Genomic DNA, 117821 nt, shown 5'->3' with positions numbered 1-117821 from the left:
GCCCTTCTTTTGAATGGATTAATACACGAGCAATTTTTGTAGCATGTTCCATTTTTGGTCGTTCCATTGTCCGTTGCGTGCCATGTGATGTGCATACGAGGGTGATGTTTCCCACTGAAGTCAATGGGAAATATTTGCGATCCTAACACTCCCACGAGGAGCCGAGTATCGCAGAAGTAATGCAATTTTAATCAAAAAAAGCTTAGTCGAGAAAAACGCAGGTTGGCCCCTTTAGGCTGGGTTCACACAGAGCGGATTTGTCGCGGAAATTACGTCCGGAATTTTACCACGGCAAATCCGCCTGCAGCTGCTTATCCCGGGAATCTGTTGCGGATTTGACGGCCGTGACATGTAATAATAATAAATAAATCGTGGTATTTGTATAGTGCCAACTTATTCCGCAGCGCTTTCAGGTAATTATTACCCCCCACCAAGCTGGGTTCTCATTTTACCGACCTCAGAAGGATGGAAGGCTGAGTCAACCTTGAGCCGGCTACCTGACTCATGCGGGGATCAAACTTGCAACCTTCATGTCATAGGCGAGAACTTACGCTCTGCACCACACGAGGCTCTTCATGTCCATTTTTTTTGTTTATTCCACTGCGGCCGCAGCGGAAGAGCGAGCAGCCAGGCCGCTTCAAAACCTATTAGCTACCACTGACTTTTTGTTTCCATTTTTTTTCATTTTGTTGGGGGGTAAAAAGCTAAAAAAAATGATTTAACATTTAGTTATTTTTTTAATTAGTATATTTATGCTAAAATAAAGTATGGGTTCCTCATTTTGTTTTGGAAGTTTTGATATATTATGTATGGTTTATAGGGCGCTTATAGCGATGGTTTTGGTTGGTGACGGTTTTGGGTTATTTTCTTTTTTTATGTATATATTGTTGTTTTATTCTGTAATTTTTATTTACTTGTGTATGTAATTATGTTTTTTACTATCTATGTCGCCAATGACAACATATAAGACCTCTGGGAGACATTCACATGTTTTTTTTTTTATTTGACAGTTTCCCACTGTAGCTGGGGCATCCATAGGAGCCCCATTTACAGTGAAAAACAACCCCTGTAGTGATGCAGCATAACCGTTCAGTGATAAAGCTCATCATGCAGTTTAAACCGCCGCCGTTCAGTAGTGAACGGCCACTGTGTTATCTCAACGGAGAGGGGCGGGGGAGCAAGAGAAGAGAAATCTCTTGCACTGCCCCGCCCCCCTGCTGGCCGCTCAGTGACCGAGCCAGCTCTGCTAGCTCCGGGCAGGAGCAGGGGAGAGCAGAGACACAGGGACAAGTGTCGGGCATCGTTTGCCCGGAACTCATCCACTGTAAATGGGCCTTTAATAGCCGAGGGCTCTTATCTTATGTATTGTTGTTTTATTCCAGAATTTTATTTTATTTATTTATGTAATTGTGTTTTTTACTATGTCCCCCATGACGTCATGTAAGACCTCTGGGGGACATTCACATTTTATTGTTTCTTTATTTGACACTTTCTCACTGTAGCTGGGGCATCCATAGGAACCCCTGTAGTGACATTAGTCACTGGGCTCCCATAGTGAAAGTGCATTTTACTTACACTGTCCCCACACAGTGCTCATTGAGCACTGTGTATCAGGGAAGCAGAAGGCCGAAAAGGTTAAAAACTGCCTTCTGCTCTGGGTTATCAGCCGTTACCCATTAAAAAGTATATAATATGTCCACTTTCCATATCTCCCTTCAAGGGAGTTAAAGGGGTTAACCTTAAAGGGGTTCTGACATGGAAAAAAAGATTTTTTTATTCACCTTGCCTGGCCAGGACCGATCGCCAGGCATGTCCCCTCCATCTGGCTTCTTCATCTGCTCTGCTCCGTCCGTCAGCCACTGAGGTGAACGGACGGGCCACCCACAGCAAGCATGTCACAAGCAGTGCTTGCTGTGGGCGGCCCGTCCGTCCTGGCTGAACTCAGAGACTCGTCCTGACTCCTGTCAGAGGGCACCTCTCTACTGCGCATGCGCGCAATCCCGGAGTGGCGCGGCTCGTGGAGGAAGAAGAGAGCCTGCTGGGAGATGACCCTCCTGATGACAACAACAGAAGACAAGCTAAGTATTATGTTTTGATGCGGAATGCGGAAGACGCCGGACAGGTAAGCAGCCCCCCCACGGTGCAGGCTCCCGACTCGGCGTTCATGTGACCGCTGGGGATCAGGTGACACCGGAGGTCACATGATCGCCGGCCGGAATCTCCGTGCATTACATAGCACTAATTGAGCGCTATGTAATGTGTAAAGGAGAAGGCAGAAAGGGTTAAAAACCCTTTCTGCCTTCTCCTCAGGGGTCCTCGATAAGGACCAGTGCAGGAGTGTATCTGCACCCGATGTGTGTAATGATCGGGTGCAGATGCACTCCTGCACTGCAGTGTCGGGCCTGCCCCGACATCGGAGCTGTGGAGGGAAATTATGATGTTGGGGCAAGCCCGACATTGGATTGGAAAGGGTTAAATTCTGCTCCACCTGGAAACAAGCACTCTGATATGTGATAAATGCCACATCACCACATTTTAGCACCCTTTGGCGTATTTCTCAAAGTTGAATACAACAATGGCCAAAAGCAAAGGCAAAACACCAAAAAGCTCAGACCCCGTCTAAGGTTACTTTGCCCAGGATATTTGCCTCTCACTTTCAGTCAGGTCCTCCCTCCCTGGCGCTCTCCTAGAGCCCACCGGAACCAGAGGTCATTAACATCAAGTCCTCTAAGAGAAATCAATCCTGCTATCACTGACCAGTCCACTCTGTTAGACCAGATGAAGGCGATTCTTTAAGTCTGAATTCTCAGCAGCTGTAAAACAGTTTGTGGAGCAGATCAGATGAGTTGGAAAGATGGGCTGATGGTATTGTCGACACCATGGATGCAGACCACAGTCATGTGGCAGACCTGGAGGCTAAGGTAGAACTCTTGGAGTACTTTGAGGATCTGGAGAATAGGTCTTGACGCTCTTATATACAAATTAGGGGCCTACCAGATTCAATAACGGCCCTTAAAGAGACAGCGATCAATTTATTTGCAGCACTTCTGCCACAAATCGATCAGGCATCTCTGTGTATAGATTGGATTCATAGAGCATTGGCCCGCCCTTCCAAGGGATGTAGTTCTAAAATTACATTATTAGGTTCAAGACCAACTGCTAACAGCATCCAGGAATCTAGCTTCATTGCCGGGACTGCCATACTCGGTGTAACGGTTCGCAGACGTAGCTCCGTCGACCTTGGCTAACAGGAGAGCTTTTTGGCAGATTACGCAAGCCTTAAATTTAGCCAATGTTTGATATAAATGGGGATTTCCCTGCACCCTCCACTTTCAGCATCATGGAAGGGCGTATACTGCTAAGTCACTGGAAGATGGGTATAGTGCTCTTGGGAGAGCACAAATCCAGGTGGAGAGGCCATTGAAAGAGATGCCTACATGACCTTGCACCTGGAACATGCCTCCTTCTCCACAAAACCTGACCAGACCTTCTATACAGGATTCTAGTGCGAGACAATCTAGCCCAACTTAAGGTTCTTTTTCCACCCAGTACTAATATTAAGGTTGTAATATAATAGTTCCAGGGGCGGCGAGACTCCCTTTGTCGACTTTAAGAGGGGTCATCTCTTTGTCAAAATTAATATTTTTGGATCTTAATGTTTTGGAATTCTAAGGTTTTTGAACGGTAAAAGGTACCCGCCAACATATTAATAGTGATTGTCAACCCTCTGACAAGGAGGATAGGTTTGATTCTTGATTACATTAATCCTAGGACCTCCTTATTCTCGTTTATTGTTTTAGTTTAAAAATTCTGATATAAAGTGGCAAACTGTATAATTTGTGATGACTCATGTAAAAATCTAAGACTGAATTTATACTCTAGTACAAGAATGTTATTTTCTTTTGGCCCTTTTGCTATGTATGCCCCCTGCGTGGGGATAATTATTGCATAAATGGCATCTATTTCAGTTAGTGCTACTTAAATAAAAACCTTTTGAAACTAAAATAAAAAAAATTATGGCTCTTGAAAAGTGGAAAAAAAATCCCCCCAAAATCGTTTCATCTTTAAGCCCAAAATAGGCCATGCCCTTAAGGGTTTAAAAAGCACAACTCATCCTGCAAAAAGAAAAACCCCTTTCCCAGCACAGATGCCAAAAATATATATAAAAATAAATATATATATATTCTGGTATTGGATGTAATAGTACTGTTTTGCAGAATTAATTTAACATTCATACTGCATGGTGAATGCCTTAAAAAAAAAAGACAAAAACATGCTGTAATTGCAGATTTTGTTAATCTTGCCTATAGAAAAAAATGAAATGAAGAGCAATCAAAATGTTATGTTCCGAAGAATTAGATACATTAAGACGAGAGTACATTTTGCAAAAAAACAAGCCCTTATATAGAGTTCTGTCGACAGAAAAAGGTTTATGTATAAAAATAGCAAACTATAAGCGTATATAGACTTGGCATGACCGGAATCGTGCTGACCCGCAGCATATTATCACATTATTTTGTGAACTGGACGCCCCCCAAAAAAATGAAATCCAAAAACCAAATAGCAGAAATTTTTCCCCCAACCACACGCCCCCAAAAATAAGTAAAACAGTACATTACCGTATATGTACCCAAAGATGATGGATGCCATTAAAAAATATAATTTGTCCCGCAAAAAACAATGCCTCATATGGTTATGTCGATGGAAAAATTAAAGTTAAATTATGGTGCCTGCAATGTGACGAAAAAAAAAATAGAAAAATGAGTTTAAGGTGCAAACTGGCTTCATCACTAATGGGTTAACAAATCTTTGCATCAGTAGTCAATAGGGAAATAGGATGAAAATTAACTGGGGAAGTAGTTTGACAGGTTTGGGTAAAGTGACAATAAAGGCCTTTAACATTTGAGGGAAAACATCCTTATCCATTGCCTACTTAGGCAGACTCCACACGGGCGAGAAAATCGTGCAATTTTTGTCTGCTGCAATAGTCAGTAAAAACGCAGAATATGAAACCAATGATTTACAATTGTTTCATTCCCACCTGCGATGCTGAGGGGATAAAAAAAAAAATAATCATGGCTTGCTCTATCTTTCTGCTATGTGCTCTCTATATATATATCTATTTTTTTATCTCCCATTTATTCCTTTGGAGGCCTTATCGCATTGCAACACTAAAAACACACGTGGCGGTGGGATTTTAGCATTCCAAAGTCCTATTGACGTTGATGCCCACAAAGCACAGTTAATAAAGATGCGGCAAAATCACAATCGCCCGTGTGGAGTTAGCCTTAAACAGACGTCAGATAGGGGGCCAGAAAGGAAGAGTATTTTTTATAATAACCATTAAAGAAGCCATCTGGCAGCAGATTCCCTTCATCCCTGAAGTGATGTGAGGCAGTTTTGGAATGAAAGCACCCCTTGGATCCTTTGGGAATTCATATGGTGGGGAGTGCGGCGATATGGGGGGTGGGATTCATAGCCCCATATCGCGCTCGCCCGTGTTAAGTTAATCTTATAGATCGGTGTAGAAAGAGGCCAATTGGTCAAGTGACCGGTACGGAAGATTAATGTTCTGGAGAAAATGTGATATTTCTTTCAATTAGAGTTGAAGAATATTTGTATCTTCTCTTAGATTATAAAGGATTAATATGAGGCAAATGCATTAGCAAGTTCTTGGGGATGAGTAATCTAAAAGAGACCCAATTCTTCTTAGATTTAAGGCTTAAATTGTTTGGCCAATAGTGCCCCAGTATAGTTATGTGCGTAATTTTTTATTTTTAAACTGCCAAATAATTTTGTAGCTTGGCCCGCAACCTAAATATCTCTTCTGTTCTTTGAAGTGTGGGATTAGAATCATTTAAGAAGTCAGTGGTACTGAGAGGCCAGGAAAGTTACATCTTCCTCTATTTCTTTTAGCTCCAGGACAGCTTTTTAAAATTTTTTTATAAATCATATAAGCTTTGTGGGCATTCTAGACTACTGCCAATTTCACATGGGGAGTGCAATATCAGACCACGAATCACAGCCCGATATCACGCTCACCAACATGCAAGGCGGTTTTGATATAAAAATCGCATCATTTCAGAGAAATGGCTGATAACCGCAGCGGTGGATCGTGGAGGGTTTCCTATTGTTTTCAATGGGAGACCTCGCATTGCATCACATTCATGTGCCCCTAAGAACATGGTGCGAAGCTGCTGCTGGCCCCATTGTAAACAATGGGCGACGCAAGAGCTCACGCAAAAACATGTCGCCATTTGTTTTCCATACCACAATGTGGAGGGAGAGTTCAAAAGAATAGGGTTCATGTTTGTGCACAAATCTCACACAATTTTATCAGCCATGTGAAAACTGCCTAAAATGACGCTAGAAATGGTGCATATTATTTTAAACCCGTTTTCACCTCTGCTGATTAATTGTCTTCCCTTAGCTGCTGTGTGGAAACAAGCCGCTATGGTGTTGGGGGGAGGGGGTCCCATACACAGAGCATGATATCTTCTCTCTGCAAAAATACCTCTCTAAAGTAACCATATCATGGAGGACCTTTTATAGTAGTACTAAGCACTGTAGATATGATTGCCATAGCTGTGGAGAATAAAACACTTACCCATTAGCTGCAACAGTGTCTGGGTAAGTCTCGCTGTTTGTCTCCTTCCAGCTGCAGCTCCCTCTTCTCCATAGACTTCTATGGGCAGCATGAGACAGCAGCAAGCAAATTAGCACATCTTCATGCTGCGCGTTACAAATGTATTAAGAGGTGATGGCCTCTTAAATACATTTGTTGTTCAGCACTCCAATAGACGGTTTACTTAAGACTGGCATGTAAGACTTCTCTATGCAAAGCTCTCCCAAATTAGTAATTCTTTTGTGTACCATGTTTTAACACTTTGCAATCCAATTTTGGATTCAGGGTTTCCTAGGGGGCTCTCTCTTTCTGCTATTTTACAATGGCACGATCTGCTGGCTAGAGCTAGTACTGCAGTATGTGACATGCTGGAGAGGCCCCGACAACAGAGAGGCCAGTAATAAACAGTAAGAATACCCTGCCGGACGGCTTCCGACATCGAAGCTAAACAGTCTTCAATCAGAATGTTGGAATACGTCACAGTGGATTTGAAAGTGTTAATAGCACACTAATTACTGACAATTCTTCAGCAGTATCATGCATGTAAGCGTTAGATCTGTAAAATTTCCTTCAAAAGATGGAAATCCGATTCACCAAGAATTCCAGTGTTTATATAGAAAATTTTATTTCATAGCATATAGACAGAAGATTACTCACATAAGTGTATGAATTTATACCTTAAATCAACCAATAATGTTGGAGCCAAAGATTTTAATGTGTGTGCTCAGAACTTGGCAGAATGAATGGCACCTTCAGGTGTTTATCCAGACACATCATACATACAGGCGGAGACCTGCCTGGTACTGTAGCTCAACCTATTAAAGTGAAATGGGTTGAATTGCAATGAGCAAGAGCCATGACCACTTCATTCTGCCTATTGGCAGAGGTTCCATTGGTCAGACATGGAGGTTATGTAAATTATATGGAGACCATGTGTTTTTTGTGATATCGCTGCGATATCATGGTGCTACAAAGTCGTGTGACTTTGTGGCACTCTTTTGCTGGGATTTTTGGGGGAACTTGAAGCCCTATGCCAAAAATAAGCCCTGGCTGCATTAAAAAAATCCCTGACAAGGAAGCGCTGGCTGAAGAGTACAAACAAGTGCTGGATCTGCAGAGAACAGCGCCTGTTAGGTAATGTATTTTTTTTATTTTTTATGTAGCTAGGAGTTATTTTACGGGGAAAAGTAGAATTTCCTACTGTAAAAGTTGCATCACACTGCACGAAAACCGCGTTTTCTTGCGATGCAACAGAGAGGAAGGCTCCATAGGGAAACATGGGCTACAAAACCACAGCAATATTCAGAATGCCACAATTTTCTTCCTCGCAATGTAGTAGTCTACAAAACATCGCTAATGTGAAGGAACCCATTGGAAAGCAAGGGCTTCAAATACATGCAATTTGTAGCAATGTTGCAGCATGAGAAAATCGTGCGATTTTGTCGCCCGTGTGAAAGTGGCCTAAAACTTCAAACATGAAAATGCAATTGGAGCTGGACACTGATGCAACCTTCACTCCGTGCGCTGAAATTCCCCTGCAGCTGTTCAGTTTAAACCTTTAGGCTGGGTTCACACAGGGCTAAGTGCCGCGGGTTTTGAAGCTGCGCTTTCCCAGTGGAAATCTTACATTTTTCACTGCAGCAAAACAGCGAGATTTCTGCCAGGAATATGACCCGTGTGACCCCAGCCTTCGGGTAAATACACATTGCATATTATACATGCAGATTTGCCACCTGGCTTTTTCAATGGCAAATCCTCAATGTAATGCACTACACCAAGCGAAGTAGGAGGATATTCTAAGACTCATCTCCAAGTTGAGAAAGTTTTAGGCCTCCTTCACACGGGCGACAAGGTTGCACGATTTTGTAGCATTGCTACCAATCTCATGTATGTGAAGCCCATGGTTTCCTATGGGTTCCTTCACACAAGAGGTTTTGTAGCATGCGACAAAACGACACACAAACCTCGTAGGTCCGGCAAAATGCCCACGACACGCGAGGTTTTATAGCCCATGTTTCCCTATGGAGCGTTCCTCTGTTGCATCGCATGAAAACGCGGTTTGCATGCGATGCAACTTTGACAGTAGCAAATGCTACTGTCAAAGCTATAATCTAAGCCCCAACTGCCGAAAAAAAACCCACACATACATCACCTTAGACAAGCTGTCAGCCCGGACGCAGCTTCTCCCCTGGTCCCGGCACTGATCTTCTCCTTTGGCCGGGGATTCAAAAATCCCTGCCTCCTGGAAGCACTGGCTCTGATTGGCTGACACTTAGCCAATCACAGCAAGTGCTCGATGAATGGCAGTGATTGAACCAATCACAGCCATTCGTCGAGCACTGGCTATGATTGGCCAAGTGTCAGCCAATCACAGCCAGCGCTTCCAGCAGCCAGGAATTTTTCAATCCCCAGCCAGAAGATGAAAAAGATCAGTGCCGGAACCTGGGGAGAAGCTGCGGCGGCGCCCTGGACAGCGCGGAAGATGTGATGTATACTTTTTTCCCCCCTCTTAGTTACAGCTTATTTTCGGGGTAGGGCTTATATTTCAAGCCCCCCCTCGAAAATCATCGCAGGTGATTCTACATAGTCGCGTTATTTTGTAGCATCACATGCGACTTTGTAGCGCTACAAAATCTCGGTATCGCAGCGATATCGCACAGTGCAGCGATGCGATATCGCAGCGATTTTCTCGCAGCGATGCGGTGTCGCCCGTATGAAGGAGGCCTTATGCATATAAATTGACCAGTAGTGTTAATTTTGAAATCCAAAGCATGCACAAGGTACAACTTGTGGTGAATGGTGACAATCTGCATGTAACATGCAGATTTACATCGCCTGCACACAGACTGATTTGTATCGAGAAATCCAGAGCCGGCGTCCGCCTCCGGATTCTGCAGCAAATCCAGTCATAGCATTCTATGACAATACGCGATCCCTGCCCACGAGCGGAAATAGATTGCAATTTTCCGCTCACGGGGGAGAAATTGCAGCATGCTGCGATTTTGTGTGGGGCACACACGGACAGCTTCCATTGAAGTCAATGGAAACGGTCCATCCTGCAATTATTGCAGTCCCCTGGCCATTCTGCTGTAATCTGGACTGCGCATGTGCGCGCTGGCCGGCACACCCGCAGCACAGGAAGACAACGGACAGATACGCTGGCCAGGAACTTGATCGAACTCCACTGCGGGATCCCACCCGGCCGTGTACAGGCAGCTCAAGGCTGCGTTTTCACAGCAGAAAAATCCACCCAGTATGCGTATACCCTTAAAAGAGTTGTCCACTGCTTTCTAACAAGCAGTGTTACCCTTGTCTGTAGGTAGTGTCTGATTTGAAGCTCAGATCCCATTCACTTCAAGGGAGCTGAACTGCAATACCACACTGGCATGGGTGGCCCTATGTTTGGAAGAAAGCAGCCTTGTTTTCTAACCTAGAGACAACCCACACCAAGTTTGTGTCTTAACAAACGGAAATAGCCCATTGCTAGTCAAAAGTTATTTATTTGCACATGACAGCCGAACAATCGCAATTGGTCTTACAAAAATTTTCACATACAAGGAAAGACAAAAATTTGGCTATGTCAGAGACTTAAAATGTACCATACTTCAAACATGTTTTACTAAATAAAACAAAATCTGTACGTAAACCATTTGTCTATTGATAATTATAAGGTCACCCTGAGATGTTGCTCAGACCAAATGCAGAAACATTTTTCACAGAACGCAGAGCCATCGAGTGGTCTCCACTGAGATAGAGGATAACAATGTCACATTTATATCACTTTCTATGCTAACCTTTAAAATACTGATGGTATTTGTATTCATTAAAGGATGGTAGGGTAAAAGGATATAAAGTTATACACACAGAGTTAAGACAATTCTTACCAGTCAACTGAAAATATCCTAGGACTACCTTTTAATACAGGATAATTTTAGCCAACACTATCTGTCAATCATCTACAGGGGGTTCTTGATGTATTCTTGTATGTTAGATATAGAACAGGAAAAAAAAGTATGCATCAAGTTACCGCTAGCAAATAAAAGGAGGCAAAGATACTGGAAAAAAATCCTTAAGAGTTTTATTTGAAGATGTTTTGAGCTTACACCTCTGTTAAACCACCAAATTACAAAAACTATGCAAAAAAGTAAAACAAAAATAAATTCATTGTGCTTTCCTAAACAATTAGTACCATGCTATTGTTAAGGCAGCACCATATTCTACTACAGTTCAGACCACAGTCTGGTCAACGTCTTTTCTCTTTTCTGTCTGATTTACGATCTCGCTCACTTCTGGGCGGCCTTTTGCCTGACCGGCTACCTTCAGAAACAGTCCTCTTCCGGTCAGACCTTGATGAGCCTTTCTCCTTGGATCCTTTGGCGTCTCTGCTACTGACTTTAGAAGACTTGTGACTCCTCTCTGTTCCAGCAGTTTCTCTTTCTCTTCGCTTCCTCTCAACACTTCTCCTGCGTTTCTCATCTCTGACATGCCCTCCTCTCCCTCTGCTCCGGCTTCGACTTTCGCTGCTACTACTACTGCTGCTACTGCTATCCCTGCTGCTGCTCCCACTGCTGCTACTACTACTGCTTGAACTGCTTTGACTACTGCTGCTGCTAGAACTACTTCCACTACTGCTTGAACTGGAACTACTGCTAGAACTACTGCTGCTACTACTCCGGCTTCTGCTTTTGTTTATTTTGTTCTTATTTCTTCCTCTACTTCTATGCTTTCCTTTAGGTTCTGAGGTGGTAATCTGGGTCTGCTCTTTTTGGGGCTTTGGATTTACATTTGTTACTGCAGTTTCTTCTTTTTCAGGCTCCTCTTCTACTCGGTAATGGGATTCTAGCCTTGTCTGGGGCTCATAATGAGCTGGTGGATGGAACATAAGTTCTGGCTGTCGTTCCTTTTCTTGTTTTTCTACAGGGTCTGTATCTATTTCAGATTCAGGCTCATTTGTTGTTTGCATATCCGCTTCCTCGTGAACTTTAGTTTCTAACTGATCCTCAGCTCTCTCCTCACTCTCTACTTCCTTACTATGGTTAATATCATCGCATGCTTCAAAAACGTTTGTCAGACTAATATCCACTGCCTGCTGATGCTCCTCTTCCTCCATGTTGTCTCTTCTTTCCTCATCATCTTTTGTCTCCTCCTCAAGCTCAGTCTCCCTTTCTTCCCATTTACTAATCTGTGGCTCCTCAACCTCAACCCTACCCTCTTCCTCAATTTTTTCCTCAGCCTTAGAATCATCACCATCTTCCATAAGTCTATTCTCCTGCACCACTTCTACATCTTTTAAATTAATGCTAACATCCTTCTCTTCCTCAAACGTGTCCTCCATCTCTATGTCATTAGGCAGGTTACCTGTCTCCTCATCTATCTCATGCCGAGCCACCTTACCATCTTCTGGATCCTCCTTCAATTCTTCATTTTCATCGTCGTGCTTCTTTTCTTGATCTTTCTCTTTCATGGAATGGCGCCTAGGCCTAGCTTCCATTTTATTCAACTGTTCTGCAAAATCAGCTCGTCTATTTTCAAATATAGCTGAAACGAAGGAGGAATGGTAAGATCTTAAAATCGGAAAATGTATTTTATAGTTTTATGAAAGACTAACACAGGCAAAAGGCTCTTGCAGGCCAAAAACTATACTAGGCACCTAAGAACTACTCAATGAACATGTGAACTTACAATTCAGCTTTTTCTGCGACTCATCAAATAACTTCTGAGTTGGTGGACACATTCTACCAGGTATGTAGAACAGGTGGGGTCTGGTTTTGGTTCTTATATACTTGATAATTTTCACGTTGTGTTCATTCCATTCTTCTTGCTGAAATAAACAAATACTTTAGAAACAATAAGAGCTAACAGGTATAAACTTGTATGTAGATATAATTCCTTTAGGGTGCCTGTCCACGGGCGTGATTTCGCCGGCTGTAAACCGCCAGCGAATCACGCCGAACGCTTTCCATAGCATTGCTATGGAAAGCATTGCTATGGAAAGCGCCAGCACCTGTCCACGAGCGGAGAATCATTGCGATTCTCCACTCGCGGCGGGCAATTCGTAGCATGCTGCGAATTACCCCGATTCTCCACGGCCAGCCTAGCTATCAGATAGGGCTGACCAGCGGCGGCTCCTGCCACGGGACTTCGCATGCGCCTGTGGACAGGGGGCCTTACTCACCAAGTGTGCCAGTTCAACTTTCTGTTCCAATAGTCGCAATTCAGTCTGTTTGGCACGTCTTTCCTCAAAAAGTTCTCTCCTCTCATTTTCCACCTGTTTCTTCTCTTCTTCTGCTTGTACTTCAAGCTTTTGTTCAATTTCTTGTCGTCTTTTTTGCTGTAAGCCAATAAGAGTAATTATAATGCAGACAGTTACAGGATTAAAGAAGCATTCTCCTCATTTTTATTTTTTTCATTCATCATATAAATATATATATCCTCCCACACCTTCCCTTCTTGTTTAGTCATCCCTCATAGTGAACCCCATGGAAATTTCTAATCTATGTTCTCCGAATGGGATCACCAGTAGAGCTTCCTCTGGCCAGCATCACACATGTTTTCAAGTGAACAGTAACTCCTATCACATTACTGCTGATTAGAGGCTCCTGTCACACAGGTATAACTAAGATGATGATAGTTCATCCTCTGACTGTATACGTATGTTCGTTAGTGCAAATATCATTAACATCTAAATTCACCTAAATAGGCTATCCCCCCAGGTGGCAGAAATGGTATCAGAACAGCATTAGCTAGTAGCTATGCATCTTGGGATTGGTGTGAAAATGCAACCAACATCAAGATAGTGATAAATCTCTGGTAGCCATGGTTGTGCTAAACTGTCTGACTTCCACCTCCTTTTCACTACACAGGAGCACCCGGCAGGATTGTCCACTCACCCCCCTCGTTTGCTATTGCCATAGAGCCTCTGGCTCTAATGATTCAGCAACATGTATCATATAAAGGTATAACGATCTGATCTAGAGAGATGCAGATGACTTAATACTATACATGTTAGAACCTCGGAACACCTTGTCATTGGCCATTTCCCTGATAGATTGGTTTGGGGGTGTGGGGGTCAGGCTTGCGCATTAATTGGCAGAAGTCAACCTTTATGCCTCCAAGACTCTAGGGCTGGCAGATGGGAGACGTATTCCACAATTTGCCGGTTACTTACCAATTTAAATATCTTGGAATTTATATAACCAGGGATCCCGCTCGGAGCTTTAACCTGAATATTGCTCCTCTATTGACATCACTAAAACAAACTCAAAACCTGGCGTGTTTTGCTGTTAACTGTGGCCAGCAGAATAAACCCTATTAAAACATCAAGATAGTGCCTGATAAGCATCAGACAGGAGGCTGCACTGCAGGGAAGACCCTACAATATGCAGAGATGACCTCCAGACTGTGAAGGGCAATCAGGAGAGGGGGAAAAAAGGGACGGAAAAAAATGCGTTTTCATGGGAGTGCTTCTTTAAACCAGACCAGTCATGTCTACATGAAGCTGTCAAATGGCTAGAGAAGCTGACATCCGGAATATACATCTTCATTTTTTTGAATGTAAAAGGCCTTTTAGAAGCTACATGTACTTTAAAAACTGCTGTAATCAGCAGCTTACAATGTACCCCTACGCATATAGGAATAGCTGCCCATCAGCAACATACAGGAGAATTCAAACAATGGAAAATTATATTTCTTTAAGCTCTATGTCTCCCCTATCCCTAACAGTTTAGAGATACTGGAAATTGTTAAGAGTTTTCTCATCTGTTTTTTTATCACAGAGATTAAAAAATCCAGAAGCTCTGTTCTGACCAAGGGAAGGGATGGGGCGGGAGCTAGTGTGCTAAGCTCCTGCCTCCTTTGCCCCATGTCAGCAGCCAGCAATGGGTGGGGGCGGGACATTAGCAACTAGCTCCTGCCCCCTTCCCATTGCAAAAAGCCAGCAAGGGGCGGAGGAGGGGGTTTAGCAGTCAAGTTCCTGTACTCCTTCCTACTTCCCTTCTCCAGAAGCTGTCATAGGCTTCCATAGCAGTCTATGTATCCGCTGGCGTAAAAGCGCCCAGCCGAAATGTGCTATCTTGGCTGGCCACTTTTACGCCGTGCGAATACGCCCAAGTGAACTGATGCAAACCAATACATCAGAGGGGCAGCGTATATCAGCTGGGCGTGAAAATGTGGCCGAATAATGTCCATGTAAATTCAGCCTCAGATGTTTCGCAGGAATTACAGTAAAGTGCATCTGAAATTAGAACATGACAAGGCTTTTTTTTGGGGGGGGGGGGGGGGGGAGAATTTTCAATTTAAAACAATTATTTTTCCTACAACAGCAGGAGTTAGCAGAGATACAAAACTCACAAATTTTATTACCCGGACTCTGTAGTTTTTAGCAATATCCCATATGTAGAAATAAACTGCTGTTTGGCTTTGGCAGTTGGAATGCAGATTTTGCTGGAATGATTCTGATGCTGTGTTGTGTTTGCAGCCCTTGAGGTATCAGTACATTTGAAATCCCCAAGTAGTGACTCAATTTTGAAAACTACCCCCTTACAGAATTTGGGTATAGTGAGCATTTTGAGTCCACAGGTGTTTTATGAAATTTGTTGCTGTATAGTGTCTTGCCCTTTCCCCTAATGAGAATTTGCCAAAGCAGCGCCTTGGGGAGGCTTTTCAGGTTTTTTCCCCTAACCATGCTACAATGCTGCAGTTTCTGGAAGCAAGGCTCTGGAATAGGAGAAGATTTAAAAAAAAAACAAAACAAAAAAACCATCTAGGTAAAGGTGGTAACCCTAGTCCAGTAGTGGGGGCACCAATTCCCAAACAATTTTTCATGTAATCCTTACTAGCAGTGACTCAAGACATTGTTGAGTAAGCCTCTTCTGCAGTAAAACTCATGTGGGCCATAGCAAAGATAGAGATTTATTATGCAACAAAAGAAAAAAAAAATTGGTGGGGGACCATAGGATAGAGGATCACAGCAGAAACTTCTGTGTTTTTATACTGCCAGGATCGGACACTACACAAATGCATTGATCACACTAAACTAACTACATTAATATAAAACTGACATCCCGTGATGGCAAAAAGTTATAGAAGTGCTGGCCCAATGACATTTTTACAACAGCATTTCCTTATTAATGAAAAAAAAAAAACACTTACTCTCTCTGTGGCAACATTAGATTCTTGTTTGAATTTTTGTAGAGTACCCATCAACAGGCCAAATATTCGCCGATTTCTGGGGAGAAAAAAAAAATTAATGTTTAGAGGTTAATGGTTTTTCCATCAGGATAAAAACAAGGGTGCAATTTTTAAATTGTTAGCTAGATTGGGTTGGTAAGAAAGCTAATGAAGAGATATTTAAACACCACGGCCAGCTCATCAACTAGAATTGAAGACCAGCGGAAACAAAGTGCTGGCAGAATAAGAGCAATAGGGCAAAAGGGAAAGTGCGTACATCTTCCTTTATTTTGGTACTGCAGGCGGAGTCCAACAAAGGCCCACGGACAGATTATCGCTGCGGAATTTGCGGTCAGACGCCCACCGCGAATTCCGCAGCAAAGTCAGTCCATAGACATGCTATGTTAAAAGATTCTCCCCCGCCCAAGAGTGGAAATCAACTGCAATTTTCTGCTCGAGGGGGAGAATTGCAGCATGTTCTATTTCGTGCGGGGAGGAGGGCGCACGGATGGCTTCCATTGCAGTCAATGGAAACAGTCCGTCCCGAGATACTTCCATGATGAGTACTGCGAACGTATCGTGGGAATCTGCGCCATAGCCCAGCGTCGGCACGTCATACACACCGGCCAAGACACTGGCGGTGGACCCAGACAGGAGTATGGCGTCTCTGGGTAGGGGGGGGGCCCGCAGGTGGAATCAGATCCAGCCGTGGGCATGAGGCCTAAAGGAGCCCCAAGGAGTAAATTACAGATCATGGATGATTGGAGTGAAAAAATTTCAATGGAGCCTTATTTTCCACACTCCTATTAAGTGGGGATTCTTTATTCCGTACCAGCACTATGAATTATCCCACTACTGTGACATTGTGTATCCTATACCGGCGATATCATTAGTACACAGTGAAATTTTTCTGCGCAATAGCCCGGTACGGTTACACTGCTGTGTGTATGAATGAAGTGCTGTATTTACATTGATTATTCTAGTACTGACACATTTGTGCATTATTCCTGCACTGCCACCACTATGCTTGTGCAGTGATGAAAGACCCTCTCCTCAAAGCAACAGCTTAGCTGGGCTCATATGCAATGAAACAGTTCAAGAGGCCGTCTCCGGGTGAAAAAAAATATTTTTATAGAAAGTACTCAGCATGCTCTAAAAATATTTTAAAAACAAAAAACACAAACTACCCAATGTTTCAAGGATGTTTATTCCCTGTCACTTTCCAATTCTTGAGGCAATGACATCCTGACACAGGAAGTGTGACAAGAGCAAGCTTGTAAATGGCTACTGCAGCAGCGTGTCTCTGTTGTAAAGGTGTCGTGATTGCAGGAGGGGACTGAGCACCATCAGAACAGGAGTGGTGGGGGGGATCAGGTGAGGCAAGTATGTATTCTTTTACAGCCTAGCCAGCCCCTCCAAAAATTATTATTTCCTTGGCAAACCTCTTTAAGGTTCCTAACATTAGATTTCTGTATAGTCTGTGCTGAAAACGTGATTTTTCAGAATGAAAGAAATGGGAAAGTTCTTGACACAGAACTAGTAAAGAACGCCAAGATAGTTTAAGTCTTAACCCTTTCCAATCCAATTTGTATCCTGGTTTTCCTAGAGGGCTTACTCTTTTTCTGCCATTATACAACGGCGCTATATGCTGGCTAAAGCCAGTACTGCATGCGGTGAAACATTGAATAGGCTCCGACAGCAGAGGCAAGCAATATACAGTAAGAGAACCCCAACATATGTCTTCCAACATTGGAGCTGTACAGCCTTAAATCATAATGTCTTCAGAGGTCAGACAGTGGATTGGAAAGGGTTAACTATGCAAAATTGTGAGCCAGGATCAGTCTATGTATTTACTTACACAGGTACACCTCTTTAAGCAGATGACTATATACCATCTGAAAAGAATAGCTAAAGTTATTTCTAATAAATAATCTTAGAAAATTCTACCTTTGCTTTCCTTTTTCATCCATGTTCTGATCTTGTATAAGATCCCGGCGTGTACGTTCTTTGGAGGTAGCAACAACCGAGGATTGCAACGCTGGCTACATTTAATAAAGAACAAATACAATAGAATTAGGCTAGTGAAGAAGTGAACTGTAGATGCTATAAATAATGACACTAAGATCTTACTTTCTTATCATCCTCTTCCTCAGCGTCGCTTTCCTGGCGTGACTCTCTCCTCTGCCGACGCTCCCCACCCAGCCTGAAATATTAACTGAAGTTAATTAGCAGCCACAAGCATCTTTTTTTAATGAAATTGCTTAAAGAAGAAAACAAAACGCAATATAAAATAATTTGTGAACATGCAGCAAATAACAGCCTATATTATAATTCGAGGGTACATACAATCCAAGGACTAGTAATTTAGATCATTGTGCTGCAATCTAGGGAATTAGTGCTATGCTTTACTTTGATTGTGTTTTGCTTTGGACAAAGTATCAAAACTATACTGTATGAACAAAATTTTAGAAGCCAAATATGAAATAGACTTTACCTGCTCAATGCGCCTTCAAAGTCCCGTTGTTTGGCTGGGGGTCCTCCTCCTCCATCTGAGAGTCCACGCCTACAGATTAAAAAAAAAAAGTGAAAACATTGTTCACTAAGAAGTCATGATGTGACTAAGGGCCCGTTTACACAGAACAATCATTCAGAATTTCGCAGGAACCTGAATAATAATTCAGTGTAAATGTCTGCACAATCTGAGCGATAACTCGTACGCGTATCATTCTTATCATGCAGGCATAGGAAAGCAAGAGATAATCAGCCGGTGTAACCTTGAAGGTGGGCAACCACCTTTAAGGTAATCTGTACCGATGTGTCCCAATATTATTCAAACCTCCTATCTCCTCTGAATGGTGGTCCCATCCATAAGATGGCTTTCACGTGTAGATCACATGCCCCTATATATCATAAGGCCACCTCCACTGAAAGCGTGCCTGCCATCTACACAAGCACAGGTACTGGATGTCAGGAACACGAAGGCTGTATTAGTAAATATAAAAGACACACCATTTACACACATCTGTAAAGATAATCGTAAAAGTGGCCAACCCCTTGAAAATTGTGGCATTTTCCCATTTTTAGATGCAGAGAATAGTGCAAGATATATTGTCCAACAGAAACGCAAGACACATTTGCAAGCAAGTGGTAAAAAGTTAACAAAATAATCCCTTATAAATTGAAATGGTAATTACCGCAGCACAATGCCACCACGGCCTCTACCTCCAACGACATTTAGGCCTGTGATAGTCATCCGCCTTGCTGGTGCTGGCCTAGAAATAAAAGAAAAAAAGCTTAATACACATGAAACATTGCATAACTTATTTCAGCACATTTACACAGGATTCTCTCATGACAAGCCATCCATATGCCTTCAGTATAAGTGGGGGGTATGGCAGTTCAGCCCCTTTTTTCCTATGCATCAGTGGGAATTACAGTTATGGGGGTCTCCTGGGTAGCATAGGGATGTCAAAATGCACTTACTACACTGGGAAAAGCCCTTTAGATCCTAAGGTATTATTGTAGAAGGTTATCAGTAGAGTGATATTGTGGGGAAAAACTATAAAAAGTTGACATAAAAACACTAAATGACTAGGAAGGAAATGTGTTATGCAAAACAGAACTGGATTGACCACTGCTGATCCGCTGTTTAAACAGTTCATGGCACTTAGTACATAGTGAAGAGGCCTTGGCTTAGTTGTACATTTTTTACTACATTTATCTGAATGGAACCGCGCTGCTCTCACACCATGAATGAATGTGAAGTCACAGGACTGAGAAACCAGACGTAGCCATTGGCTAAACACGAAAGCCTTATAAAACAGCTGATCTTAAGTGCTGATCTGCAGAGATCAGTTATTGATGACCTCTCCTAATCCCCGATATCTGTCAGGTACTAAAATGCCCAAGAGACGCCCCAGCGATGATCGCTCCACCTGCCTCCATTCACAAGTGAACGATGCAGCAGCAGACCAACGGTTTTGAGGTCTGATCTGTGATTTACTCCCTGATCGGTCTTTTACTACGTGTTCACACTGCACAATTATAGTGCAAACCGCTCAATCTAATGAATGATGTGCATGATAATCGTGAATGTGTAAAAGGGTTTGCGAATAGATCATCAATTCTGGAGTCTCAGAAAAGACATTTTACCTTTCAATCTACAAAGTCACTGCTGGCACAGAATAAAAAAAACAAATACACAACTTAAGGCCCTTTTAGACAACGATTTTCGCTCGCTATGTCTAACTGCACTGACATCGTGCAGTTTTCGTCAAGCCGTCGATGATCTTTCAGCATGGTGAAAGATCAGCAAAATGTTATCAGGAATTCACAACGGGATACAGCTGATACTATTGTTTCAGCTGTATCCTGCTCCCTGAAGACAGGCAGGGTATGAAGAATACAGCTGTCCAGCTGTGTTCTTCATACCCCACTCGGAGAACTCAGCTGTATAACAGCCGGGCGCTCTGAGCAGAGAACAGCTGGATGCAGAAGACAAGCAGGGCCACCCTGCTTGTCTTCTGCATCCCCCGCTCAGAGGACTCGGCTGTATAACAGCCGGGCGCTTCGAGTGGGGGACAGCTGGATGCAGAAGACAAGCGGCCCCGCTTGTCTTCTGCATCCCCCAAAGTGCAAGGTGATCGCTTGTCTTCTGCATCTAGTTATTCTCTGCTCAGAGCGCCTGGCTTTTATACAGCAGAGCGCTCCGAGCGGAGTATGCAGAAGACGACAAGTGGGGCCGCTTGTCTTCTGCATCCAGCTGTTATACAGCTGAGTGCTCCGAGCGGAGTATGCAGAACACAGCTCGACTGCTGTGTTCTTCATACCCCGGCTGTTCACCGAGCACTCAGCTGGTATACAGCTATGCGCTCCGTGAGGAGTATGAAAAACACAGTTGGACCTCTGTTCTTCATACCCCACCTGTGTCCAGGAAGCAGGATACAGCTGAAACAATAGTGATCGTTGTCTTTTAGCATGCTGAAAGATGATGAGCGACGGGATAATGAAGACTGCACGATGTCAATGCAGTTAGACAACGATTATCGTTTAAAAGACGGCTTTTGAGCGAATTTTGAGAGATAATCATTGCCTAAATGGGCCTTTAGGCCACTATCGCACATGTATATCACAGCGCTTTTTAAGACACCCCATCATTGTGATGAGGTGCGATAAAAAGCACCAAAACGCACAAAGATAGAGCAGACACTGCTTAAAAAAAAATTTAAAAAATCACGTTAGAAGTGATGTGTTTCAGCGCTCGCCTGCGAAGCCCCATTGAATCTATGGATGTGTTGTACCAGTTAGAGCGGCACAAATGCAAACCAGAAACCAGCTCCTATGCAGACGCTCCCACACACGGACTGGCTGGGAAAAAAAAACAAAAAAAAAACGGAGAAAGTCCAGTGTTGGGTTAAAAGCCTTCAGTCTTTATTAGATGATCCAGACCGACATGAAGGAACAGAGAACATGGGTTGTCTTACCCATTTCAAGTAGGCATGTTGCCCTTAATCATAAAGACTTAAAGCTTTTAGCCCAACACTGGACTTTCTCCATTTTCCTGTGCAACAGTTAGGCCTCCCCCATGTACGTTTTTGCACAGCGTTTAGCGCTGCCTTTTCAGCGCTGAGCTAAACGCTGTACAACGCTCCCATTCAGTTCAATGGGGCTGTTCACACAAGTGTCAAAACGCAGCATCTTCAACTTTGCGCTTTGACAGCGATGCATGCATGTTCCATCTTTGGACGTTTTCAGCAAAGCGTCACCCATTGAATGGGCAGTAGTTTCAGTGCTGCTGAAAACATGGCACAACTAGGTACCACATTTTGGACAGCACTAAACGCAAGCTGCACTACCCCAAAAAAATAAAAAATAAATGCTCACATAGCAGGTGCCATACAGGTCTGTCCCACTGCTCTCCGGAGCTCTGGGCACTAGTCAGCAGCAACAGAGCATCTTTTGCTAGTGACGGGTTTGAAGCCCCAGCCTCCAGCAAGAGATTGCTCTGATTGGTTCCTCAAGCACTGGAACAGCCAGTCAGAGCCAGCACTCGAACCAATCAGAGCCATTCAATGAATGGCTGTGACTGGTGCATCCAACACTGGTTCAGCCAATCAGAGCAATTCCTTGCTGGAAGGGGGTCTTCAAACCCCTATAACAGCAAAAGACACTCTCTCGGCGCTAACAAGTGCCCGGCAGCCTGCCTGGAGGGCAGGTGACTTTTTCCAGCTTCCTTGCCTGCATTTTCAGCTGTGCTGAAAACGCAGCCAAAAAGTTAGCATAACACATGCCAGTGCTGCGGAAAGTGCAGTAAACGCAGCGCTGAAAAACACTGCATTTCTGCGGGCTGTGTGAGAGGCCTAAGGCCCCTTTGTCCATGACTGTGAATTCGCCGGTGGTAAATCCCTGGCGAATCACTCTGTCTGAAGCTTTCCATAGCTGCGAATTGCCCCGATTCTCCGCGGGCAGCCTGTCAGATAGGCTGACCTGCGGAGAAACGTGTGTTTGCTCCTGCGCCCGGGCAGCGGCATTGCAATGCCTGTGGACAGGAGGCCTAAAGCAGATAAATGCACTAAAAAGATAAATAATTATTTTGCCCAACAAAAGTAGTTTCCAAGCATCAGAAAAATGCATTCACTGCACCAAAATCCTTTAACAGGGTTTATCCCCGTTTTTAACTGCTGCAGCGGTAGTCACTATCCTGGTGAATGTTCAGCTCCTGAAGACCTACAGGCACTTCACAGCAATCCATCAAATATGTCATGGTTTACAATAATTGAGTTACCACTTTTCAAGCTTAATTAGAAAAAAAGGTAGCTAAAATTTTTTTACTTACTGATACTATCGGTATGGGAAAGAGGATTTTTTTCCTCTATTAGATAAGTTTTCCCATTTTGCAATGCCACCAATGGTGTGGGTATAATTTGTCAAACCTTTAGGCCTCCTTCACACGGGCAACATCGCAGCGATATTGCATCGCTGTACCGTACGATATCGCTGCGATTTTCTCTCAGTAATGCCGCCATTTTGTAGCGCTACAAAGTCGCATGTGACGCTACAAAATCACGTGACTTTGTAGCATCTGCTACTGTCAAAGTTGCATCGCATGCAAACCGCGTTTTCGTGCGATGCGATGCAACAGAGAGGAAGGCTCCAGAGAAACATGGGCTACAAAACCTCGTGTGTTGCGAGCATATCGCCGGACCTGCGAGGTTTGTGTGTCGTTTTGTAGCATGCTACAAAACATCTCCTGTGTGAAGGAACCCATAGGAAACCACGGGCTTCTCATACATGCGATTTGTAGCATCGTAGCAATGCTACAAAATCACGCGACTTTGTCGCCCGTGTGAAGGAGGCCTTATAAACAATGACATATTTGGATTGCTGTGAAGTGCCTGTAGGTCTTCAGGAGCTGAACATTCACCAAAATAGTGACTACCACTGGTATAATACGTGGCACAAATATCAGGTTCGTGTCCCCTTTTGGATGCTACAGGGATCCAAATTTACTTTTGCGGAGAACGACAGATTTTAAGGCATCGTTTGAGCAAAGTTTTCAAGTTAGCTTTGGTGCAAAAAGTTCAAGATGGCACTATTAAACTTAGCATAAGAAGTGGTGCAGGACCTCCAATTTTGGCCGTCTGCAGACGGGCAGAAATTCCACGGCGGGATTCTCCGCAGAACTTCTGCCCGTACACACCTGCATAGGATTGCATTACAACACGCAGTCCTATGCAGACGGCCGCGGTTTGTCTGCGCGAAATCTTGCGTGGCAAACAAATGGCGGCATGCTCTAGTTTTGTGAGGGGCTCGCAAAGCCCCGCACAGAAACGTCACTCGCCGGCCACCGGCTCCGCATGCGCCAGCTGTCGGCACATGAAAGAGTCGGAGCTGCGGGAGTGGGTGAGTGTCACGCTGCTCTCTGCAGGCGCTCAGGTCGGGTCCTGCGGCGAGAATTCTCGCAGCCGGATCCGACCGTCTGCAGGCGGCCTTTAGCTTTTATGAGCATGTAGTTTTAAGTTTAATAGCGGGGAAAAAAAAGGTATTTTATTCATTGTTGTGCACGCACCTGCAGAGAACACCCCCCCCCCCCCCCCAAGGAAGGTGTTTATCTCAGGAACCATTAGCTGTAGGACCATAAGAGAAATTTGTGATACCATGGGCGTGTAATACACAAATTGTGAACCAGGTGGGGAGCATCAGACCACTTGACATGGAACACCTCCTTGCAGCTAGAACAGCAGAGCCGCATGGGACCTCCAGCTAGATATCCACCGGGTGTATTCTTCCCCAAGCTGTGCAGGTGTCATGGCGGGCTGTACCGTGTCCCATCAGTCATCATTAGACGCACAACACGGCAACCACAGCCATGATGCCGGGGAAGTAAATTTGCTACTACAGCTTTCACAGACTTATGTACCTCCTCCATTGGGGAGACTACAGTCAACCCTAAACCACTTACAGGATAATATCTGAACTGGCTGATAACAGAGAGCAGATACTGAAAAAACTATCAAACGTCCATGAGATAAGTGCAGCGCCCCTAGCAAGGTCAGCCAGCGTGGTAGGAGGCACATGGCGCAGAGCACTAACAACACGCCCTCACTACTACATTCCCCCTAGTAGGAGCGCAGGCCGCTCCCCACGCCGCCTGGACGTGCAGGCTGCTGTCGGGCCATGCGCCTCATGTCTGCTCGCAGCCCGGCCTCTCCTGCCGCTCCCCCCGCCTCCATACCTGGCATCGTTCGGGTCGCGGCCGGTCAGTTTCCGTATATTTTCGTCCACATTTTTCAGACTCTCCTTCGCCTTTTCCAATTGTTCTTGCAAAGTGCGCACGGCAACTGCCATCTTGTCCGCCCAACTCGCTCGAGAACCACTTCCGGGTAATAAAGAGAAAAAAACCAGATGACCTCGTATGGAACCTCAGTATATACCAGCGGAAATGACGTAGGAGAATCGCGCCCAGACCTCTCGGACCAATTAGAAGGAAGGGGAGTGGCGACTCTGCTGTGAAGGATAGGTCTGCTGACGTGTTCCGTGCTGCTGAGGGCTCACGGGAAATGTAGTTTCGACGCTTTAGGCGTCGCCAATTCAGCGGTCTGAACGTAGCTTTAGGGGGAGGGGTCAGGTGAAACTTGAGCAGTGATTGGTTGAAGGGAGAAGCGCGGGAAAGGTAAGACGCAGAGAGCGGGGATGAGCTGTGGGTACTAAGTGCTGCCGGTGGTATTTCCGTCCTATTGGGGGGTCACTCAGTTGTAGGTAAGGGATGGCAGAATGCAGTACAGATAGGGGTGCCACCAAAAACGCCCGCCAGGGAAAAAAGGGGGCGTGGTTTATTACCAAGTATGATTTTTTTTTTTATTACCTCCTCTTGCCACGTGGTAATGTATAAATGAGCTGACAATTGGCAGTCACCATTTCTGTATAGTGGCGCTGTGCTCTGAGATCCCTTGTATTAAAGGGGCTGTCTGGCTAGAAACTCACTAGTTAAACTTAAAATTCTCTACCCTTCTCAGCGCTGCAGAGAGGTGACCTTCCTAGTGTCTGTTGACAGCATAAGTCAGCTGACCACTGCCAGTCGCAGGCTGCATTGTCACCATTCTGAAATCTTGGCATTGTGGTGCCCAGGGTATAAGTGCTGATGTCAGGAGAATGGCCTGTGATGCTATAGTCTCATTGGCAGGCAGCGGTCACATGACATCCACTGGCAACAAGGACTGGGAGAATCACATGGCTGCAGGGCTGGATCGCTGGAGGGTCAGTACTGGTTTGGTTTATGTGACTTAGCTATAACTTAAAAAGTGAGGTTCTAACCGGACAACCCCCTTTAAGTTGCGGTCACCAATGACTCCTGTATTGTACCCCTGCCACAGACATCCCCTGTATTGGGGTTGTTGACTACATTGCACGTGCTTCAGGGCTACTCGTAACTCAGGGGCCCCAGAGCAAAACTCTGAATGTTCCCCACCAAGACAGTTTATTTGAATCTGTGGCCTGTTCGCAATGTCAATTGTGGACAGACTGAGGATCGGACGGCTTCTACTGACTTCAAAGGAAACCGATCGCATGGAATCTGCCCTAAAATGAAGCCTGCTGCGATTTGTTTTCCGCGTGCGGAATCCGAAAAAAAACCAAATCCACATGTTTTAATTGAGGTGCGGACGCCCATGGTTCCCTATGGCCACTTGAATTGTGGATCTTCCGCAAATCAAATCCGACCGTGGACATTGGGGCGTAATGACACTCAGAAACGTAAATTTGATATCAGTGAGAAACTCTAAAAGGTTTGTTGCACAACATCAAAAAGGTTTTCGACATCAGAGGCTGTTTGGTTGTCGCCTACTGAGCTCACTTCTGACTTCATTATGGAAGATGAAACCTGTAATTTCCTGTTCCGGCCGCGGCGGAAGCCATATCTGTAGCGTCCAGGTACGGAATTGCCAGGATAGATTCGTCATGGAAAAATAAGGGGGCATACACCTTCCCACAGGTTATAGCACAAAACACATTCACCGTAGGTGAGTAGCCCATATCTTTCGTGTAAGACTATGGGTGCTCCCCCCCCCCCCCCAGTTTCTGACAGTGTGTTTGTTGCCTGAAAGGTGGAAGACGGCTTCATCACTGAACACTGAAGATTCCATAAGACCATGGCTTCCATTAGAATCCGCAGACTCTCGTAGAAGGAACGCCACCTCACTTTGTCGTTGTTTCAGGGCCAGTAACAATCTCAAATCAGTAGGGATGACATCCCAAACGTTTGCGCAGGATGTCAAGTTCTCTGCTAGTTCTGACGGTGGATTTCTGTGGACTTCACGTGAAACTTGTCTAGACACACTGGACTGTTTCCACGCGTACTGGTGGACGGCCGGATGACTTTCGCTTACAGATGCAACCTTTTTTCTTATAATTGGCATACCATTTACGGATTGCGTGCCCACTTGGTGGGTCTTCACACTAATAACTGGTAGATGTGGAAATTAAGGATACAAAACTAACTCCTGTCTTTGTTGGCAGCCATTTTGTCTCATAGTCCCCTAGCAACGACTACGGCAGAATAACATTTTTTGGGCCTTGTTTAGCAAAACTAACAGTAAGATGTCATTGTTGCCCGTAGCAACCAATCACAGCGCAGTTTTCATTTTATCTCAGCAGCTTGAGAAATGAAAGCTGCACTGTGATTGGTTGTTATGGGCAACAATGACATCTTACTGTTAGTTTTGCTAAACGAGGCCCAAAAAATGTCTGCCATCATAGACAGCTTTACTAAATGAAAATGTTATAATTTCTGTTTCCATTGGTATCAAATTTATGTATCTAAGTGTCAATAAACGTAAGTTATGAAGGGTTCAAAGCGGGGAATATAATTTGTAATAACCCTAGTGGCCCCAATCGTCACAGTGCCTGCCCCTTGGTGGCCCCAATCGTCACAGTGCCTGCCCCTTGGTAGCCCCAATCGTCACAGTGCCTGCCCCTTGGTAGCCCCAGTCGTCACAGTGCCTGCCCCTTGGTGGCCCCAGTCGTCACAGTGCCTGCCCCTTGGTGGCCCCAGTCGTCACAGTGCCTGCCCCTTGGTAGCCCCAATCGTCACAGTGCCTGCCCCTTGGTGGCCCCGATCGTCACAGTGCCTGCCCCTTGGTGGCCCCGATCGTCACAGTGCCTGCCCCTTGGTGGCCCCGGTCGTCACAGTGCCTGCCCCTTGGTGGCCCCGGTCGTCACAGTGCCTGCCCCTTGGTGGCCCCAATCGTCACAGTGCCTGCCCCTTGGTGGCCCCAATCGTCACAGTGCCTGCCCCTTGGTGGCCCCAATCGTCACAGTGCCTGCCCCTTGGTGGCCCCGATAGTAATTGTTCCCCTGCAGAATGATGTGTTTATCACTCAGTGTCATGCAGTCTGTATAAGGACATCAGCGCACTCAACCCCAAGACTCTGGAGGAAGGCTGAGCTGCCTGAAAACAAGTTATAAATACATCATTCTGCATTTCTAATAATTTTTTAAGATTGCCTGTGAACAATAATTACCCACACCGGCCTGTAGATATAATTACCAGTCGGGTGGAAACCTTAAAGGGGTTAAGCAGGAGGCTACCGCCGGGATGCATCAGGGTCAGAGCAGAAGTGCTGCTCGACCCCTTTGTAGTGGCCGGTGCTAGTAATTGCAAGTGCAGCTCTCATTGAAATCATGGGTCTGTGACTCTGCACTGGAGAGGTGGGAGGAATACAGGAGCCACTGATACCCTCCATTATATGTGTGAGGTCGAGGTCAGGACATCAGCTTGTTATCTTCTCATTCCAGGAAGAAGACAAAGATGAGTAGTAGACGAAGGTCAACAAAATCAGAGAACCTAGAAGATCATGGCGGAGCCTCCAGTACGTATGCATTGTCTGTACCACACCTCCCTTTGTATGTGAGAAACATTACGGAGCCTCCAGTGCGTATGCATTGTCTGTACCACACCTCCCTTTGTATGTGAGAAACATTACGGAGCCTCCAGTGCGTATGCATTGTCTGTACCACACCTCCCTTTGTATGTGAGAAACATTACGGAGCCTCCAGTGCGTATGCATTGTCTGTACCACCCCCCACCCAGTGTATGTGAAAAACATGGCGGAGCCTCCTGTGTGTATGTGTCGTCTGCATCCTACCCTTGTGTGAAACACACCCTCCCCTCGATGCATGTGAGCGAAGCATTGAGGAGGCTCCAGTGCATATGTGTAGTCTGTACCACTCCCCCATACATGTGAGAAGAGCATGGTGGAACCTCCAGTGTGAACGTGTTGTCTGCACCACTTCCCTTTTGTGTATGTGCGAAGGGCTTATAATGTCTTCAGGGCCTACATACTGTCTGTGAGAGGAGCGTGGCGGAGTCCCCCATGTGTATGTACCTCTATGGTCTGAGCACTGAGGCTGTACATGACTTGTTTTGTAGAGATTAAGAAGCGGCGTGTGAGTAGTAAGAAGGAGAAGCCTCAGGATTTGGCACCAGGCAGTGACGACAGCCTCTTCGTACAGCTACTAAAGTCTTCTGGACTCACCCTGAAGTCTGGCGAGCAGCAGAATGAGCTTGGTATGTAGGGAAAGCCTCATTCTTCTGTGTACCCATGCCCGTAAAGGAATATGCAAACTAGGGTAGAGCACTGTTAATTAGTGGGTGAAGCTGGACTATATTCTAACTAGAACAGAGGTGAGAGCATCTGGAAATGCGAGAAGTTGGCAGCCTTAGCCCATGATGTTCTTTCTGTCCAGTATTTTACTGTGATCATGCTTGCCCTGTTCACCCTGCTGGCACATCCCCATACTACAAAGAAAGACAGGCAGACAAAATCTTTTCATGGGATGGCCAAGACAAGCGCATGAGACCCTGTCATTGGGAGGTCTGGGGTAGGCAGACGAAGCCCTACACTGGGATGGCTGGGACAGACGGACAAGACCCTGTACTAGGTAGTAGGAAACAAAAAAAAAACGAGTGCTCAGGGATGAACACCTCCAAATGCATCAATAGTACATGAGGAAATAAAAGCAATCCACTTCCTAGTAGGGAGCATGGTAAAACGAAGTTCCCCGCTGTCTGCCTTTATCCAGGTTAGCCTTCAATATGCTAATTAAACAGCCAGGAATTCTCTTCGGGAATGTTTATTCTGAACAGTAATGGGATAAAGACACTACAACGCGATACAGTATAAAACAAGACTCCAGTGTCATATAAAAATCAGTAGCAGATTTACCTTAGTGAAAAAACACCCAGGATGCTGCTGGAGCTTCCAAAAATGGCGCAAATCAACCCTGGAGTGATGTGTGCCTAGAAATCCGGTTGCGCCCTGAGGACAGGAATTGCGTACCAAAATCCATGGGAGTATATGGATGTGCGCTTGTATTACTGATAAGCATAGTTGCGTTTATTTGAAAGATTGCATATGGGATCCTAGGCTTCACATAGATTATTAATGGAAGCACAAAATTGTGCATGTAATATGCTAAAATGAAGAAGCATAAAAAGTCATAATCTCTAAAATACTTAAAATCACTTATAAAATAAAATCACGTATAAAATAAGCTGTGTGATGATAATACTGAAGCCAAAATAATAAAAATAGCAATAAACTGTACAGAATAAAAACAAGGATGTTAGAAGTCAAGATAAAAATAAACAGATAAGGGGTCTGTGAAATGTCTAAAGCCCCATTTACATGCAACGATTTTTCGCTCAAAATTCGCTCAAACGATGTCATTTGAGCGATAATCGTTGCGTGTAAATGCTACCATTGTTTGCTTTTCGTCTGAACAATGATTTTTAGTTGAGTTTAAAATCCGTCATTCGGCTGGAGAGCTGATAGCAGGGACCGCAGCTGTAATTCTCCACAGGAGCGCTGATAACATTAAATTCAGCTGCAGTCCTATAACAGAACAAAGGGGCTGCATGCAGATAACAGGGCGCCTGCTGTTATCTGCATACAGCAAAGGGAGGCTCATTTACATACAAGTGAAGGTAGTAGGCTACTAATGGGCATTAGTGCCCATTAGAAGCTTATGCAAAATGATCGCTCAAACTGTCATTAAAGCTAACTTTTGAACAAATTTTGAGTGATCATCTTTGCGTACAAATGGGGCTTAAGTGTGGTTTCACATCTGCGTCTGTCCCTCAGTCTGTGTTTTCCATTCTTTTATTAAATTAAAAAGCTGAAGCAAATTGGACCCATAGACAGCAATACATTATTTTGCTCTCATTTTTTGTTCGGTTCGCTTTCAGTTTTTCTGAATGGGGAAAAAAGTGCAGCTTGCAGCGTTATTGTTCCCATCCAAAAAAACGGAAAGCACCTTTCCACTTTGTTTTTCACTTTCCTCTGTCATTGACCTTAACGCAACCTGTAGGGCTTCAGTCTGTCTTCAGTGTTGAATGGATCCTTTTTATCAGTACTCTGCAAAATACTAGGTGACCTCAGAGGGACAGGGGGGGGGAATAGAAGTCCAGCCGCCAGCCAGGAGTGTGCATTGTGCTGGCTTGGAGGAAGAGCTCTGGCAGGCCTCCCAGAGTGAAACATGTGGAGTGTGCAATGACCTGCATAACCAATAAGCTACTCTAAAAGGTATTTGCATGCATGCATCAGTTCTCCTTCAGTTTGTAGTCGGTCCACATTGAGTTAAAAACTGATCAGTTTTAGGGTGCCTGTCCAGTAAACCGCCGGCGAATCACGCCCTCTGCAGCTTTCCATAGTGTTGCTATGGAAAGCGCTGGCCCCGTGTCCACGAGCAGAGAATCATTGAGATTCTCCGCTCGTGGACGGTTATTCGCAGCATGCTGTGAATTGCCGCGATTCTCCGCGGTCAGCCTATCTGTCAGATAGGCTGACCGGCGGAGATTTGTCTGCCGGCTCCTGCTCCCGGGCAGCGGCTACCGCAACGCCCGTGGACAGGGGGCCTGAAAAGGACTCCAAATGCAGGTGTGAAGCCACCCTAAAAAATCTGTTGTATTTCTCACGGGACTGACTCTACTATCTTAGTGTGACTAATTTTGACTAGTAAAATTCAGATCCGAATCATTCCTATTAAGACTGTCAATAACATTTTGTAATTCAATTTCAGACCCCTACCAAATCAGAATATCATTAATAAATTTCTGGTAGAATTTAACCCCTTAAAGGGGTTCTGTCATTAAAAAAAAAAAAAATTCTATACTTGCCTATTGCTCCCCTGTCGGTCTACTTACCTGATCTTCACCTCCACCATCTTCTCCTGTCCAGCTTGTAGGTCACCTCACCTCCAGCTGGCTGATTCCTCTCTTTCCTGCGCGGTTATTTACATGGCCTCCAGCCAATGTACATTACGATACAGACCAGCAGGGGGAGTGCTGATCTACTTCAAAGACTGCTCATGTGAGCTGTCTCTGCAATAGATCAGAATGCTTTCCTAGACAGTGAACGCTACAGCACAGGAAACTGACCTTCACCGACCCGGTGGAAGGAATGTGAGGAATGCCAGCTTAATAACAAGCTGTCTGGTGAGCTGAACCAGGGCACTGGAGAAGCTCAGCCAGGAGAAGATCTGGTAAGGAGATGGGGAAGAAATAGGTGAGTGTGGAATTTCTTTTTTTTTAATGACAAAACCCCTTTATGGACCAGGCTGTTTTGTACCCAAAAGACCAAACAGTTTTTAGGGATTTTGATGGTTTTACTGCCTTATTTTTTCTGTGACATATAGGGCTATTTTTTCACGGACTTTTGCTTTTTACTAAAAAAACTAAAAAGAAAAAAATATTTATTTTTTTAACATGTATAGCTTTTTTTAATTATTATATTTTTGCTAAAATAAAGTATGGGAATGGTTTCCTGTTTGTTTTTGTTTTTTTTAAATCCTCTTTTATTGGAACTTTGTATAAGAACACATATCACATTTTACATAAGAGTGCAACGAAGGTACATTGACCGCTCCTTGAATCTCCCAATTAGCACTCAGTGGCGAAATATGGTAATATACACAAAACCCATGTACATCTGAGTGAGGCCTAGGAAAACAGTCTTGGGCCTTGATTGAGACATGGCAAAACAGAAGATCATCAGAACTATTTAACCTACAACAAAATAATAGGAAAGAAAGGGAGAAGAGAAAAAAGGGAGGGTATAAAAGGGTAAAGGGGGGTATAGCTCCTTTATAACCTAATACAGATCACTGTTACAATATAGGGTAAACTTATTGTCCCACCCCATATACCGTTCGGGCAGTCATTTGGGCTTTACCAGATCCTTCCTCAACAGTCTCCAGGGGTCCCAGATGTGTGAGAACTTCTCATGCGTTCCTCTTGCCCATGGGTTCCTCGTTTTTATGTATAATATGTATAGTTTTGGATTACAGGGTGCATACTGCGATGGTTTTGGTTGGCGTCCGCTTTGCGTCATATTCTTTTTTTGTGTTTTTGTTTTTGTTTTGTTTAACCCATTAAGGACCAGCCACTGTATATATACGGCGGCTGGTGCTGGGCTTTGAGGACCACCGATTGTAAAAATACGGCGGTGCTCTAAGTCTCCTGCCTCTGCAATCAGTCAGAGGCAGATACTGGTTATCAGCTGTTAGTGACAGCTGATACCCTGGAGCAGAAGGCAGGAGGGGTTTTTAACCCTTCCTGCCTTCTGCTTCCCCGATGTACAGTGCTCAATGAGCACTGTCGGGGCAAAGTGAAAGTAAGAAGTTCTTTCACTACGGGAGCCTCGGGGGGTCATGTGACCTCCCGGGATTCCCTGCTACTGCAGAGCTGTAGGGTCAGACTTAGACCCTGGCAGCTCTGCAGGTGACTAATGTCACCACAGGGGTTGCTTTCCCCTGTAACTGAGGGTCCTATGGACTGCCCAGCTACAGTGGGAAAATGTCAAATAAAGTTAAAAAAAAAAAAAAAGTGAGTGTCCCCCAGAGGTCTTATATGACGTCATGGGGGACACAGATAGTAAAAAACACAATTACATAAATAAGTAAAACAAAACAACAGAATAAAACAACAATACATACATAAGAAAGAGAATAACACAAAGCAGACGCCAACAAAAACCGTCGCCGTATGCGCCCTGTAAACCAAAACCATACATACTATATATCAAAACGTCCGAAATAAATAGAAGAACCAATTTCCATACTTTATTTTAGTGTAAATATAAAAATAATTTAAAAAAAAACTATAAATGTTAAAAAAATCATTTTTTTAAGCATTTTACCCCCAATAAAACTAAAAAACGGAAAAAAAAGTCAGTGAAAAAGATATAAAAAAAATAGTCCAATATGTCACGGGAAAAAAAACGCAGCAAAAATAATTTTGGTAGCTAAAGGAAAAAAATGGAGCAGTAAAATCGCCACATGGGTAAAATCCCTAAAAAGTGTCTGGTCCTTAAGGTACAAAACAACCTGGTCCTTAAGGGGTTAATTTCATTTTGTATTTTTTTTAAAATTATTTTTGTAATAATTTTTTTAACCATCTATGACCCCCATTGCACTATGTACCCGGGAAAGGAGAAGACCGAAGACGTTAAACGCTTCTCCCATCTCCGGGTTCTCATCTGTGACTAACAGCTGAGAACCTGACCTGCTTCTTGTTGATTGCAGGAGTAGGGGCTTCAATCCTGCGCCGTATTTTTACTATTGAATGGGATTAAAGCCTAGGACCAAGCATCGTATATTTACCACGCTTGGTCCTTAAGGGGTTAATCCCGTGATTAGTGACATTAACCTTTTTAAAAGCTCCCATGTACAAATTTGCATAGCTGGGTATGAAACACGTCCCCATTATGGTGCCCTTCATTTGGATATAAAAACAGTCATTGAAATTAAAATAATTATTATGTAGTATAAATTGATTGCATCCAATATAAAATCTTGTTGTCTCTCTGGCATGAGGGGATCAGCACTCAGATAATGTTTAACTGCTTGTAATCCTTTCTCAAGTGTTTGAGTACAAGGCTGTTACATCTAAAGAGGCCCATACATAAGAGGCTTGTCAGTTACAATTTTAAGGAAGGTTAAAAGATGACCTGGGTCTTTAATGTGTGAAGACCGTGACAGGCAGACGAGACCCTGCAACGGGAGGGCCGGGGCAGGCAGGCAGACGAGACCCTGCAACGGGAGGGCAGGGGCAGGCAGGCAGACGAGACCCTGCAACGGGAGGGCAGGGGCAAGCAGGCAGACGAGACCCTGCAACGGGAGGGCAGGGGCAAGCAGGCAGACGAGACCCTGCAACGGGAGGGCAGGGGCAAGCAGGCAGACGAGACCCTGCAACGGGAGGGCAGGGGCAAGCAGGCAGACGAGACCCTGCAACGGGAGGGCAGGGGCAAGCAGGCAGACGAGACCCTGCAACGGGAGGGCAGGGGCAAGCAGGCAGACGAGACCCTGCAACGGGAGGGCAGGGGCAAGCAGGCAGACGAGACCCTGCAACGGGAGGGCAGGGGCAAGCAGGCAGACGAGACCCTGCAACGGGAGGGCAGGGGCAAGCAGGCAGACGAGACCCTGCAACGGGAGGGCAGGGGCAAGCAGGCAGACGAGACCCTGCAGCGGGAGGGCAGGGGCAAGCAGGCAGACGAGACCCTGCAACGGGAGGGCCGGGGCAGGCAGACAGACGAGACCCTGCAACGGGAGGGCCAGGGGAAGGCAGGCGGACGAGTCCCTGCAACGGGAGGGCCGGGGCAGGCAGGCGGACGAGACCCTGCAACGGGAGGGCAGGCGGACGAGACCCTGCAACGGGAGGGCAGGCAGACGAGACCCTGCAACGGGAGGGCAGGGGCAGGCAGGCAGACGAGACCCTGCAACGGGAGGGCAGGGGCAGGCAGGCAGACGAGACCCTGCAACGGGAGGGCAGGGGCAGGCAGGCAGACGAGACCCTGCAATGGGAGGGCAGGGGCAAGCAGGCAGACGAGACCCTGCAACGGGAGGGCAGGGGCAAGCAGGCAGACGAGACCCTGCAACGGGAGGGCAGGGGCAAGCAGGCAGACGAGACCCTGCAACGGGAGGGCAGGGGCAAGCAGGCAGACGAGACCCTGCAACGGGAGGGCAGGGGCAAGCAGGCAGACGAGACCCTGGAACGGGAGGGCCGGGGGAAGGCAGGCGGACGAGACCCTGCAACGGGAGGGCAGGGGCAAGCAGGCAGACGAGACCCTGCAATTGAACGTTTCCTTTTTTTTTCTTTAGCTGTAGATCAAAGAGTTTTCCACAAGGCTTTGCGGCAATCGTTACGGAAGCACATCCGCTATCCAGATGTAAGTGTGGGGGAGAAACAGACCGTCCCATAAGATTTATTTTCCTTCTGTGTATGATATGTGATAAGCGTATGTTATGTGTATCTGTTTCTCACTATTCCTAAGCGAAGTCCCCCCTACTCAGATTAGATTGCCGCAAAAGGCAGAATCATATAATGAATAGTATGAGACATGACATGTACACTACCGTTCAAAAGTTTGGGGTCACCCAAACAATTTTGTGTTTTCCATGAAAAGTCACACTTATTCACCACCATGCGTTGTGAAATGAATAGAAAATAGAGTCAAAACATTGACAAGGTTAGAAATAATGATTTGTATTTGAAATAACATTGTTTTTACATCAAACTTTGCTTTCGTCAAAGAATCCTCCTTTTGCAGCAATTACAGCATTGCACACCTTTGACATTCTAGCTGTTAATTTGTTGAGGTAAGCTTGTGAAATTGCACCCCACGCTTCTAGAAGCATCTCCCACAAGTTGGATTGGTTGGATGGGCACTTCTGGCGTACCATACGGTCAAGCTGCTCCCACAACAGCTCAATGGGGTTCAGATCTGGTGACTGCGCTGGCCACTCCATTACCGATAGAATACCAGCTGCCTGCTTCTGCTGTAAATAGTTCTTGCACAATTTGGAGGTGTGTTTAGGGTCATTGTCCTGTTGTAGGATGAAATTGGTTCCAATCAAGCGCTGTCCACTGGGTATGGCATTGCGTTGCAAAATGGAGTGATAGCCTTCCTTATTCAGAATCCCTTTTACCCTGTACAAATCTCCCACCTTACCAGCACCAAAGCAAACCCAGACCATCACATTACCTCCACCATGCTTAACAGATGGCGTCAGGCATTCTTCCAGCATCTTTTCATTTGTTCTGCGTCTCACAAACGTTCTTCTTTGTGATCCAAACACCTCAAACTTGGATTCATCCGTCCACAACACTTTTTTCCAGTCTTCCTCTGTCCAATGTCTGTGTTCTTTTGCCCATCTTAATCTTTTTCTTTTATTGGCCAGTCTCAGATATGGCTTTTTCTTTGTCACTCTGCCCTGAAGCCCAAAATCCCGCAGCCGCCTCTTCACTGTAGATGTTGATACTGGTGTTTTGCGGGTACTATTTAATGAAGATGCCAGTTGGGTACCTGTGAGGCGTCTGTTTCTCAAACTAGAGACTCTAATGTGCTTATCTTCTTGCTTAGTTGTGCAACGCGGCCTCCCACTTCTTTTTCTACCCTGGTTAGAGCCTGTTTGTGCTGTCCTCTGAAGGGAGTAGTACACACCGTTGTAGGAAATCTTCAATTTCTTAGCAATTTCTCGCATGGAATAGCCTTCATTTCTAAGAACAAGAATAGACTGTCGAGTTTCAGATGAAAGTTCTCTTTTTCTGGCCATTTTGAGCGTTTAATTGACCCCACAAATGTGATGCTCCAGAAACTCAATCTGCTCACAGGAAGGTCAGTTTTGTAGCTTCTGTAACGAGCTAGACTGTTTTCAGATGTGTGAACATGATTGCACAAGGGTTTTCTAATCATCAATTAGCCTTCTGAGCCAATGAGCAAACACATTGTACCATTAGAACACTGGAGTGATAGTTGCTGGAAATGGGCCTCTATTCACCTTTGTAGATTTTGCACAAAAAAACAGGCATTTGCAGCTAGAATAGTCATTTACCACATTAGCAATGTATAGAGTGCATTTGTTTAAAGTTAGGACTAGTTTAAAGTTATCTTCATTGAAAAGTACAGTGCTTTTCCTTCAAAAATAAGGACATTTCAATGTGACCCCAAACTTTTGAACGGTAGTGTACGTCCTGCACACATACTATATGCTGAGAAGTCAGGTTCTATGGCATGTGTCTTATATAATATGTTGCATGTGTAGCATAATGGAACTGTGCTATATTTTTGGGAGAAATGTGTTATGGTATATATGTGTGATCTATAATGTGACTGCCCTATGTATCCTTGAAAATGGTGTGCGGTGCTATCAGCTTGCTCACTTCATATATCTCACGATCCACTGCTTGCTCAAGCGGGTTCACCTGCCCCCGGTCCTGGGCTTTAAACAACCCCATTTAGCAGACAATTCACACAGATCAAAAACATTTTTTTCAACAATCTAGCCATTTTAAAACAAGATCCCAGATTAAAAGTTATATATTGGAGTCAGGTACTAGATGTGTGTCTAGAAGGGCAAAATTGATTAATTTCATGTTCAGGCAAAATAGAGTTCACCCAAACAGAAACAGCAACAAACAGACAGACACCAATTGGCTAAAAAACAATAACTTTTATAGATGCATGCAATCACGGTGCCCTATGTGTAAATTTGCATCAAGAAGTGTAAAGGAGTTTGGTAGTGACAATACCAGTACCGTATATGCAATCAAATCATATATAAATTGCAAATCAACAAGAGTTGTCTATATGGCAGGCTGAATATTAGACCATCTACAATAAAGAGAAAAAGGTCAAAGTGGTAGCTCAAATTAGGCCAATCATTTCATCAATTCACACTCATGCAGTACCGCTAGTTTCACATGTTTTGCTATAGAGAAAGTAGCTAATAACAGGCGCGGCAAGGCAGCGTTCAATGATATACTGATCAGAGAGTCCTTTTGGATCCACAAACTGGGGACTAGATCCCCTCAGGGGTTAAATTACAAGTCAGACCTGCATTGCATATACAGGAATCAAACATGATCAAAGAGAAGAAAGTACATTTGAACTAGACCCCTTTTGGGGGGCTATACTGCAAGTCAGACCTGCACCATATATATAGAAACATTACATATGCAGAAAGTCAATATGAGTATATATTTCCAGAGTGAAAAATGAATGGAATTTTCTTTTTTTTCCCCTTCTTTTCTTGGATCAGACCCCTCTACGGGGGCTATACTGGAAGTCAGACTAATATCATGTATATAAAAACATCATACATGCTCATGTTTTATTCTTGCATATTTTTTCATAAAGAGAAATAAGGAAAGGTTTTTTTTTGTTTTGTTCTTTTTTGTTGTTTTCCTGAATATGCAGGCTAACTTCTTTATAAAGGGGAGCCGAGTACAATGCCATCACATAGCAAGGGAAATTTTTATGGTCCTCTGTATATGTTTTTTATTAACTCAATTGTGAAGTTCAACTGCAATAGATATAAATAAACTGCAACTAGGGGTTAATCTTGCAATAAATGAAATATATGAAGCCTTGGCAGAGCGCCTGTTGGCATCCATTTTGTGTTATGTTGATATGTGTGCGATATTTGTTTTATTACAAGCTTCATCACAAGCATTATCTTACCAGTAAGGGCTCCCACCCACTAGCGGTTTTTTTTCTCCACTGCGCTGCGAGAGTAAGTGAAAACTCTCGCAGAGCAGTGCGAGAAAATCGCTGCGACAGTCTTTTCAATGGGGCCAGCGGCAGCAGCGCTAGCGCCATTGAAAAAATATGGAGAATGCCGCGGACTTCTGCCACAGCTGTGACAGCTGTCACAGCTGTGACAGGAGTTTCCTTCATCTCCGCGGGGATGAAGGAACCCTCTGATACAGCTGTCACAGCTGTGGCAGAAGTCAGCGGCATGCTATCCCATTGCTTTCAATGGGATCGGCACTGCTGCCGATCCCATTGAAAGCAGTAGTTTCTGACAAGCCCTGCAGAATGATTATCGGAGAAGGGCTTGAAATATAAGCCCTTCCCCGATAATCATAAAAAAGTGGTTAAAAAAATAATAAAAAAGTTACTCACCTCTCCTGCTGTCAGCCGCGTCCTCCGGCTGGCTCCCCGGCACTGCTACTGAGCTCTTTCAGCAGACGGGGATTTAAAAATCCCCGCCTCCTGAAAGGGCTGTGCGGATTGGCTGAGGGCTCAGCCAATAGCAGCTACTGCTTAGCTATTGGCTGAGTGCTCAGCCAATGGCAGATAGCTCTTAGCGGGGATGAAGGAAACTCCTGCCACAGCTGTGACAGAAGTCCCCGGCATTCTCCATATCTTTTCAAAGGGGCTAGCACTGCTGCCGCTGGCCCCATTGAAAAGACTGGCGATGTCGCAGCGATATCCCAGCGATTTTGGGATATCTGCCTGCGTTTTTCTCGCACTGCGATGCAAGACTTTAACTTTAGAATCGCATCGCAGTGGAGAAAAAAACGCCAGTGGGTGGGAGCCCTAATAGTTTGATGTTTCTGTGTATTTTCCCTTTTGCCCTACAGCCTGTACAGTTGACAGTCATTGTAATTATTTGCGCTGTTACACCTATTTAAGCTGGTCCCACACTCTATTCAGATCATACCACTGACGAAGGCTCTGTGCAGCCGATACGCGTCTGGTTTAGAGATGTGTTTGCCTGGCAATTTTAAATATGTCTAAATAAAGGAAGATTATATATTTTATTCTGCAAGCAAGCATGGATGACACTTTTTCCTGCATGGAATTATCTGTTGCCCTATGTATCTTGCAGGTGTGTGTTGTATGTGATCTCTAACGTGATCGCTATATATTTCGGGGATGAGTGTTACATATGTGACATATAATGTAACTGCACTCTATAAACGGGTGAAGTGTGTGACCTATAATTTGTGTTTATATAACGTGATATATAATATATTCGGGAAATGTATGTGACTATAGGATGACTGCTGTATGTTATCAGGTTCTTCAGGAGTTTATGGCTGGACTGGGGTCTCACATTGAAGATCACGGGCACTTCAGGAATTGTCTTCTGCCCTGTGGACGCTGTGGTGATGACGAGGAGGGGAGGTGATGTTTTAACTTTGTGACTGGGTGGGGGACCCTTGTAGTGTATATTGCAGACATGCTAATCCCGGTCAATGTTACAGGGCTTGTATAAAGAGTCTAACATTGACTTGAATGCTGCCTTCCAATAGGTGGAGGAATTGTTCTATCTTCCTTATTTGCATGTTACCCAAGGGAGCATGAATGGCCTTTTAAGTCTCCTCACTCACCGTCTAGGTACTCTCCCTAAGGAGAAAAGATAGCGTTTCGGAGACATGTTATTGACCCCTTACTAATGTGTCTAATTTTTACCTCTCACTTGATCTGCAATGTAATAATAACTGTATTCTTTCCATGCAGCAATTTGCTGATGAACTCTTTTCAGGACAGTGTGATAAAGATCCTGCTCAGCATTGATATACTTCAGGTAGAAACTGCACAATTTCTTCTTTTCTGTCTGCCACACATGGAAATCTGTCCCATTTGGCGGGAGGGTTATCAGCCGTGGGCACAATATTCTGACTGGAGACTCATTTTCGTATTCAGCCTTTTCTCAGACGCCTCCACACTATTCCAGTCGCTGCACTGGCTGCCCATCCATTACAGAACTAAATTCAAACTCTTCACCCACAAAGCTCTCTATGGCGCCACACCACCGTATATCGCCTCCCTCCGGTTTGTGCGGCACTCAGCCCACACACTCTGATCAGCTATCACACTTAGATTTAACGCCCCTCTAACACAAACCTCACATGCTCGCCTCAAGGACCTCTCTAGAGCTGCACCACCCGTCTGGAATGCTCTATACCCTAAAACCTCTGGACAATCCCTGACGCACAAAACTTCAGACGCACCTTAAAAACACACCTTTTCATAAAAGCATACCAAATCACCTGATCCATTCGCCCACCCCCAAAATATGCCCCTGCCTCTTCCTATGACTCCCCACACTTTCTATTTTGCCTATCATATACATCTTCTGACCCTGGACCCCCCCCCCCCCCCCCTTGTTTGCCAATAACTGTATACGACATGTACTTTTCGTACTTTTTAGTTTTCCCCCGTGCCTCATCTCCTGCCCCTGCACCTCCCATGTCATCCCACCCCGCTATTTCCAATTAGTTTCCATGTGTAATTGTTGTTTTGTTTGTGTTCCCCCCATGCTTTGAAAGCACTGTGGAATAAGTTTGGTGCTATACAAAAAAAGATTGAGTAGTGCCAGCGCTCCATCCTGTTGCTAGGTGTATAGTGGGAAAGTCAGGTATGTGCTGTGAATGGGATTCAGTGGAGAGAGGAGGTGATCTTCTGTTGGCGTTTGATCCTGATGGAATTTCAAATCTAAGAAGTTACTTTCATCAGTCGAGCAATCCTGTGTTTTTTTTCTCATAAAGGTATAAATATCTCTCATTTGAGCAGCTACAGAATAAATATGATCTGCCCCATTCCCATTATTATAGATTTCCCCAGGTCTGACATGCGTTACAGGCGCAATTCCCGCCACCCAGAGCGGCTATTTCCCATTACCCCTTAATAGGTATCCTTTGCTCCCAGGGCCTCATATCAGCGTTATACTCCCACCTTATCTCAATACGAGCCTCTTGGGATATACCCTCTTCCCTAGTAAAATGGAGGACACTGATACGGACACTAACCGAGAGATATGTTCCGGGAGCTCCTGGAATCTCCTCTATATGTATCCCCAGCAGCCAATAATAAAATGATCCAGCTGTATATAGTGTACCAGTGTTATCTCACTCCAGCAGGACCGTATAAAATGGGCAGAGTACAGGGGGAGGTAGAGAGAGATCTTTCCCCCTCCCGCCGGCCGCCGAATCTTTTCAGACGGGCAGGCATGTACTCAAAAATGGCGATACTTGCTCAAGTAATTTGCCTTAGTGAGTACGCTTGCTCATCTCTAGTAAGAATCCCTCACTTACAATATAGAGAAAGCTGGTCAATTCGGTAGTGCCATATAATTATATAGTCTACAAGGGATGTAAGTGTCCTGGGAAATTTGACAAAGTGTGAGGTCTAGTGGATATGCCTTCTGGAGCGGGACCTGTGGCCTCGGAGATTTGGCTTCTGTGTATCTGATCAGGCTTTAAAGAATTAATTTGCTACTTTTGATGTATCAGGGTGATCGAACCTCCCTACCAATCTAATTCTACAGTGATGTGTATTCTATTACTGTATGTTATTTATGCTACTCAACCTTCAATGAAACAAGTTTAAAAAAAAAAAAGGTATAAATATCTAATAGCAATGCACCTCATCAGGTTTGGATGATACAAATAAAGCTCTTTCATCGTATCAATTAAAAGGATTATGCTACTAATACCATTTGTTCACGACATAGGTGATAAATGTATGATTCCTGGTACCCAAGGGGGAAAACCTGAAATCCCTCTAGTGAATGGGGTGGCGATGCACACGTGTGACCACTGCTCCTTTCACCGTCTATGCAGATAGCTGAGCGATTCCATCTCACACAAACCCATAGAAGTGAGTGGAGTGGTGGTAGTGCATGCACATTGTGCTCCGTATAGTAGACGGATTCAGGGTGCACCAATACCGTGATCCCTGGGGAATCCAGCAATCATGCAGCAATGGCATTTGCTGTGGACAGGTAATGTTTGTGATGGGATAACCCCTTTACTCTGATAGTGTTTTATCTTTCTGTGTAAGAAGTCTGTGATGTATTCACTCATGATACAGACAAACAGAATGCTGATCTGTGCCCTGTATGAACTTTGACCTGAGCATTTGGCAGCTTTTCTAGTTTGTATATCATACAACTCTGGTCAGACACAAAACCTGTCGTTTTTGTTAGGGCCCTTTTACACAGAACAATTAATCTTACCAAAATATCGTGTCCTTTCAAACAATAATCTTTCAGTGTAAACACGGCCGACAATTGAACGAAGAACAATAATTTGTTCACTTCTCGTTCATCATTCCTTTTATGTAGGCTTAAAAAAAATCATCATTTGCTTGTTCGCAACTCATTGCGTGTAAACCGATTGTTTAGTCATTCACTGGCACAGTGAATGTGAATGATCAAACGAATGAAATGTAAACCATTTATTTGCCCGTATATACTGGCTGAACGAGTGAACGCTGTCATCGTTCACCCGTGCAAACGATTTTCCGCTCCGTGTAAAAGGACCCTTGGCCGGCACATCACTTTTTATACCTTTATATGAATGAAACACGGGACCTTCGTGTAGTAAGGGATGTGAGAGGTTCGATCAGGGTCGAGCGCCAACAGAAGACCATGTTTTCTCTCCATTAAAGTCTGGTATACTCCCCACTATAGACTGCATTACATGAGCCTATTCAGAGCTGCTGACTGCTATGGGCTACCCCAAACCAAGAAGTGGAAGGCAGATAGCGGAACTAGGCTGTCATACTGATGCTTTTCATTTGCAGAAATTTGTAGTAGTGGCTGATTATTTTTTAAAGTACCCATCCCTTTGATAAATCCTAAGATCAGACAACCATATACGTAATGATAGAGGAATGTCTAGCTCCCATATAACCACAGAACATTGACCCCAGAAAGATTTGTACTGAGTCAAGAAACCTGAGCTCTGGTGTACAAGTATGAGATTAATAATGAGATGGAGGTGGGCACATGTTGGGTGTGTTGGTGGGCTCCTGGCTGGGGGAGACGCTGGTCCTCAGAAGCAGATGATTTTGCAGTGATGGAGCAGATCAGGAAAGTATATGGAGTCCAAGGTGACAGATGGAGAGATGCCTGATCTACTTGTCTCGTTGCTGTTGCAATGGTCCCTGTAGGCTCAAGCTGTCATGTTAAAGGTGAGATGGGTTGGTAGTCAGGGTGATGGATGCAGAACAGTTACCTGCAGAGCATCACCTAGATGGCAGCTATACAATCTAGTGAAGAACTGTTGGTAAATGATAGGGATGATTCGGGTATCTAGCAATACGTTTTTGGTTCTGACCCACAACACTACATTTGCTTGTAGGTTGTCCCTGACAACCTACAAGAGGGTCCACTAGTTTACACCTACACCCTGGGGGTTTCCTGTGCTCCGTTATTAGTTTTACTGTACTGCAAATGTGGAGGAGGCAAGCAGATAGCCAATCTGTAAGATGACGTCTCCCTGGGTATTTACACCTTGTATTGTGTCTTTTAGGAGCTGCTTATAAATCTGCTGTTTGAGAAGCTTCCTGAGTTCCTGTATGACAGGTGCCGTATGCATCACCTATAGTAATGTCCCTCTGCATCCAGCCACATGGCTTGTTTAACCCTTTGTCCCCTCTTGCATCCAGTTTTGGCAGTGACGGCATTAGTATTCCTCGGCTGATCATCAACCAGCTGAAGTGGCTCGATCTTGTGCTTAATGGCAAGGTACGTCTGTTTGGTCCATAGGTGGTAAGCTTACACTGCAGAGCAGTAGGATTGACATTGGTGCTGCTTAATATTACTAGTCACTTCAAAAGCATGTACCCCTTCATATTCTTCATAGGTAAAGCCGTGTTACTCTCCGGTTCTGTGGCTGTAAGGGAGAGGGGAGCTATAAGTCTGAGCAGAAACAATGTGCACAGCCTGTTAGTATCACTCACCGCCTCTGTACATCCTCCAGGGACATAGAGGAACGTCACTTATTCCACCTCCCCCACATACCCCAAGGGAGAAAAAAATCATGAGAGAGGATATGTGCCCTTTGATTTACAGTGTTTTTTGCTTTTTTCCTCTTGCCACAGGAATGAGAAGCCCTATTTAATCTATCTGTCTAAGGCCCCCTGTCCATGGGCGACGCGGAATATCGCTAGCGGGGAGAGAACTGACAGTTCTCTGCGGTGAGCCAGATAGATTTGAGTCCCGCAAGTGGAGAATCGCTATGATTCTCCACTCGTGGACAGGGGGCCTAACGGACCCCTGCATCTAATCAATTCATGTCTTGACTCCGCGACTGTAGTGGCAACTTTTTTTTTTTAAGGCCTCTTTAGTGTTGATGATTTTGTGAAGTTATATACGTGTAGACTCGGATATAAGTGAGGTGTGAAGTCTGCACGTCCTGAGCTCTTGTTTGTTGGAGCTGCTGTGTGTCTCGAACTTTCAGCCACATACATGAGCTTTCATGCTTGACTTTTTAATATTCTGGTTTGATCCAAAATTACATGAAGGCGCCCATGGGAATAAAGTCCTGAGTGGTCCATTTACAACGTCAGCTCTCTGAAAATATTGTGGCATGAGAGATAATGTGAAGCAATGTATTTCATAATTCAGGTTTTATTTGTCAAAAGTGTAAAAATTGGTGAAAGACCTAACAGAGAAATGGTTCAAGGTGCTTCAACTGCAGAACTCCTTTCCACATTCTAACTCAAGGCCCACAGTTGGAGCTCTGCTAACCTATGGACTGCCACCTGTGGATCAGATAAAGGACTGAAATGGTGTAGGGGGCATCTGGTGCTACCAAGTTATTATGTATAGGGGGGTAGTTGTTTTATGACGTGTGGTCTGGAGGTGAAGAATTTGGGGATTCTTCAGGTTTCTTGTGGCTGAAGAATTACATTTTGATCAAAGATCAGAACCCATTGTCTACACTTAAGGCTCATTTACATGTAAAGACAGTTCTAGCGATTATTTTGCTTAAAGTACTAATGGGCACTAATGCCCATTAGCACTTTATCAGCTTTATTTGCACTCAGTTGCATTGTCTTCCCATGGGCTGCTGTGGGCTGTCAGCTGAATACAATGTAATCAGTTGCTCCTGTGGAGTACACCGCCTGCGGTCCCTGCTATCTCTCTCCAGCTGAGCGATAGATTTTCTGCTCACCTAAAAATCATCGTTCAGCCCAAGAATGAAAGCTAGAAGCGTTTACATTCAACAATTATCGCTCAAAAGCCATTGTTTGAATGAATTTTGAGCGATAATCGTTGTGTGTAAATGGGGCTTTAGTCTGTGCTATGTTGGACAGTCTAATTCAACACTAATGTAAAGTCTTTTCTCTTCTACTGGCATGGCTCTGTGTGTAGTGCAGGATTTTCCCACACCTTCCTTTTCCTACCACATTGTTTACTAAAAGAATATGGAAGTGTCAGGGGCATAAGGGCAGCAGACAGGAGCGTGATCCAACAATTAGACCACAAGGAACTATTTAGCCTGTAGTGCCTATCTCTGCATTTCCATACATTGAACAGAGCTGTGCTTTACGTGTGTAACCATTTAACAGCGACATGGGACCCCTTTCTAGTGACCATTGGGGGCCTCGTGCATGTTATGTTACGTGGTGTTTCCCCAGTGCTGTCCACTGCTGCCAAATAAAAAATGCAAACCTTTGGTGGCCTCCATTTCTACGTGTGACACTCATCAAAGATCAACTAAGTTCAGTTCTGTGTCCTATTTGGTAGATTTGATATATGGTAGCCCCCTCTGTTATAGGGTCATAGGGAAGAAGTGTTCATTCTGCATACAACATTATACTAATCAGCTGCAGGAATATTGCATCTTGCTGCACAATGCCAGCTGGAAGGCTTTACAGCTTCTGCTACACTATTCCCTGCCCTGTTCTTCAAACCTTTTATAGTGATGGAAAAATATAGTTTGGGGTAGTATATTTCAGCTCTTTAAATGAAATGCACTAGAAAACAGGCTGAACTACGTTAATCTACCATTCGATGTACGCCATTTAATATACAGATTCTATATATGACTCTTATATTGCACACCATGCTAACATATTTGCTGTTAGCTCATTCCCTGTGATAGATGTGTAAGGAAGCAAATACTAGTACAAAGGTCTAGTGTGGGGGGCTAGTAGTCTTGGCTTTTGTCTCCCGTTTCCAGGTAGAAAATAAAAGAAACATAGCCTCTGACAGAGCCTGGAGGAGGGGGGGTTAATGTCTAGGCCCATTATCTGATTCTGCCCATCATGTCTCCTCTAGGAGTTGACCTCTAAGATGATGCAACTGGTGGCGGTGGCTCCAGCTGACATTCAGCAGCACGTTATCAGCAGTCTACCAGAGATCCTGGAAGACGCCGAGCACAATGATGTAGCCAAGGAGCTCAGGTAATAAACCTCTGGTAACTGTGCCTGAACCAAACCATTGTGTACGAGGGAGCAGGAGAAGTCCTTGGGTAACATATAGAATGCAGTCCATAGTGTAAAGCATTGAGGATTTCACTCTTGCTATAATGCTTACTATCAGTGCCTAGTTTATATGTAGTATAGACCTTGTACTTAGATACTCTAGTAGAGTAGACCTCACCCATCTAATATGGTGCATGTATTATGTCTAAGCTTTGACACCAGTGGATGACGCTCAGCTGCCCCACAGATTACAACACTGGTCTTACCAGCTATCATGGCTTGCCCATTAGTTTCAGCAATAAATTTGTACTGAAACTAGTGCAGATGGGATCATCATGATTGCAGCTCAATAGTGATAGTAGCATAGTACAGATGATCTGTCCCTCTGTTATTTCCTATGCCGCTGATCTGACTTGTTACTTCTCCATTGCCAGCTCTCTGTTGAAGCAGAATACAAAGCTGATGGTGCCCATCTTGGATGCCTTCTCCAGCCTGAATCTGAGTGCAGAGCTGCTGACAGAGGTAATGCCTGTCAGCATCCTGTTGTTTGTGCTGTGGACAGACCATACATCACTGCTCCATTCACTTTACAGGTGCGGCAGTGGGTCATGTCCACTCTCTGTGCTGTGGATCTAGAAGTAGTTCCTGTTATTGTCAAGTTCGTTCTTCACACTGTGACCCCCTCCGACGCTCTGGAGGTGAGAAATCCCATTACTTCAGGGTATGGTTGATTGTTTGTCCTCCTGCTACTCACCGACAGACTCAGTGGTGAAGATGCAGTTGTTGGAATAGGGAACTACACTCCTTGTCAAAAAAAAAAAAAAGTCAAGCATCTAGAAGAAATTGTTGGAATCGAATGAAACGTCATATGTGTGGGGTAAGTAAGGGATTAGTATGTCAAAAGCAAAAGGATAATTTCTTGTGTAAAACTGAACACTTGAAGGGAGTCTCTAGTATCCTGCTGTACCGCCTCTAGCTTGGATAATAGATATGATATAGGCAGGCATGGAGGCTCTAGCACCCTGCTGTACCGCCTCTAGCTTGGATACTAGATATGATACGGGTGGCATGGAGGCTCTAGTACCCCGTGTACCACCTCTAGCTTGGATACAAGATGTGATATGGGTGGCATGGAGGCTCTAGTACTCTGTTGTACTGCCTCTAGCTTGGATAGAAGATGTGATATGGGCGGGCATGGAGGCATATAGGTTTTGTATGGTATCCTACGGCATATTGGTCCTAATTTGCTGTAATTGAGCCTTTAGATTGTGCAAACTCGTTGGCTGTCGAAATTGGAGTTCCAGATGGTCCCATACATGTTCTATTGGTGATAAATCTTGCGACCGGGTAGGCCACGGAAGTGTGACAATGTTGTGGAGACATTCCTGTGACACCCTTGCTGTGTGCTGATGAGCATTATTCTGCTGTCTCTTGGAAGCCACCATGAGAGGAACACATGTGGCTGTAGGATGTCCTGAACATATCGCTGAGCTGTCATTGTGCCTCGTACCACTACTAGGGGTGACTGACTGTCGTATTCGATGGCCCCCCCAGACCATCACACCAGCAGTGAGGGCAGCTTGCTGTTCTACAGCAAAGGCTGGATGGAGTTGCTCACCCCTAGGTCGCCAAACTCGAACACAGCCGTCGTCAGTACCCAAACTAAACCTGGATTCTGGGTAGTTCTGCTGTCGCAGTCCAGTTTTATCATTCACATCACCACTGCAAAAGGAGACTACAGTGGGTGGGTGTCAAGGGCAGTACACATTGTAGAGGCATCTAGTGGTCAACAAGCTCCACACAAGCAGAAAAAGAAGTCCACTACACACAAGTAGCTTCAAAAAACCTGTTTAGGGCCTCAGGTGGCAAAACCGTACATCTAATCCCTCCACAACTCTAATCCTTTGCAGATCTGTCTGAGATGTAACTGCATGCCGAGTTTTGAAGCAAAATGTCAACTCCTTCTAGATGCTTGATTTTATTTTCTGACAGAGTGTACAAAGACTACCTTAGAACTGACCTGCCAGCTACAAGGGCAGCATGCCTGCTCTGACAGCTTTGAGCGTTGGGCTGATGTGTAATCCCTAGTCGTTTCCCCAGCTGCAGCAAACCACTGACCAAAAATGTTCATAACCAAGCGGGAATATTGAATCTGTCATCCCAGTGGATGATTCACTCAGGAGGGCGCCCCTGATCATCTGCCTTCTCTCTTCTCCTCCAGGTGATCTCTGAACTCCGCAAAAATCTGGATGTGCAGTCATGTGTTTCACTGTCACAGGTTCAAGTTGCCACATCCAAGACTGGGTAAATACTACAGATGCACCTTGGAACAGATGATGGGTGTTGTAGTTCACTAAATACTCTCATTCTTCAGTATTACAGGGACCCAAGACAAGAGCAGTCAGGACTATGTCACCCTCCTAATGGAAGTCATTAAATCGGCTGTCTGGTTTCAGAAACACACATGTGAAGCTTGGATTAAAGTAAGTGCCTTCTGTTATTCTGGAGCTTGAGCGTTCATATGTGTGACTGGTCATGGTTGCATCAGGATGAGCTGGCCCGACGTGGGCAGCAAATGTCACCAGGAGAATAATGTGTATTTCTCTTCTAGGCTATTGAAAGCGTTGAGACTTTTGAGGAGCACAAGGTAAGTTCTGTAGAGTTAGGCCAAATATATGATGTTTTGACTCCCCCAATACAGTAATCTGGATGTGTACGTCTTGTATACAAGGGATATGCAGTATGAGGGTGTTGGAGATGTAATCCTCTCCTCACCGTTCTTCTCTCACCAGGTTACTGACTTTTTAGTTCTTTTGATCCTTTATGCAACAAATTCTAACTGCAAGAAACAAGTGGAGCGTGTACTGAAGAACAAGGTGCGCTCCGGTTGCATCACCAATCAGCTGCTGCAGAACATCTTCAGGAGTCATACACAGGTAATATGCAGTCTGCATGCAAGAGGCTGTGCACTACCAAAACCATGAGACTGTCGGTGTACACTAGGTCAGCATTAATATTGCTAAACATCTCAGCCCACATTTGCGTTATCTACGAAATGGTCTAGACCAAAAGGTTGGGAGTAAGGCGCGACCCTTATAATAGACATGCACATACACAAGTGTTATCATTAGAGTTTTAATTGGAATGCCAGTTAAAAAAGAACAAAACGCGTTTCGAAGCAACACAGGGCTTCTTTAGTATTACTGGTGACACAATCCGAGTATATGATGAGGTAGAAGGTGACAGTACGCCATCAATAGTGGGGCTGGATGCTGGTGTCCCCATTTGTGTTATCGGTCTCCTTTTCATTAATGTACATTAGAACATTGTGCCTACATGGGGAAGGGGGGGGGTTCAAGAAATCCTGTTGTGCCGGGAAGTTACGAAGAGGAGAAATCTTAATTTATAAGTGCATGAGATTCTGCAGGAAAGACAGCCTGTATAGAGCATCAGTAGACTCGGCCCATGTCTTTACTTGTTGCAACTTTTTCAGTTGTCTCTTTCCTTTGCAGGTTCTGATGTTTTACTTTACATCCATACTCAGTTTGGCGCAGACTCTTCTGAGATCTGTGGAGCCTGTTGTATTCTTGTTTGGTAGCCACCTGTTTAAGCATGCCTTCAGGGTGTTCGATCGTTACTGCCAACAGGTGAGTGTACTGTGGCGGGGGTGTACATGTGGGAAGTGCGGTTGAGTGCATGGTGGGAGGGGGGGGGGAGTGTTACATGTGTCAGCTACAGGTTTGTTCTAGACAGGTAGGAGTGCCTGGTCCGGGCTCCACATGGTGACTAAAATGGTCACCAATGCAACCAAGAATTTGTAGATAATAACAAGAATTTTCAATCTTGTAGCCATCTGCGACCAGCGCTGCTGATGCGTAGGATGTACATGTGGGATTGGCACAGCATCATCCCGCCATGACTCACATACTGCCTTTGGAGACTCAGGGCTGTGAAACTCCTGCCTATTTATTCCTTTTGGCCACCTATACTGAGGGGAAGGGTAACCTCTGCTACTGATTGCATGTTTCGGGGAGGAGGAGTCTCTGCTATTGATTTCATGTACCGGAGAGGGGGAGCCTCTGCTACTGATTGCCTGTAACTGGGCGAAGGGAAGGGGAGCCTTTACCTATGAAAATTCTTGTAGGTAGCAGGGTTGCAGTATTATAGTAGTTATATTTTTGCACATAGGCTAGACTATAATATCACCACCTATCTATTACGGTGTTTCCCCAAGAATAAGCCTTAACCAGATTTTCAGTGGGGGGTTGAAATATAAGCCCTCCCCAAAAAATAAGCCCTAGCTACACTAAGTGAAAGGAAAAACAAACAGCAATACGGTGCTCGATCATTCACAGCTATTCAGTGAATGACATCACTGAATGGCTGTGATTTGGTTTAACGAGCATCGGCTCTGATTGGCTGGCACTCGATCCAGTCATAGTGCTCACTTGACGGAGGCGTGGTATTCAAAGCCCCCTCACCAAGAAAAGAATCCTCTTTCAGTGTGGAGGACACAGCAGCCTGCCGCAGCACCAAGGGGACCAGTGTGCGGAACCAAGACGCCAGCGGCTACGTGAGTATAAGACATTCCCTGACAATAAGACACTGGGCCTCTTTGGGGCAAAAAGTAATATAAGACAGTGTCTTATTTTTAGGGAAGCACAGTATAACTAAGATTGACTGTGAGAAACAGTAAAAGAAAAATCAGATGGAGGAGTGGGATGTAGGCATTGCAGAAAGTTACATCCTATTCATTGTAATGTTAATTTTACATGTATTTAAATATGGACACTAAAAATTCTATTTGGCTCCTACATGTTAACTAATTTCTAGGTAATTTTTGTAGCCTGCAGCCCTGCTGGATGCATGGTGAGGGTCACCTGCAACTGCTATAGTGGAGATCTGGTTGCTGTTTTGCAGGAGGTGATTGCGGCACTGGTGACTCATGTATGCAGCGGCTATGCTGATGAGGTGGACACTGCGCTGGATGTCATAGGCGACCTGGTATCCAGTCACACGGCCGCTGTTGCACTGCATGTAGTCTTCATAAAGGTGGGTATGTCCATCTCTGTTGGGGAGCCGGGGGGGGGGGGGGGGGGTGACTCATCTCGTCTTGACTCCTTTACAATGGTGGAGGAGATCCGGCCAAGGAGGGAGCTTCCTTAGAAGAAAATACATATCATAAATAGGAAATGTTTTTTTCTGCTCATTTACAATCTTGCTGATTTGTTATAGCCTGTGCTGCAGGCTATAATCTACTTGTTAACACCAATAGGCTACCTCTGTCAGCAGTAAGATAGTTATGTTTTTTACAGGGTATATTGGATCACCTGGATAATCTGAACTGCCAACAGATCCGCAAACTCTTCCAGATCCTGTGTGCTCTTGGCGTCAGCCCTGAAGGTGCCCACATCCAGGTACCAGCAGATGTTTTATTCACTAGTAATTCTTTGGCCGCTTATGTCAGCGCTGCTTTTTTCACGATTCACACGGTTTGCCATTTACTTGAAGAGGAGTTGGATTAGCAGAGTTCCTACTTAAGCTGGTGAGTTGAAGAAGTCTCATCGGTCAGACCCCCACCAGTCAGACATTGATGGCATATCCTTAGAATATTCTTTAGTGAACTTTTATCCCCTCTACACCAGTTTTTTTGATATTTATATTTCTGCATTCAATTGCCGTTTTTTGATGCATTTTTGAAGTACTATTAAAACACAAGGAAAAACCATGCATAGAAAAAAAAAAAAAAAACGCATAAGGTTTTCAGAAACTGTGCGCTGTTTTTTAAAAAAACGCAAGAGCTTTAGAACAAAACTGCTTACGGCTTGTGAAAATCGCATGTATTTATTTTTTTTTAATATACCTAAACTGTGTGAACACAGCCTTGGCTTATTTTACTGTTGACTTATCCATGTGAGGGCTTAATTTTTATAGGTCGAGTTGCATTTTGTAATGGATCATTGGAAAAAGTGGACGTCAGCTTCCAAAGTGTGGTATCAAAAAAGAATCTTTTTATTCCATAAAAGCAGGTGTGAGGTTTCGACTGAGCATAGCCTTTTTCAAGCACAGCAAACATATTGTGATGGAAGCACTATTTATTCTACGGGTCAGTGCGGCTTTGGCACGACCAAAATTATTTTATTGTTTTGATTTACTACTTTTAAAAAATAAGAACCTCCGCGGCCATCCATCTTCAGTAATTTAGGCCCTGGCTTTTCGGGGCTACTAGGCCTCTTTCTGTACCCCTGTCCCAATGTCTTGCTGTGTACCTCAATGAATGTGACTAGAAAGTAATTTTACGGTAGGTTTTGCCAAAAATCCATTTTTTTTGCAGGCCTTGGAATCTTTACTACGGTCCCAGTCTGCCATGGCTTAGGTCTTGCATGGTGCAGTCAGCATTGACCACAGCACCTAAGGGGTTTAAAAGTCTGCAGCCAAAGCGTGCTCCCATTTGTTACTGTTGTGGGTGGAAATCAATTGTGTCAAGCAGCCAGCACCCACAGGTTATGGAGTAGGTTCAGCTTCCAAGCCCACTCCATACTCTCCGCAGTGACCAAGGATGTTTATGTATATCCTTAGTTGTTAGGCTAATTTCACACTGGCGAGTGTGATATCGAGCTGTGAAACTCGGCCCGATATCGAGCTCAGGAATGTGCGATTTACCCATGCGTTACTGTGTCAAAAATGGCTCGCATTACTTAAAGTACGTAGGGATCCACAACCGTGGTTGGAATGTTTTCAGTGGGAAACCTTGCATCGCACTCACATGCACCTGGAATGGAAAGCGTGACCGCACTGTCGGGGAAAGAATCCTAATGTGTAATCTCCATGATGTTAACCCCATGTGTACCATGTGGTGCTGCTTAGTGCATGGAATACTATAGGTTGGTTGTATTTACACAAAGCGCTTCTAAACAGAACGATTATCGTTTAAAAAAAAATAATTCAAATGAGCGAAAGTGAACGATAATTGTTCATTTAATACAGGCATAAAATCATCGTTCACTGTGATAGACATGATGATTAGTTAGTATAAAATGTCTATCGATTTGTATAAACCAAATGTATTATGCTATTGTAATGACTTTTAGCTCTGTGGAGTTTAATGGCCACACAATCTAATCATGGTATTTACTAGACAATGGGATGGTGAAGATGTGTGGTGTAATGTTAGCTGAGTACATAAAATTGCACAAGAAGCCTCTAAGAGTTAAGGGTCATAGTGTTATATGTATATCTGTGTTCAACACTGAGTGTTTTCCTAGCTCTTTCCACCCCCCACACATAATCTATTTAAACAATGATTTGTCAACTACACAGAATTCCTTAAGGTTGCCTGCATGCTAAAGAGGACAAAGTCCAAGCTACATCCTGACTAGTAGAGGGTGGGCAGAGAGGCGGGGGATTCTATATGATCCGACAAATGAGAATCCTATATGTTACTGATGTAATCTGTTGCACGCCCATTGTATGTTTTGCAATAAAAGGGGCTGTCTGGGTGTTTCTGACCAGAGAGCCATTTTGGATATGAGACGGATAGCTTGTGTCTGATCTGGTCGATGATGTGTGCACACTATACAATTTGGAAGCTACAAAATACCCCGAAACCTGCTGGAGAAAATCATATTCCAGATCATCACTTATCGTTTAAACTGCACTGGATCAGTCTTTCACAGTGATAAAGATATTTCTGCCTGTCGAAACGAATTAGCGCTGACATCAATCGCTCGTTCAAACGAGAATTGGCTCGTTTAAAAAGGACCCTCCGTATTGCTGCTTTTCTGCCCAAGCCTCTAGCTTATCCAGATCCATTTACAATTGTATACTATAAACTCTCCTGTGTTCCTGTACGTAGTTTTGTATCGTTTGCATATATTGATATCTTACTGTACAATCCCTCTATGAGGTTGTTGATAAATGTTTATAATAAAGAATAGGGCCCAGTACGGATCCTTGTGGTACCCCACTGATAACGGGGGGCTTTCTTATAAAGCATTATCAAGGCTGTGCTCACTTCTGGTTCTTTATTCCTGAAGGATGAGCTGCACATTGTTATAAGGAAGCAACTATCCAGCACTGCACTCAAGTATAAGCGCATTGGGTTGATCGGGGCGGTGAGCATGGTGGACAGCATGGCCGCACGTGGCAGGTCAGTGATATTGCATGTGACTGAATGTCCTCCCCTGTGATGTACATGCTGTACGCATACATGTGTGTATCTGATGATCGTCTTGGCTGAAGCATCATTTTGTTTTGTTTAATTTTGTATCAGGAGAAAGTTGGCAACAGCCAATTTAGAATATCCAGCTCTGAGCCCGAATCTGTTCCGACAGGTGAGTCCTCCGTACCTGGGCAGACTTCTCCTTTGGGTTGGCCCCCACTTGATCATGGTAACGTGGTCACATTTTTGTACTATGGTTAGAAGCTTACAACATTCTTTCCCTATAAAGTCAGGGTGTTGTCATGGTCGTCCTGTGATTTGCTATTATGTGCCTATTAATTTCTGACCCTATTTGGTATGTATAGTGCTTGTGCTCTTCTCCAGATGTCTTGTATGTCTTTCTGTGTGGATGCATATAGGTCACGTCTCTTCTGGAGCTGGCTCGTACATGCTGTGAACACTCGCCCGTGGCTACTGCTTTCTACTTTGATGAGCTAGCTGATCTGGTGCAGATGAAAAGTTTGGACACTAAGGTCATGGTAAGATTTAGCTTCAGTCTTCTGCCTTATCGATATGATGCAGCCGCGTTTCAGAAAATATTAGGGAATGGTCCGTATAATATCTTGATATCATTGCTTCTGTTGTGTATGAAAACATCGTAACAGGTCAGCCTTAGGTTATACCATCTGTGGCTGATCCCTATAATGATATTATGCACTTCCCCGATGCTTTCTGAAAAGTGCCTTCATGTAAAGCAAAACCCCACAGCCGCATTCACTTATAACTGCAGCCGACAGACTGCTAAAGAGGCTGAAATCTCCAAAATATTCAATTTATCCACTCCTCAACATTGAAATTGCAACACCAAGAAAGAAAAGTCTTGTAATTTCGCGGGAAATCTCTCCTGAAATCACTGTATAAATAGACATATTTAATGATATGCAAGTGATAAAAAAGGAGATGAAGTTTTAAAAACTTTTCTCTTATTATTGAGTGCCACGCACAGAAATTCACGCACTTACATGTCTTGGCATGCCATCAGTGAGGTGGTTGTTGAACAAATCCTCATTATGCGCTGCTGGCAGCTCCATTTACAATTGCCGACCAATGACGCTCGATGGGAGAGTAGTTTGGAGACGCTGCAGGCCATGGTAGCACGCTGAGCCAATCAGGGGCAAGTCTGAGTCACACCTCCTTCATACCCACTGCAGGACGGCCGTGCGGATCTCTGGCTGCCGGGAACAGGTGAGTACATATATATTTTTTATTTTAACACTTTTCTGGATAAATTGCAGGGAAGGGCTTATATATTTAAGCCCTTCCCGACAATTCATCCCACACTCGCCCGCAGCGCATTGCTTTCAATGGAGACGGCTGTATTGCCGGCTCCATTGAATGCAATGCGCTGGACAGCTCCAGCCTGTTCCTAATGAAACGCGGCTAGGAGCAGATTTTCGGGCGATTTTTTTTTGGGCCGATTTTTCGGCGCCGGTCACGCGATTTGCGCATGCGCATCCGTCATGCGATGCGCAAATCGCGCGAAAAAACGCCCGTGTAACTAAGGCCTAATTCTAGGAGTAGAACTGGCGTGACAATCGCTCGTGATCCTCATGATGTTGCTCAAGAGGATAGGCCTCCATTGCTGTCTTGCTATGCACCATGCTCACCTTTGAAAGTAGTGGCATGAGGTCAATGGGAACACCTGTCGCTGGATGTCTGGCTCATAGACCAAAGTTGTGCAAGAGCCTTCTTATTGTTTGTGTAGACCCCAGGCTTGGGATGTGACATCCAATTTCAGTGCAGTACAAAATGGATCACTACACACCATTCTTCTAATCTGATGATCCGTCCATGCAGAGGTCCACCTCTGTCTACCTCTTGCTGCCCTTCAAGTTCGTCGCTGTTCTCCCAAACACTGGGACACACAATGTTCAACTGTGCTGACATTTCGGCATATGTATGTAGTGATCTTCAGGGGTGATAAACCAAGGTCTCTCATTTCAAGGATTCTGTCCTTTTCAGTTTGTAAAAAGTGGCGATAACTGGCAAATCGACAAACGGGAGGAATCGCACAATGCTACCACAAGGCTTTATCTGATTTTTGTGGTTTCATGTGGCTCAAAAAAATTGCTTTCGATCTGTTTTTATGCCATTGAATCCCCTCTCATATGCCACAGATTGGAGCTACGTGCTTGAAAATTTGCGTTTTTTAACTTCTACTTCCTCGATTTGCATAACCTTACGGCTTGTTCTTTTTGGTGTTGCAATTTCAGTGTTGACAGAAACCAAAAGAAGCTGCTAAGTAAATCATCTGACGCCAAGGAAAGAGGCAAAGGATACTAAAAAAGAGAACTGGGAGACAAGCGGCCATGACACAATCCATTGATTCTAATGAGATACTGTGATGCTTGCTTTATACCAGAAGGTATTACAGTATGACAGATCCAAAAGGATGCTGACAGACCCTACTGACTATAATATGGTCTGCTGTGGCAGTGGTGTTTTTTATAGTGAGAATAGGAATGCAGAATGTACTATTCTTACCATCAAAATGACCCGCAGAACCCCATGATGATTGCATATTTGTCCCGCAAGTATCTACTTATTTTTATATGAGGCTGTGACCTTAGATTGTAGTAATAAATGTTTCTTTGACTATTAACTGATACTGACCGTTGGAATCTTTCAAAAGAATCGGTCTTTGTTATATAAAGTAGCGCAGGAGCACCATTTTCTTCTGTTCGCTATCTTTGTATGATCCGACCTCTTATGAGGTACGGATTTTTTGGGTGACATCTGCAGCTCTCCAGTGAAAGTTAATTCAGTGGATTTCTAGTTAAAGAAAAATGCTATATGCCTACTTGGACACTGGGTGCTGACATGTTCACCCTAGGGTGAAATGTCTGGCACCAGGTGAGTTGATACAATATACTATCGATTATCTAGAAAAGTGTTCGGCGCTCTCCCTGACTCCCTTTTCTCTGACTCCAAGGAAAGAGGCAAAGGATACTAAAAAAGAGAACTGGGAGACAAGCGGCCATGACACAATCCATTGATTCTAATGAGATACTGTGATGCTTGCTTTATACCAGAAGGTATTACAGTATGACAGATCCAAAAGGATGCTGACAGACCCTACTGACTATAATATGGTCTGCTGTGGCAGTGGTGTTTTTTATAGTGAGAATAGGAATGCAGAATGTACTATTCTTACCATCAAAATGACCCGCAGAACCCCATGATGATCTGTGATGGAGCCTGGAATGAAATGCCAAGAGTCAGAAGGGCATGTGACCTGGTATACTTGCACATCCTGCCATCTGCTTCATCACTTTAAAATTGTGTGATCAATAAAAGCTCTTTTTCTGTGATGAAGGAAATGGTTTATCACCTTCCCTTCTGATGCTTCTGGAGATTCGGGACATAGTTGCTGTCCGTGAATTGATCACTGTCCTTTTGTTTTGTGCAGGAACATATGAGGAAGACGGTGCTGGAAGACTTCCAGGAGGATTATGTGGTGGACCTGGACCAGAAAGCAGATGGGTGTGTATGCTACACTCATGTTCTTGCCTACATTTACTACTCTTCCCATTGCACATACATAACATACTGAGGCAGGCACTTTTTCATCAGGTAGTTCCAACCTTACCAAAACAGAAAGCATGTGTGATCAGTCACCAAGATGAATGACTACTTTGCCTGCTATTGGTACCTGGTGCCCTAATGTTGTAATCCACAGTCCTTGCCTATGAGTAATTGTATTGACCCTTTACAGCCAGCTGCTCATAAAGCAAATGAGCCAAAGGGGAAATTACAACATGGAAAGTCGCCAGTGCCATTGTATCAGCCAGTACTCCTTTGCTGCCAGTGGCATCCAGTGCCCATTATATGATTCGGTTTCAGTGACTAGTTCTCAGCCTGGTGTCTGCTGCCAATCATATGGTTTTAACATTGGCACCAGATTTCGCTGCTACTGAGATGCCTCTGATGCTCTGGATTTGCAGCCATATCTGGATCCTGGTTTCAGTAATACAGTGATGCCTGTGGTGCACGGGCCTTGTGGCCACATCTGGCTCCTGGTTTCAGTAATACAGTAATCTGTCTGTATACTGACGTTGTGGCGACATCAGGCTCCTGGTCTCAGTAATACAGTAATCCCTCTGGTATACTGGCGTTGTGGTGACATCTGGCTCCTGGTTTCAGTAATACAGTGATGCCTCTAGTATACTGACGTTGTGGTTCCTGGTTGGGAATATTGGTCTCAGCTATAATTCTCATTTTCCCACAGTAGTCTTTTGCATGTGCTGTACTCCTTCAGTGCTGTTTTCTTCATAGGACCCACCTGTTTCCAGTGAAAGCAATGTATAACCTGGAGGATGATGAGAGTCAAAGTGTTGTTGCCATCAACCTCCTCCCACTTTTGGCTGATAAAGGTTCTGCCTCGACAACCCACGAAGGACGGTGAGTTACACGTGTATGACAGATGCTTTATGTTCCAGCTGTGTACTTTATGGTTATTGTATCTCGCTCTTGACCTACGGATTAATTATACCTAGTATGGGAAGATACACTGACCTTTCATCACTAAACTTAAGTACTTCTTTGTGATGAGGATGGATTTCCAGCATTACTCTTCTCTTTTGGAGCTTTCCCGATGTTGGAGGCAGAAATAAGTAGCAGACAGAAACCAGAAGATGCCCGATCAGTGAAGCACTAACCAAGAGTGATGCAAAATCTATACAAAGTACACTGGGGGACCTCTAACATTCTGGTCCACCATCATGTTTTTAGTTGTATGGCGTTTTTTTTTCAGTACTAGAGCTTGTGTTATATGGCATTCGCTGACACCACAAGCATCATTCTGTCATTCCTTATTGTGTATCCTGTGACTTCCTACTGTCCACATTTACCCCGTGACTTTCCTCCCCGCAGCCCTGTGTCTTCTCTTTGCTTGTGTCCATTTTTCCGATTGCTTCGTCTCTGCATAGAGGATGAGTTTGATGGTAACTTGGATGAAATTGATGCATTGTTAGGTAAGTTCTGTATTATTTCTCTGCCTTCAGCTGAGTGTAGTAATCCAGAAATTAAAGTGTACTTGAGACATTGCCACATTAAGTCTACATCATGCTTGGCTGTTGCAGGCGGATGCTCCACTTTTTTACATTTTTAATGTAATGTGGAATGAAAGTAGAACATTATTTCATTGTCTGTTTAATACTACTGCAAGAATATGTTCAACGTACGCAGGCTGCATTGATTGACAGCACTGTGGGTTGGGGAACTTGGCTTGTCTTCTGGCTCACAGGAGGATTCTGCTATGACCTGTCATGTATTGTGTTCCTTTTAAAGGCTGCCCGCTCTACCTGACTGATCTGGAAGTTGTCGACAAGGTGGAGTCTCTGTCCAGACAAGAACAGGAGTTCCTCTGCTCGCTTCTCTTTCTGGCTATTAACTGGTTCATAGAGGTAAATCTGATGAAGCCTTGATATTATGCATTCTAATTGTTGGCTCCTGACTGACACTGAGCTGTACCCTGCAGGTAGTCAATGCTTTCTGTAAGCAGCCAAATGCCGACCTGAAGGGGAAAGTTCTGAGACGTCTACAGAACATCACATGGCTACAGTCAGTCTTGGAGAAGTGTCTACCCGGTATTGTCTGCCTATCCTCTCACATGAAGCAAGTCATGAATAGCAGGAGTAATGGGCACCACTAAAACAATCCAACAAATTGGATTGCAACCAGGGGGATATTTGAACTAAGCACGTTGAGCACAGGCGTTATAACCCATCAAAAAATGGTGCTTACCAAAAGAGATTGCAAACTTTATTGAAATATTTTAGTAGAGTTTGGAATATATTTTTGTATAATTTGGTGTGTGTCCTTTTTTTGATAGGTTGCAAAGTTTGTGTTCGATGAAGCGAGCCATAGACCTTTTACATTTCAGAGTCCAACCAAAGCCTGCCTTAAAAATCCAACCAATCAGAATATTTGCCTCTGCAGCAAGTTTGACTTAACTTTTATGTCCACTGTCTGTGTACTTAAAGGGGTAGTTTAGGAAATCAACAAATTGGCTGCCGCCTCTGAGAAACCCATTCTACAGTGTAACAAGGATGGGTTAATGAGATCTAAGGCCGCCTGCACATGGGCAGAAATTCTGCGGCGGGATTCCCCGCAGAATTTCCGCCCATACACGCCTGCATAGGATTGCATTACAATACCAATCCTATGCAGACGGCCGCGGTTTGTCTGCGCGAAATCCCACGCAGAAAACAAACCGCGGCATGCTCTATTTCTGTGCGGCAGCCGGCACACGAAAGAGCCGGAGCTGCTGGAGCGGGTGAGTTTCGTGCTGCTCTCTGCAGGCGCTCCGATCAGGTCCTGCTGCGAGAATTCTCACAGCCGTATCCGACCCGGCCGTCTGCAGGCGGCCTAAGGAGGGGGCAGAGCCTAACAACACTCTTTCTGTCACAGGAGTGAACAGTGTGGTATTGGGCTGCACCTGCAGCTCTGCCCCCTATCGCCTTTCATCTCGGGTCTCATCAACTTATCATAGTTGCACTCTAGGATGGGTTTCTCACAGGCTGCAGCTAGCAGGCTATTTAATAGACTACTTCTGTAGGGTATGTTTACACGTGGGAATCAGACATTGAATCTTCTGGGCAGACTCCGCCTGTAAAGCGATGGAATGTCACTAATGCTACTTCATGCGGATCTACACCAAAATGCTTTCGAAGTTCCACATACAGATTTTGCCCCTTTGATGAGGCTAAATTGTTGTGTGAATCCACAGCAAGAACAAGGAGCGTAGTCGCTGTTTTAGAGGCAGAATTTATGCAAAAAATTCTGCGTCTGATTCCACCCTGTGAACATATTTTTTGACCATGTCATTGCTATTTAAGGGTATCGGCTGGTCAGGGTAAAGCACAAATTGGAGTTGTTCGTTGTTTTGATGGCAGCTGGTTGGTTTGCTATGTGTCTTCAGGTTGGCTACTGTTTATGCAGCAGGATGGGTGGTGTTTGAAGGATGGGGAGTCACTGAGTGATTTTTGGATGTGGTTGGTGTACTCAGGCCTTTATACATGCTGCTTTTTCTTTCTTTTCAGCTTGTCCTGGTTATATCCCGCAGTGCGCCAGTTTTGACGGCCAGCAGATGAGGAAATCACCTTCTGTAGTACCTGCAGTCGCCGCTCCGAAGAAGGCAAAGAAAGGTATTACCTGTACAGGGTAGCGAGACTCGCATCATCCCTATACTCCTGTTCCTGTTGGCTCAGAGGTGGCTCATGACCAGTTGTACGAGAGGCCCTTAGATGACCTGATCTGGAGGGCATGGGGGTGAGGTGGCCGGGGGCTTACGTCAACTCATTGTAGCATCTGTAAAATTTAAGGAAAAAAGCGTCCGTTGGGAGATGGGAAGAACTCCTCATCAGAAGCTTCGCAGATTGAGGAGCAGCTGGATTCGGTGCCGCAAGAGACGCAGAAGAGCCTGGCTGAGAAGGTAGTCGGGTTACTTGCTGCGTTCCTTGGCCTCATTGTATTATGTCAGTGTCTTCAGTCTTGCCATTCATTCTCCAGGAGAAGGATGAAAACAGTCGACCCACCATCAACCTGAGCAGCTTCCGGCCGTTCTTCAGGGAGCTAGATATCGATGTGTTTACAGTACTCCAGAGCGGCCTCGTCAAATGCTCCCTGCTGGATTCTGATATGTGTACAAAGGTAAACTGCACGGAGTGGCAATACTTCCACTGTACTTTAGGAATTAGGGACTGTTCGCACCACATTTTTAATGTATGTTGATTGTACATGTTAAATATACATGAATTAAAAAGGATACAAACATGCACAATGCATACCTGTGTTTTTTGGGGGGGGTTTGTGTATATTAAACATTTAGTCATGTTTCCATACATTTGTGTCAGTTTTTACATAACTTATATGTTTTCACAGTAAAATCTTGTAATTAAAAAGTCTTATAGTTGAGCATTTTGCGGGCATTTTAAGAATAAAAATGTTTACATTACGGCCCAATGTCCACGGGCCGATATGATTTGCGGAATACGCATGGAAGATCCACAGTTTACGCTGTCTATAGGGAACCATGGGCGTCTGCACTTCAATGTACACATGCAAATTTGTTTTCTGTATTCCACATGCGGAAAACAAATTGCAGCATGCTCCATTGTAGTTCGGATTCCGTGCGGACGCCTGACACTGCGGACAGGCCACAGATTCCGCGGGAAAGCAGGAGTTTTTAAAAAAAAAACTACTGCGCCAGCCGGCACGTCCGCACACATCTGCAGTACAGAAAAAAGACGACATGGACAGGTACGCAGGGTCGGATTCCGCTGTGGGCTCCCGTCCATGGACATGAGGCGTTAATTTATAGAAATGTAGAGCTTTACGTATCCTATTGACTGATGTAAAGCATCGAGCATACACTGTAAAGGAGATCAAACATATGCACTTTTAAACTATGTTTGACCAGTTCTAGTCTAGGGGGTATGTCAAGTAAAACGTTTTGACACTTTTTTTTTTCTCGCTACAAGACACACGTACTTGACAGATGGCGAAAAGTGATGCGAACGGGCCCTTATATAGTTTCACCACACTTTAGGAATTACCTGTATGAACTTTGTATCTTGTGAAGATATTGATAAAATATCCAATGGAGTCCATACGTGTGTCACATGGCCATAGTGGTACTGCAAGCACTGCCACCATTCATTTTTTGTCCTGCAGGCTACAGAAGTGGTGCAGCTGGGACCGGCAGAGCTAGTCTTTCTCCTGGACGACCTGTACCGCAAAACTGTACATATTCTGACAGCCACAAAGAGGATGCTTTTACCAAAGGTAATGCTGAATTATGAGCTGGTGTCATTATAGAATAAGCACCATTTTGGATGTATTTTTATTGCAAGTGACAGCTTCTTAGTCACTTCTATCAATATTTCCTTACATACTTTTGTTTGGCATTTGCTTGCTTTTCTCAAATAATTGTGATATTAATGCAACATCGGACAATATAGACTGCTAGTTCCATAATACAGACAGTATAGACTGTAAATGCTGTGTATGATGTTCATGGACAATATCCTGTCTGCTACCGGAGCCATGACTGCTCTGACCAATACACTTCTAAACTGATCCCATTGATTATAATTGGGATTCATCAGACTTCCACTGGGATTCTGATAGTTTCACAGCAAGGGTAGCTGCAATACTATATTAGTTGTCAAAAACACGAGAAGCCCAACCAAATGGATGACAAGTGTCAATGTTGACAGAGCCATGGTGCCAAATCACATATCTCACAACTATGGCAGCAGTCTGCATATTCTGTATACAGAATGCTGCTATGTTATGTTAAGTATATAGCATCCATGCTGCTACCGTGTTTCCTCGAAAATAAGAGAGTGTCTTATATTAATTTTTGTTCAAAAAGGTTTAACTTTTTTACATGTATAGCTGCCTGGACACTATTTAAATTGACTTTTTTAATTAACTGTTAGCAGGGCTTTATTTTGGGGTAGGGCTTATATTTCAAGCATCCTCAAAAAGCCTGAAAAATCATTTTGCATCCTCAAAAATTCTGGAAAATCATGATATATCTTATTTTCAGGGTATGTCTTATTTTCAGGGAAACAAGGTAGTATATAGATCTTGCAGCACCAATTCTATATACTAAATAGTACAAGGCAGCTGTCTGCACATAGGATATATAGACTTCTGCTATTTTATAGTGAGCATATAGTATATAGAATCAGTGCCGATAGTATATAGAGACTAATGTACTGATTTTGTAGACTATGTACTGCAAGGCCACATCTGTATGTAGATTATACAGTATATAGACTGCTACTATACTGTAGTTTTCTACATATAATCAGTGCACTGGGGTCCATATACTACTAGGACATATACACAGTGCCCTGATGGACTATAATTTCCAGGGAGGATTATAAAGAAGGATGACAACCTGTGTGTGTTATAAGCATTTTTGTTAACAGAAATGATTCCTTCTACTTATTAGTCAACTTTTTTTCAGCTTCTGGCCTTAAAAATTAAACTATATCGGGACGCCTAGCTCTGTACTGTTAATACGATGACATTTCTGATGATGTCCTGACAGAAGCACTTCTTTTTATTAATCACTGATGTCCTTTTTGCTTAGGTGAAGGATACGAAGAGCACAGAGTTCTCACATCTGCATCAGAGAACGCCACAAGAGGTGGCACAAGTGCTTGTCGGACTCCTGAGCCCGCTGTGCGCCCATGTGGAAAACATGCACAACTATTTCCAGGTTTGGATTGAAAGAAAGGCAAATCACTTAGGCTCTAGTGATGGTGCTGGACTGATACATGTAACATGACTGACGAGTGGTGCTAATTGGTCTTAGTTTCTACGTTAAACTGTACTCAATTAGATGTAATCAATTCATGCACTAAAGAATACACAATCCACAATGCACAGAACTGCTACCTGCTGCAATCAAAGCACCTACCACCAGAGACATTATCCTGACTCCTGTGCTATCTATCACTTAAAATGACTTGTGCCCCGATAGAGGAAATATGAGCAGATAAAGTGGGAATTTGTTAGTATAGTTGTACATAGGGACCTCCTCATGTCAGCACTGAGTGGCAATAGGTGGATCCATGACCAGCAGCTGTCTTACTGTATATACCAGGCAGCAGATCCTGGTGGTGAACAGTTGTGTTCTTATGATCCTTTCCTTTGGCAGACTCTTCTGACTGAGAATCATGGTGTGGTGGATGCTCCAGGGCTGGACGTGAAGGAACACCAGTACATGGCCTCCTGCTATCATTTGCTCTTGCAGATTTTCCACACTCTCCTTGCCTGGTTTGTGCTGTTTCTGGTATCTGTAGTTCTCAGTGACTGGGGTGGAGGGTTTCATGTCTTGTTATTGTGACCATGGACCTGTCATCTGTTCAGGAATGGATTTTTGCAGTCTGAGAACAGGAACTTGTTGAAGTCAGCACTTGCTGTGTTTGCAGACAAAATAAAGGAGTCGGATGCATCACTGGAAATGGAGGAGCAAGTCAGGTAATTAACCCCAAACTTGTTGCCTGTATGCTGCGCTTTCGGTTTGGCACTATGTTCATTTTGGTATCTTTTCCTTCTCAGTCACAGTTTCAGCTACTTTCAGAACTTGTGTAGCAGCGTCCCCACCTTCTCTGCTGCCCTGAGCCTCACGCAGCTGCTGATCACGCTGATAGAGAAGACGGAGGCTGCACAGTATCGCAGCAAGATTGGTAAGTTCAAGCGGTAGCCCTTCAACGGTCATTTTGCAGGTAATATAAACTAATTATTGTTATTTCGGAAACAGCTTCAATTGTGAAAGGTTTTTTGTGCCGGTCCTGGATTCAGCCCAGCGGAGAGCGCGAGAAGGGGATGAAATTTAACGAGACTCTGCAGAGCATGTTGTGGTGAGTGGCACAAGCAGCTTCTAGAGGTGCCATCTTCTCAATGTTATACACATTTATTTTGACTGATGTATTTCTTCATCGATCTAATACAGTCCTCCTGGTTAAATGGCACATAAGACTATCAGCGTTTATTGGTTATACCTAGTATTACTTGTGTGTTATATCTGTATTTTCTAGTATTTATCTGGAGTATGCTGGCGTACTCGAAGCTATCGAAGAAATTTGTGGAACAGGAGTGACTGAGCTCATGAATGCTGCGAAAGATGGAAATTCATCCACCTACCCCACCTTAACCAGGTTTACCACAAATCCCATATCTATATGTGCAACTATGCTGCACAATCTACACTCAGACAAGTTGTCACATCATGCAATCCAATATACTAAGGAGACAAAGAACAGGCAGTGTGTATAAACACCTCCGATACACGAAAAAAAATCAGGCTGACATAGCTCACAAATACCAAAGTTCATCGTTTGTATATAATGTATGTGTGTGTGTATATATATGTATATATATATGTATGTATATATATATATATATATATATATATATATATATATATATATATATATATACATACACACACACTAAAGAACCATTAAAATAGTGTACAAGACAAGTGAGGGTCACCACATTATGTAACCTAAACACTCATATCTTCCCTAGGGTATCTTATAAAATGCCTTGGGGGAAATATGGGTGTCTAGGTCCCATATTGTGGTGACCTCTTCTGCATGTTTAGTGTTTTGTACACGGTTTCAGTTGTTTTTAGATTTAATATTTGTGTGTGTGTGTGTGTGTTTGGCACTTGTGAGATACACCAAAAATTATAAACTGATATATCAGAGGTGTTCATGCACACTGCCTGTTCTTGGTGTCCTTTAGCCCAGGGGTCCCCAACTCCAGTCCTCAGGGGCCACCAACAGGTCAGGTTTTCAGGATATCCTATAGTAAGAACACCTGTGGCAATGTCTGAGGCACCAACAATAATTACATCACCTGTGCAAGACTGAGGAAATCCTGAAAACATGACCTGTTGGCGGTCTCTGAGGACTGGAGTTGGGGAACACTGCTTTAGTCTATCTGTGTGGTGTTTTCTGCACCCATTTATTATATGGAAGGAACTCCGATTCAGTATGTTTTAGAGTGGTGCCTGTTATTTTCTTGTTTTGTTTAATTTTACATTCCAAATGTCCAAATCAATGATCCAAGAGTGAAAATACATCAAAACCTCATGAAAGAATTTATAATTCTTATTAAGTTCCAAAAAGGTGAAAATAGATGCAGTGAAAAAGCAGTAAAAAGAGTCTATTCAGGAAAATTGTATTTTGATGATACAAAAACCACAGAAAAATATATAGTAGTAATGGCTAAACAGCTAGAATGGGCTGTACGAAGCTACACTAATTTTAGGGCACAGTGGCTCTTTTGCAAACAGCTGATCACCAGGGCACTCACATTCTGAGGACAGGTCGATAAAAATGTCCCAGGTAACAGTTTTAAGATCGGTGTTTTGTATGCTGGTTAGAGATGAGCGAACGTGCTCGGCCTCACCCCTTTTTCGCCCGAATACCGCGATTTTCGAGTACTTCCGTACTCGGGCGAAAAAATTCGGGGGTCGCCGTGGCGGCGCGGGGGGTTGCAGCGGGGAGTGGGGGGGAGAGGGAGAGAGAGAGGGCTCCCCCCTGTTCCCCGCTGCTACCCCCCGCACCGCCGCGCCTCTCCCCGCCCCCCGGCGCCCCCCGAATCTTTACGCGCGAGTACTGAAGTACTCGAAAATGGCGGTACTCGGGTGCGTAAGTACTCATTAAGAGTACGTTCGCTCATCTCTAATGCTGGTCTTAATATGCGTTCTGCTGTAGGAAGATACATCCAATGTATTAAGAAGCTCACACATCTCAGGCCACTCTTGCGCCTTAAAATAAAAAAAGACCTAGTGTCTGGCGTAAATGATAAGCCTGGCCTTTTTTTAAGCAATTCTCAGAAGTGGCAAGGAAAGGTAAAAGTTGCAAATATTACTTGCATCAAAATGTGCAACGTATTTGCTTGTAAAATAGCATAAATTGCTGGTTAAATCACCCCCGTTGGCTCTATTGATAATAATGAAATAATAATTCTGTAGTCTTATAGCTGATGGTATTTGGCTTTCTGTATCACAGGATCAGTTGGGTCATTATTGGGGTCAGTTCTACGCTTTCTTTCGTTATGAGTCCAGTTTTGGAGTTTTATCTTTGGATATATTAAAATTTCTAACTGCATCTCTGAAAAACATTTCTTTGTCGGCTTTTACACAGGCCGATAGTCACCTGAAAAAGCACTCAAATGAAAGATTATGTGTGACTATTGTTCCGTGTAAACACAGGACGAGTGGATTAGAATCGCTGACTTGTCATTGTTACTCAGTTTTTAGCACAGCTAAAAACAGAGCGACTTATGTCCTATTTAAAACAGGCAGTCCTTTATCTATGTATGATTGCCTGTTCACTACGAATGGTGATGGGTGGGCGGCTGGAAGAGATCTCCGGTGCACCGCGCCTCCACTCTGAGAGCAATTCTCTCTCCTGTGTGATAACCGGAATGAAGGGACGGCTGTCGGGCACCTAAGTGCCTGACAATCTTCCTGTGTAAAGGTACCCTTACTTTCCTGGCACTTCTGGTTAGGTGTGTTCTCATCCTATCCAGTATTTTCCCCATCCATTTGGCATTTTTAGTACTTCATCTTTCTATAGACGAACTGGGATTTCTGTGTTTTTGCTCCATCATAAAATTTTATTCAAGCCTTTTTGTACTATTTTTATTTGTGTATTTCTCTTTCCATCTAGCTTAGCATTTTATAGTTTATAATTATGTATTCTTTTATTATATTTGATATAGTCTCTACTATTGGATTCACTGGGGAACAAAAATTTCATGGAATTTTAGACCTTATTCCGAGTATTTTTGTGCAGCCGATTACGAAAATACAGTCTCTTTCGTTCTAGGAGCTCTAGTTTTTCAGATATTCCTAATGTCATTATCTATTTTTCTTGTCATTACTTTATTTTCCCGCCAGCATTTGCTTACTACCGTATTAGTACATATGGTACATATCGTCACCACTGCACATTAAACTTGGGTTGATGAAACCATGTGTAAAGACATTGAAGAGAAATGGAATGTGTTTCAGCTACAAATGTAGAAAATGTCCTGCGATGAACACAGAGAAGCTAAAAGCAGGAAAATTCAATGGACCACAAATCCCGGAACTCATGAAAAACCAGCATTTCTAAGATTTAGTGGACAACTTTGAGGCGCATGCACGATCATTGTTTTGTTTGGTTGTAAAGCATTTGGGAACTATAAGGCCATAAACTCCGGAGAACTCCGGTCTTGATCACTTGGGTGTAACATGAGCATCACATTGCAGGACCTGTAGTTATTTTGGATTGATGTCCAGATTGTCATAGTGATGTAAGTGATAAACAAGGTGAACGATTTCACCAGGAAATAAGGACGGTGGAAGAACAGGAATGTGAATGATGGGATACACATATGATCGCGACTACCTGTGGAACAGCCAGCGCAAATGTCCAGAAACATCTCATGCAGGAAATCACAAAAATGTAGTATCATCGACATCTCATTGAAGACATTTTTGTTTTATTCGTGCTCCAGGCTTCTTGGGATTTATCTTTACACTTTCTGCTTTTAATTGGCAGTCATTACATGTATGATACGACATGTATGCATTTATATGGACATTTGTCTTGATAAGTAGACCTGGTGGAGAAAAACTAATGTCATTTTCAGAATCTATGACCCCAAAAAGTTCTAACATCTCAGTCACCAAAAATTTTGTTCCCCAGTGTTATCAATAAAGTTATTTGGATTTTATTACACAATGCTGCTCTATAAGGGTGTAGAGTAGGGAGTAGGATAAAAAGGCTTGGATGACAGGGAGGCATAGTGCAACCTTCTATAGCCCATACTGACTGCTTTCTCCCTATAATGTTTATTATATGGCCGGGATTGATTGCTGTCTGGATTGACTGCTCTCCCTCTGTGTTTAACATTAGGTCTTTATTCCACTTGTCCTCTTTTTAGGCAAACCTTTGTGGTTTTCTTCCGGATTCTAATGGACAAGTTGGAGAAGTATGTGAGGAGCCTTCCAGCTGGGACAAAGGATGTCAGTCACCAGGTACACAATGTCTGCTGGTCCTCATATACATGTACCAGGGTCATGTCTTCAGATGTGGAGGAATATCTGAATCCATCTGAACTTGTTCCCCTGTTAATGAGTCATTCATCTTTGGATGAAAGTGAAATGGAGGAATATAGAAAGGTAGAAAAACCTGATCTTCCCGGCTCATGGTATAAGATGATAAAGAAGGCGGCCATCATTGTCAGTGCAGTATTTCTGCACTATGCAGCCTGAAGTACTAGTGGTCCCATGCTGTACCACTTGGTAGATACTACGTACTTTCACCTTCTTTTTGAACAGCTGGGGTTTCAGCTGCTTCATAGCTGCCCTACTTTTTTCCATTTTCTGTGTGGCACAAAGCACCAAGGTTCCTGCATTCTTCTATTATGAGCACAGCTGATTTCTGGAGAGTTTGTGGGGTCAATGCAGCTGTCTTGTTAGATATGACAAACCACAAAAACTGCCTTAGTTCTATTTCTTATGCGAGAGATGCGGTAGTGCTGGGGCCTCTCAAGAACACATCTTGGATTGGTGTAGGATTGTGAGCTTAAGGGTTTTCATGTGTGTTGCAGGTACAGACGGAGCAGCTTCTCGGCTGGAGTTTGGCAGTCAGAAACTTCCACATTCTAGTGAATCTGATTAAGGTGAGCGCTGCTCTGAGAGCCTGGTTGTGAATACTGTAATCTGTGTACCTCATGTCGTCATCATTGATATATCGAGTTCTGTGGTCTGATGCCATAACCTTTCCGTCCTCTAAATCAGTGAATGGGATTCCATAATTGCCCTATACATAGTGATGGAGACTTATGTTAAATGTGATTCTCTTTGCAGGTGTTTGACAGTCGGCCGATGCTGATCACCTGCCTGAAGGTACGGCACTCTCATCTCTGATGAAAATCATGGCTCGTTCTGGTTCCAGCTGTTTCTACCTTTTCTAGTCATTCCCTTTTTAGACTTTTTTTTTTCTACCACTCTTAGTGTCTGTCTTACCGGGATATACCACTCTGTCCCGTCACTTATGTCTTGCTTTCTACTGCAGTATGGCCGCCAGTTTCTGGAGACGTTCCTGAGGGTTGGGATGCCTCTTCTGGACAGCTGCTTTAAGAAGCATCGGGTGAGTTATGTGGTTACGTACAGTCTGATTTATTATTAAGCAAGCCGTGGCCCTCAGATGTCCACTGAGACTTAGTGGTGTCTGCTCATTACAGGGTGAAGGATGATCACTGTAGATGTATGTGTATCTGATGAGTAAATGTAAGAGGGGGCTGACTGTGAGGCTTCCGCTCATATATGATTATTTATAATAAAATGTGATGTTTTACAGGAAGATGTGCAGAGTTTACTGAAAATCTTACAGTTGTGCACCCGACAGCTTCACCACATGTGTGGCCACTCCAAGGTAAGTGTCACTCAGCCGCAGTCCTACTACGTCTCCTACCTTCAGTCACAATATAAGAGGTTTCCTTCTCCTCAGATCCATCAGGATACAGGCCTGACAACACATGTGCCGCAGCTGAAGAAGACCTTGGAGATGTTTGTGTACCGGGTGAAAGCCATGCTAGTCCTGAACAACTGCCAAGAAGCGTTCTGGCTCGGTAACCTCAAAAACAGAGACTTGCAGGTGGGAATCGGCCAACTAATGATATGTTGGATAAATTCAGCTTGTATGCAACACTGTACAGGGGTCATACATAGATCTTCATCTGTCACTGCATACAGAACTGTACAGGGGTCATTTGGATCCTGCTCATCTGTCACTGATATCACTGTATATCCAGGGGTTACGTAGATTCATAGTGACAGATGAGCACCATACAGGGCTTATGTACAATAGGTCCAGCTGATCTGTCGCTGATATAACTGTACATGACACTCTACAAGTGTCATATAGTTCTGGGTCAGATAACAGTTTACTCCTACTCTGGAACCGATACTATACGTACAAGACCACATGTATAACTGCAGCCTAGAAACATCCTTGTAATGTGCAGATATAATTGCTTTCTCAGGGGGAGGAGATATTATCACAGAAGTCACAAGAGAGTGAGACAGAAGAGGATCAAGAGTCACAACTCCCTCCTGAGGAACCGGAAGAGGTGCAGTATACCTGGGAGAAAAGTACAGCCCACAGTGCAGAATATATGGAAGTTAAAGTGGGGGGCATCATTCATTGGAACATGGCAGTGCAGGAGTCACTCATGGGATGGTATACATGTCACATATGGTATAGGCGTCACTCATAGAATGGTATACATGGCATATATCAGGGCTTCAGACAAAAAAATTACTTATGAGCCATTGGCTCCTAAAATGAAAAATTGAGGAGCCAAATGAAATTTTTAGTTGCCAAATGTAAATACATATATAATTAATGCACAATAAATAAGATTTGATTGAGTGCAATGCCTGCATTACACTCCTCCGATTACTTCTCTTCTGCTTTTTCAGCTATTTGTTATAATTGCAAGACTGTAATGCCACCCCTATGTGCAAGATTTTAACTACTATAATGCCACCCCAATATGTACAAAAATATTCAAAGGAACAGACTCTGCCACCCTCTACACATAAAATGGCTTGCAGGGCCTCTCCCCAGCCAGGTAGAATTAATTAGAAGCTCCCCTACACATACATTGGCTTGCTGAAGCCTTCCCTCCACCAACCCAAGTACATTTTTAAGCACAGGTAGTGGCGTCCTCACTCCCCCCACCATTCCTTGGAGCCAGACAACCACCACACACCAGTAATAATAATACTGAGGAGGCAAGCCACTCACCTCCCCATCCTCCGAGAAATAACACACAGGAATAACGCTCAGTAGTAGCTTATATTACTCACTTGCAGGCAGTGACTGGAACAGGCCAGCAAAAGCTTCCACAACCCTGAGTCTCCGGCTACAAATAGCATGTGCATTAGGGGTGGAACGATCCAACAACAAGCTAGATGCAGAACTGATCCTACGCGTATAACATCTGGAGGCAGGATTGAAAAGCTTGTTGCTATTTGCAAAATCTTGGTCGCCATCTGGAGCCTTTCATATAGTGCAATTGATTGCTCTTGGGGCGATGTGCATGTTGCAGGATTTCGGATGGCTTTTTGGGTGGTATAAAAGGTGCAGGAATCACCTTTTATACGTGACCCCTTAGACATGATGGATGTGATGTAAATGCAGGCTGCTGTGTTTTACTTTGTAGGAAGAAGATGGCGGAGGGAGTGACCCAGAGACGGGAGATGAAGATAATGAGTCCGATTGAGCTTTTTTAGTTTCCGAGCTGCCCCTCCCTGTTTGTATATAGCCGATATGCATCCTGAGATTTGCACGAGTTTTGGTCAGTACTCACCATGGACCTTTTGAATATGGCTCTTCTACATGTAATTAGGAGACCTGGAGCTGCTGATGGTTTATTATTTCGTTGGAGTTGTTGCTTGTGTGTGTGAACTGTGAACACAGTGTGGGAACTCCGCTTCTGGTTTATATCTACTTCTTGTCATCACATTAAAAAGTTCATTGTGTAAAACAGACGGCAAAGAAGTTATTTCGAATGAGAATAGAGGGGAGACTGCTGTGAGCAGCGTGTAGGTGATGTGAATATGGTGTGCACATCTGGATGTGTCATGCATGTAGATATGATATAAGGGTGTCGTATTGTACATGTGTATATGGTGTCTGCAGACATGGGTCATAGATGTGGTGGTGTCTGTACATGCCTCATGGTTGTTGGTGCAAGTACACGCATTGTAGATGTTGGCATGTATACGTGAGTACGTGTACCATAGAGGTATATATGATGGGGATCCTAGTGCCTATGACTTATTTAAAAGCCAGCGCTGAACTAGCAGACTGCTTTATCGATACTGTATTGTGCAGGGACCCCCAAAGTGCTATAATATTGGAAAAGCTTATAGAGGATCTCTGTATAACTGCAAATTAAAAGCACAAAACTACTACAATAAGAACCTATTAACTTCTCTTTTAACGTACATTTGTATCGAGGGAAAGGTCTTTTCATCTCACACCTGATGTACTTGTATGTAATGGTAATAATATAGGCTCAGAAGTAATACTTGTGCAACCACCATGGAGGGACACCACCTGCAATTACCAAAATGTATGAGAGCTCTGATCAGAGCTGTTTAACCACTTATATGATGCTATTCATTGGTGACCGTAGCATCTAAGAGGTTAACAGAGGGAAAGGACTACCTCTCTCACCCCATCACCTAAACACACACACACACACATTTTCAGGCAGTGATGTCACACCCTCCTTTCCCCCCTCTAGGGAAAAAAAAACGCATCCATGATCGTTGGCAAGCATTTAGAAGTAATTTCTGCACCGACTCACAGGTCTTCCACTGCAGAAATCCACGTATGCTGTGGATATGAGACCTTAGGCCTGTTTCATACACAGTGCAAATGCTGTGTAATTTTAGCAGTGTATTTTGCTATGGATATTCCACAGCATTTACAGTAAAAGCCATGAGGAGCTGATTTTTTTTAAAATCCCCTGCACATAGGACATTTTTTGCAACGAATCCACAATGTTTTTGAAAAACGCTGCAGATTTTAAATCCACAACATGTCTATTTATTCTGCAGATTCCAACCCTTCAAATGCAAGGAATTAAATCCACAGCAGATCCGCTACATAAACCGCAGCCTAATCTGTACCATTTAGGTGACGATTTGGCCGCTGGTTTTCCAGCACATTTGTTGCCGGTTTTCCACATGTGTGAATGTACCCTTAGCCAATAAAAATCCACATCATGCCCTCATATTGGCACATCCTTTTGTAGAATGGGTATGGGGTTTTATTAATGGGATTCTGTCATCGGGTTCATGCTGCCCGATCCACGCTGCAGAACAAAACTTCCTCAGGGGCAGCAGGCATCCCTGTCCTGGGTTCATGAAGACCGTGATTCGGGAGCATGAGCCTGATGACAGAATCCCTTTAACCCCTTAGTGACAGCCCTAGCGTAAAACTACGTCCTGCTATTGCAGGACGTGTCTGGAGGGAGGTAGCGGCGCTATCTCCCTCCATACAGCGCGGGCATCAGCTGTTTATTACAGCTGACACCCGCGGGCAATAGCTGCACTCGGCCGATCGAGGCTATTAACCCTTTAAATGCCGCTGTCAATTCTGACAGCAGCATTTAAATCCCCCGAACAGCACGGCCCCCCCGCGGTGAGATCGGGGGAGCCGTGCAGGTGTCATGGCAGCCGGGGGCCTAATGAATGGCCCCGGGGCTGCCTTAACAGACTGCCTATCAGGCCATCCACACAGGGTGGCTTGAAAGACAGCCTGTAAAAAAGCAGTATGACGTAATGCTATAGCATTACGTCATACTGCAGGAGCGATCAAAGCATCGCATGTTAAAGTCCCCCAGGGGGACTTCAAAGTAATGTAAAAAAAAAATAAAGTTTTTTTAATTGTTAAAAAAAAAAAAAAGTTATAAAAGTTTAAATCACCCCCATTTTGCCATATCCATTATTAAAAAATCCAAATCATAAAATAAAAATATGTATTTAATATCGCCGCATCCGTAAAAGTCCGATCTATCAAAGTAGTGCATTATTTTTCCCGCGCGGTGAACGTCGTCTGAAAAAAAAAATAAAGAATGCCAGAAATACACTTTTTTAGTTACCCTGTCTCCCAGAAAAAACGCAATAAAAAGCGATCAAAAAGTCGTATGTATTCCAAATTAATACTATCGGAAACTTCAGGACATCCCGCAAAAAATGAGCCCTTGCTCAACTACGTTAACGAAAAAATAAAAAAGTTATTGCGCGCACAAAATGACCGCAGAAAATAATTGAAAAAAATTAAATATCTTTAAAAAAAAAAATAAAAGTACTACAGCAAAAAAAATACTATACAAGTTTGGTATCGTAGCAATTGTACTGACCCATAGAATAAAAATATCAGGTCGTTTTTGTTGCAGTTTGTGTGCTGTAGAAACAGGACGCACCGAAAGATGGTGGAATGTCGTTTTTTTTCCATTTCTCTTCGCTAAGAATTTTTTAAAAAGTTTTTCAGTAAATTATATGGTACAATAAATAGTGCCATTGAAAAATACAACTCGTTCCGCAAAAAACAAGCCCACATACAGCGACGTCGATGGATAAATTAAGGAGCTACGATTTTTTAAAAGGGAGTAGGAAAAAACAAAAATGGAAAAAAGCAAAAAAGCTCCGTCACTAAGGGGTTAACCCCTACTCATCCATTATACTGCACTTTACCTGCTGAATCCTGAAACAGGTTCTCCATTCCTTCATATAGGAGGTACTTTGCACTCCTCAGTTGCACTTCCACATTATCTTCCTTCATGATGAACCAAGATATGACCACAAGATCAGGTGATACAACTGTGAAACTGCTTAATAAGTTATAAATCAGCTAATTTGTAGTTGTGAAAAATCTATTTCCCCTTGTAATATGTAGAATAAAAATGCAAACAAGACTTGGCATTTAGGAGATAAACATTATGCAGACTTGTAAATGGATTGATTGGGGAACTGTACGACGGCAGGTGGCATTTACTACCCTGTTTCCCCGAAAATAAGACAGTGCCTTACATTAATTTTTGATCCAAAAGATTTTACTTTTTTACATGTATAGCTGCCTGTACACTATTTATATTGTCTTATTTGTATTGTAACTAGGGCTCAATTTTTGGGGAGGGCTTATTCTTCAAACATCCTCAAAAATCCTGAAAAATCATTCTGCATCAAAAATTCTGAAAAATCATGCTAGGGCTTATTTTTGGGGTAGGGCTTATTTTCAAGGAAACAGAATTTTTTTAGATATAGGCATGCACCTAATTTGTCCTTGTCTGAGATATTTGATTCACTATACAGAGCTTCATACATAGCAGCTCTGTGAGCTCAGCAGTCTACACTCCATACCATGCATATAACTACCAAGGTAGCAGGCACAGCAGCTGCTATGGGGCCCAACAACTAAGGGGGCTGTCAGGGGTAATGTGCTGGTAGTGATTACTATGGATGGTTAACCCCTTTATGACACGGCCTTTTTTGGGCTTAAGGACACAACAATTTTTGGCGGATTTTCTTCTCCGTTTATCAAAAGTCATAACTTTTTTATTTTTCCGTTGACGCGGCCGTATGAGGGCTTGTTTTTTGCGTGGCGAACTGTAGTTTTTATTGGTGCCACTTTTGGGTTCATAGACTATATTGTAAAACTTTTTTTTTTTTTTTTTTAATGATAGCAGGGAGAGAAAACGCATCAATTCTGCCATAGATTTTTTTTTTTTTTTTTTTACAGCGGTACTCATGCAGCATAAATGAGACATTCCATTTTTTCTGCGGACCGGTACGGTTACAACGATACCAAAATTCTTACATTTTTTTTAGGTTTTCCCACTTTTCTGCAATAAAACCCCTTTTTCTGGGTAATCTTTTTTTTTCTAAATTACTGCATTCAAAGTCCTGTACTTTTTTATTTTTTGATGTACGGCACTCTATGAGGGCTTATTTTTTGCGAGACGAGCTGTAGATTTTATTGGTAGCATTTTGGGGTACATACGGCTTTTTTGATCACTTTTATTGCGTTTTTAGTGAGGCAAAATGCTTTTTAGCATTTTTTTAGCGTTTTTTTCCGTGCACAGTCAAAAGCATGTGCAACTTATTGTACGCGTCGTTACGGACGCGACAATACCAAATATGTGGGATTTTATTTTTTTTTTACCTTTTTTTATGCTAATCTGAGAAAAAGCATTAAAAAATGGGTTTTTTTACTCTTTTTTTTTTACATTTTTTTAAATTCTTTTTTTAATCTTTGTTTTTTTTAACACTGTTTGTGTCCCTCTGAGGGACTTTAACCACTGCCCTGATGATCGCTGGTATAAGGCATGGCAGAGCTACTGCTCTGCCATGCCTTATCGCTTGTACAGCGATTATAGGCATAGGCAATATAGGACGCCAGTGTCTGGCGTCCTGTTGCCATGGTGACAGGCCGGGCTCTCGCGATCACATCGCGAGTTCCGGCCGGAGACACAGAGGGAGCCGCGCTCCCTCTGTGAAGTCTCTCTCTGCCGCGATCTACTTAGATCGCGGCAGGGAAGGGTTTAACAGCGGGGGAGGCATCTCCGATGACCCCCCGCTGTTGCAGCCGGACGCCGGCTGTGACTGACAGCCGGCTCCCGCTGCGGGATAGCGCGGGATCATATGTGATCCCGCGCTGTCTGCAGGACGTAAGTTTACGTCCTGTTGCGGGAAGTACCAGGCTGCCAGGACGTAAACTTACGCCCTGCAGCGGGAAGGGGTTAAAGGGATGTGGAAAATTGAATGGGGCCCTATTATTACTTGCAAGATCCTGCTCTTTTCATTATCCCTCTTCTGCAATATCATTACATGCAGTACCATCTATTGTGATATCATTGTGCACACCACACCTGTCCCTGCACTGCAACATCATCTTTTTTCCAGTGCTTGTGAAATCATTGTGTCTATCATGTTGTTTTTGCATGCATTATTCCTATCCAATGATATAATTGTGTGCATTTTCTATGTGCTGTGACAGGACTGCGTGGTTGGGCATTACTCTCGCGCTGCGATGTCGCAGTCTAGCAGGGCATTGCTCTCGCGCTGCGACGTCGCAGTCTAGTTGGGCATTGCTCTCGCGCTGCGACGTCGCAGTCTAGTTGGGCATTGCTCTCGCGCTGCGACGTCGCAGTCTAGTTGCGCATTGCTCTTGCGCTGCGACGTCGCAGTGTAGTTGCGCATTGCTCTCGCACTGTGGTTTCGCAGGCTAGTTGCGCATTACTTCTGTGCTGCGACGTCGCACTCTAGTTGCGTATTGCTCTCGCGCTGCAACATTTCTGTTTGTATAATTCCCATGCTGTAACTTCACGAAGTAGATTATCCCACTACTATAACATCACTGTATACTATCCCTCCTTATAAACAGGAGGAACTATGACATCAGATAATGCATTAACTGCAAAAGCTATTATGTACATGACCAAATGCGCACGTCCAAAACTTTATGTTGATAAGACTGTTCAGGAATTTAAGGCATCTAAATTCAATTGAAATAAGGTCAATGCAAGGGAAACTTGGATAATAAACTGCTGACATGAAGAACATGACTAACGTTTGATGTAACTTTAGTTCAGGACATTTGTGAACATAGTTTGGTTTAGAAACAGAGTCCTATGTCTGCAGCATGTACTGTTTTTTTTTTTTGTTACTATAAATCTTTTTATTAAGTATTTTCAATTCATTAAACACAATTATTGCATCCTTGCACAATTAAGAAGGTCAAAGAAAATGGTAGAATTCACCATAGATCAATCAAAACAAGAAAGTAGCAAAATGAAAACAACCCAAAAATGTTACACGGGACTAGGTTTCCCATCAGTGCAACCAGGCCCTTAAGCAAAGCTTTATAGCAAGTCCCATAACCTCGTTAACCTATGACTTATAACTTAAGGAGCCCCAAGGTTCCTTTCAGAGATTCAGTGTAGGATCATAAATTATATGAGAATGACATAACTGTCATTTCTTGTCTAGCTAAGTGTGTAATTATAAATTAGGGAAAAAATGTGCCATGTTCTTTATGCCTCTCCATATCTAACCTATCAATCGCCAACAGGGTTTTAACTGACCAGTCAATTTGGAAATCAGTGGAATTTCAGGCTGCAACCACTTTCTAAATAGACTGTAAAGTGCCATCTAAAGAACAGTATGTATTAGGGGTGGGTGGATGTTTCCTTTTGAAGATATGTTGGGGTATTGTTGTATCTTGTCTCCACCAGAAGAATGGGTGGATACAGGATGCATGCCCACAACCAACGCCCCCCACTGAATTGGTTGGCCAGGAGAATGGGTGGCCATCTTCTCCCCTGCTGGCTCCTGTGTTATTCCCCCCTCTTATGCCACGCGGCCTTGTTCCCAGCTCCTGCGCTGTCAGTCTCCTCGCTGCCGGCACATATGCTGGCCATAATGCAAGGCCAGCGGGGAGAGTGACAGCGGCTGAGTGACTTTGCCGGAGTAGGAACAGGAGAAGGCAAAGTGCTGGGGGCAGTGACACTCCGTCGCTCTCCCTTGTCCCCTTTCCCAGCTGCAGCACTGTGAAAGTCACCCCCAACACCTCCCTCACCCACAACCACCAATTCACAATGCAGAGCACACAGAGACCGCCGGTGACAGTGGCCGCAGGGATCCATAGCACGCTGGCAGTCACAGCCAGGTGCAGAGGGGCAACCTGCACCTGGCAGTCACAGCCAGGTGCAGAGGGGCAATTTTTTTTTCCTGCCTGGCGAACACCGACCCTGCTTGCTTGTCTGACTGCAGCAACGCTGTAGCAGCAAGGTGACTAAGGTTTGCCTTGGATGGAGGGTTAGGGTTAGTTTCAGTGTTATGGTTACATTATTAGCTGTAAATGCTTCCATATGAGACCATTTACAGCTAATAATATACATGTAGCACTGAAATTAACCCTAACCCTCCACCCAAGGCAAACCTCACTACCCACGCTGCTAGGACCTTGCTCCAGGCAGCCAATCAGGAGCTTGTGGGCGTACAGTGGGCGGATACAGCCCATCACTTGGCCTCCACCCTTACTTGTGGTGGAGACAAGGTACAATAGTACCGTATGTTGTTTGTTTTCCGGACGTCTAACCTGATGGAAAATCATAACTTGTGGTGACAAATGCAAGGTCACCCTCCAAATGGAGATTATGTAATCACTAACAGTTGTCCAGAACTGCTGAGTGTAAGAACAAGTTCAAACCCCCTGCCATAAATCGGTCATTGGTATCTGACACTTTGGGTATGCAGTCATGCGGTTTGGAAATGTTGTTGAGGCCGATCAATTTGAGCCATGAATAGCATTAACTTAAAATATGTTTCACGCCAGCATTCATTTATGATTATGACACTGTGCCGCATAATAGGCTGATATATAAAATGAGACAGCTCGGTCTAGGCAAAAACGTCTGTATCTGGGTAAAGAACTGGCTTGGAGATAGAAAGCAGAGGGTGGTAATAAATGGTTCATACTCTGATTGGGCCACCGTCGCTAGCGGGGTGCCACAGGGTTCAGTATTAGGCCCCATTCTGTTCAATATATTTGTCAATGAGCTGATAGGGGGGCTGCACAGTAAAATATCAATATTTGCAGAACATACAAAATTATACAAGGTAATTAATACAACGCAGGACAATGTGCGGCTGCAAATGGACCTAGATAAGCTAGGGGCTTGGGCAAAAAAATGGCAAATGAAGTTGAATATTGATAAATGTAAGGTTCTGCACATGGGCAGGAGAAACAAATGTCACCAATATACACTAAATGGGGTACTGCTAGGGAAAAGTGAGATGGAAAAAGACCTGGGGGCTACTAGTTGACTAGACTTAACTGGGGCAATCAATGCCAGTCAGCTGCTGCAAAAGCAAATAAAGTCTTGGGGTGCAGTAAAAGAGGCATAGGGGCGAGAGACAAGAACATTATTCTTCCACTATATAAGGCACTTGTCAGGCCCCAAATAGAATACGGCGCACAGTACTGGTCACGAGTGCTCAGGAAAGATGTAGCAGTGCTTTAGGGGGTTCAAAGAAGGGCAACTAAACTAATAAACCGAATGGGAGGACTGGAATACCCAGAGAGGGATTGGGATTATTCACCCTGGAAAAAAGACTGTTCAAAGACCAAATAACTATATATAAATACTGTAAGAGCAGTGTGACTGTGGAACTCTCTGCCTGAGGACATTGTGATGGCAAAATTTGTAGAAGAGTTTAAGAAGGGACTAGATGCCTCACTAGAGTGCTATGAAACTACAGGATATAGACATAAAATAACCAGCGGGTTGTTGATCCGGGTCTTGGAGTCAGGTAGGAAGTATCAAAATGTTGATCCAGGGATTATTCTGACTGCCATTATGGAGTCAGGAAGAATTTTTTTCCCCCCAAATGTGCTAATTGGCTTCTGCATCATTGAGTTTTTTTTGCCTTTCTCTGGATCAACAAGGAAGGGGTGGAAGTGGGCTAAACTAGATGGACATTGTCTCCCTTCAGCCTAACACACTGTTACTATGTAGTATGGGAAAGTTATGTTGATCTGTAAATTGGTACTTAAGTTTTAACTTGGTTGGAGTAAGCCATCTCTTGTGTTCCATGTGCATTAAATCTTGAGCTATCATAATTCCCTTATTTTTCCAGAGTCAAAATAAGCCAGATTCCTTGCCCAGCATGAACTCTGGGTGATCCCAAAGCGGCATGTGTTTAGAGATTAAACGAATTAAGATTTCTAGACTTTCCTTACTTCTTTCTACACTACAATCATATCTGGTAGCAGAAGTGACAATTTAATCTGGATTGGCAGAGTGGACCTTTATAATTGACTGGCAGACCACTATCCCTTAGCGGATTATAATAGGCTTAGCCCTCATTTTAATAGGCCGTAAAGAGATGTCGTTCTGCTAGTCTATTCATTTATTCTTGGGTTATATTACTGCAATTATCTTCCTTGTCGGGCAGTATCCTTTTATCTATCATTGATCTGTCATCACTTCTGAGTGAATTAAAGATAATTTGAAAAAGCTGCTACAACTAGAGATGAGCGAGCATACTCGTTAAGGGCAATTACTCGATCGAGCATTGCCCTTAGCGAGTACCTGCCTGCTCGGAAGAAAAGATTTGGCTGCCGGCGGCGGGGGAGAGCGGTGAGGAACTGAGGGGAAATCTCTCTCTCCCTCTCTCCCCCCCCCCCCCCCCCCCCGCTCCGCCTTGCTTACTGCCGCAACACACCTCTCACCCGCGCCGGCAGCCGAACTTTTTCTTCTGAGCGGGGAGGTACTCGCTAAGGATAATGCTCGATCAAGCAATTGTCCTTAGCGAGTATGCTCGCTCATCTCTAGTTACAACCTTTTTGGAATATTTTGGGATCGTAGATTCTAAAAATGGCAAGACGGTTTTCTCCATTGAGTCTGTTTATCAAACTTAGAATATGTGTACATAAAAATTTATACGGACATATGTCAATTATATATGTAATAAATGCCAATCTAAGCTGTAGGTATGTGGATAAATGCCTAGAAGATTAAATACGAACAACAAAACAAAAGTTTTGTCATTGAGATATGTTACTGAAACCGCATTTCTTTGATTTCCTGCAATGAGTTCTTGAGCATTCAAGCTGGAGGCTCCAAAAGTAGTCCGCCATCATATCTGTATCCTATTGTCCACGGTACTGTTCTTCTATGGTCCTTTGGTCCTGGTGAAGAGGTCTGTCTGAGCTCTTCCTCGAAGCCAGCACAATGTACACGAACTATACTCCAGGCTAGTGGGTGGTGGCTGGGCTTCTCCCTCCCCCTCCTATTTCCTGGGCTTCTCTTCTCTAACCTTCCCCTTCCTGGTCCTCTGAGGTCACCTAATGTTTTGCTTTGCAATGTACTGATAAAAAGGATCTGTTCAACACTGAAGGCAGACAGAAGCCCTTCAGTTTGTCATTGACTTTACGCAAAAAATAAAATAGAAAGATGCTTTCCGTACGCTTGCCATTTTTTGGGACGGAAATAATAATGTTGTAAGCTGCACTTTTTTAGTCAAACTGAGAGCAAAGAATGTATCGCTGTCTATGGGTCCAGTTTGATAGTTTTTTTTAATCCAAAAAATTAAACAGAAAGATGCAGATGTGATGCCATCCTAACCAACACAAAAGTCTTTTAGTTTTATATGGCTTTTTCATTTTTTTAAGGTTTTTAATATATAAAATTAATAAAGATAAGCTTTAAAGGGTAACAACTGAGGGTTCTTTTGCCCTATGGGCAGTATCTGCTATTTGACCACTTTGTATATGATGGTTTCATATATCTAGGCTGATACATTACAGTAAGTTGTCAGGCCAGGGGAGAGGTTTGTGTTGTTTAGCTCACAGAAGATTTAGCAAACTCTAGTTGTAAAGGCCCATTTAAAGACAATTCTTGCTCAAAATTCGCTCAAAGCCATCTTTTGAGCGATAACCGTTGCTTCTAAATGCATGAACATTGTGCAGTTTTCGCGAGCAATTCGTTTTTCGCTCAATTCTAGTTCTCACAATTGGCAGCGCTGATAAGATTCTTCCAGCTCGTGTCCTGCTGGTAGTTCACAGCAGGACGCGAGCTGTAAGCACAGAGAACAATACAGCTGTTTGCTTATGCAAAACAGCTGTATTGTTCCCTGAGCCATAGTGAAGGTGTCCCGCTCTGCCCGCATAGCTCTTTAGTAGCTAATTAGCTACTATAGACTGTGCAAAGATGATCGCTCAAAACAGTCACTCAAACTGTCTTTGAGCGATCATCTTTCAGTGTAAATGGGGTATTATATATTTGTAAAAGTCATCCTAATAGGGCATATAGATTGTGGTTCGCTGAACTAGACAACCCCTTTAAGGGACTACAACAAGACTAGCCTATTGCTGGTGGGCAAGCTTTATGGATACAGTAAATAAATTAATAAATACATCAAATCCCAACTGTCACTATATGTCCTACTCTTCTGAGTAGGACATATAGTGACTCTTTGAGAATGTAATGTTTTTTTTTCTCAGAAGTAAAACAATGATATTCTACAGTGAAAGGTACTTTTCTGGGACTTTACTATTGATGACCTATTCTTAAGAGAGGATGTCAATAGTTAATCGCTCATGTGTAGGACTCCATTCAAAGGAACGCAGTTCATATTCACACGAGTTTGTGCATCTTGCAACACACAAAACATCGTGCTTGTGTAAATGTAGCCTAAGGCCTCATGTCCACGGGGAAAAGAAGAATTAAAATCCGCAGCGGATTTTAACTCTTCTCCCGCCTGCGGATCCGCACCCCATAGGGATGCATTGACCACTCGTGGGTAGATAAATACACGCGGATGGTCAATAAAAGTGAATTTAAAAAAGTATGGAGCATGAAAAAAAAATGGACATGCTCTATTTTCGTGCGGGTCTCCCGCGGGGACAGCTCCCGCAGGCTTCTATTGAAGCCTATGGAAGCCGTCCGGATCTTCTTTCTTCGGCCCGGCGGATGTTCCCGGCGCATGCACATCTGCCGGCCAAAGAAAGAAGATCCGTCCGCGAAGAAGAGAAGATCTGCACGGTCCGCTGCGGGTAAGTTTATTCTTATTTTCAGCCCTCATGTCCGTGGGGCAGGAGAATCCATAGCGGGCCTGGGTATATTCACATGGGCAGTTTTTTTTGTCCTGAAACATCAAATTTTTTTTTTTTTTTTGCTACTTTCACAGCTTTTTATGCATTTTTGATTTTATTCCTTTCAGTTTTCAGATATTTTGCACCTGCACTTTGTGTGAAAAAAAAAGAACGCAAGATGGTTCTACAGACTTGTAAAGGTTACCATGGCTCCATGCAATAAAAACAGATCACAGTCGCATTATACAAGTGCATTCCATTTTTAAAAACCTATAGATTCGAATTGGCAATTTTTGTCCAAAAATTGCAACAAAATAGGTCCTGCTGCGATTTTTTTTATTTTTTTGGACTGTTTATCCATTTATAAGCATTGCAGATGTAAATATAATCATTTAAAATAATATTTCTGGACAATTTTTACAGACTGAAAATGCAACAGAAAAATCATTGGTGAGACTATATATACTCTTAGGGAGTCTTCACACTTGTGATAAAATAGAGCAATGCAAGAGTAAAAAAAAACGCTGAATTATGAAACCAATGGTTTCACTCCCATTTGTGAGGTTTAGGGCGCATTCAGACGACCGTATATCGGCTGGGTTTTCACGCCCAGCCGATATACGGCGTCTCTCTCTGCAGAGGGAGGAGGCTGGAAGACCCGGGAGCAGTGCTCTGAGCTCCGGCCCCCTCTCTGCCTCCTCTCCACCCCCCTGCACTATTTTCAATGAGGAGAGGCGGGATGGAGGTGGAGCTAATTCCCAGAATTTAGCCTCGCCCCCCCCCCCCCCCTCCTCATTGCAAACAGTGCCGAGGGGCGGAGAGGAGGGAGAGAGATGGCGGGAGCTCAGAGCACTGCTCCCGGGTCTTCCAGCCTCCTCCCTCTGCAGAGAGAGACGCCGTATATCGGCCAGCGTAAATACCCGGCCAATATACGGTCGTCTAAATGCCCCCTTATACTCATGTGATGTGGAGTGGGGGAAAAAAACCGCTGTGTGTCCTTTCTTTATGCATTTTTAAATTTTTTTTTCTTTCCTTAAATCGCCCATGTTTCTCTATGGAGCTTTATTTTTAAGGCATCACCATGAACGAACTTGTGATTTTCATTCGATGTGATTTTAACATTAGAAAGACCTATTGACTCAATTTTATGGTGGGCGGCAGTGATGCAATGTGGAGATTATTCTCAAGAAAAAGGATTGCTGACACAAAGCAATTCTTACGCAGCAAAACCAGGATCGTCCGTGTGAAACTAGCCTTAAACAGACACCAATTTAAATAAAGGCTTGCAAAAAAAATGTCTGCACTAGTGTAACACTGTAAATCAGCAGGAGCGTATAACAACTCTCCAACCACAAACCCCAGGGTGTTCTGTAAGCTGCTTGGCATGCTGGGAGCTGTAGTTCCATAGCAGCCGCGTGGCATGCTGGGAGCTGTAGTTCCATAGCAGCCGTAGATAACGCAGTCAGGTTAGAAGCCACGCCCCTGCTAGTCATGTGACAGATCACCCGACCGTGACGTCTCCAGCGAGCCATCGCCCCCTAGTGGAGAGTGTAATGTACTGTACAGGATGTCAGGCTGATGCCAGTCAGTGCCAGGACTGTGGGCAGTGCTGGCTCCGGCATTGTGTTGTAGGTGGCTCCTGCCCCCAGTGTTTTTTCTAGTCTAGTGTAACACTGTAAATCAGCAGGAGCGTATAACAACTCTCCAACCACAAACCCCAGGGTGTTCTGTAAGCTGCTTGGCATGCTGGGAGCTGTAGTTCCATAGCAGCCGTGTGGCATGCTGGGAGCTGTAGTTCCATAAGCAGCCGCGTGGCATGCTGGGAGCTGTAGTTCCATAGCAGCCGTAGTTAAAGGGGTTGTCCCGCGAAAGCAAGTGGGGGTATACACTTCTGTATGGCCATATTAATGCACTTTGTAATGTACATTGTGCATTAATTATGAGCCATACAGAAGTTATTCACTTACCTGCTCCGTTGCTAGCGTCCTCGTCTCCATGGTGCCGTCTAATTTCAGCGTCTAATCGCCCGATTAGACGCGCTTGCGCAGTCCGGTCTTCTTTCTTCTGAATGGGGCCGCTCGTGCCGGAGAACGGCTCCTCGTAGCTCCGCCCCGTCACTTGTGCCGATTCCAGCCAATCAGGAGGCTGGAATCGGCAATGGAACGCACAGAGCCCACGGTGCACCATGGGAGAAGACCTGCGGTCCACCGTGGGTGAAGATCCCGGCGGCCATCTTAGCAAGGTAAGTACGAAGTCGCAGCAGCGCTGGGATTCGGGTAAGTACCGGACGTTTTTGTTTTTTTTACCCCTGCATCGGGTTTGTCTCGCGCCGAACGGGGGGGGGGGGGCTATTGAAAAAAAAAAAAAACCGTTTCGGCGCGGGACAACCCCTTTAACGCTGTCAGGTTAGAAGCCGGCGTCCCTGCTAGTCATGTGACAAATCACACGACCGTGACGTCTCCAGCGAGCCATCGCCCCCTAGTGGAGAGTGTAATGTAATGTACAGGATGTCAGGCTGATGCCAGTCAGTGCCAGGACTGTGGGCAGTGCTGGCTCCGGCATTGTGTTGTAGGTGGCTCCTGCCCCCAGTGTTTTTTCCAGTCTAGTGTAACACTGTAAATCAGCAGGAGTGTGTAACAACTCTCCAATCACAAACCCCAGGGTGTTCTGTAAGCTGCTTAGCATGCTGGGAGCTGTAGTTCCATAGCAGCTGCGTGGCATGCTGGGAGCTGTAGTTCCATAGCAGGCGCGTGGCATGCTGGGAGCTGTAGTTCCCAGTAGTAAGAAAAAGACCACGGCACTCACTCTACCCCACCAGAGTAAAATACTAGGGGGGAGGCAATTTAGAGAAAAATAGTATTTATAAGTAGAGGAGAATCTTAGTTCTCTGTAGCGAAAACATTTTTTTTTTTTTTTTCTTTAGATAGATGCAGAGCCACCAACAGGGCTATGGACATAAGCCCCTTGGGGAAACACGTATAGCAGAAAAGGTGGCAGCATATAGTGATGCACAAAAAAAACTCCTTGTCTAAAGAAACATGCTTTATTGTTTCATAGTTAAAAAATAGGCGACGTTTCGACCTGTAGAGGTCTTTTTCAAGCCAAAAAACAGATGAAACAAGGTATGGAGTCCATGTTCCGCATGAAACGCTGGTTAGAAGCCGGCGCCCCTGCTAGTCATGTGAGAGATCATACGACTGTGATGTCTCCAGCGAGCCATCGCCCCCTAGTGGAGAGTGTAATGTACTGTACAGGATGTCAGGCTGATGCCAGTCACTGCCAGGACTGTGGGCAGTGCTGGCTCCGGCATTGTGTTGTAGGTGGCTCCTGCCCCCAGTGTTTTTTCTAGTCTAGTGTAACACTGTAAATCAGCAGGAGCGTATAACAACTCTCCAACCACAAACCCCAGGGTGTTCTGTAAGCTGCTTGGCATGCTGGGAGCTGTAGTTCCATAGCAGCCGCGTGGCATGCTGGGAGCTGTAGTTCCATAGCAGCCGTGTGGCATGCTGGGGGCTATAGTTCCATAGCTGCCGTAGATGACGCTGTCAGGTTAGAAGCCGGCGCCCCTGCTCGTCATGTGACAGATCACACGACCGTGCCGTCTCCAGCGAGCCATCGCCCCCTAGTGGAGAGTGTAATGTACTGTACAGGATGTCAGGCTGATGCCAGTCAGTGCCAGGACTGTGGGCAGTGCTGGCTCCGGCATTGTGTTGTAGGTGGCTCCTGCCCCCAGTGTTTTTTCTAGTCTAGTGTAACACTGTAAATCAGCAGGAGCGTATAACAACTCTCCAACCACAAACCCCAGGGTGTTCTGTAAGCTGCTTGGCATGCTGGGAGCTGTAGTTCCATAGTAGCCGCGTGGCATGCTGGGAGCTGTAGTTCCATAAGCAGCCGCGTGGCATGCTGGGAGCTGTAGTTCCATAGCAGCCGTAGATAACGCAGTCAGGTTAGAAGCCACGCCCCTGCTAGTCATGTGACAGATCACCCGACCGTGACGTCTCCAGCGAGCCATCGCCCCCTAGTGGAGAGTGTAATGTACTGTACAGGATGTCAGGCTGATGCCAGTCAATGCCAGGACTGTGGGCAGTGCTGGCTCCGGCATTGTTTTGTAGGTGGCTTCTGCCCCTAGTGTTTTTTCTAGTCTAGTGTAACACTGTAAATCAGCAAGAGCGTATAACAACTCTCCAACCACAAACCCCAGGGTGTTCTGTAAGCTGCTTGGCATGCTGGGAGCTGTAGTTCTGTAGCAGCCGCGTGGCATGCTGGGAGCTGTAGTTCCATAAGCAGCCGCGTGGCCTGCTGGGAGCTGTAGTTCCATAGCAGCCGTAGATAACGCAGTCAGGTTAGAAGCCACGCCCCTGCTAGTCATGTGACAGATCACACGACCGTGACGTCTCCAGCGAGCCATCGCCCCCTAGTGGAGAGTGTAATGTACTGTACAGGATGTCAGGCTGATGCCAGTCAGTGCCAGGACTGTGGGCAGTGCTGGCTCCGGCATTGTGTTGTAGGTGGCTCCTGCCCCCAGTGTTTTTTCTAGTTTAGTGTAACACTGTAAATCAGCAGGAGCGTATAACAACTCTCCAACCACAAACCCCAGGGTGTTCTGTAAGCTGCTTGGCATGCTTGGAGCTGTAGTTCCACAGCAGCCGCGTGGCATGCTGGGAGCTGTAGTTCCATAGCAGCCGCGTGGCATGCTGGGAGCTGTAGTTCCATAGCAGCAGCGTGGCATGCTGGGAGTTGTAGTTCCATAGCAGCCGTATATAAGGCTGGTTAGAAGCCGGCGCCCCTGCTAGTCATGTGACAGATCACACGACCGTGATGTCTCCAGCGAGCCATCGCCCCCTAGTGGAGAGTGTAATGTACTGTACAGGATGAAAGGCTGATGCCAGTCAGTGCCAGGACTGTGGGCAGTGCTGGCTCCGGCATTGTGTTGTAGGTGGCTCCTGCCCCCAGTGTTTTTTCTAGTTTAGTGTAACACTGTAAATCAGCAGGAGCGTATAACAACTCTCCAACCACAAACCCCAGGGTGTTCTGTAAGCTGCTTGGCATGCTGGGAGCTGTAGTTCCATAGTAGCCGCGTGGCATGCTGGGAGCTGTAGTTCCATAGTAGCCGCGTGGCATGCTGGGAGCTGTAGTTCCATAAGCAGCCGCGTGGCATGCTGGGAGCTGTAGTTCCATAGCAGCCGTAGATAACGCAGTCAGGTTAGAAGCCACGCCCCTGCTAGTCATGTGACAGATCACACGACCGTGACGTCTCCAGCGAGCCATCGCCCCCTAGTGGAGAGTGTAATGTACTGTACAGGATGTCAGGCTGATGCCAGTCAGTGCCAGGACTGTGGGCAGTGCTGGCTCCGGCATTGTGTTGTAGGTGGCTCCTGCCCCAGTGTTTTTTCTAGTCTAGTGTAACACTGTAAATCAGCAAGAGCGTATAACAACTCTCCAACCACAAACCCCAGGGTGTTCTGTAAGCTGCTTGGCATGCTGGGAGCTGTAGTTCCATAGCAGCCGCGTGGCATGCTGGGAGCTGTAGTTCCATAGAAGCCGTGTGGCATGCTGGGAGCTGTAGTTCCATAGCTGCCGTAGATAACGCTGTCAGGTTAGAAGCCGGCGCCCCTGCTAGTCATGTGACAGCTTACACGGCCGTGCCGTCTCCAGCGAGCCATCGCCCCCTAGTGGAGAGTGTAATGTACTGTACAGGATGTCAGGCTGATGCCAGTCAGTGCCAGGACTGTGGGCAGTGCTGGCTCCGGCATTGTGTTGTAGGTGGCTCCTGCCCCCAGTGTTTTTTCTAGTCTAGTGTAACACTGTAAATCAGCAGGAGCGTATAACAACTCTCCAACCACAACCCCCAGGGTGTTCTGTAAGCTGCTTGGCATGCTGGGAGCTGTAGTTCCGTAGCAGCCGCGTGGCATGCTGGGAGCTGTAGTTCCATAAGCAGCCGCGTGGCATGCTGGGAGCTGTAGTTCCATAGCAGCCGTAGATAACGCAGTCAGGTTAGAAGCCACGCCCCTGCTCGTCATGTGACAGATCACACGACCGTGACGTCTCCAGCGAGCCATCGCCCCCTAGTGGAGAGTGTAATGTACTGTACAGGATGTCAGGCTGATGCCAGTCAATGCCAGGACTGTGGGCTGTGCTGGCTCCGGCATTTTTTTGTAGGTGGCTTCTGCCCCCAGTGTTTTTTCTAGTCTAGTGTAACACTGTAAATCAGCAAGAGCGTATAACAACTCTCCAACCACAAACCCCAGGGTGTTCTGTAAGCTGCTTGGCATGCTGGGAGCTGTAGTTCCAAAGCAGCCACGTGGCATGCTGGGAGCTGTAGTTCCATAGTAGCCGCGTGGCATGCTGGGAGCTGTAGTTCCATAGCAGCAGCGTGGCATGCTGGGAGCTGTAGTTCCATAGCAGCAGCGTGGCATGCTGGGAGTTGTAGTTCCATAGCAGCCGTATATAAGGCTGGTTAGAAGCCGGCGGCATATTAACACATTCTGCGGCAGAATGTGTTAATATGCAAGCCGGCGCCCCTGCTAGTCATGTGACAGATCACACGACCGTGATGTCTCCAGCGAGCCATCGCCCCCTAGTGGAGAGTGTAATGTACTGTACAGGATGTCAGGCTGATGCCAGTCAGTGCCAGGACTGTGGGCAGTGCTGGCTCCGGCATTGTGTTGTAGGTGGCTCCTGCCCCCAGTGTTTTTTCTAGTTTAGTGTAACACTGTAAATCAGCAGGAGCGTATAACAACTCTCCAACCACAAACCCCAGGGTGTTCTGTAAGTTGCTTGGCATGCTGGGAGCTGTAGTTCCACAGCAGCCGCGTGGCATGCTGGGAGCTGTAGTGCCAAAAGCAGCCGCGTGGCATGCTGGTCAGGTTAGAAGCCACGCCCCTGCTTGTCATGTGACAGATCACACGACCGTGACGTCTCCAGCGAGCCATCGCCCCCTAGTGGAGAGTGTAATGTACTGTACAGGATGTCAGGCTGATGCCAGTCAATGCCAGGACTGTGGGCAGTGCTGGCTCCGGCATTGTGTTGTAGGTGGCTCCTGCCCCCAGTGTTTTTTCTAGTCTAGTGTAACACTGTAAATCAGCAGGAGCGTATAACAACTCTCCAACCACAAACCCCAGGGTGTTCTGTAAGCTGCTTGGCATGCTGGGAGCTGTAGTTCCATAGCAGCCGCGTGGCATGTTGGGAGCTGTAGTTCCATGGAAGCCGCGTGGCATGCTGGGAGCTGTAGTTCCATAAGCAGCCGCATGGCATGCTGGGAGCTGTAGTTCCATAGCTGCCGTAGATAACGCTGTCAGGTTAGAAGCCGGCGCCCCTGCTAGTCATGTGACAGATTACACGGCCGTGACGTCTCCAGCGAGCCATCGCCCCCTAGTGGAGAGTGTAATGTACTGTACAGGATGTCAGGCTGATGCCAGTCAGTGCCAGGACTGTGGGCAGTGCTGGCTCCGGCATTGTGTTGTAGGTGGCTCCTGCCCCCAGTGTTTTGCCCCCGGCTATGAACAAGCAGGACCTGGCGGATGAGGCGCTGTTCCTGCTGCTGCACAATGAGATGGTGTCCTGTGTGTATAAGTCCTCGGAGCAGGGGGATGCGGTAAGTGACCCTGCCAGCTATGTGCACTGCGGACTTGTGGCAGTGATGGGCATTTATGCCACTAGTTGGGGGTGTTATGACCCGAGAATGGAGGAGCCGGGTCTCCTCAGTATATCAGCTGCACACCTAAATGGCGCAGTACTGTAGACCTTTGCTGCATAAGTTCACCATAGGCTGCTAGGAAAAGCACAAAAAATCTACATTGCAGGATTTTTTTGGAGTTTATGCCCAAGCATGATCCCCCTTGCCCTAGCGCGGTCTCTTACGCTATTCCATGCAGTGAAAAAAAATTGAAACCTTCCAAATGGATGCCAAGTCTACGAGCTTTAAAAAATAAAAAAAAAAAATCAGCGTGCGCCATTCTTCTCAGATTTGTAGATCGGAATGCAAAAAAAAGAAAAACACGGACATGTACGTTCGCTATCCGGATTTTATGGATCTATTGCTGAGGTCGGCTTCACACGGGCGTATTTGCATGTGCAATACACAGAATCGACCCACTGATATCATTTCCATAATTCTGCATGCACTTTGGTCGTGCAACAAAAAAAATAGAACATGCTGTATTTTTCTGCGTCCCCTTAGACAGGCGCACAAATGTGTGCGAAATTCGCAAGGAGATGCGTGAAATACTGCGTAATTTTGCTGGGAAAAGGACACAGAACTAATTAGCCATTTCAATCGGTGCATCTTTGTGTGCCGCGCACAAATGAATGTGTTGCGGAAGGCAAAAAGTACAATAAAACAAATCAAGACGCGCGTAAAAAGCATTGTGCGTTCCGCAAATACTCAGGTGTGCGCAAATATGTTGATGCAGGTGTGAAGCCGGCTTCAGACGAGCGTGATTCCACAGCTCCATTGTAGCCAGCGAGGCCGTTCCCGCAGTCCGCATGAAAACGATCACAATGCCCCATGTGATTCACGGGCGCGAACTAGAACTTACTAATGCTTCTGAGTGTCCGTGTATACATGTATGTGCCAGTGTGCTGGCTGATGCCAGTTATGCCCGCGGCCCCGCTCACGTCAGTTTTTTGTTTTTTTAAATTGCGGGCAAATAGTTACACAACGGACATGCCGGCCGCATATGGGTGTCGTAGGGAGCTGCACACCGATTAAAGACTCAATTGTTGGGAGAATGTGGCCTTAGGCGTTTTTCAGACAGGCAAATTGCGCCCGGGAATATTGGGCACAACTTGCGGTGGGCAGCACACAACATCGTCCACATGCTGTCTGCCCCATCATTCTGAGGACGAGCCGCCAGGTAGCAGAAAGTAATGTCATATACTAATATAATATGGCATTACTTTCACTGTTGGGTATATGGCGAGCGTGAGATCGGCGCGAGAAACGCAGATTGATATCGAGCTTGTAAACTTCCGATGGTGCATGCGATGCACATTGTGAGAAAATCGCATCACATGTGACTTCACACACCTAAAAGTCGCATGCATTTTCAATTGGAAAAATTAAAAATCACATTCACATGAAACGCGCACGTAGATCCACGTGCGATGCAACGGAAATAATGTGGGGTTTTTTGCAGAATATTGGGACATGCTGTGATTTTTCCGTATCGCAACAACATCGCTGCAAAGAATGGGTTTTATTTTTGTGTGTCTTTTGAGTGCTGCGTTTTTACAGAACGAATGACACTTTTTTTTTTTACTCATTTTAGCGTATTTATACTGTACGCTTTCCGCCCGCAGGCTGTGTTCATTTACACATGGCAAACAAAGACTGATGGAAATGGCTAATTAGTCTAATGAGTTCCAGATGGGTTCTGTATCTAGAATTATGCAGCGTATTGCGCATCTCCTTGCGTATTGCCCTGTTGACTTTTATGGGGACCTTTTTGCTTGTATAAATACAAGCAGAGCACATTTCGGCCGCCTGCAGACAAGTGGAAATTCCACGGCGGGATTCCCTGCAGAATTTCCGCCTGTACACGCCTGCATAGGATTGCATTACAACACGCAATCCTATGCAAACGGCCGCGGTTTGTCTGCGTGAAATCCCACGCAGCAAACAAAGCGCGGCATGCTCTAAGTCTGTGCAGGGCTCGCGCATGCGCCGTCAGCCGGCACATGAAAGAGCCGGAGCTGCGGGAGCCGGTGAGTTCCGCGCTGCTCTCTGCAGGCGCACGGGTCGGGTCCCGCTGCAAAAATTCTCGATGCCGGATCTAACCCGGCAGTCTGCTGGCGGCCTTACACAAAAAATGCCCCCTTGCTGCAAAGCGCTGGGGATGCAAATCAATTCAAGCCGCCCTTCTACAGTGTAATGAGAGGTATCACCGGTCTATTGATGTGAAATGAACCCAGGGACTGTCGCCTAGCTTTAAGGAAAATATCCTGAGGGGTTCCTTAAAAGGGGATGTTGATGATGTATCCTTAAGATAGGCCATCAACATTAAGTCAGTAGTGTTCAGCCACCTAGGAGCCACGCCGATCAGCTGTTCGCCAGGCCAGTGCACTTTTGCACAGAGCTAATTTCTGCAGGAAGCTGACAGCTCAGTTCTCATTGCGGTGGCCCAGCTTGGTATTGCAGGCAGACTTCTCATTGAAATGATTAGGAACTCTGCCTGTAATACTAAGCTGGGCAATTACAGTAGGAATGGAGCTGTCTGCTTCCTGCAGAAATCCACTCAGTACTTGAGAGTACACCAGTCCGGTAAATAGCTAGTTAGTTGCATCCCAGGTGGCAGACCCCTGCTGATCTACTATTAATGGCCTATCCTGAGGATAGACCATCAATAGTTTACATCTGGCCATAAGTAACAGTATGGAGATTGAGGTTCTTTTGCTTTCTAACAGAGTTTACTTATTTTGTATGGAAGCATAATGTCTGCATTTCTTCTATAGGAGAATGGAAGGTGCATCACCAAGCTGGAGAATATGGGCTTTCGAGTGGGACAAGGCTTAATAGAGAGGTAGGCTCTACTGCCTAGTTGTAGTGGTAACCCTTATTGGGCTCTACTCATGGCTGAGGCTCTTTTCACATAGCACTTCTTCAATTCCCAGTGTTGGTTCCACCATGGTTTCCATCTTCTATGCAGAAAACTGTAAGGGGAAAGAAACTGGGATAGAACCAGGGGCACTTTTGCATCCAGCTAAAACAAAAATGACGAGGCAGGGAACCATGTGCAATGCAGACAAAGAGGTCTCCATCTCACATATTGAAGCCTATGGTTCTGCCCAGTCTCTGTCCCTATGCAGTTTGTTGCATACAAGATGTAAACCAGGATGGAATTGGCGTTGGATTGAAAAAACACAATCTAAAAGCGTGAAAAGAGCCTTATTCTTATCTGCCATTTCTTTTTTCTGTGCCATATTTTTGCATCTTTCCTGATCAACTTTTTACAGATTAGGGTATATGGCGTGTAAAGGTGGTGGGTGATGCCAGATGCCATGTTGCCATGTAATGACGTCACAGCCTGATAATGGACTGATGTGGATTTAGTAGAATCTAGACACAAAGTGGCATAAAGGGTTCTCTGGTCCCTAACATATCAGTGAGTTGCTCCAAGTGTTACATAAACCAAGCAGCCTGTTAGTTACATCGTGATGTGCTGGCTGTAGGATTGCATATTGGGACTTATCCTCTCTAGGGGAAAATCTTGTTAAAGTGGTTTTCCAGGAGATCAAAAAAAAGGTAAAATGGCTTAAAATTATTGAAAAGTGATTACTCCCCTATACCAGCTAATTCCCATCCAGCACTGCAGCCCCAGTACCCGCTGCTCGGGAATCGGAAGAAGCCACTCGTAGCCTTCAGCAGCCATGGAAGAATCAACGCTGCAGCCTTCGAGTGACTCAGTGGGCCCATTCACAATGAGCAGCATGTGACTGCCCGTTGCTTCTTCTGGGTCCTGTGTGGCGGGCAATGGGGCTGCAGTGTTGGTCAAGGAGCAGCTGGGATAGGTGAGAATTCAATTTTTATTAATTTTGTATCCTGGAAAACCCCTTCAAGATGTGTTCACATGTTGTGGAAACACTGCGGACAAACTGCAGTGGAAACTACTACTAAAGGGAATGGGATTAAAGCATGAACACACGGACGTAAGCGTGAACGCACCCTTAAAGGGGTTGTCTCAACTACAAAGATTTTAAAACAAAAAAAAACTAAAACTAAATAAAAAATAAAAACAACAAGTGGCCATGTTATAGAAAACTATTTTCGCTTCTCTTCTCTCACTGGGAAACGTTGCAACAGGTCCTGTGGTCATGCCGGTCTCTGTGACTGCTGCAGCCAAACAGAGACCACAGATCACCATTCGAAACTCCTGGCATCATGCTGCCCAGGATGTGAGCACTGCTGTCAGAAAAACCGGCAGTGATGCCGAAGCTTCTGATTGGCTGCAGCACTTACGTAATTTTCACTATCAGAGACCAGCAACATACAGGGACCTTTTTCAGCGTTTCCTGGGGGAGTAGAGGGGTGAGAACGGTTTATTTTATTATTTTTTGACATGGCCAGTTGTTTAAAAAAACAAAAACATTTGTAGTGGGAAAAGCCCTTTAAAGTAGTATATATAATAACGCACTAATTCACTAATGGTTGAAATCCACCGACTGACTAATATATATTAATTAATTCTGTTGTAGTTTTTTTTTCCTCCCTGCCTACATAATGCTCAATAATCACCATAGACCTCCGGCATGGCTTGGCTGTTGGATCTTAACAAACACCAGCCCAGCTCTGCCAGTGACTATTGTCACTACAGGGGGATGTTTTCCTGGAAAACTGTGAAATCAGATAAGTGACTTTGTGAATGTCCACCAAAAGGTCTTATGGGACATATAGGATAAAGAATGGCTACAAAAAGAAGGAAAATAATGCAATAAAAATATACTTAAACACCCACACCAATCTAAACCGTCCAAGAATCTGAGACTATGCAAGTTCTATATATCAAAATGTTCGAAAGAAGATGGGAAACCCATTTTTAGACTTTATTTTAACTTTTTGTACGTTCCCCCTTATAAAACAAAAAAGGAGAAAAAAAGTCTATGAAAAAAGGTATTAAAAACAGCCCTCTATGTCACGAAAAAAAAAAAGACGCAAAAATAGTTTTGGTAGCCCAAGAAAGGAAAAAAAAAATAGGGCCATAAAACTACCATATGCATAAAATCTCTAAAAAGTGTCTGTTCCTCGAGGATCGAAACACTGTGGTCATTAAGGGGTTAATGGGGAATCACTATGGAAATAGGTGAGAAGATGAAGTCGTTCCTTGTCACGTCTGCTAGGGATGGTAATGTGACCGTCTTTTCTCACTCAGGTTTACCAAGGATACCGCCCGCTTCAAAGATGAATTAGATATTATGAAATTCGTCTGCAAAGATTTTTGGACAACTGTGTTCAAGAAACAAATCGACAACCTGCGGACCAATCACCAGGTGACGCGCTCGCAGCATGTAATACCACCGTGCCGTTTACTTTACCATTCAGAGGGGTTTGCTGTGGGATGAGTGCACATACATTGTGTAGGTAACTGGCTACGGTAAACACACGAGCGGGGACCTACCTGCTTCCGAGCCGTGCGTCAACCTGTGGCCACAATGGGGAAGAAAAAGGATATGCCGGCACATACTACCCCAACAGAGGCCTAAAGGGCAGTCTTTTACCTTCCCTGGGGTCAATGAGGGCTTATGGCTACATTTGTGTATGTGCAGGATGCTATCCTGGCCCAATGCGCTGACGTCTTCATATAGTGAGATGTGAACTGAGCCTAGCTCTATATCTTGGCAACTTCCCTTGATTACTTCCGGACCTCCTATGATCCGCTTGCCATCAGAGGAGCTTCTGCAGCAAAGGGGGGTGTTTGATAGGACCACATCTTTTAAAACTGGATCTGTATAGAACATCCAATTAAATCCTATATTTTTGCATGTACCATTCAGAAGAGCGGGACATGCAGCCATTATTATATACACCACCAGATACTGTCACCCTGTGTAACACAGCAGAAGGGAGTTGGCACGTAGTAGCAATAATCTTTATTATGATTACTAAATCCCTAGATTGACTATATATATATATATATATATATATATATATATATATATATATATATATATATATATATATATATATATATATATATATATATATACATACACATACACACTTTATATATTACTATACATATATATATACACACACACACAGGATAAGTAACTTATATTCACACATGTGATGGGAATGGCTGGTCTGTAAGGTCTTCCCCTGATTTTCAGTAGAGCTGTATGCTTGAGATGCAGATTGTCATCCGTGTCCCCATAATGTTCCTGTTTCCTTCACATTTGCAGCATTTGTGCATCTATTTCATTCATGTGCTGTTTTTTATTCTTTCCCTACAGGGAATTTATGTGCTCCAGGATAACAAATTCCGACTTATCACTCAAATGTCTGCAGGGAAACAGTACATGGAACATGCCCCCAAGGTAAGAATATCGTCTAACAGATTAGCGCTGTAACTGACCTTCGCATACTTTTAGACGGAATGATTATCATTCAAGCCACCAAAAGTGGATGATAATCGTTGAGTCTAAGCACAGACCAATGACCGAATGACAAACGATAATCGGTCACTTTTCGTTTTGTCGTTCATTTTACGCAGGCATAGAAGTCATGGCTGGCTCGGTCACTTATTGTTCAGTTCTTCTCAGTCACTTACACAGCGAGTGTGAAAGACTCTTGTTTGAACGAGCCAACCACGTATCTGGCTGTATAAACAGGCTGCACAAGCAATGACATTATTAGCTCAAACGATAATCGCTCGTCTAAGAGGGCCCGAAGTAAAGAGGATTTTTCTGTATATGTGACGTTTTGTATGGTTTTTTCCAGTATATATAAGTGAGCTAATGTTACTCTGGTTAGTTATTTCCTTCTGTCTAATCTCCGAGACTCATTTTCCTCAAAGGGTCATGTGATCTCAATTCTGACCAGCTCAGATCTGCTTGGGGTGGTTCTGTCTAAAACTAGTCAATTTTGCAGTCTTTGTGATGCCGTTACATGGATGCTACCACAGAAACTGCATAGATGGTGACATAGGCACTCCTGTCACACAGTTGTAATAGAGAAGATCACAGCTTATCCTCCCGACTGGATATTTATGGTCTGGTCTGTAGCTTATTTAGAAGACTATAGGAGGTGATAATTAAACTGTCTGCCTGCAAGCAAACATATTATATTTCCTGCCCATAGAAATGTATTGAAACTGCAGATCTTCAGTTTCAATGCTTTTCTCAGTTTCCCATCTCCATTTCTGCTATGCTTTTGTTTCTGGTTCAAAAAAAAGCAGAACAAAAAAGAATCTTTTTTTATTTTACAGAGTAGGTAATAGGAGACTGAAATAGATGAAAACAGATTTTTCCTTTTCTTTTACTTTCGTTTTATACAATTCCATTTTTTGTAAAACGGGATCCGCCGAAAAAACGCTAGTGTGAACTAAAATGGTAATCCTGGAGTGGCAAATCTGCTAGTCTCACCTTGAAAGACTGCACGATATTCATATTTATATGCTTCTCATAGGCTCCTGTGGCCACTGTAGATTTCTCCCATGGTCTAACACTATACAGTTGTCCATGAGGTAGTATTGAAGGTTGAACATACACCTCTGATAGCTGTCAGCTTAACACTAGTGTGGCCAACAGCATCCACTGCCAACCACCCCACTTCCCCCATACATGTAGTGTTCAGCATATGCTCTCAATGGGTAGAGGGGTGTAAGCCTATAAAATTAATCCAGTAGGCTCGCCATTAACCTTAAAGAACAAAAGTGATTGTGCAGCTATTGTGCAATCACTGTAACGCGCCACTCGCTGACTGAACACTATAAGGGTAGGTTTATGTGACATATAGATTGTTTCCACGTGGGGGAAACGCTGCTGATCATCCATCAGTAAGTTTTAAGTAATGAACTGTGTTTTTACAGGTCATTGATTAGACTGTGGCTATTTTTTAAAATTTAGTAACAATATGGCTGAGCAGTGCAGATGTCTGAACAACCCAGACAATTTTTTGCTATGTCTGCGGACAGTTCACAACAAAGACACAGTGGAGGAAAACAACATCCTTGGTAAAGCAGGCCTATCACAAGTATTTGGGAATGAAGCTGGGTGACCAAGATAAGAAGTGGCATCGCATGTCATGTAATCCTCATCTCACTTAGTGGCTGAAAGGCAAGAGTAGAACGCCATTCGCCATTCCGATGGTATGGAAAGAACAAAGAGACCCCCATACTGACTGTTATTTCTGCATGACAAACACCACACGTTTCTCCAGGAAACAGAAAGATAAAATTCTGTATCCAGATATACCTTCTGCAATAAAACCTATGCCTCATGATGCCAGATTACCTTTTCCTGATCCAATGGGAGAGTTGCTATTGGCCTCTGGCTAGGCAGCATCTCTGGGACTACTATGGTGGTCACTATTACTACTCCGGCCACTGTTACTACTGGGGCCACTATAGGGGACAGTACTGGTGTCAATATAGAGGACACTTGTTACTGGGGCCACTGTGGGGGGTCACTATTACTACTGGGGCTACTATAGGGGTCACTGTTTGGACTCATGGACGTAAGCACATTTCAGTCGTGCAAATACATTATGTATTAATCTGCCCTTGGGAAAGGCCATCATACTGATGGGACACCATTTGCATTTACAAGTAAAGCCCCATCTACACGGAGCGATGATCGCTCAAACGACAGTTTGAGTGACAGCTTTGAGCGATCATTTTGCATAAACTATTAAGTAGCTACTCAGCTACTTAATAGCAATTAAGTGTGCAAATGAAGCCTTAGCTGAAAGCAGTTAATAGCCCGAGGGCTCTTATCTGCATTCAGTTCCTTTGTTCTCCAGCGGGAAACAATGCTATCAGCACTCCCCGTGGAGAACTGCTGAGAAGGCTGAACAACAATTTTTAGTTTGGCCTGAATTTAATGATCAGCTAGCAGTGCACGAAAAATTCACAATGGACGCGCGTTTAGATGCAACGATGATTGCACAAACGATTGCTTTTAGCAATTTGAGTGAGCATCGCTCTGTGTAAATGGGTCCTTTAATGACGGCAACTAAACGCAAGCCTTAGTCTGATGACTGCTGTGTTCTTGTTCCATTTCATGCTAATGAGTCTGATTCTAGATTCTTCTCATTAAAATGTTCACTTCTACTAATTTGTTCCCCAGAGATTTTTTGCACCCTTACATGAACATAGCTAATACTCACTATTTACCTTTAAAGTTTAGCCAAGATGGGAAATCACCTCCATGGTTACCGGCCACCTGGCCGTAGCCTACAGAAAGAGCCCAGCGCCATTTCTGGGAACTCTCATAGAAGTGAATGGGAGCTGCGGAAACCACTCTCTCGAGTGAGAGCTACTGAAACGGTGCTAAGATGAATTACTTGACTTTTCCGATAGGTGGTTGACACAGAGCCCCAGATTTTCCCATCTTGGCCACGAAAAGCCAAGATTGAAATACCTCTGCACCTGGCAATCACTAGCGTTTGTATAATAGCACCATTATTGTGCTGCTTTTTTTCCCCTTTTATATCTGCAGTATTTGGCATTCACATGTGGTTTAATTCGAGGAGGATTATCTAATTTGGGAATAAGAAGTATTGTAACAGCTGAAGTCTCGGTTATGCCTGCATGTGAGTATATGTGAATACATGTATACATGTTTTCAAAGCCTATGGTTTATGCTTTATTTGTACTAGTAATTTATCTTGAGTTATGTCTGGTGTACTTGCTGGAAGCGATCCTCAGTGGAACTACCCCTACCTTTTGTTTTGCCGCCTAAGGGCTCATGTCCACGGGGAAAATAAGAATTAAAATCCGCAGCGGATTTTAACTCTTCTCCCGCGCGCGGATCCGCACCCCATAGGGATGCATTGACCACCCGCGGGGTTGATAAATACCCGCGGATCGTCAATAAAAGTGATTTTAAAAAAAATGGAGCATGAAAAAATCTGGACCATGCTCCATTTTCATGCGGGTCTCCCGCGGGGACAGCTCCCGCGGGCTTCTATTGAAGCCTATGGAAGCCGTCCGGATCCGCGGGAGAACTAAAATAGGAATTTAAAAGCATTTACTCACCCGCAGCGGGCCGGGAAGGTCTTCTCTTCCTTACGGCCGCATCTCCCTTGCTTCGGCTCGGCGGATGTGCCCGGCGCATGCGCGCGGCACGTCGGCGACGTGCCGCCGGCGTGACGAATTCATCCGCCGGCCGAAGAAAGAAGATCCGGCCGCGACGCAGAGAAGAAACGGAGCGGATGGGAGGTGAGTTTATTCTTATTTATTCTTATTTTCAGCGCTCGTGTCCGCGGGGCAGGAGGGACCCGCTGCAGATTCTACATGTAGAATCCGTAGCGGGCCCGATTTTCCCCGTGGACATGAGGCCTAAGAGGGATGTTTTACTGTTAAAGTTTGAAACCTAAGTCCCCCCCCCCCCCCCCCCCCCCTCTCTTTCCTGCACAAAGTCTGCAATGGAGCCTGTTTAGCCACTAGATGTCAGCACATGTGAAAATGGCTACAATTCATAATTGAGTTTTATATGCATTTTTCCTTTCCTAAATATGAACATTAGATAGAGCAACCAACTCTAATGTACATGAGGGTGCCCCAACTTCTCCCCAACGGCAGATGACAAGGGGATGGGAGAAGGATCAATGGAGCTGTACTTGAGAACTACACTCAACCCATATACAGCTGTGGTTTTGGAAGAAAGCTGCTATGTTTTTTCCAATCCTGGACAACCCCTTTAAGCAAGCAGCCAGAAGGAGAGCTTGGATTTAGCTAATTTCTAATTTTCACATTACATTTACTGTACTCTAAAGTGACATTCCAGCAAGTTATTATACGCATTGCATCTGCACTGGATCTTCCACTATTGTCTGTGAGCTGGGTTCCCATTTATTGCACCTATAGAAAAAAATGGAGGTCTGATGACAACTATTGCACTGATAAATGTGGCCATTGGTGTGACAAGAGGGAGAAAAAGCAGGAACGAGCTGACTGCATGTCTACCGCTAGCTTCATGTTGCCTGAACCAGGGTGGCATGAAATCCCAACAGACGTCCGCATTACATATGTATGTTTTACTGTGAATTGCCACAATGTTTTATTGCAAATACACTTTAAGAAGCAACCAGGACCAGGAAAAAGTCATTAGGGAGGCTCCACACTGACTTCCTACTGCCCAGCTTGGCTAGATTGACAGGTATCTTCCCTGTTTGTTTATGGGAAGAAACCTATTAATCTAGACGAGACAGGCGAGGAGAAGCCGGCGAGCCACCGTTCTGATGACTCTTCTCCCCGTTCCTGCTTCTGCTGCATTTCACACTAAAACATACCTGTGTATAATGGGGCACCTGTCCAGATTTCATGCGGTTTGATGTTCAAGCGGCATAAAGGTAATTACTTGTTCCATTTAAAGGCTACAGGAGTTGTAGAACAGACTCTTTGGTAGGACTCTCTACATTTAGCTCTGGGAACCTCTTACGGTAGTTCTCTTGAACATCTTTAAGATGTTTCTACACCTTAATTGGAGTCCACCTGTGGTAAAGTTGGTTAATTGGACATCATTCTAAAAGACCCACCCTATCTATATGAGGTCTCACAGCTTGCAAATCTCAGAACCAAAACCAAGCCATAAGGAGGATAATAAATGCTTGTAGAGTGCAGAGACAGGATTGTGTTGAGGCACAGATCTGGAGAAGGCTACAAAAAATTTCCACTGCACTGAACAGAATTGCAAAAAGTGAGATAGAATTAACAAAGGTAGGGGATGGGACAGGAATAAGGCCTCGGTCAGGCGTTTTTTTGCGAGATTTGCGCATGCGATCCGCGCATATATAGACCCAATGCTTCGCAATGGGATCGGTCACGTGTCCGCTTTTTATGCGGATGTGCGATAAATTATAGGGCACAACGATTCGCAGAACGTGCCTATCTGCGTTCTGCGATTCCTTGTGTTCTAGATATGCGCTCAATGGCGCCGGTGGCAGCATACTGTAACAGCTGTGGCAGAGAAGAATGATGTTCGCCCATTGAATTCAATGGAGCCGGCAATACAACCGGCTCCATTGAAAGCAATGGGCTGCCGGCGAGCGCGGGATGAATTTTCGGGAAGGGCTTAAAAATATAAGCCCTTCCCTGAAAACCATCCTAAAATGTGTAAAAATAAAAAATATATATATATACTCACCTTTTCCCTGCAGACGGAGTTCAGCTGCGTCCGGCCGGCAGTTCTCCTGAACTGCTCTGTGTAGTATTCAGCAGCCGGGGATTTAAAATCCCCGCCTGCTGAATGGGCTGCCTCTGATTGGTCACAGCCCTCACCAATCAGAGGCAGCTCTCACTCACCCATTCATGAATTCATGAATGGGTAAGTGAGTGCTGCCTCTGATTGGCTGAGAATTTTTATTCTTGAAAGGAAATCCACTTGGACCAAGTTTTAAGATATTTCTCTACCTTTCCTTCTTGCAGTAGTTTTTTTCGAGGCTGCTAACCACAACGCTGTTCATTTAGCCCGAATAATCGAGCAAACACACGTCACCAATAACAAACTTTGGACCAAACTAAAACACCAACCCCTAGGGACCAAACTCCACTCATTATCCTGGTTAACCCCACATAATAAACCCTTGCTGAAAGAAATCTCTAACCCTTTCACCACAACCTCTTTCAGCTGGTATTTCCCTCCAATCATCCTGCAAAATCTGGCGAATTCTCTCATATTTTTTGACTCGATGTTCCAGTTCGACCCAAATATGTTCAGTAGGGTTCAGGTCAGGACTCTGTGCAGCCCGGCCAATCGTGCAACATCCATATCCTCAAACAACGTAGAACAGTGATGGATTTGTGACAAGGCGCATTGTCTTGTTGGAAGTATTACTGACCATTAGCAGAGTATTAACACATTGTCAGCAGCACATTATTATCTAGAATGTCAGGTTCCATGTTCATGGTTCTTGTCGCTACATCCAATGGGCAGAGACCATGCTACGTAACACACACCAGACCATAACGGACCTCCGCTGTACTTAACACACTCAGGCAGAAGGCTTTCTCCAGGCTCCTGCACACCCAGCTATGTCCATCTAATTTGAAGATGGAATACAGTGATGCGTCGTTCCATAGCACATTCTTCCATTGCTCAACTGTCCAATGACTACATACCTTGCACCATTGTAGATTGCCTGATGTATTGTGCTTTGTGATGGACAACTTGTGTGCAGTGGCATAATTCATATATTCAATAGCGTACAGTTCCCATCACTAACTATGATGACACCTCCAAGGGTCGGCATCTCAGGTAGAGTGGTTTAAGACATGTGGCATACTAACAAGACAACCCATTCTACCGATACGTGTGTCCAAATACTTCTGGTAGGATAATGTATATTCTCTGACTTGTCAATGATATGGTAAGTTGCCCTACGATGCACAATTTGGTGTGTTCTCTATAAAATACTCCCGCAGAGCTATTATTGTTATTGTACTTTGCATATCAGCCGCTAAATCTTTTAGAGCAAATTGCTGTATGTTTTCGTGAACCGGTAATGAGCTGCTTTCTCTTTTTATAGGTAAATTCCAGGTGATGATTCAGAAGTTGTAGCACATAAGGAGGAATTCCAAGAATGTAACTGACTGTTTGTACGAACCATAACAAATTAAAGCCGTTCTACCAGAATTTCAAGTTATCTCCCATCCACAGGATAGGGGATAACATGTTGATCGGTGGGGGACTCGCAGCTGAGAACCCCATTGATCTCCTGCATCCCACTCTCGTCACTGGGGGGTTGCTTCTCGCCCCAGAGGGACGTCACTCTGAATGGAGCCGTGGTCGGTTAACACTATTCATTTCAAGGGGGCTGATGCAAAAACTCAAGCGGCTGCCTCTCTGGTATCTTGGCAATCCCATTGAAAGTGAATAGAGGTTAATGTAAAATTTACATTGCTATATTTGCATAACTTGAAGCACGTAAACGGTTCCATTGGGAGCGGGAGGGGGGACGCCGGGGACCCCCGGCAATAATTAACAGCATCAATAGGAAAGGGGAACTGCCCGAGAATAGGAGGGAGGAATCGGGGTGAGCAACCGATCCAGGAAGCTGGAAATCCCACAGAGATTATACGGCCCTTATCTTTGAATAACACCTCTGGCTGGGGTTTGCCTCGATATCTCCCCCGCGGACACAAAGTTGTCAGGTTAATTCATTCTCCAAGATACACTCACTAATGCAATGTTGTTTATATGCTTGAAAACCAATACACATATTTTGAAAGAAAGTGAATAGAGGGCTTGTGTGCTTGTTTGACCAGTGCTTCATTCAGTCTACTCCAAACTGTAACCCCACAGTGAGGAGGATGGGATCCCAGGTCTTGAGATTGGCTGGGGTCCCAGCAGTGAAACCCCACCGATCAGCATGTTCTCCCCTATCATGTGGATAGGGAATAACTTGAAATTCTGGTACAACCCCTTTTAAGTATCCTTGGCTCATGTAAAAGATCTACTTAACTTCATGTCTCTGAGTCAGCTCTTTACACAAGTCTTCAACCCTGAAATCGGGATGACCTAGGATTACACAGGGATGACATAGGATATTAACACTTACTCATCTAATGGAGGACACAAGAACACTAAACTATGTACACAAGCACATTAACATTTTTTGTGCACGCAGAGGAAACCTTCAATTTCATCTCTCAACAACGTGAACGCCGGTTTCTGAAATGTGAGTGATGCAAATTGCAACCTAGTGAAAGGTATTGTAAAAGTCATTAAAATGCCTTATTCCTGGAAGGTCTACCTTCAGACTAGGTGCAGGTATAAGGATACATAAATGGCATTATAGCAAAAAGTGTCTGGTGTATGTAGGAACCAAACAGACCACCTCCTTTTTATCACTCCTCTTAAAAAAAAAATGCCAAGGGAAATCTGACTGATTTGTGACAAGTAACACTGACTTTGTAAGATAATGTTTCATGCATGCAACCGAATGTCTTAAAGAGAACCAGTCGCTCTTAAGTGTAAAGTGTTATGTCAGGCAAAACCTCTAAAATTAAGTTATTGCCTGTGTGAAGTGTAGTCTTTCATGTTAACCCCCTACCCAAAAAAAATTCTAAATTCCCCAAGCATAAGTGATGACCAGGCAGATCACAACTACCCTGTGTAATAGCCTACGAAGAAGCTGGTCTGGAGATCTCTGTAGGTTGGGAACTCCCCATAAAAGTAAGATTACAGTTACCGATAGCTTCAGTAAACTTAGTACACAACTATACCTAAAAGCTTATGTCAAGCTCATCAGCTCAGGAGCACTCGGATTGCTTTGGTGGGGAATTTTGTACTTGCTTAACCCTTTCCAATCCGCTGTCTGACCTCTGAAGACATTATGATTTAGGGCTGTACAGCTCCGATGTTGGAAGACGTCTGTCGGGGTTGTCTTACTGTATATTGCCAGCCTCTCTGCTGTCAGAGCCAATCCAACGTGACACCTCATGCAGTACTGGCTTTAGCCAGCAGATAGCGCCGTTGTATAACGGCAGAAAAAGAGTAAGCCCCCTAGGAAAACCAGGATAAAAATTGGATTGGAAAGGGCTAAAGCATACCTGTCTTTCATCTAGTGCTGAAATAAATACATGAGCTTTCAGCTTTTTGTCTCAGATTGTGTAGTAATGTGAATTTGGAGCACTTTCCTTTATTATTTTCCTAAAAAGTGCCCCAGAGCTGTTGCCCTGTTATATCCATCCTCTCATCAGTGGATGGATCTCATCATGCCACTTCCTTTCCCCTAGTTGTCTCCTGCATTTGACCAATAAGAATACTGCCCTGATCTAAGGCCCTGCCTCTCCTCGCTGCTGTCCACTGCCTGTCGTCAAGTGATATCAGTCTCTAGTAACAGATAGATTACAGTAAGTGGGGCTTGGCTAGCATAAGGGAGCTCTGTGTAAGGACGTTTTGAACATTGCAGTATAACGCTCCCATTAATTTCAATGGGGCCTCGCAGTCATGTGCTTGATTTTCAAGCACTGTCTGCTCTATTTTGCCGCGTTTCGCACACCTCATCACCATTATCTGTGAGAGTGGCCTAATACATATAGCCTGTCCAACCTGCTTTGCTCAGCTGCTACATACCATCTTGCAGTCTAGTGTAGTACCTAGAATAAAGCAGGATGAACAGAATATATGTATTACACAGAACTCCTTTCTGCTAGCCAAGCCACACTTCCTGTAATCCGTCTTTTACTAGAGAAAGGCATCACTTGACAACAGGCAGTGGACAGCATATAAGGAGGAAAGGAGACCTACATTAGCCAGTACTTTGGAGCAATTTTTAAGGCAGGAAACACCAGTTTTGATAGCCAAAAGTAAATTGCAATTTTTATTAGCTATCCTACAAACATTTGTTGAAATGACAGCGACCATTTAAGTCCCTTTACGTTAAAAGCCTTTTTCCTGGATTATTATATTGATGACTTCATTCTTAGACTAGGTCATTAATCTTAGATCGGTGGGGCCCCAACTCCCAGCACTCTGCCAATCCGCTGTGTACAAGAGCCGCAGTGCATAACGACTCTCACAGCTCCTTATGTTGTGCCTTGGCAAGTTCAATCACTTGAATGTAGCTGAGCTTGCAGTACTCTTCACAGTATTAGCCGTCTGGATTCCACTCCAGATGTGATAAGTAATGCATGGCTGTGATTTTATCCATTGACATATAATATTTTTGAAAGGTTTTAAAGGTAATCCGTCTCCTCTTCTGGGACTGCTAAACCACCTACAACATACAATATGAAGTATTGCTTATTGTCCAACTTATTGGTAAAAATACTAATTAAATTATACCATGAAAAATGAGTTTTAAACATTTCCGACATGGCATGCTAATTCAGACCAAGCAGCAGGCGGGCTGGACCCTCTTGGCAGCCTGATATGCATGTTGTACCAGACTTCATCTACAGGACTATTAAATCTCACACATGCGCCTGAGGATCGCGGCCTAGCTCTTTGCATATATTAGAAGTCTAAATCTGCTCAGAAAAGAGCCAAATAAACTGCGCCGGGCCGTGATTCCCAGGTGCATACGTTGAAATTTCAATAGCCCTGTTGATGACCTCTGATAAGTCATTCAAGGCAGGAACGCAGTGAGTGGCGGTATTATGTAATGTACACCTCAAGCAGCTGAAATGGTTTCGCCCGCTTACTGGACCGCTCAGTCTGAATTATCACACCAGGTGGGAAAAAGGTTAAAACTCATTTGTCAAGGTGTGATTTAACCCCTTCCCGCCACAGGACGTAAGGTTACGTCATGGCAGGGTGGTACTTAAGGCAACATGATGTAACCTTATGTCATGTGGATCTGGCAGGATCGGAGGACATCCTGCGCCATCCGGCAGCGGGACCCGGCTGTTACTGATAGTCGGCCTCCCGCTACAACAGTGGAGGTGCATCTGGACACCCTCCACTCTTAACCTCGTACATGCCGCGATCTATGTAGATCGTGGTGTGTAAAGGGTTCATGAAGGGAGCGCACTCCTTCTGTGATGTCATCGGACCCCACGATGCAATCGTGCAGGGCAGCCGGGTTGCCATGGCAACAGGACGCCAGATACAGGCATCCTGCTTTGCCATTGCCTATGATCGCCATAACCAATGATAAGGCATTGCAGGACATAAGTCCTGCAATGCCTTATTATAGCGACCATAGCGGTATGCATTAGGTTTGTAAAAAAAAAAAAGTAATTAAACCTTTTTTGCTCATTTTCCCCCATTTGTATGAAAAAAACAAAACAAAAAAAAACAAAACACGTGTTAGTATCATGTCCATAACTACCTGTACTATAATTTAAGTACACTAATTATCCTGTGCAGTAAGACAGGGGTAAAATGCTTATTTTATTAATTTTACCAAAAAAAAGCGCAATAAAAGCAATCAAAAAGGCCGCATGTACCCTAAAATGGATGCAAAAAAACAAGCCCTAACCGAGCTCTGTCTAGGGGCTTTAACCCTCTAGCGTTTTTTTAATGCTGCGATATCACTGCTTTTTTTTAATGCATATGTCAATGGGACTTTCTAATGTTATAATCGCATCGCACAAAAATTGCAAGTTTGCGCTTCTGCAATTTTTGTGTGATGCGATTTTAACATTAGAAAGTCCCATTGACATATGCAGTAAAAAAATACACAGCAATATCGCAGCGTTAAAAAAACGCTAGTGGGTAAAAGCCCTAAGAAAAAAATAAAATTATGCGACTTTGAATGCAATGATGCAAAAATACTTATAATGTCCGAAAAAGGGGTTTTTATTATACAAAGGTGGAAAAACCTAAAAAAAATGTTTTTGCTATCTGTAATTGTACCGACCTGCAGAAAAAATGTATTGCGTCATTTATGCTGTTTGATTGACACTGTAAAAAAAAATAACTAAAAAACAATGGCAGAATTGATCAGTTTTCTCTCCCTGGTCTCAAAAAAAAAAAAAAGCTTTACAATACATTATATGCAACCAAAAACGGTAGCAATAAAAATTATAGTTCGCTACGCAAAAAACAAGCCTTTGTACGGCTGTATCAATAGAAAAATAGTTATGTCTTTTGAAAAGTGGAAATGAAAATCCCCCAAAAACCTTTGTGTCCTTAAGCCCAAACTAGGCCATGTCCTTAAGGGGTTAATCAGTATTTTTCCAAAATATGTTTTGGAATCCCATGTTGTACAGGTGTAGGCAGTTTAATTGCCTCAGAAGAGGTGAGAGGCTCCCTTTAAATGAGGCATAGAAGATCAAGTGATTCTAAGAGTTTTTATATCTTCCAATCACTTAGGTAGTGATAAGTGTTTCCTTGAAAATAAGACTGTCTTATATTAATTTTTTAGGGGAGGGGGGGCGGCTTATACTCACCTGGTCCAGGGCGTCCCAGTGCCTGGCGCTGCAGGTCTCTGGCGACAATGCGGCAGTCTGCAGTGTCCTCCACGTTGAGATATCCTCTTCTTTTTGGTGATGGGGCTTTGAATACCCTGCGTTCAGCAAAGCGAGCGCTGTAATTGGGTCGAGCGCCAGCCAATCAGTGCTGGCACTCTGAACAAATCGCAGCCAATGATATCATTCACTGAATGGCTGTGAATGATCGAGCACCGACTCTGATTGGCTGGTTCTCGATCCAATCACAGCACTCACTTTGCTGGAGGCGGAGTATTCAAAGCCCCGTCACCAGAAAGAAGAGGATATCTCAGTGTGGAGGACACTGCAGCTTGCTGCAGTGCCAGGGACCATCGCAAAGGACTCAGGCGCTGCAGGCCAGGTGAGTATTGATCTTTTTTTTTTAATGTACTTTAGCTAGGGCTTATTTTGGGGGGAGGTCTTATTTCAAGCCTTCCCCGAAAACCAGGGCAGGTCTTGCTTTTGAGGGAAAATGTTATTTATATACATTTGTATGTCTTAACGACACAGATAAAAGTTTAAAGTTGACCACATATTTTAACTAAACTCGTGTTAGTCCGTCCTCTATCACCCATGCTTACTCCTAAGAAAACGTGGTGCCATTTTTGCTTAGTTTTTTTTAATGAATTCTGAAATAACACAATTGGCTGTGCTTTTGGTTTATTATGAAAAGCTGGTTAAAAAAACGCTTCTCAAACTCATAGGTAGAAAAGTGTCAGGAATAGAAATCGTGGCCTGCTCCGGTATGCGGCAGTGCGCCTTAGGGCTAAAACCTTACCATTCATCTTACAGTAACTTAGGAAGTGATTTATCACGCTGACAATATTTATGTACGTTACCCACCTTAATCTCACATCCTGATCAGTTTGTACTAAAGCACAGTATATAGGAACCGTGATTGTAATCTTCACCAGCAGCATGCTCTATCAGACCCCGTAGATTAATGTACATCTCTAATGATTGCATGAGCTGCGCCCCCTGTCAAAAGTGCAAAACAGACATTGGAAAACGGGTTTTCTGATTGTCTAGGGAACTATGCGTCACGACCTCTCCTTTATAACTCCTTTTGTAGGAGAGGCTGTTAGCGTTGTGTGTGCCTCAGTAGTTGGACTGCCCCACTGTCTAGGCTGCAGATTCCACTCTTGGTTTTACATGTGGCTCACATTGCCACTGAAGGTGCACTTCATATATCATGTGTATACTATAGACTGCAGTTGCACAAGTGTGTGTGAATCATGTAGTACTGTCATGCCATAGAACAAAGCTTTTACAGACCGCTTGATATTTTAGTGTTTAAATAGCTGAATTTTGGCTTTCTATACCGTGTTTCTGTTCTTATGAAGGCGCTATTGATGGATTTATAATTGTTTACAGGTTATATATAATGGGATGCTAGGTATTAACTAAAGTATAGGACAACTCCGGTAAAAACTATTTTTCCATCCCTGCTCCCCTCACCTGATTGCTTGTCACACTCTGGAAGTCTCCTCTGTATATTGCAGTCACTTCCATTCACTGCAGCCTCCTTTCTGATAATAATGAGGCACAATCTTAATGCCATTTTATTTTGTAGTCACTTAGGTAAGCTTCAGACTATGAGTATACAGTCAGGAGGATGAACTATGATCTCCTCTATTATAACTGTGTGATCATCATTATTAACTGTGATAGGAGTCTCTGTTTCCCCCTCTGAAGCGCACATGTGGTACGCTCCATGGTGTATCATCACATAGGATTTATGCTGTGAAACTGATTAGTTTGAGAATAAATAACCCCAAGTAAATCTGAGCTGGTCAGAATTGAGATCACATGACCACCTGAAGAGAAAAAGACCAGGAGTTTCAGATAAATAAGAATAACCGACTGAGGTAACCCCATCTGATTTTATACCAGGGGATAGTTATATAATGAATAATTAAAAAAAAAAAACGGCCCTTTATGTAGTCTTCCTATAATTATGCGGAGGAAAACTCATAGAAAAGTTTGTGGCTATTGATGTCACCTAAGTTTTGTAATATTCCGCTACTATCCTCCTTTTTAAATGCAGGAGACTCCAGAAAATGGCAGATATTTCATTTAAAATCAATAAGAAGAGCTTTCACATGGGATGGAATAGGCAGCACAATGCACCGCAAGCCGTGATAAATGAGTACTGCGGATTTTGGTGTGGAATTACACAGCTGCGGATCGGGCTGCGTCCTGCAGCGTAATTCCATCCTGTGCGAAAGATCCCTTAGAAAACACAAAAATAGACAATTGTCCATGCCCCACTTTGTAGATCTTTGCATGACTTTGCAATATTGTGCCAGTATTATGCTGTACATTAGCATTATATAAATGTGTTTTTCCTTATTTTCTAAAGCTGTAACAGAAAATGGATTTCAGATGTATAAATATATGAAGTAGAATTTGGAAAAGGATCCTAGCTAGTAATGATATCAATCTGTATCACTTTATTTTTATCACATTTGTTCATATTTAATGCAACACGTTGCTGTCAGCATATTGTCTTTATTCTCTCGCATTCTAAATGAAGTGGAAGAAAAAATAAAGTAGATGACTGACTATCACTGGTGTTTGGATTCCTTTTTTTTCTTAAAGTGACCCTCCGGTCCTGGACAAACAGACGGCTGCGTGGGTTCTCTGACTACCTGATGCACATTGTATATTAGTATGCATTGGTAGTCTGAGACTACATGCTGTTCTGATTACTTAATTATGAAGCCTGATTAGACAGATAACAAACACTTTCAACTGGTTCAGAAGTAGAAGATAAGGCACAATTAGGGTATGTTAACACATAATGGAAATAGTGCGGAATTGACCATCGGTGTTGACTTTTACTCAAAATTAGCTGCAGGTGATGCAGAAGTGGTAGCAGCACTGCACTCATTAGACACTGCCAGGTGCCCGGATGAAGACGTGCCAAGAGCGTGAAGACTTCGTAGGTAAAGGGAATCACGGTATCTTTTGAAATCAGCTGTAGAAGTGCAGCTGATTTTGAGTCAAGTTCTGCACCAAATTTTCTGCTACAGTGTATATCCCCTACATGTAAACAAATCCTTAGATTTTCCTACAGATTGTAAAATGTGTTCATCGAATTAATACAAGATTTCCCCTTTCTCATACAAAAGGGAAGGATGGCAAAATTGGACGTGATCAAAATGGGATTTGGGCTTTTTTATAACTTTTTCAATCTGTCACCAAGGCAGCATGATATGAAGAGCTGCCACTTTATCACCATAAGGGTATGCTCACACATAGAGGAAAAGCTACATTATATCCGCTGCATCATTGATGGGGATTTTCATGCAAATCCGCTGAAGACTTCAACCCTTCTACTGAAAGGGTGAAATTGGCTGTAGATCCGCACAAGTTTCCGCTATGCATGAATGACCCTTAGGTGCGAATCGTCCATGTAGTTTTTGTGGCAGTCTTTTGAGCCAAAACCCAAGAGTGGATTCACAAGGAATGGGGACTGTAAAGGAAGCGCTAATACATCTCCTGCTCTACATCAACAACTGCTGTCGCTTTCCAGTCTTAATCAAAGTAATTGTTTTTTTTGTTTTTTTGTTTTTTTTAAGACGAAAGGTCTTCTGTGGGGCCTCATCTTAAATGACCCCCTTTCACAGTTTAGACAAATCTAAAATGATAATTCTTTATTAATTATATTTAAAAATTACTTAAACGAACACGGGGCACAACACAGAAGCCACTGGGTTGATGGAGATATGAGAGTCTCTTCAAGGACCTAGGTGCCACATCCTAATACTGCTTCCCTCTGTATACAATCATAGCAGAGAGGAAGAGCATGTTATGGGAAGTTGGCAACGTACAGTGGCTTTAATCAACGAACAATTAAAAAGAACTCGGACCAAATTCTATACTAGTGTCCCTCTCTTGTGCTCTTAGTTCACTATCAAAGTAACAAACAACTCAGCTACCATCACTAGATGGACTCAGCAATGAAGCTTAAATAGATGAGCATAGTATAGTTTTAAACAGAGGGAAAATAAGTTTCTAGAGAGCTGTGTTGTAATAAAGGTTGATTGAAATATATCATGCAGTAGTGCGGTTCTTCATATCATTATTCAGAAACCTATATGCCTCTCTAGAAACCAACGCGTTTCTCCGCTAATAATGGCGGGTCATCAGGAGATCAATGAGTTTAGTACTAAAGGATCAATTTTATATGTTTATTAGTACAAAAAGCACGAATCATTGGTGCTTGTTCATAATGTATTTCCGAGTTTACTCCGAACCAATATCAAGCATATACTGCCAAGTAACGGTAATATCTCGTGTTTATATAGAGGGAGACTCTTTGAGGTATTAGAATGAAAGTGGCATTAGAGATGTGGGCTAATAGTGGGTCTTAAAGGACCTTTTTGCCAAAGGATGCCCCCTGACCAGACCGAGACTGTTGTCCAAGATAGTCTATATAACAGCTAGGTCTGATTCAGTATCTCAGCATGCACAGTAGCAACTCTTTGACTGTGCCTGAGAACGGGCAATATAGAGCAGATAATGTCTGTAGCGGCAGTTGTATTAGAGGAGACCTCTTTAGAGAATAATCCCTCCTTAGAGAATAAGCCCTCTTATGCCAACATGGATAAAGCGTGCACAGTAGCAATTCTTTAACTGTGCCTGTGAACGGGCAATATAGAGCAAATACTGCCTATAGCGGCAGTTATATTAGAGGAAGCCTCTTTTTAAATTAGAGAATAAGCCCTCTTATGCCAACAAATAAATAAAAGTGACCCCTGTCAAGTAGTGCAAGGCTCAGGTTTGCCAATAAAGATGGTATAGGCAAAACCTGAGTCTGATCTAGTAGCTAGATATATGCACAGTGGGGTCACTGTAGCAGAGTCTCCATGTCCCTAAATAGGTCTCTATCTGAGATATGTCATCTTAAATGACAGAGCGGCATTCTGCGTGTCGCATTAGGGTATCTCATTTACATGGGCGTATATATGCTCCTTAATACAGAGTGCTGAATCCCTATTGATTTGCATTAGGATATTCAGACCTACGTTTTTCACGCATGTAATA

The 117821-nt window shown here is 44.2% G+C and overlaps 3 protein-coding genes across 5 annotated transcripts; 2 read left to right on the top strand and 1 right to left on the bottom strand.

Annotated features, from left to right (window-relative positions):
• Window positions 1-10678: 10678 nt before the first annotated feature.
• On the bottom strand, window positions 10679-24695 carry PNN (pinin, desmosome associated protein). Its single transcript, XM_066608331.1, has 9 exons — window positions 24528-24695; window positions 18988-19065; window positions 18288-18356; window positions 17924-17996; window positions 17741-17835; window positions 15776-15851; window positions 12801-12956; window positions 12308-12446; window positions 10679-12163 (listed from the first exon to the last, which is right to left on the bottom strand). Exons 1-9 carry the CDS (start codon window positions 24638-24640, stop codon window positions 10869-10871), a joined length of 2094 nt encoding a protein of 697 aa, XP_066464428.1. The 5' UTR covers window positions 24641-24695; the 3' UTR covers window positions 10679-10868.
• Window positions 24696-24856: 161 nt separating this feature from the next.
• FANCD2 (FA complementation group D2) lies at window positions 24857-74605 on the top strand. Of its 3 annotated transcripts, none has more exons than XM_066608329.1 (44): window positions 24857-24965; window positions 28085-28158; window positions 28719-28856; window positions 35447-35514; window positions 40154-40260; window positions 40597-40663; window positions 44397-44449; window positions 44533-44611; window positions 47153-47277; window positions 47733-47820; window positions 47892-47996; window positions 49520-49602; window positions 49673-49781; window positions 49910-49945; window positions 50091-50234; window positions 50811-50945; window positions 52219-52350; window positions 52614-52715; window positions 55335-55447; window positions 55571-55631; window positions 55879-55998; window positions 58929-59002; window positions 59795-59920; window positions 60392-60492; window positions 60809-60924; window positions 60999-61107; window positions 62563-62667; window positions 62845-62954; window positions 63032-63172; window positions 64196-64306; window positions 65628-65756; window positions 66198-66316; window positions 66410-66520; window positions 66602-66729; window positions 66804-66903; window positions 67081-67200; window positions 70991-71084; window positions 71660-71731; window positions 71919-71957; window positions 72127-72201; window positions 72412-72486; window positions 72562-72708; window positions 73097-73183; window positions 74282-74605. In XM_066608329.1, the coding sequence occupies exons 2-44, from the start codon at window positions 28098-28100 to the stop codon at window positions 74339-74341; spliced, it is 4275 nt and encodes a 1424-aa protein (XP_066464426.1). In that variant the 5' UTR covers window positions 24857-24965; window positions 28085-28097; the 3' UTR covers window positions 74342-74605. The 3 variants fall into 3 exon arrangements, with proteins under 3 accessions (XP_066464426.1, XP_066464425.1, XP_066464427.1); XM_066608328.1 differs by lacking the exon at window positions 24857-24965 and adding an exon at window positions 24979-25051; XM_066608330.1 differs by lacking the exon at window positions 24857-24965 and adding an exon at window positions 25493-25549.
• Window positions 74606-93569: 18964 nt separating this feature from the next.
• On the top strand, window positions 93570-111898 carry TRAPPC6B (trafficking protein particle complex subunit 6B). The gene is made up of 6 exons (XM_066608327.1): window positions 93570-93826; window positions 96685-96752; window positions 99099-99216; window positions 100180-100263; window positions 103387-103480; window positions 107417-111898. Exons 1-6 carry the CDS (start codon window positions 93731-93733, stop codon window positions 107446-107448), a joined length of 492 nt encoding a protein of 163 aa, XP_066464424.1. The 5' UTR covers window positions 93570-93730; the 3' UTR covers window positions 107449-111898.
• Window positions 111899-117821: the final 5923 nt, after the last annotated feature.

The sequence above is a fragment of the Eleutherodactylus coqui genome, chromosome 6 (genome assembly GCF_035609145.1).
Source record: "Eleutherodactylus coqui strain aEleCoq1 chromosome 6, aEleCoq1.hap1, whole genome shotgun sequence".
Taxonomy (NCBI): Eukaryota; Metazoa; Chordata; class Amphibia; order Anura; family Eleutherodactylidae; genus Eleutherodactylus; species Eleutherodactylus coqui.
Note: the sequence above shows the minus strand (reverse complement) of the source record. Positions and strands in the feature narration are given on the sequence as shown.

Coding starts and splice junctions, on each gene's coding strand:
- FANCD2 (XM_066608329.1), top strand. CDS start 28,098: ATGAGTAGTAGACGAAGGTCAACAAAATCAGAGAACCTAGAAGATCAT. Junction 65,757..66,197: donor ACATGCACAACTATTTCCAG/GTTTGGATTGAA, acceptor TTCCTTTGGCAG/ACTCTTCTGACTGAGAATCA. Junction 72,202..72,411: donor GCTGCTTTAAGAAGCATCGG/GTGAGTTATGTG, acceptor GATGTTTTACAG/GAAGATGTGCAGAGTTTACT.
- PNN (XM_066608331.1), bottom strand. CDS start 24,640: ATGGCAGTTGCCGTGCGCACTTTGCAAGAACAATTGGAAAAGGCGAAG. Junction 18,357..18,987: donor CGTGGTGGCATTGTGCTGCG/GTAATTACCATT, acceptor TTTAATCTGTAG/GCGTGGACTCTCAGATGGAG. Junction 12,164..12,307: donor GTCGCAGAAAAAGCTGAATT/GTAAGTTCACAT, acceptor CCTTCGTTTCAG/CTATATTTGAAAATAGACGA.
- TRAPPC6B (XM_066608327.1), top strand. CDS start 93,731: ATGAACAAGCAGGACCTGGCGGATGAGGCGCTGTTCCTGCTGCTGCAC. Junction 96,753..99,098: donor GGACAAGGCTTAATAGAGAG/GTAGGCTCTACT, acceptor TTTCTCACTCAG/GTTTACCAAGGATACCGCCC. Junction 103,481..107,416: donor AGTCTCGGTTATGCCTGCAT/GTGAGTATATGT, acceptor CTCTTTTTATAG/GTAAATTCCAGGTGATGATT.